The following is a 138304-nucleotide window of genomic DNA, read 5'->3' on the forward strand; positions in this document are numbered from 1 at the left end:
TCTCTTCTGCTGGTGTTCGTTGATTTCGAAAAAGCATTCTACCGAGGCTTTCGACTCTAAGGCGCCGAGGAGTCCCAGAGAAACTAATACATCTCATTGAAGCACAGTGAAAGGCATTTTCGTGCAAGGTCTTGCACGACGGTGTCTTGTCCGATCCAATCCCGGTAACTGCTGGAGTGAGACAGGGATGTATTTTGACTGGATCGGAATGAGATTTTGACTGGATTGATCGACTGTGCACCGAACCGAGGATTGCCGTGGAATCCTTCAAGAATGGAGCAATTCAACGACCTTGACCTGGCAGACGATATTGTTTTGCTCGTCCAAACACAACCAGATATGCAGAGCAAATTGACGACCTCACAGAAAGCCCCAAGGCAGCAGGTCTCAAAGTCAATGTCGCATAGACCAAGTCGATGGAGATCAACACAGGAAATCCCTCCAGTTTCGTGGTAGCTGGGCAAAAAGTTGAGAAAGTGAAGTGCTTCCAGTATCTTGGTAGCCAGATAACGGCTATGGTGGTACCAAGAAAGACATCGAAACCCGGATCAGCCCGACCCGATTTGCTTTTGCGAGTCTCCGGAACATCTGGCGCTCACGTCAGATATCTCTACGAACGAAAATTCGAATCTTTAACTCAAACGTCAAATCCGTATTGCTGTACAGGTGCGAAACCTGGTGCACATATGCGTCACGAGCGTCACGAAAATAGTTTCATAAAAAATAATCACATCTAAAGGATTATGATGTCATCACCAAGCCAAAACAAAAAGAAAGAAACTTTTAAACTAGGATTCATACTAAATTTAGCATATTATTGAATGTTTTTTTGTACCAAAGTTATAGATTTAAGCATAATTTTTGTTTTCAATTGAAGTCTTTAGAACAAGTTTTAAACATTTGCACCATCATGTTGATGAGGGAGAGGTTTTTTTTAAATCTTCTGATCAATTGCTCGTAGGCTTGTTAGAATGTTATCAGAGTTTTCCAAAAGTTTAGCTATCCCCGAATGCTTGTAGTAATGCTTCTCTGTTCTTGAATAGATTTTTTTAAATTTATTTTAACATAGAATCAAACCTTCAGGTATCAGGTATCAGAATGGGGGTAGGCTTAATAGCGGCACGTTATCCAAACACACGGGAAAATTGTGCCTAGCCTTTTTTTATCCAAGATTTCATCATTTACCTGAGAAACCTGAAAAACCTATAAATGGAAGAAATAAATTCAATCTATTTAAGATGGCATAAAGCCTTTCCACTAGGGATTATTAGCATTAAAGCTCTTTTCTACATTCGGTAAGGAATGATAGAATGTTTTTTAAGTTTAATTTCTTAAACTCAGATTCGCTTAAAGCGTAAGATCCCAGAGTACGAAAACGTAGTCTGGCAAATGAGGGACAGTTACATATAAGATGGAAGGGATCTTCCACATCTGATTCACAACTACCACATACTGGAGATTCAGCACGCTGAATGTTGTGCATGTGATAGTTGAGTTTACAATGACCGGAGAGTGCTCTGATCAAGATGCTGCAATGAAATTTATTTAAAGTTAATAAGTAACTCGATATGATTGGAGATGGTTTTTCTAAAAATAATTTAGTTTGACGACAAGTGTCCAACTCTTCCCAGTATCGTTCATGCTGGTTAGAGGACCAAGTTTGAATTTGGTTTCTGAACCAACATGGTGATATTGGGACAGCCGGCTCTGGTCCGTAAAATTCCTTTTCCGACCCAGCTCTAGCGAGTTCGTCGGCGCATTCGTTTCCAAAAATTCCCTTATGTCCGGGTACCCATAGAAGGTTTAATCCATTGCCTTCAGCAAGTTCTTCGATTGCTTTCCGGCATGCGATTACCAGTTTTGATCTAGAACTGGAAGCACTGAGTGATTTGATAGCTGCTTGGCTATCCGAACAGAAATAAATTGTTCTGAACATAATCTTCTTTTGAAGTGCAATTTGCACTCCATACATAATAGCATATAGCTCAGCCTGAAAGACTGTACAATATTTTCCTAGAGGTTGAGCATATTCTATGTTCAACTCGTGACAGTAAATTCCTGCACCTGCACGGCCGTTTGATAATGAACCGTCAGTATAGAATACAATATGAGAGGACATTTGGTCCTCTACGAAACCTGATAACCATTCTTGAGGAGAAGGAAATTTGACTTTAAACCCCATGTAGGGAAAACTACTCGAGAGTGTTAAATCGTTTGGCGCTAGATTAAACTTGTTTAATCTAACTAATTCAGGCCACACATTTGTATGACTCGATGATCTTTCGATATTTCCTGACAGCCAGAGACCAACTGGCAGACGATATTGTTTTGCTCGTCCAAACACAACCAGATATGCAGAGCAAATTGACGACCTCACAGAAAGCCCCAAGGCAGCAGGTCTCAAAGTCAATGTCGCATAGACCAAGTCGATGGAGATCAACACAGGAAATCCCTCCAGTTTCGTGGTAGCTGGGCAAAAAGTTGAGAAAGTGAAGTGCTTCCAGTATCTTGGTAGCCAGATAACGGCTATGGTGGTACCAAGAAAGACATCGAAACCCGGATCAGCCCGACCCGATTTGCTTTTGCGAGTCTCCGGAACATCTGGCGCTCACGTCAGATATCTCTACGAACGAAAATTCGAATCTTTAACTCAAACGTCAAATCCGTATTGCTGTACAGGTGCGAAACCTGGTGCACATATGCGTCACGAGCGTCACGAAAATAGTTTCATAAAAAATAATCACATCTAAAGGATTATGATGTCATCACCAAGCCAAAACAAAAAGAAAGAAACTTTTTAACTAGGATTCATACTAAATTTAGCATATTATTGAATGTTTTTTTGTACCAAAGTTATAGATTTAAGCATAATTTTTGTTTTCAATTGAAGTCTTTAGAACAAGTTTTAAACATTTGCACCATCATGTTGATGAGGGAGAGGTTTTTTTTAAATCTTCTGATCAATTGCTCGTAGGCTTGTTAGAATGTTATCAGAGTTTTCCAAAAGTTTAGCTATCCCCGAATGCTTGTAGTAATGCTTCTCTGTTCTTGAATAGATTTTTTTAAATTTATTTTAACATAGAATCAAACCTTCCCTTTAACTTGAACAATTACACATGTATTCTTCGGTCTTCGAACGATTTAAGCCATGGTCAACAGAAAAAAAAATTATCATCAAAACACAAATAAATTAAAATTTGACATGATTTCTTCTATTAGGTCAAGGAAGCTTTGAAGAAATCAACATGTTCAGCTTCATTGTAGTAGAAACATAAGACACTGTTGCGTTGAATGATAAGACTCTTTTTTACCCGCAAAGACTCTTGTTATCTTTTCAATTATTTTTATCCTTTTCCATCTTACAACCATCGCCGACGAGGGGAAGATACACATCGCCCGCTTGCTCGTTGGTCTTCCTCGCTCCAAGCAAAGGTATCGAAAGGATGGATCTGGGCGCGGAATGCTCCGAACTTTTGTGCTTATAACGACCACTTGCGGTCCCCCAGGCTCTGTTACTTACTTACATCAAGCAACGGGGTGGTAAATAGAGCCAGAAAGCTTCCTGACACACAATATGGCAATCACTTTTATATGCAGCGTGGTGGGAGGCAAAGACAGTATGGTTAACAAGGCTTCTCGGCTGGTGCATACATCTGTATTTGTTCGACAAATGTTCATATTAATAGAGTTCAGGGCAAGAGAATTTAAACAGACATGTATTTGCTCGTAAAGGCTACCGCAAAGTTGAGGCAATTATGTTCTAACTAGTGTATGGCATTACCTCGCAAGGCAAAAATTTGTATTGGAGTATTAAAATGCGATGTACATTTTTGTGTAGGTACTTGAAGCTCGGAAAAGCGAATACTTGGCACTCACGCAATATCACATGACCTGATTTTCTTCGAGTCTAGATTTTCCTTAGTCGAGGATACATAAATTTTGTCAACTTTCTCATTATGATTGTCTTAAGCATAGTTTTGGAATTAATTAACCCCAAATGGTCGATCAGAAATAACCGTGGTGGAAACACATTGAGGCCATGCTAATTACTGCTTAAGCTACTATGTTATGATAATTTATTGAATTCACTCTTATAGCCTTCTACGATGATTTGTTCGCAATCGGCAGGACACTGGAAAACTCTAGCTGTATTTTGGATAAAGAAAAAAAATCTTCCTTTGGCATTGATTGTTTTTTCCTTCTCAAAATGACTCTTGTAACCGCGCAAACGCCGATTTCAAATGAATCTCATTATTCTAACAGAAATGTTTTTTTGTACTGCCGTGACATTAGAATGGGCAGGACTTGAATATCGTTACATTATTGAAACACCGAGTAGAATGTGGAGTCGACTACCAAATGTAATCTAAATGTATAAAAAGCAGTTTCTCTTTGTTTGTCTGTCAACTCAACCGTCTTAAGACCTAGAGAGCTGAAATTTGGCATGGGAGTTTGTTATGGGCAGGAATGATGAAAAATGTTTTCAAATTTTAGGATGACTCCTTTTGAAGGGGACCGTCCATACAATATTAATATTGATTTAGAGATATTTGCGTTATCGTACATCGGATTGAGATGAAAATTTATAGATAAGAGTTATTAAGGACGAGCAATTAATTTCAGATGTCAAATTTTGGATCAAAGTTCGACCAAAGGGGTCGTCCAACTTTTCACTATTTTTACTATATTTACTTAATTGTACATTGGATTTAGATGAACCTTTTAACACTGAATTTTTAAGGAAGGCATTTGATCTTTGTAACATTATTATTCTAAACGGACGGTTGTAATTAAGTAATTTGGATGAATTTCCAGAATTCAATTTTGGATCTGAGCAGGAAAAGGGGTCGTCCATATTGGTTGTTCATTGTTTTCTCGGTATAGTATTGACTATGCATCGGATCGAGATGAAAATTTTGCATATGGGGGTTTTGGTGGATGGGCCATTTATTTCAGGTAAGTATCAAATTCCGGGTCACAGGTCAGCAAAAGGGGTCGTCCATATCAGTTCACTGTGTTTGCAATATTGACGTTCAAATGCATTGGATTGAGATGAAAATTTACCCAGAGGATTTTAAGGGACGCAGCAATCGATGTCAGGGATTTTAGAAATTCAAATTATTACTCAAAATCGACACAGTCTAATGTGGTAAACCAGCTAATCATACCGCCAGCGTCAAATGACGGAAATCACTATTTCCGCTAAAACTTGTAAGGTGACTCAAATATAGGGGAGATGAGGGCATAACGAGCACCCGAGGCATAATGAGAAGTCAATTTTTCTACATAAGTACGTATTTTCTTAAACAAATTTTCATGAGGACTTGTTTCGTACTACCTATAGTATTAATTTTTCACCAAAAAAGAAATATCCTTTTCATATTTACAGAAATATTAAATAATAACCAGCAAGGTTCTCAAGTGACGAAAATATTATAATTTTTGAGCACCACCAAATAAGCTTTTATGACCTTTAAATCATCTTGATCTAAAATGTACGCACTGCAACATGATCTACACATTGTTTTTCAATTTTCAGCATCATAAAATTTTTGATTTTTCACTTTAATCAATTGTAAAACGCGTTTTTACTTTAATTTGTTCACTAGAGGCGAACAGAGCACTTTCAATGAAGGCATATTGAGCATTTTCTGCCGGGGAATCTAGCAGCGAATTCGACTCGATGAAGTCAATTGAGTAATAGAGCTACAGCTTAACTTGTATCGTCTGACGATTTGGCCTATTGGTAAGATGTCGGAGAGGTAATCAGTAGACTCGAGTTCGATTCCTGTTCGAGGGGATTTTTTTTTGCACATACCATTCATGATTGATTTTTTTATTGTTACATTATACGGCTAATAGCATCAAAGCATCATCCGTCAAACAAAACACCAGAAACATAATGTTTGAACATGTGTTAATTCTTTGAATTCTACAAACAGACCTAGATTATTTTGTTTTTGCTTTGTTTGATGAATCTACGCCTCACCGTTTAGTGCAATCATGATCATAAATGATTAAAGAAGAAAAAAAAAATCACCTCCATCAGGAATCGAACTCGAGCCTACTGATTATCTCTCCGACATCTAACCAATAGGCCAAATCGTCAGACGATACAAGTTGAGCTGTAGCTCTATTACTCAATTGACTTCATCGAGTCGAATTCGCTGCTAGATTCCCCGTCAGAAAATGCTCATTATGCCTTCATTAATGGTGCTCATACTGCCTCGGGGGGTTTCTCATTATGCCTCTACAGTGACTGGTTTTCAGCTTTCGGCAAATTTTTTTAAAATGCATCTTTAAACGTTTTTATCTACTTTTTCAAGTTTCATCCAATTAGACAATAGACTATTTGAGTGTCGGAACACGAATCAATGATGTAATTCACATATTACAGCTGTTCTCTATGGTTAAATAAGCATTTTCCTTAAGGTGCCCATTATGCCCTCATCTCCCCTAATTCTAAGACAATATTCTGTTACAATCATTTTTCTTAAGTTATTCAAAGTCAAAGGTTTTTTTTTTGAAAAAAAAACATGCTTTGGAAAAAAGGATCTTTTTGGCTGAATCAAGGCAATCGAAAGGTTCCTTTTAATCAACCATGGTAAATGAAAAGTTCATATACCGGTATTTCGATAGCAACTTACTACCTTCTTCAGTGAACGTTTTCGATTGAATGAATTCGATATGAACTTTTCATTTACCGTGGTTGATTAAAAGGAACCTTTCGATTGCTTTGATTCAGTTGAATCATTCAACCGAGTAGGCTCACAACACAACAGAGATCTTTTTGGCCTCTTAGAGACTTTTTTGTCTCATCAAGATCTTCCGAACCGTATATTTCATATCCGTGTACATCAGAAAGTTTCCTTCTAGTTAACGTTTCATACTGGGCTATGTCCAAAATACTATGACATTTTAAAAATGCCATTTTGGACCTGACATTTCAAACATGATGTTTCGGACATCACACTAATACATGGCATTTTGGTCATGATATTTTGGACATTACGTTTTTGAGTTGACATTTTGAACATTACATATCAGACAGGGCATTTTCGACATACATTTTTACATGATATCTCAGACATGACATTTTTGACATGACATTTCGAACATGACATTTCGGACATGACATTTTATACATGACATTTTGGACAAGTTCGCCTGATTTTGATACAAATTTGAAGATTTCAACTATTGATGAAAGTAAGTTACCTATCTTGTTACTAAAGGATTGTTACACAAATGCTTATCGTCATTTGAAAGATTTTAGGATGGTTTTTGAAAAGTTTCTATTTAACACAAAAAACTATTTATGTAGAAAAAACTTAAAAATAAATAATCAAATAGTATTGAAAAAAAAAGATAATTTAATTTGTTTTATTCACACATTACTTGAGTAAAAATTTAAAAGAAATAAATAGGTAAAAAACCCCATGAACCCCTCACCCTTCTCTGAGTCAGTTCTTTCAATGATCTTGGTATCGATAACATTATCGTAACACCACTATAACTATTGCATAAATTGACTTACATGGACCATCAAAAATAAAATGACGAATTTCAACAAATACAAATCTATTTTAAAAAATCGACAAAAAAAATTATTGTAGTTCTACGCCAACATTCTTTTAATGGTCACTACCTAATTTTCAAATATTTATAATCACAAATCAAAATAACCATAAAAATATACCTGATCCTTTGAGACCAATAAGTACTTTTGTTAATCACCTAAAAGTTTAAAAAATCATCTTGTTTCTCAGAAATTAAAATTAGCTTGAAGCCTAAATATCGTCAATTTTAACAGCTGTGAGATCCAATGGGTCTGTTGTTGTGAGCAGGCTTCATTTGGCTCATCTTGCCCAAAAGGAGACAGTGAACTTTTCCGCTCCTAATAATTGTGAGGAGATTTTAAATGAGCATTTCATCATCTGCTGCTGAGAGAGCCAAGAGAAATTTTTCTCTAACGAATAATCACTCTTCTACTGTCAGAGCACTGTTGGTTTGTGACTCTGAAAACACCTCATTAGCGCTACGTGTGATCAGTGAAATGAATTGCTCAGTAAAGGCAAGGGCATAGTTTTACTATTCTCATCGCTCCTAAGAGAAAAAAGATGCAAATCGCATATGAAATTTGATCGTTTCACCAAATCACGTGGACAGCTTTAATGTGTGATTGAACCGTCCTCTTTCTATATGAAATTATGGAACATTGGCCTCAGCAAGTGCTGAAATAAACTACAACCGAAGCGTCCATCTCTGTTCGGTCGTTGATTTCTCAGCCAGTTACTGAGAAGCTGATGAACATTTCTCTCTGCGAGAATGAAATTGGGTGACTGCGTTTTTGAAATGCTCTGCAACAAAACGTGGGCTGCTTGATCGGTTTCAGTGTGAGAAAGCATGTTTCACTTAGGAGTTTAACAAGCAGATGAGAAAAAGTGAGCAAAAATCAAGAGAATCGAAGAAGCCTGGTTGTGAGTACCAACAAACATATGTTTCGTGGTTCAATCCACCTCTTAATGATCACCAAAATATAATTTGAAATAACAGGTTTGCTTTCCTGCTCCCTTCAAATTACTAACCTTAGTAAAAAATTGAAGTTTCAATCCTGAAACAATCTAATAATGAGTAAATCTCCTCGTTGTCGTCGCTTGGAGAAAAAGTTTCTACTTTCATTGTGACTTTTTTGCTAGAAAATATAGGAAGTGAAATGGGACGCTTGCTAGAATGCAGCGGCAATGAACCATCACAACCTCTGGAGGCTGTTCAAGTTTCTGTGGCGAGATGTGTCCTATACTTGCTTCTTAGCAGCACAACGGATAAGCCCCTCTCTAGTGAAGAGTTTTGTTTCGCAACATTTATATAATCTGCCCTTCTTGTTTGGCACTCGTACTTACTAGCTACGACAGCAAGTTCCCTTTGGCCCTATTTTGCAGTCTCCCCACTCCAATTGTAAATCGTCGACCGTGACAGGAAGTCACAAAAAATGCTGAGTTTGTTAGACCGAAAAATGTGCTATCACCGGCTATAAAAGAATATATCCACCGTAGCTAAAGAAGGATTTCTACCATCTATTTATCAGATGAAGGTCTTTGCGAGGTTGTAGGCACGAGTCCGGTATACCTTAAAGTCAATCGGAAAAAGAAGGAACACCAAGGAAAGCGTAATTGTGACCAACCACAGCCGTGTCACTTTCCTGTTATGGCTGAATGGTCAAATTAAACAGTATATAATATGTAAGCCGTTTCTTGTTTGGACCGCTTATATTGGATTCTACCTGATCACGATCAACAAACCGTGATCTAGCCGCATGCAAGGATGCCATTTTATTTTTTTCGCTACGTTTATAATGAGCCGATTCGAAATATGCCTAAAATTTTTTTTATAATTTTATTTATTACCTTCTTAAATGAAACCTTTGAAGTGAAATTTACAAAATCACTTCTAATTGTATCCATTATTTTATATACTTTTACTGCCTGAAAACATTTTTTAATAAATCTCTGATTCCATCCCGTGCAGCAAACAATCTCAGTCTCACCAATCAGCAACACTGGCCCGCTCGGATGACAGTTTCCTTCATCGTCATAATCATCCGCAACAAAACACGATCCGATTCATCCATCTTGATTCTGTATGCAAGAGACCTGCTCCGCACCAACAATAAGGATGGTCCATAAGATTAGCAGTAGGCAGGTAGGCAGCATCCATCGGCTGATCTCCGCACTTTGTCGATGCCGTGCCGGTTTTGGAAGGAGCGGCCATATCCACTCGGACTAATGGGACAGGGGCAGTTGCGACCCCTTTGATTGCTTTGAAGTGACCGCAACAACCAACGCCGAATATCGGAGAAGGCATGAACGAACGAGAGTGGAGTTGTAATTCCACCGCCTCGACTAGATGGTGCTCCGATAAATCGTTTTTCTGGGAGCTTTCCGGCCAAGCGCGCGCGGCTCCCTCGCCACTCGTCAAAAGTTTCAAATAACACACCACACCAACCCAACGAGCAACATCAAAGCAATCCAAGCTAACAACCTAGCCCCGTTTTGGCTGAATTTTTCTCTGGATTTTTATAGAAGCCAATCCTAGTAGGCGTCGCCCGTAGATGTTGTTTTAGAGTAGAAAAACGTTACAGATATTCATTCAGCTTGATGGAATAGAAGAAAGATTTTTAATGAAATGTTACTCATTTTGGACAAGACACGCTTGTTGGGCGCAAAAGAGCTGACCGCACCATAAAAGTGAATAAAATAATCGTTAAAAATAAATTGATGACACTTTGGGTCATGTTGTTAATTTTCCCGAAAAAAAGAAGACGACTAAACGAAGTGGTTGTTTGGACTGTTTGGAGCAGTAGGCCAAAAATGTGGGATGGGATGAATGGGTCGGTACGTTGAAAGTTTTTAATGGATTTTAGTGCCATTATATTTCTGAGAGCTTAGCCACATTTGCTACCGTGTGCTTAGCTGGTTTTTTCACATGGTTCGACACTTGTAGACAAGTGGTGATATCAGTTTCTTTCTTCTTTCCGTGGTTCCTTCCTATTTGGGAACGATAAGAAATAATCATAAACATAAATTTGCACAAAACTATGCTACTAATGAGATTCTTTTTTAAAACCTTTCACTTAGCGGTTGGAGGCGTTGAAAATGTCGAATTTAAAGTGCAATGTTTTCTCAAGCCAATTTAGTTTCAATTGCATTGGTAGAGTGAACGTTTAACATAAACGAATCATGGATTATTCCAAAGAAACAATCGAATTGTTAACGCATAATTTTTTTTAAATATAGAGAAAAATTTAATTCAATATTCAAAAATCAACTTGGTCATAGGATTTTTTAAAACAACTTGGTCATAGGTAAATTTAGTAAGGTGGAACAAGGGTAAGTGCTTCTAACATTGCCAGTGTTTCTGAACAAACATTAAACCGTCTAAAATTTTCAGGAATTCCAAAACGAGAAACGGGTTTTGCTTTTTAGGCCCAATAATAAGGCTGGAAAAAATATGAGTTTCTTGTTTTGTCATTCGCAATTTTCAAAATAAACCCGAAGGGGAGAATAAATAAAGTTTGACTCTCACACAAAATAACAATGAAATCTGTTCAAATGAGCGTTTTTTGTTTCGAATTTACAAAACAAAATACAAATGCAAATTTTAATTTTTTTAAATTTCTGGGTTCATAAAATCTTCTGTTCTTAGGAAATCTTGAAAATATCTGAATAAAATTAATACTTCATATGGACGATTCCCGTTTGTGACCATTAACAAAAATTTTATTCTGCATTCTTTATATATCTATCAATATGATGTGGTTTTGTGACAATTAATTGATTTTGATTCCCGAAGCAACGTTATATGCAATACAGATTTTTGTTATTCAAGAACTAAAGCTTTCTTCAAATAGAATTGGAACAAAAGCAATTGCCTGTATTTCAGTTATTTATTATTTAATTCAAGATTATTTTCATACAAATGTAGCGTTTTCTTCGAACTTTTAGAAAAAATATCAAATATTTCCTGTGACACGGCTCATTAGGCGGTGCACACCTTCTTCGTCTTCATGATTGCCCAGTATTTCTCAATAGGACGGAACTGGGGGCAGTTAGGTGTATTAAGGTTTTCCGGAACAAACTGGACCCCTTTCTCTGCATTCCATCCTTGAACGACTTTGCTGTAATGGCAGCTTGGCAAATCTGGCCAAAACATTACGGGATGGTCGTGGGATCGAATGAACGATCAAAATCGATTTTGGAGACACTCTTTTCGGTATAGTTTCGACGTCATTGTCTTATTTGTAACGAAAACTTACATTTTTGGCACAGGAGCAAATGCCCTGCCAAATTAAAAATTTTGGAGCAAATTTGTCGGCAAAAACAAATTTAAATTTGGCTGGAACATTCCCCCCGAGCCGTTTCCAAGTAAAATTTTTGACCTGGGATTTACCCGAAGTCAGCCTCGACATAGGTTTCATCGTCCATCAGAAGACACCCGTCGAACTTAGTCAGCACCTGGTCGTATAGCTTCCGAGCACGGATTTTGGCCACACTATTCTGTTTTATGGTCCGATTTGGCTGTTTGCTAGCTCGATACGACTTGATTCATTCCCGGAGTCGAATTCTCCTGTCACGGTACTATGTCACGGTACTATGTCACGGTACTATGTCACGGTAATCGTCTCTAAAATCTAAATGGGCTTTTAAAATAAACGGTGCACATTTTTTCCTTCTTTCGGCTCCCATGTTGATTGTTTACGATAGCCATTTGCGGAATGTCAATAATACATACGTGAAGCTGACAGAAGTGCCTAGAACATCTAAATCCGTCCACCAGAAGCGCCACAATATTAGCACAAATTTGTTCCGATGCTAAATGAAGCAAGCTGTATGATGGAAACTTTTATTTTCACATAAAAAACTCACTTGATAAACCAGAAAAATGGATTTCAGATGAATGTTTTTTAATCTGTCGAGAAAAATCCAATTGGTTGACTTCCATCAAACTTTGCACTATGTTTCATCCCTAACTGTGTATTTGAATGTCGATTCGAAGTTTTTTTAGTGAAATTATTGCAATACATTGAATAGTTTATATAGACCATACATTTCGAAAAATCGGAGAAAGTTTAAACTTGGTGATTGATTGTTATGCAATCGTAAGAGTACATCAAGTTACAAATAGACGAAGAGTTAAATTTTGTAGGTCACACTGACTACACTATAAAGCAGATTGCTATGAAATATGGAATACTTCATCGGATAGGCAGATATATGACTTTCTGATAAAAAATATGCTGCTTCGCGTTTCAGTTTGCGGTAGATCTCCTCCACCGCCGCAGATGATCTGCCGACCATATCAATGTCATCGGCAAAGTAGATAAGTTGACTGGATCTGTTGAAAATCGTGCAACGCATTTGGCCCACCGCTCGTCGATTAACACCTTCTAGCGCCACGTTGAACATCATGCAGGATAGACCATCACCTTGTCGAAGCCCCCCCTTTTTTTTTTTTAGTTGGTAACCACAGGTGGTAAATCCCGGTTTACTGATTGTATTCCAAGGCACGGCGAGCCACCGCGTCCCCCCAGTTTGCTACTCTGGGTCCATGGGTACAATGGGAAGCCCCCTACGCGATTCGAATGAACTCGACAATTCACCCGAAATCCGCACACAGCACTGCGTTCCATCCATCGTCGCCTTGATCAGTCTGATCAGCTTCCCGGAAAAGCCGTTCTCGTCCATGATTTTCCATAGCTCGTAACGGTCGATCGTGTCGTATACGGATTTGAAGTCGATGAATAGATGGTGGGTAGGGACTTGGTGTTCCCGGTATTTTGGAGGATTTGCCGTAATGTGAATATCTGGTCCGTCGTTGACCGTCCCTCCATGAAGCCGGCCTGATGACTTCCCACGAATCTGTTTGCTTGTGGCGTTAGGCGGCGGAGTAGGATTCGGGACAACACTTTGTAGGCGGCATTGAGGGCAGTGATCGCTTGGTAGTTCTCACAGCCCAATTTGTCGTCCTTCTTGTAGATGGGGCATATTACCCCCTCTCTTTGCACTTCTCCGGTAGCTGTTCTATGTCCCAGATCCGGACTATCAACCGGTGTAGGCAATCGGCCAACTTGTCCGGGCCCATTTTGATGAGCTCAGCTGCGATGCCATCCTTTCCAGCAGACTTGTTTCTATTCAGCTGGCGAATGGCTTCCTTAACTTCACTCATTTTTTGGGAGTGGCTCCTCTACGTTGTTGGCTACGCCGTTTAGTGATACTTCCTAGTAATGTAGTGTTTATATGTGAATAATTTTGTGACGATCTGCCAAGTTGTTTTTGAGATAGTGTCTAATGAATGAGTTTATTGACTAAATGATTCTACGGCAGCAAATGCTCACTGTGTCCCGATCGATGGTGCTCTGTTAACCTCAAGTCAACAAATTAAAGTAAAAACGTATTTTAAACATCAAAGTTCGGCATAACCATAAACCATTGGAGAAAACTGTACCAAATTAGTACCTATTAAGTGATCTAAATTTTTGTGTTAAATTTTGTGAATTAAAGTTTCACTATCCAATTCGTGACATTTGAGTTATGCTTTTTAGAGCACACTAGCGACAAACGAAAAAAACGAAGTATCTCATATTTGGTCCGCAATGTGTTGAAGTGAAAAATCTATAGTTTTATCACAGATAAACAGACGGGACACTCCGTTTCCGGTTTTCGCAAACCTGTTCAAGATTTCTCGAAGCTAGGCAATGTCGCGACCAGGGTGCAATAGACTGAATATTAAAACTTTCTCATCAGCAGCAGATTGTTTTTAATATTCCCAGGGAGCCTTAAACACATCAAACTTGAAAGTAAACAAAGTACGTCGTATCTATTTAATAAATTGTTAAAAGTTTTTAGTTTAAAATTCCCAAAAACCCCGAAGAAACTCCACTTCCAGTGTCCATGTACCTACCATTCGAACAGATCCTAATTTTATACGAAAGAATCGGTTGCTGCAGCAGGTAGTTGCTGCTGCAGTATTCCTTTTGATACCTCACCAAACGATTGTTCATTTTTTTTTTTAGGAATCAGGAAAAATCGTCAATCGCTGCCGAGTGTATGAACCAGATCCGTGATTTATTTTAAGTCCAGTTGGCAAGAATTGAAGAAGGAATTTTTGAACTCAAGAAAATAAGGATTATAATAAGGAAAAAACATTTCGGTTTTTCATGTCCTTATAATCTAGATGCAATCGTGAGGTTTTTTGCAAACAAAATGCAAAGAAAGTTTACTACTGCAAATGAATTTTTTTATTGCTGAAAAAAACTTCAATCAAATACCTATTCTGTAAGGCTGTTTGTTTTCTTTAAAACACATGACTAAAAAAGACTTGAATAGCTTCTGTTGATCCTGAATCCTGTCGATTAAGCAACTTTCCAAAACAAAAAAAACACATTCATGTGAATTATTTTTTAATTAATTTAAGAAAAGATCCCTTGGAAGTCTAGCGTCAAATAGCTTTTTTATAGCATAGCATAGCATAGGGTGACTACACATATCTTGCATTGGCTGATACACGAGGTACAACTAATGATCAATCCCGACACGAGATGCCAAAACAAGTATCTGGATTCAATACTCGTTTCAAGTGCTGATATTGAGTATTAGTGTGGCACCACAATGCACACCATGGCAAGTCAATGTAACTTTAGAAGGGATGGTCTGAAACAGCTAAATAAACTTTTCAGGTGCAGAGAACTCATACGACTCTACATACAGTGGATGCTGTTTTCAGACAGGAGAGGGAAGGGGTTTTTATGATTACGGGAAATCCTACTTGGCAAATAGGATTAATGAAAAATAATGTTATAAGTTACAAATATGTAAATACAAAAATAACCAAATAAATACAAAAACAATGAAACGGGCTCACCAATTTTGTGATGTACCCAGCTGAGATCGTGGGGGCCTTTCTGAGATGTGGAACCAACTGACCACCTTTCGAAAAACTAAGGCCAATCCACGCACATCAAAAAACACTTTATTTCTACAAATTCTCACTATTTTCAAATAAACTGAAGAAAATTAGGAACTTGGAAAACACGTCATTTCCCTGTCGCTGACTACTTCGATCGGGATGTTATTAACTCTAGCGTCAAATAGCTTTTTTATGTAGATAAATTCTGATACCAAAATATTGAGATTTTCTTGAATAACTAGATTCGCTTGCAATTAATTTCAATTGTCAAAAATTTAGATAAATCGTTTTCTCACCTAGGTTTGTACGTTCTTGAAAAAATTGTTTACACATATTTATCAGTTGACAACTTTGTAATGTGACATTTCTTCTCAAAATTGCATCCGAGATTTTTATCCGCATCTTTACTAGACTGCGAAATATTTCGGGGGAAAATATATTAAAGACTTTAAGAAGTGATCTAAAACCAAATCAAGAAACAGACAAATTTTGGACCGATTCAAGGCCTTGGTGAAAACTTTATCAGACTTTATGTCCATTTTCTAGCCATTTTTTGACCCGCTGTCATCAGAAATAAGAAGGGATTTGTGAAATATTGTCAAACATTTAGGTTTAGAAATTAAATAAGATTATTCCTTCAGTTCTTCAGTTTATTTATTTTGAGTAATTACATGGCTACAATGTGTCTGACCATGATTAGATCCAGAACACTCTTGATGCTCTTAAGTCGTCCTTGTCTCGAATTTCACAGTTGCACGATTCTAGAATAGCCAGGTTTGAAGTAGCAGATATTCAATACTTGATGCTGCAAAAGTATGGAAATTAAAAAAAAAAAACATTGTTTTTGGCACAAATTCATTTTTACTTACAACTTTGGAAGAGAAATTTATTGGTGGAACCATCGGAAAACTTCTTCGTGGTAAATTTTACCCCTTGTTTGACCTAGAAAAGATTTTTTTCAATAAAAATATCACAATTGAATCCTTCAAGAGTTACCTTAAATTTTTGTTTATTTTTGTTGTTAATGACATGATTGCTGTGATTAGTTAGTTCTCTTATTCAAGAGGTGTACGTATACGATGGTGAGAGAAAAAGTACGAAATCGTGGAGCGAAATTTGAGATTGACGAAATTTTTGTGTGAAAACTCTAGCGCAAGAAAAAAATTACAATAGTTTGTAGGAAAAAGTCTACATTGGTGAACGTAATTTATCAATCGACTGTCACTCTTTGTAATGTTCTAACCGGAGTATCATTTATTCAAATGAGATGTATAATAATAGATGACGATTTGACACAAATGTGTTGATTAGAGAATTGCATTTTTCCTCAATCATTTATTAATGGCTTCCAGCACTTACGCGAAAACAAATTTCCGAGCACCGCTAATATTTTAGATATAAAAAAGTAGGTGAAAAGCGCTTTCTAATTGGACTTATGATGCATGATTTGAACAATTATCAATATCTGTTTGTTTACATTATTTTATGAAAAGTTTGATTTCATGGGTATCATGATGGTTCCACATTTTCTTAACCGGTTCACGGCTGCATTTTGTCATAATAGGCAATGTCGACACCACATGGCAATGCAAGCAGTTTTGCGAAAAAGATATAGGTTTTTCTTCAAAGTGTCATGTCTGTTTCTCTGTGGTTTTATAATGGTAAAACTTGAGCAACAATGTGTACATCATGTAGCAGTGCGTACATTATAGATAAAGATGATTTAACGATCCTTAGCTTATTTTCCGGTGCTCACAAATTACACTATTTTTGACACATGAGAACCTAGTTGATTTTTTAAAAATATTTCTGTATAATGATGTATGGAGATTTCTTTTTTGCTGAAAAACTAATAATACAAATTTCCTTACAAAAGAGGGGTGTCCAGACTGCCCCGGGTGCTCAATATTTCTTATTTTTTATTTTTTTTGAAACATTACTAAACGTGTAGGTTTGAAGAATCAAGAAAATAAAAATTATTGATGAGCCAGTTTAATAACCTTGAATTTTAGGTTTTTTCTCATTTTTTTTTAATTTTTTCTATTTGAATAACGTGTTTCTCAAAAAGCTATTAGAAAATGCAACACAAATTTTGTTTCTTTGAAGGTTGACATTTAAAGTTTTAATCACACTTGCTCATGGAAGTATCGTCGAGTTTTTCAAACTTCGAGGTTTTATATTTTTTAATAATCATGTCAATGACTTAAAGCTTTTTGAACAAAATAAGTTCCCTGTGTATTTTATGATTAATTTTAAAATTATGAGTTGTAGGATAGAATTAATTTTAATCAACATTGAGTATGTATAAGGGATTTTTAAAAGATGTTTTTCAGTAATGGAATTCTTCCTATCAATCAATAGAATAATTTCCGTTTATCACATAGTGTTGCTTAAATGAAAAATTGTTTTACACAGTTCTCCTTATAAACTGCTACATCCTCATCACACACGAAGTGCAAAAAAAGAAGAATGAGAATATTGTCGTGCATTTAAAAATACACTGTAGTGACATGGTTTTCATCAACCCCTGGCAAAGTTGCTCTTCCGATCTGCTGCAGCCAAATATTGACGACAAGCACCAGGGTGAGTAGGTACGACGAGTCTTGGAGCGCCATCATCGCTGCACAACTGCTTCTACTTCTACATAGCCTAGGTAGGGCGACTTTTGCCGCCACAGAGTTTTGTTTCCTAAAAAGTTGATGGAACTAGTATAGAAGAACGCACGTTTTAGAATAAAATGAGTATGTTATAGCCCCTTCTACAAATATACAAACACTCGACCTCACCGAGCGCATTTCATTGACAGCAGCAGCAGCAGAATCTAACCTAGTGGCAAAGTTGCTAAATAAAACGTTCAAAGTTATTCCAATGTGACAATGAAACGAGACGGGGACATTTTAGAGAGCACGAAATGTAGGACCAATGTTGTACCTATAGGAACTAAGTGTGTGGCTCTAGCCGTCGTCGTGTTCGGTTGGATCGCTTCGAAATGTAGCTACGATTGAGATGAAATGAATAGGAATTAGAAATTGAAATTTGTTTTCTTGTTTGTAGGTACGAACGTCGCTGCCATGGTCCATTGACCGCCGCACTCTGCTGCTGGCTGTTGTCGACTGACTGCTGGACTGGATGAGACGAAACCTAGACATTGTATATCGAAATGGAGGTGTGTATGACTAACTGAGTCCCTCGGCCTTTTTTTCATTCTTTCGATGTTGTGCCAGTCGAGGCGCGCATTGGGCATTGGCGAAGGCCAGCTAGAGTGAGTAATTATTATAAAGTGCAATTAACATTTGATGTCAATTTTATGCTAATGGACGGATGGGAATATACATGAAAGCTTCGTGTAAATAACCGACTTCATCGCTTGTAATATCGCTAGCAGTAGAAAGCTTTAAGATAACAGATGATAGAGAACTTGCTCCTCGTTATAGGTAACCGCCAAACGGTATCTGTATTCTGAGACTGCAACTGAGTTTTACTGTGTCGACTCAAAGGTTTCAAAGAAAAATAAACTATTTTTCAAAGTCAAAATGACTTTACTTTTGTTATTAAATATGAATTGAAGATTATGTCTATTAACATGAATTAACGGCTATTGACGAAAGAAGTTTTCAGATGTCACTATCAACACCACTGTGATAACAAGTTCTGGGTGGGTGTCTAACTTTATTTCAAAACAATTCTTAGCAGGGGTCTGGGTTGCCAGATTTGTCTGTAAAACCAAGACTTTTGACCCTTCGTCCAGATATTGGTCAGACACAGATTTTGGCCAGATTTTTGCTGAGAGTGCCCAGATTTTACAGACTTTCAAAATTGACAGATAAAATCAATATTAATGTATCAGATTTGATATGTAAATGGCAGATTAGACTAAAATCTGGCTTGTATTCTATGGTATGACCAATCAATCATTAAACTTTTTTTTTTAAATAAGATCGGCGTGGTACGTGGTAGGAAACTGTGTTTGTTATTTAGTTATCAACTCGCAAATAACCCGAACACCATAACACAAACACTGGAACAAATTTCGGTTCTAATTTGTATCCCTGCCAAGGCCGTGCGAACGAGGGGGGCTTTAAGGCTTTAACCCCCCTCCGTGGAGAATTTTTCCAAGTAAAATTTTCACAGTAGTAAAGAGAAATTACTTACTCTTAAAAGGTGTTTAAAAATAAGTGTTAGTAAGCAAGTTCGAAAATTGACGTTACATTGAGGTTTTTTTACGCGGTATGAATTCCGTCGTTAACGTATAAGACTTGGGAAATTTTCGCTCAAAAAACGTTTTGATTCGCGAGAGCCCTGTAGAAGAATCATATCCATGGCAAAATCAAACCGACCTTAGTGTACTTTTCTTCGGATTGGGTTGAAAATTTGCACATAAATGTTTCAAAAGACGAGCAATTGATTTCAGGTGTCAAATTTTGTGTAAGGGGTCAGCCAAAGGGGTCGTCTATAGACGACTATATTAACTGTTCGCTGTTTTGCGATATTCACGTTATTATAAATCAGATTCAGATGAAAATTGGTACACGGTAATTTAGAGTGACGTGCAATCGATTTGAGGTATCAAATTCAGTGTGAGGGGCCTTCAAAACGGGTAGTCCATACCAGCTTTTAAATATCTTAGTTATATTGATGTTTTTATACATCGGATTGAGATGAATATTTGCACATAGGAATTATTAGGAACAAACAATTGATTTCACTTATCCAAATAAAAATCAGGGGTCGTTCATAATCACTATTCACTGTTAATGCGATATTGTCGTTATTATACATTGGATTCAGATGAAAATTTGTACACGAGAGTTTTGGGAGAAGGGCAATCGATTTCAGATTTCAAAGATTGTTTAAGAGGCCATGAGTCGGAATACTATGTAAATAAATAATAAAAATAATAAGAGGCCACTGAAAGAGGTTTAACTTTTTAGAAATAATTGCATTGTTATTCAACGTTAGAATCGAAATTTGTACACGGGGTTTTGGCATGGTCAATTGATTCCTGATTCAAAATTTGGTAGCAGACGACAGAAAAAGTGATCGACCAATATTTTTGCAATTATTACTTAACAATAAATTCGGAAATACATCTGGAAAATGCTTGGCAATTGACAAATACAGACTGTTCATGACATATTCAAAGTTGAAGCGAAACGGAGTTCGTATGGGATCAGCTATGTTTTTAATAATAAAAACATAACTCCTATTCTTTCCAATATTTCAATTGAAAATGACAAAATCCTCAGAGCTTGAAATTTTGAACTTTAAAATCTGCCATTGAAAATTTATAAACTTTCCATTTATTTTTATAATATCAAATAATGGTTTTTTGAATCAATAATACTTTTTTATTAATCTATTAGATGTTCGAAAAATAATTCGAAGTACCAACTTGAAAACTAAATTGTAATGCGTAATGTTAACTAAATTAGATTTGCTTTGTGCTTTCAATATGTACAACATAACTTAGAATTCCTTTTTTGTATTTTTTTTATAAGTTATCATTATCATTCACGAAATCATCCATTTCCCAATGTGGTACTTTGTCAGTTTAATTGATGTATTATAAATATAAATATTATTATTATGATGTTCCAAACGAACTTTTTAAGCCTTTGACTTTGATAACTGGAAAAAATTAATAAAAAGGTTTTATCTCTGACTTTTATCACTCTCTTGATTTTTTTTTTAATATCATTCTTTTTATCAAATTGAAGTAAATTATCAAATATTGAAAAGAATTCTCCGAAGATGCTTCAGTTGAAAATGAAGAAAAGAAACACAACAAAACAATTTATCATGTTTTCCAAACAATTTATCATGATTAAATTTTGAGCTGACCTGAAATCATTTTAAGAATTTAGATTTATTTAAATATGATTTTTGGAAATATTTATTTCAAGTTTGAAAAATTGACTGTTGCGAAATTATTTAAAACAATTTATCAATGACTTACCGAAAATAGCACTGATTTGAAACTCTCATAGTGAATTGTTTTGAAAAATTTGATTTATTTTATTTGTCAAACATATTCATTATTGAGCAAGGAAATGGTGTAAGAACACGGTTTCCTTATTTATCGTATATTTTTGGTATTGTTATTATTTTTAACCAAATTTGAATTTCGAAACCACCCCTCCCCCATGGACGGGTCCTTCGCACGGGCCTGATCCATGATCTGTAAACCAAATAGTAACACATCAGTCACCAATAATAATTAAACACATGTTGAAAACGTATTTTTCATTTTTTTTCTTTGATTTCACATCATTTTCAAAAACAAAAAAATGTTACTGGAAAATGATATTTTAAGTTATTCAATTTGGTATTTAAAATTCTTAAAATACTTTCAGTATTCAAACTTTCTCCACGATCCACGATCGCGAGTTTATTGAACTTCTGAAAAAAAGTTATAGAATTTTTCTTTTTGTTGATATTTCCAAAACTCATTCAAATATTGGAATAATGACGAAATTTTTTAAGAAGTTTTAAACTCAACTGAATTTTAAAAAGCATAAGTCAAATCCGTTTTGTAGTCTTCAACGAGGTTGTGAAATGATTTAATATCTTCAATACCAAATTATCAAAGGCTGAATTTTGTGATGTCAGAAGTACATAGTTTTAATGTTATCTTTTTTTGTAAACGCTGTAAGATCTCTAAAACTAAGGTCTGTAGGCAAAATCTTAATCCTCGTTTCATTTCAGATTCTCATGTAGGTCCATCAAAACTAGAGGTGATAGGCAAAATCTGACAAAAGAACTGAATTCAAGACGTGAAAATCTTCCCAAATCAATAATTCAAACAACTGCATTAAAAATATTGTTCCCTTGTGTTATCAGTGAATCTGATTCATTGAAAAAGATGACTTGATCAACAATTAAATTTATGATAAGTGATTCTTCAATTTGATAATTCTAGTAGTTTTTTTTGCTAATTCATTTTATGACCACATCGGTGAATGTTATGTGCAGTAAGATTTCAAGATTATTAATTATAGACGGATTTAAGGTGTATGTTTGGTAGCCACCTTGAGGGCACGTTTAGCCCTCTATTATGACTGAGACTTCTTATTATTATATTTTCATACTAAAGGGCATAATTTTCACTGATAAGGTCGTAGGATTGATTAACCCTCATTCGTCCCTGAAAGTTTTACCCATTACAGTCTCTGGAGTGTCAATTTGACACTCCTGACTAAAACCAATAGATCTTACTTGTTTCTTAACCGATTTAAAAAAAAATATTGTTTTGGAAATCTCGTAGTGTAACTTAAATATGTTTTTCAGACAATATTCAGCTATAACACTTCAGTTTTCCGTTTTGCAAAGTCTAGAAAATAAAATCCGATAAAACATGCTTCGATAAAAAAAAAACTGTAGTTCGGCTGAACCGTCAATGAAGCGTCAAAATTGCCGTCACACCAAATTGTCGTCAAGTCACACCAGATTTTTTTTTTGTTTCGATTATAGTCGTTTTAACATCTTTATGGCATTCGCGACTTTATATCAACGTTGCAGTTGGCGGACAGTTATTGAAAAACTTATTCGGTACAACTGTGTTCGATGTTTACTCTAGGGTTCGAACTCACGGACATCGGCTCAGGAACAATCAACTTGCCAACTGAGCTATATCACAAGCCCTACACCAGTTAAATTTATAAAAAAGAATTGAAAAGTTGACATAACTTGGCACATTTTTGCATTTTTAGATTGTCAAAATATGCAGCACAGAATTTTTGACGAATTTTCAAAGGTTTATTTATTTAAATTTTTTATCAATTTTCAATTCTTTCAAATTTTCTTGCACTAAATGGAACCGTTTTCTTTGTAACACCATCACGTATAAACGGGCGGTCGGAATGAAGGGAAATTTGGTATCCAAGGATTTTTCAGATAAGAGATGATGTAGAGAGATGTGATTTTTTCTTTTTTTTCGCCACGAACAGTCTTCGGGCGCGGACGCGTTTGCATTTTGCTCCGCAATTAATTTTGTATATTTTTTTTCTTACGAACCGACAACGTCGCGAGTTCTTGACCGTTCAAAGTAGTGTATCGCGTCGAACAATTATTTTACAAACATGCCGTGCGGTGTTATTTCGTGCAGCATTAACGACGACCGCTTTCTCTGGAAGTGCGAATTCTGCAATAAAAAATACCATGCTGCCTGTGTCGGAGTTCAAAGACAACGGGAGCATTTCATCTCCGCATTTATGGTACCAATGTGTGCCGACTGCCAACCAACTTTACGGAAGGAAGTGGACGTAAGAAAGTTGCTTTATCAACAGGAGCAACTAGTGGATGCAATCCATTCACAAACGGACACTAACCATCGCATCGCTGCTGATCTAAAAAAATTCTGCTTAGTCTCAGAATTATTCGACAGCATCGAGCACACAACAATAACAACAACAGCAACAGAAACAAAAACCATAGAAACAGCAACAACCATCCACAACTACCACTAGACAAAAACTTACTGGCTATGGCGAAAACGCAATTTTCTGGTCCACCATCATCCATCGAACATCCTATTGCGGGCCTTTCAACGACCACATCAAAAGCACGGTTCATCAGCTTCAAAAAAGGAGAGACAATCAACGCAGATCACTCTAACGTCATGAGGCATAAAGACCACGAATCCAAGGAATTGAACAATTCATTACCACAAATCAATGACGGCAGCCAATTCGAACTAGATCCTTTACGTCCTCCCATTGTCCGCCTCACTGAACAATCTGTGGAAGGAGACGGTCGTTTTTTGAAGGCAAGACTACGTGACCCAAAAATCATGAAAGTGGTCCGTATGTATCTTGCATTCCTAAAGGACCAGCCGGCAACTGTCTGTATAGAAGGAATGACGTCGACGAGCATCAAAATGATGCTAGCATCGGAGGGCCTACCTACTGCTCCTGACCACCTGCAGCGCATCTTTACAGAAGTACATCAGGAGTTCGGGGTGGGCGCGGCAGACGCTGTTGCTGATCTACAATCCTATCAGCGATTTTTGACCAGCGAGCGGACTCATCGTCTACAACAACTTCGCGAAAGCACCAATAAGTTCCACACTCTCCCTTCAAATTTTCGCAAGTAAGGACGCCTTCTACGGAAGTAGAATTAGATACGAACACTTTTGAAGCAGATGCACATTCAAAAAATTCTTCCGAAAGACAGAGTGCGACTGAAATTTTGATTTATTGTCAAAATTTCAATCGCATGAAAAGCTCAGCCAAAATGAAGGATATTTATAAAAATGTATTAAGCTCGTCCTTCTCAGTCATTCTAGCAACTGAGACTAGCTGGGATGAAAGCGTTCGCAGTGAAGAAATTTTTGGAAGTGCATTTAACGTATTCAGAGACGACAGAAATTTTCAAATGTCTCAGAAGAAGTCAGGTGGCGGAGTTCTTATAGCCATTTCTAATAGCTTTAATTCTGAAATAATTCCAACCCAAAAATTCAATGAATTTGAGCAGGTTTGGGTGAAGGCACACATAGCAGGTGAAACACACGTGTTTGCCTCAGTGTATTTTCCACCAGACCATGCTCATAAAAATACTTATGAAAAATTCCTCATCACTGCAGAAGAGGTAATATCTCGTCTATGTGCTGAGGTTAAAATTCATATCTATGGGGATTTCAATCAACGCCACGCTGACTTCATCGAGGACTCTGAAAATGAAAGCATATTACTCCCAGTCGTTGGGGATAATGAAACTTTGCAATTCATTTTTGACAAAATTTCTAATTTGGGATTGAATCAAATTAATCACATAAAAAACCAGCAAAATTGCTATTTGGACCTTTTACTAACAAACATTTATGAAGATTTTTGCGTTATTGAAGCGCAAAACCCTTTATGGAAAAACGAGGCGTTTCACACGGCGATTGAATATTCCATATTTATACATGAACATCAAAGACCCAACGATTGCGAATATGAAGAAGTCTTTGAATACCAATCTGCAAATTATGAAAACATTAAGAATAGATTAAACAGTGTCAATTGGCAAGAAATTTTTAGGAATGAAGGAAATATCGAAACTGCTGCTGACGTCTTTTACAAAATTTTATTTGGAATTATCTCACAAGAAACACCATTGAAGAAAAGAAGACGTCACCGAAACTCTAAGTACCCGGTCTGGTTCAACAGACAAATCATGAACTTAAAGAATCGGAAACAAAAAGCACACAAAATTTACAAAAAACACAATACTAATGAAAATTTAGCATCGTATTTGAACTTATGCGATCAACTGAACTTGGTCATTAGCAATGCACTTGAAGAATATAATGAGAAAACTGAGCTTGAAATAAAGACTTGTCCAAAGAAATTTTTCAACTACGTGAAAACGAAGTTGAAATCTGGGAATTTTCCGTCAAGAATGCACCTTGACGAACATGTCGGTGATAACTCGGAGCAAATTTGCAATCTTTTTGCAAATTTCTTTCAAGAAATTTATACGACATTTAATGAAGAAGATCGTGATCGCGATTATTTTTCATTTTTCCCAGAATTCTCAAGGGACATTAGCATTAATCAAGTTCATGTGCAGGATATTCTGCAAGGACTAAAAAATCTAGACGCTTCGAAAGGTCCAGGACCAGACGGGATACCTCCTGTATTCATGAAAAGTTTGGCAATGGAACTGACAGCTCCATTGTTTTGGCTTTTCAATATGTCATTGGAATCAGGAAATTTTCCTAAAATTTGGAAAAGCTCATTTTTAGTGCCTATTTTCAAATCTGGTCGAAAGTCTGACATTCGAAATTATCGCGGGATAGCCATTATCTCTTGCATTCCCAAGCTTTTTGAAGCAATTATAAACGAAAAATTATTTTCCCACATTAAGAACCGAATAACTGACAGGCAACATGGCTTTTTCAAAGGCCGTTCAACCTCAACTAATTTAATTGAATTTATAGACTTTTCATTGAATGCAATGGATAATGGCAACCATGTGGAAGCTCTTTATACAGACTTTAGTAAGGCATTTGATCGCATAGACATACCAATGCTTCTTTTCAAATTACAAAAAATTGGAATAAAATCTAAACTCCTGAAATGGCTTGAATCATACCTGACGAATCGCCAACAAATAATAAATTTCAATGGAAAGAAATCGCTCCCTATTCAAGTCACTTCAGGAGTTCCGCAAGGATCTCATTTAGGACCTCTACTTTTCATACTTTATGTAAACGACATTTCCTTTATTCTCAAAAATCTTAAAATGCTCATTTATGCCGACGACATGAAGCTCTATTTGGAAATAAGAAGTGAAGAAGACATCAGCATATTCCAGAATGAAATTCACATTTTCTACCAGTGGTGCAAAAAAAGCCTTCTGAAGCTCAATGTAAAAAAATGCAATTTAATATCATTTAGCAGAAAAAGAACAACACCAAACATCACAATTACATTAGGAGATCAGAATGTAGAAAAATGTGAACGAGTTAGGGATTTAGGAATTATCTTAGACTCTAAACTTACTTCCACAGACCATTACAATACTATCATCCATAGGGCAAATAACATGCTGGGCTTTATTAAGCGCTTTTGCTTTAATTTTCAAGACCCATACACAATAAAAACACTATATATTGCCTATGTAAGGTCTTTACTGGAATATTGCAGCGTTGTTTGGTCACCTTATTCAATTTCACACGAAGAAAGAATAGAATCAGTACAAAAGCAATTTCTACTATATGCTCTTCGTAAATTAGGTTGGACATCATTTCCACTTCCATCATATAAAGCGCGCTGCATGCTCATTGACATACAAACACTAAAAGAACGCCGTGAATATGCAATGGTTTCATTTGTAAACGATATTGTTTCGCAGCGTATTGACTCAAAAGAAATTCTATCAAAATTAAACTTTTATGCACCTTCTCGGCAACTCCGAAATCGAAATTTATTTTTCATTAATAACTATCGCACAAACTACGCGAAAAACGGGCCAATAAATCGCATGATGGCCTCTTACAATCAACACTGCGAAACCATTGACTTTACAATGTCTCGGCAAAAACTCAAACAATATTTTAATCGAAGAAATCTAAACTCTTAAGGAGAAATTGTAAAGCAGACACTGCTTAAACCTAGTCTTAAGGAAATTCACATGTATCAAACTATGTAGTCTACGTTACGGTTGACGAAATAAATAAACTAAACTAAACTAAACTAAACTATATACCTAATAGTTTCAAGAATCTCGAAGCGGTTTCAAATAATAAGAAATCCCTAACCACCAAATCAAAAACTTGCGTTCAACTCTACGGTTTTGTTTTGAACAATTCAAGAACTTGCCGACGGTACACGGTAACGGGAAAACATCATCACCTTTGATCGTTAGCGCCTTGTTCTTTTCTAGTAAACAACTGTGATTCAACAATGATGATCCAACACTGCTGTTGTAGCATAAGAGCAACTTAAACTTTGCAATCAGGCACGAAATCAACTCACAAAAACATTAATGAATTATAACCACCAACATTTGAAGCGGAATTTCCCTGTCGTTCTCTTTTTGTTAATTTTGATTTAGAAATTCTGCTTACAAAGCCGCTGACACTGCAGTCTCCGATAGGAACAATTTGCCAAAAGTTGGTCATAATAAATCAAAAAATTCCTTTCTGTCAACCATTTTAAAAATAATTGCAAACGAACTTCGCACAAGTATACAGAGCAAATTGTTGCTGGAGGATGGGACGATTTCAAACACTGTTACTGCTCTTGATGTATGGGCGGGGGGTGGTTGGTGTAAAACAATATTGTACACATAATTCACGCTTTTATAATTGGCACACATAAACGGAGACTATTTTTGAATCGACGAATTGAAGAAGTATAATCTGATGATTTTGTTACTTTGGCCAAGACAAAAATCACCTCAGGAAGTATTCCAAAGGGAAATTCTGAACGGTTTCAATTCAGTAGCAATAAGAAAAAATATCTCTCCTTGAAGCCAGCTTACAAAAAAAGGAAACACAAGTGATATCACACACAGTTAAAGCTACATAGATCCAGTAGCAAACGAACAAGTATCCAGTATAATTTTTATATTACACATATTTACATTAATCTTCTCTACTACACGGGTATGATTAGTACTCTTCTTGGTTGCTGTATATGATTTCTGCTCTTTTTGTCGACCAGAAAGCTAAAGTACTTCTTGTTTCTCTTGTGTCGATCATTATTTTTCCGCGATTATATTGTGTCATGGCAGCAAAACCACACATCGCACAAAATGCTTTTGTATGAATTGAGGAGGAGAAAAAAAAAGAATCGTCGGAACGAGAGTGCGACAGAGTACGAATGAAGCTGCCACCAGTCTGTGACCAGAATCGTCGACTTGAAGGGAAGTTGAAAAACAACATACAAAACATTGAGAAAACTCACACCCCCCAGAACTTGGTAGTGTGACCCAGAGCTAAGTGGAACCACCCCACTTTGGACGCGCACCAAGATGAAACGAACAGGAAAAAAAAGAGTCTCTAGATAGAAAGAGACGCCAGACAGAATGAGCTTTTTTGGACTAGCTATCTAGCAAGCATTGGTAACACCTAATCTTCCATGTTAGTCACGTATACAGCGATGTACCAAACTGACAAAAATTAACCACACAATTCCACCCTCTCGCTCTCGTTGTTGCTTGCTGCTGCTAGCTCTGCGCCATCCCACCCCGAAAGCAGCCTTATTTGCGCTCCCTGATGTTTACATTTGTATGGGGTTCAAGTTACCGAGACCGAGGTTGTGGAAATGTTGTCCAACAAGGATGCCAAATTGGCAGGTTTTCTTCATCGAGAACTTAGCATGATATAAAGATTATGATGGTAGTACCTTCAGTATACTATAAGGACTCCTATTTCCATCGGAGTCCTAATAGTATACTGAAGGTATGGATTCAATTTCCATCTCGGTGTTGGGTGTTGAATGTTATTTTTAGGGTGTCCATGTTTATTCAGTCTGTAAAGCCTAGCCTAAGTCTTTTCTACTTACTTTGTTAATCACGTGTCGTTAAATTCTGTCAGGGATTTTCTAGATAATTTCCAAAAAAAAAAATTGAGCAAAGTTAACTATTCGACGGTAATTCGTGTTATATAATCGATTGATGGTTATGCAATGCTGAGTCAATATCGGAATAAAAGCGAAAACAACTGATTTCATGTACGCCAGGTATGTGGAAAATCAGGTCAAGCTCCATCCATATATTTCTAGCAATTCAATGGTGCGGTTAAAACTTGGAGTGAAATTCTTCTAGTAGAAATTGAAAAGATTGAATTCATGTCAACGAGGATAAGGACTGTGCAGTCGATCATTAATCAGACTACGGTGAACAACTCCCGCACCAAAATGTTGTACTGGTAGTCCTACATTGAAACGAACATAACAACGTACTTTTCAGCGAACGCTTTGCAGGTTTCCGGTATTGTCTAGAAACTTACCCCAAACTGTCTCCAAATTTGGACACGTGAACACTAACTGTGCCTCTTTATCAATGCAATCATAAGTTATTCACAAAAAGTGTTGCCTTTTTCGAGTACAGTCTTGCGCAGTATTCAAATGTTGATTGTATTTTGCCCTCAACTTTGCTATTTGTTGCCGTAGGTCAGTAAAAACAGGGGATTGGGTCGAGTTCCGACAGTATATTTGTACCAATACAAAACTGGTGTATAGAAATACTTCAAGACTAAAAATACAAAATACAAAATCATCAGAATGAGGTTATGTAATGGATAAGCTAGACTTACATTTAGTCGACCTCCCCAAGCCAAACGAAACCTAGCAACTTTATAATTTTCGCCGTTGGCCTAACCTGTTTTATGGTTTAGAATTAATTTATAATGCTTTACAGAGTTATTCAAATATTTAGTACTCACCGCAACGCTAAATGTTCACAACAACAATAATGGCTTTACACCTCGATCAAAGGCAAATCTAAATTTGTCCTGGCTACGAATCTGTGCGAACAATCAAAATGAATAAAGGAAATAGTTCTAATCTACATCTAGACAACTTACTTGTCCCTCCAGCTGGTACAATAAAGGTTCACAAATCTTCTAACTTTAAAACAACCGAAAACCTCTTAATGCCGCACTAAATCAACAAAATTTTCTACTGTTGCGTCGCGTGGTACTTTTTCTCAAACTATCATAACGGTACTTTCTCAACAAAGATAAATTTTCACTCTGCCCCCGCTCCAACGGTCAATGTTGCCAGATCGAAATGTCAATCTGATGACAGCTACAGGCAGCACTCGGTTTTCTCCACTCTTGCCGCAACATCCTCCCCCCGGTGGAATCCGGTAGACTCGGTTCCGCAACCATCTCCAACCTCCAGGACTGCTAGGCGAGACAACGGTCGACGAAATACTCCATCTCGAGTTTGTACTAACGCTTGGCGACATCTACCATCCGGGTTTGTTATCAGCTGCAAGACTCTACCTCGGGTCCAACCATTTCGCCTACTGCCCTCTACCAGTACTACTAGGGCTCCAGCTTCGATCGGTTTCGTCTCCCCGAACCACTTAGTGCGTTTCGTCAGAGTTGGCAGGTACTCAAGAGTCCACCTCTTCCAGAACGTATTCAACTGCTTCTGAAGCTGACTCCATGAGTAGCTAAGTAGTTTGCTGCTGCATTCCGTTTCAACGATCGGCTGACATACTCCATCGGAACTACCCAGCAGGAAGTGGTTTGGGGTAATCGCTTCACTCTCCGCGGAGTCTAACGGCAAATACGTCAACGGTCTACTATTGACGATGGATTCGGCCTCAACCAGTAGTGTTTGCAGTTTCTCGTCGTCCAGTTTATCGTGGTATGCTTCCAACAACGCCTGCTTGACGGACCGGACCATCCTTTCCCAAGCTCCACCCATATGGGGAGCAGCCGGGGGAATGAAATGCCACGTTGTGGTAGTATTCGTGAATGTGGCTTCAACACCGGAGTTGATTTGTTGACGAAGTATTTTCTCGGCACCCTGGAAGTTCGTCCCATTGTCACTGTGCACTTCGGCTGGGGCACCTCTTCGGCCGATGAATCGGCGTATAGCAGCAATGCAGGATTCGGTAGTCAAGCTGTGAACAGCTTCTAGATGGACGGCTCTCACCGTAAGGCACGTGAAGAGAGCTACCCACCTTTTCACGTTACTCCTTCCAACTCGCACCATTAACGGACCAAAGTAGTCCAGCCCTACGTTCGAAAAGGGACGGACTTGCGACGACAATCGGGCCACCGGTAGCGGTGCCATCCTGGGAATAGCTGGTCGAGCCTTGTAAACAGCGCACTGTTGACATTTCTTCGCTACTGTTATCACCAAAGATCGTAGTGCTGGTACGTGAATACGTTGCCGTGCTTCATTAACCACGGTCTCGTTGTTGGCGTGATGAAATCTACGATGCAATTCATCGATGTACAAAAAGGTAATCCAGTGTTCCTTGGGAAGTATCACCGGGAACTTTGCGTCCTTCTTAACACCTTTTACTGCAGCGATTCTTCCGTCGAGACGAAGAACCCCGTACTCGTCGATACTCGGGGTCAGCTGATAGATTCGACAGGATTTTTCAATACGTATTTGATCCTTCTTCGGCAATTTTAGATTTCTTTTAAGGGTTACAACTTCATCGGGATATGCTTCGCGTTGGGCCAACTTAAACAAAGAACGTTCAGCCTTCTGCAGTTCTGCTCTCGTAAGACAGCCTAAGTTGCGACGTTCAGGAGGCAATTGTCTGTTGGCAATGTAACGGTGGACGTATGCTGTTGTTCGTAGAATTCGGCACCATTTTGAGAAGCGACGACAGTCAATAACAGGTTGGAAAAAGGGCACATCATGATGTGAATAACACGCCCGTAGTTCCTCTTCAGTCGTCGATACCACTTTACTGACTGGCCATCGATCCTCGGACAGTCTCAGGAATTCCGGTCCACTATACCAGATGCTCGTCACTTTAAAGAAAGGGCCTGATCTCCACTTTGTTGCTTCGTCGGCAGGGTTCTGCTTCGACGGGACCCATCTCCATTCGTTCCGGTTGGTCAACTCCAGGATTTCTGCGACACTGAATGCCACGAAGCGGTGATATTCCGGGGGTCTCCCAGGATCCAGCTCAGAGCCGTGCTTGAATCGGTCCAGAAACAGCATCTCGTAACCCGCAGTGAATGGTTTTGAACGACAAACTGTGTCAAACGAGCGCCTAGAACACATCCTTGGATCTCCAAGCGGGGTATAGTCCACGGTTTGAGCGGGGCAACCTTGGTCTTAGCGGCCACCAATGTGACCTCACTGCCACCTCGGGAGTTGATGTAACGGAAGTAGACTGCACATGAATATGCAACCTCGCTGGCGTCCACAAATGTGTGGACTTCGATGTTCTGAGGAGATTCCGAGAAGTAACTTCGCGGTATTCCTATGTTGTTAATGTGCTTCAGCATTTCAACCCATCGATGCCACATTTCGCAAGTATCGTCGTCAACTGGCTCGTCCCAACCGAGCTTCTTACGCCAGGCCTTTTGGATTATAATTTTCCCAAAAATGAGATACGGAGCCAACAATCCTAGTGGATCAAACATGGTCATGACGTATCGCAGAATCTGTCGTTTCGTAGGAATAGATTTGTTCTGAATCAGGAACTCCATGTCATCACGCATAACCATAGGAAACCTGAATTCGTCCTTGGCTGTGTCCCAGATTATTCCGAGAACTCGTTCGGATGCTTCTTCTTTCCCGGGATTCAAATCTTTAATTGTTTGCGATGACATCTTGATCGCACGTTTATCTCCGTCGCTGATAGTCGGTTGAAATACTTTGGTTCCTTCTTCTTCGACGGCAGAAAACCTTTTAGCAGCTTCATTAAAAGAGGTTTCGTCCTGGCACTCACGCATATGGTAACTAATCGTTGGAGTCTGGTCATCTCGCGTACCACCATATACGCACCACCCTAAGCGAGTGCGTACGGCGGTAGGATCTCCAGCACCTCCTTCTCTCGCCTTGAGAGGGACAACAAGTTTTAGGTTATCGAGTCCAATAAGAAGCTGTGGACAAACGTTTTCGAAACCTTTAATAGGCAATCCTCTAAGATGAGGGAACTTTTGCTTCATCGTGCTGATCGGAAGAGTTTGTTTCGGAAGATCTAACGATTGGATGGTACCGACATTGACGAGTGGGTATCGCTTGGTTTGACCTGCTCCCGAAATAGAGAAGCCAACACGCTTCGATTCGTTTTCCACTCTCGTAACATTGCTTGTCCACTTCAAGCATAACGGCTGCTTTCGCCCATTCAAGCCTAGTTTATCAGCCAACTCCGTTTCTATCATCGTCAATGATGAGCCTTCATCAATGAATGCAAAGGTATCAACCGATGAGTTACCGTTGTACAAAATGATCGGGATTATGCGGTACAGCAAAGATGAAGCAGTAGAATGATGGCTGACAGTTTCTGAGGGCGAGCTTGATGGTGTGTTGGGATGGCTTCGGCGGTACAGACTGGTGCAGGAGAGGATGGTGCCGTTTACTGCAACCGTTGACACCACAGCGATTCCTATTATTACACGGTCGTCGACCATGTGCATACAGGCACGTTCTGCATAGGGCCAGCTCTTGAATCCGCTTCCACCGTTCATCGACAGATAGCTGTTGAAATGTACGACAGTCTCGTGCACGATGCCCCAACTTTTGGCATACCGCACACGCAATCGTTCGTTGTGAATTTCCGAGCGTACCCCGGGGGTTTACAGCTGAGCTCCCCCCGGTATCGGAGTGCACAAAACTCCGTTCTACTTTGTGCTTTTCTCGTCTAGTCGGATGTCGTTTTGATTCCGCATTGTAGGTGGTGACACTGTAGGCATCAGTCACGATCTCTTCCATAAACGCTCCAAACGTCTGGAGGTTTACCACTTCATATGCCCTTCGATAGCTGGCCCATCTCATCTGGTACTCGGTCGGAAGTTTTCCGATCAGATCCTTAAGCAGGCAAGGGTTGGCCAGATGATCCGTTAGTTCGGCTGCAATGATGTGATCGCAGAGAGCTTGTACTACGGTCCCGAAGTCGATGAGTGTCTCGAGTCGGTCCGCTTTCGGAGGCGGTGTAGCCTTAACACGTTCGATTAGTGAGTGCACCAAAAGATCCGGACGACCAAAGCGCATACGCAATTCTTGAATGACACGAGGAACCGATGCTGGTAAGATCAATCGGCTTCGGACTGATTCCCATGCCGCTCCTTTAAGGCATCGTTGCAGGCGGATCATATTTTCGCCTTCGCTGAAACCACACGCCTCCGTCGTGTAATTATATTGGCTTATGAATACCGGCCAGTCCACAGGATCTCCGGAAAACGGCGGCAAATCTCGTGGCAGAACTTGACGGGCTGCCGCTTGTGACTTGGATGGACCTGGCGCAAGAGTATTCGTTCGTCGCTCCACATTTGCGACAGGAAAATCAACTTGGGTAACCGGAACAGCAGGTTCAGGTAGTTGTTGATTAACTCGCTCCTCGCTATTCTCGGATCGCTCCGAAATAGTCGGTAAAACTGGCTGCGGAAACAAAGGTGCTTTTGCTGGCTGAGCCATTGCACCTGATGAACAAACTGTTGTTGTTGTTGGAACCAACTGCTGCTTGGGTGGAGATATCGGCTCATCTCGTTTCTCAGCTGGAGGGAATGAAGCTGTTTCCAACTGTTGCTGTGCAATTGCAGGGGGTGTCAATGACAATCGACACAGATTGAATTTATTTTGCAGCTCTTGAAGCTGCATTACGGACGGTCGTTCACTTCCCTGCCAGGCACGAAGTTGCTGCTGCAGGGTCCGAAACAAATCGGTGGAATTATTTTCCCCGCAAACGCCTCCCATCATTGCCTTATTTGTAGGCACGATTTTCGGTTCTCCTTCCCTGGTGACTACCTCTCCGTGCGGAACATTCTGGATGTCGCGTGGAATCAGTCCACCGACTGCACCTTCCGTGTCAGAATGTGTTTGGCTAGCCACCCAGTTTGCAGTTCGCTGCGACTTTTCTTTCGGTAATTCTATTTCCTGTGATCGGCTGCTGTGTGAATCGTCTTCCTCCACCAAATCCTTCATCACTTGGTATCGTTTAGCAAGATACCGTTTTTCCAGCTCCTGTTCCTCCTCCACTCGCTTCAACTCCAGCTCGAGTTTTGCCCTGCGGACGGAAGGTGAGGACCGGTTGGAAGCGGTTTTTGTCGGAAGGCATTTTGCACACACCCAAGCTTGATGCTTAATATCGGCTCCTACTCCGGCACAAGAAAAGTGCCACCAATTGGAGCACCGATCGCAAGCGACAACATTGTCGGCTGAATCCGGCTTATCACATGCCACACAGCTGAATGCATTTTCCAGATCGACGGTGTTGTAATAATCGCTGGAACTCATCTCAGTGGCCATCGTGTAAATTCTTGAAGAATTGTTGCCGTAGGTCAGTAAAAACAGGGGATTGGGTCGAGTTCCGACAGTATATTTGTACCAATACAAAACTGGTGTATAGAAATACTTCAAGACTAAAAATACAAAATACAAAATCATCAGAATGAGGTTATGTAATGGATAAGCTAGACTTACATTTAGTCGACCTCCCCAAGCCAAACGAAACCTAGCAACTTTATAATTTTCGCCGTTGGCCTAACCTGTTTTATGGTTTAGAATTAATTTATAATGCTTTACAGAGTTATTCAAATATTTAGTACTCACCGCAACGCTAAATGTTCACAACAACAATAATGGCTTTACACCTCGATCAAAGGCAAATCTAAATTTGTCCTGGCTACGAATCTGTGCGAACAATCAAAATGAATAAAGGAAATAGTTCTAATCTACATCTAGACAACTTACTTGTCCCTCCAGCTGGTACAATAAAGGTTCACAAATCTTCTAACTTTAAAACAACCGAAAACCTCTTAATGCCGCACTAAATCAACAAACTTTTCTACTGTTGCGTCGCGTGGTACTTTTTCTCAAACTATCATAACGGTACTTTCTCAACAAAGATAAATTTTCACTCTGCCCCCGCTCCAACGGTCAATGTTGCCAGATCGAAATGTCAATCTGATGACAGCTACAGGCAGCACTCGGTTTTCTCCACTCTTGCCGCAACACTATTACATTAAATGATACTGAAATCGAGATGCGTTTAGATAATTATTTATTTTACCACCAAGTTTTCAATAAATATTTCACTTGGCTTATCCATCCGACACATGAAAAAGGCTGAAAGCTGAATTCAATTACAGTTTTCATATACCAAATATATTTTTATCTTGATGAGGATATTGCATTTATCTTGAGAAAATGTTTGAATTTCGATTTACTCTAGTTATGACAAAACGGATTGAAAACAGATAACTCGGATACAGATTTAAACTTGATTTTCTTAGGAAAAAAAGAATACCCAAGTCTCAGTTGATCTAGACTATTTAGAAGATTAATCAAACGAATGAAACTTTCCTACACTCCAATATCTGGCTACACTGGTATCGTATCCATCTCCATTGGTGTAGTACTTAACATTGGACAAAATAACAAGAAAAAAAGATCATTCCTACTTTTCTTCGCCCACCACCCACCACCGCGTTTCCACCCAAGCATTCGGTTCAACGGTAGTCAACGAGAGCCGCATCCATCCACAACTACCAGCAGGCAGCGTAGGGAAAATCGGCATGCACACCACACACCGAGGTTGTCGGTGTGGCCGTCGTTGCCTTCATCGGTAACGTGGTCTTTTAACTCGCGCAATTCGCACCAGGGCAAGCAAATAATACAAAAATAAAACTCCTGAAAACAATCAACGCGTAGCGAAAATTACGAGTCGGTACAAACACACGAAGCATGGCCAACCATATAGGCAACGCAACCACCGCAGACCGGCGGAAAAATGATGACAAACATGAGAGTGGGAGAGCGAGAGAAGTCACTGACTGACTCAAGAAAGATAGCGTAGCGCTCTCCGAAAGCTCCGCTCTCCGATGCGATGTTTTTTTCTCGAAGAATTTTCCTACCGTTTCAACCGTGCGATGTAAAATTATCAAGCAGCAGCTGCCGCCGCGAGCATGTTTACGCGAGGAAAATCGGAAAAGAAGCTACGGTCGTGTTGGTGTATGTTGAGAGTTTAGTTGCTGCTGCCGGGAGAGAATTTGTTCCGTACGTGTAGGGGTTGTTGGTTGGGTTTGGTTGGTCGAGTTGGGTGTTGTGTGGGCGAGTGAGAAAGAGGAAGCGGAAAGTGCATCACATTTTTTCTCTCTCGATTCTTTCCGTGCGCGTTTGGTAGGTAATTGGGGTTTCTTGACTTTTATTTCTGTTGCTATATTAACTGCCTTCGGGATGGTGTGCGAGTGTGTGTGCTCGCCGCGTATGCGGGTATGGTAGTGCAATGAGCTTATTTATGAAAGCGACGGATTGGATGGATAGATCGTGGCGCTGAATGGGAGTGAGTGAGAAAGAGAAAGAAGCGAAAAGAAGTGGAATGTTTGTCAATCGAGAAAAATAGGAGGAGGTGTTAACCATTACCTCCTCTTTTTAGCGGCTCAGCCGGTTTTTCGGGAGAGACCTGGCCTCCGGTCCGTCGGTCGGTTGGAACGAGTCTCCGTCTTTTGTGTAGCGACAGTTGTAATGCTGATTGTAGTGTGTTTTGTTGTGTTGTTATGTATGTCGTGCGCGAGAACGAGTGCAGAGCAGTAGCAGCTAAGCAGCAACTAAACGAGTCGTAAGCAGCAAGAAGAGTAGAGGCAGCCGTCGTTTCTCGTCCGGTTTCGTCGGGGTTTTGTGTAGTGGCAATTATCAACCAGGTGACATTACAAGCTATTGGCAGTAAAGTTACGGCTACCGTATCACGGAACGGTGTTTCGTCGTTTTGTCAGAATCCGTGTCAAAGCGATTGCTGTTCGACGTGCGTGATTTCAAAATGTGGTGATACCGGGAAACGTGAATTCTCTGTTGGCTGATAATTTACGCTCGACGTCGCGCTGTTGGTTATCTATCAGAAAACAATAAGCATAAGTGAGTGGGTTTCCAGCGAAGCAATAGTGCCATATTTTAAATCCACCATCATCATCGTGATTATTATCATCAACGCCAGTAAAGACCAAACGCTAACGGATTATCGAAACAGGTACAAGCTGAAGGAAAAAATAATAGAAAAAACGCTCCCAGCTTAAGCAGTGCAAATCAACGCCATGAATGACAAGTTACACAGCATTGGGAAAACCAGTTATCTCCTCTAGCAGATCACGCTCTCAGAGGTATAACGCGGATAGTGCTAAGTTAAAGTGAAAGAAACAACAACAACCACTAAATAGTTGAATAGAAAAAAAAACACAATTTCGTGTTTGAGGAAAAGTGCATTCAGTGTAAGCCATTTTTGTATGAAAGTCAATCAAACCGTTACGAATTACACGCTGAGTGAATGATCGAAACAGTGACCAGTAGTGAACGGCGGTCCAGCATTCCAGGCGGAGAGAAAACCATGTCACATTTTCCTTTCCGAGGATCGCCCACGACCCAGGTAAGTTTGGCCGGCCCACCAAGCCGCCTCACGATAGGAAAACAATAGCGCTGGAAGGTCGCCAACAATCGACCATTGATAACAGCTTAACAGTATTGCTCAACAACGGTCATCCATCAAATCGGGTTTATCAGACCAAAACTCTTGAGGGTATGTTTTTGGGACAAGGTGCGGCCGATGCGGTCACTCGTTCGTTGCCGGCCGGAATCTAGCCAGATCTATCGCTCTCGTTGAGTGAAATCGTAATCAATAACAATACATGCGAGAGAAAAAGTTTGTTTGGTTTACCGAAGGCTGTTGTATCGCACATATGCATGTACCTAGTTATTGTCGGTTCACAGGACGGCTAGTGACAACGCCAGGCTTCGACGCCGATTATTCCAGTATGTTGATGTGATGGTTGGGTTTCGCATTTCCTGGAAACACTTTTTTTTTAATACAATCCTTGTCTTATCTTTGGACTATGGAGTTGACAGCCTATTATTATCAACTACGAAATAACCGAATACCTTTGATCGGTAATGGTAGAAAAAGATTATTGAGGTAGACTAAGCGTCGGTGACTTACATATACTAAGTTGACTAAATTTACGTGGAGTGCGAATCGCACTACGGTAGAATTCCACTTTTTCGAGCTTCCGCGTCATCAGAACGCTTAGAGTTGACCACGAGCTATGTGCTCACGATGATATGAAAATACTCGGAAGAGAAGGAGAACATGTAATGTTATGTGAATATTAGTTCGTTAACATTTAATTTTTGAATGATTTTAACCCAAGTAACATTTAAAGTTTTATAGCAGGCTACTAGTTAAAGTTTTGGTTTTATAATAAAATTATCGGAGTTACTTTGGTAACTATTTTCCAGTAAAAACATCTTAAAATTATGAAGTTTTATAGACGGATAGAAAGTAAAAAGAAATGAAAGATGGTGAAAATGAGCGGGTAGAATTTATTAGAAGCATTAACATTACATAACAAATTTTTGTTCGGCGCGGGCAAACTACTATGAAGTGATAGTTACAGATATTTATAAAAACGAACACAAACACATACAGTATCTCAATGATACTTGATGTTTCCTCGAAGATATTCCTTTTTTCTCAACTCTAATCGTACAACTATCGAGGATATGATGGGTAGCATCTTACAAATGCTAAAACCACCAACCCACAGAAAGTGTACTCTGTATACCGTGATCGGGATTCGATCGCATGCCCGTTGGCTTAGAAGACTTGAAGGCTATCCTCTACGCCACGGGCTGCGGCTTGCATCTACTTCGTTCGTTCACACAGCAGTTTCCGCTTATGGGATCGCGCTTGGTCTACTATGCCCGTGCCCGTGCCGAACAATAATTTGATAATGCTTGAAATCACTTTTCACCGATAAGGCCGATCAAAAACGCTGACTCAAGAAGATAGTAAGTTGCTATCGAAATATCGGTATGTAAACTTTTCATTTACCGTGGTTGAATTAAAAGGGAGGACTCTAATACACTGAATCAACGTGTTAACGATCTATATAATAAACGTTTTACGAAAGCTTAGCATAAATTTGCCCTAAAACTAAATGGAAAGCTTCCATCGGTATTTTCCCTCAAAATATCAGAACACGTAGATTTCCTAGACACTGATATATTTATGTTTGGTTCCCAATGTTGATTTGTTTTTATTTTTTAATTATATTTCGAAAATTTAATGTAACAATTGAAAATTTGAAAGCGGTATATCAATATTGAAGAAAAGTTGTTTTCGACATTACTGCAACATATCTCAGCCCTTCATTAAAGAGGAATTTTCAAGCAAAAAGCCTCAAATTATGCGTACACGGATTCACCTAATTTTCATTTGAAAGTATCTGCCATCATAAATTTTACAAGGTTATTAGATCGATAGATTTCCAATGTCATTTTTGATCATCTTATTGGCATGGAAATCTTATAATGTTTTATTTTTTCTTATTCCAACTATACCAAGGTTGCCAGATTGTCCGGTTTAATCTGGGTTTGCCTGGATACTGAATACAAAATTTGGGAAAAGTCCGGCCCAGCCCGGTTGTTTGAATTTAATTGAAAAATTCACTTTATTTTCCAAATCAAACAAAAAAAACAAAACAAATTGTGTGGTAATTTTTTTTTAATTTATGCACCCAACGAAATTTTTTGAGACATTTAAAAATATATATATATATATATATATATAAAAGGTTTTTGGGAGCCTAAATTACAATTCTAAATCTGCTGACAAGTTTTGATGAAACATTTTATTTTCAAGTTTTTTTTTCTTGTTTATTGTTTAGTTTATGCTGGGTTTAGACCATATTTGTCCAGATTTTTAGTCGACAATTTTGAAATTAAATGTCCGGGTTTGCCAGGTTTTTAGATAAAATAGACCGGATTTGCGTGCTGAAAAAAATTGTGGTAACCTTCAACTAAATATTACTGTCTTCTGGAATGAGATAAGAATCAAAAATATGTTTAGCTACGTGTTTTTTTTTTTTAATAAATATTTTTTTTAGATTTTTCCAAGAAATTGAACGGATTGAAGATCGAGAACCTAACATGCAAATATGCCATTCGCGTTTGTATATTTTTAGTCATGTTAGCAGACAGGCATTTATGATAGATTTTAGATATTATTTCACACAAGACACACAAGAGGATTATTTCGCGATTAATTCATTCAACGCCTACTTCATCTTTTCAATTCAAAATGTATATCTTCATAAATTTATCATAGGTATTTCGGCATCCGTGTCAACATTCTCATATATCTTACTATATGAAAAAACACATATTTTCCATTGACTGTTCGTGAGATGTGTACAACAAGTTTCTTGCCGATACTGAAATTCGAACCTGATACATCAGGTAACCCTGCCTCAATTGAAATATGCCGATCGTTGCCCAGAGGATAACGTTCAAGTCTTCTAAGCCAGAGCCGAGATGAAATCTCGGTGGTTTTAGCATTTGTAAGATGCTAACCATCATGTCCTTGAAGGATGTACGCCTTAGAGTTAGGTAAAATAGATCTTTTCAAGAAAACATGTAGTTTTGCTGAGATCCTATACGTGTGTGTTCGAGTGTCTTAAATGAATTTGATAAGTAACACATTTCAAAAGCATGTCAAGAGTCAAGTCTCTGTTTTGAAAAACACAATAATGTGTCAAATATGGGAAATCAATAGTCGAGGGAATTCATTGTACCGTGTATATGAATTTTCCAGCACGTACATACTTCTGGCTGTCAAGCAGCTCTATTTCGCCTGACAATGCCTTGAAAAAAAGGAAAACCGATACCACAAACCAAGATGTTGGCATGTTTTCCTATTTGTCTGCAATCTTTCCTAGCAAAGAATTGACTTTCTCCACCACCGAAAACATTCGAACAATGACTCGGAATCCCAAAAGAACTGCTCATTTTTTTCCTGCACTCGTTTTAGTCCGTCCATTATCACAGAAGAGTCCACCCTCCCAAGAAATCAAGGATAAACCACTTGATTCAAGTCACGTATCAGTGCGAAAACTTCATCACCGTTACCCAACGCGCCTGGTTCCAAGTGTGTTGGGGTAGAGGAAATCAATTCTTCATTTCATCGTGCAAGGCGAAAAAATAGACTCCAATATATCCAGAAAAAATGAGGTGGAAAAGTTACCATTTCATTGCAACTCGGGTGCAAAAAAGATTCAACCTGCTCCTTGCCAGATTTTTATTTTACCCCCGAGGCGTCGTCGTCGTCGCGAGCACTCACGGCTCCAGCAGCAGAGCGCCGGAACAACCCAATTTCTTTTTTGTCCACTTCTTTTCGCTTTTAGAAAATGGAGGGTCTTCTCTCTTTAAAGCCAGTTCCGGAAGGATGAAGGAAAAAAAAAAATAAAACCCCGGGAGCATGTCGTGCCAAAAATCGATACTTTTTATGCTTACCGACTCCTGCTGGAAAACTGGTACCCAGTGACAGGGCGAGGCTTGGCCCAACCTCAGGGGGGCACTTTTCCGGGGCTTTCATCCACTCCAAATTGTGTTCTTTTGTGGCAGCTTGTTTGTGAACGTGCGTGTTAGTCGGTGTGTAGTATGCGTATGTGTATGTGCCGAATCTTTTCGTTTTCGATTCAATGATGGTTTTTACAACGGCTCAGTACCTTAACCGAACAACAAAAACAACCCGGCGAAAAAGGAGGAAAAGTCGATATCCTCGAGACTTAAATTCGAGATGCGTACCTCCGACACATGCCGACATACATACACGAAGTTCGGCCTAAGCCCCTAACCAGTGCGAAAAATTCAAATGTTTTCAATTTTCCTGACGCTGCCTTTTCCGGCGAAAAATTGTATCCTTACAACCCATCATCCGGCGGGTATTTTTGATCAGGATATAACAAGAGGGTGCTGAATTTTCTTCCCGAACCAAACAAACGATTACCAGGTTCTGTAAGCGTGTTTGTGTGTACAAGTTTTATGTACCGTTCACACATGCAAATTATTGCACGTTGGCTTTTATCGTATAAAATACTGGCACCCTTTTCAAGCTTGTCTGAAATGTGCTGGAGAATTTATATCTCTGCAGGCAAATCTCCATAAAACATTGGTCCTACTCGGTAGATTGAATTATACTCTGTTAACAAGAGGTTATAATTTCCTTTCTATTTTTCATAGCATGTTTCAGGAATCAATTTTCGTAATAGTCATACTATGCAGTCATAAGCATTCCTGAAAATTCATAAAACTACATGATGAGTAAATTGAATTTACCGACCTAAGAAAATATGAATCCAAACTCAGCTCTCTCATGGTGAAAGTTCAGCTTTTATAAATGCAATTTATATGTGTTTTTTTAAAGTCTGATGGTGACTGCCTTTAAATTGAGTTTTCAAACGAAAAACAACTAAACACATTGCGGACCAAATAAATAAATATTTCTGATTATTATTAGTTTAATAGTGAAACTATATTCTACACAATTCAACATAACACTTTAAGTAACTCACAGAAACTAAATCTGCAGAATTTGGTTCAGTGGTTTCTGGGACAAAGCATGCCTTATTTCGGCATTTTCCGGCTTATCTTCTGTTAGAAATGTATGCAAAATGAGGTTAATTCTTATTTTATCCTTAGCTATGAAACCTTCCCACATGCTTTTGAAGCCGACTTGGATGAATCAACTTCCATATGGATTATTTTCCTGTAAGTTGTATTATGAAGTTCTGGTTCTAGATTTTAAAAAAATCCAAGCCGCCCAAATTTTCATTTCTTATTCAAAATTACCCAAAACCCCTTAATTAACATCTTAAAAACAAAAATTTGACTTAATTTCATCTAACAACAAGATAGTTCTGTGAAAATGATGGTCGACTGATAAGAAAACGGAAGTTCATGTCATAAGTAGCTTTTTGCTGATCCAAATCCAACCAAGAATCTTTGTTTAACCCTCACCCGTCCCAGAAATTTTTACTCGTTACATTCCCTGAAGTGTCAATTTGACACTTCTAACTGTAACCAATATATCTCTCTTGTTTCTCAACCGATTTTATTACTATTTTTCGTCTTTAGACTGTGTTTTGCCAAATTACGTCAACTTTCCAATCCTCTTTTCGAAATTTATCTGGTGTGACTTAAACAATTTTGACGATTCATTGATTGAAAAGGATGGTTTTCACAGCACTTTTTTACATTTTTTATGGTATGATCTAAAAATTAAAAAAAAAATATATATCCTTATGTACAACATAAAGTTTCTAACTTCAATTTTCTTGAACATTAAGTCAAATTTTTTTGAGCATACCGTAGCTGATCTTGAATAACAGAAGAGTGTTGTTGCTGAATGTTGTCTGAGAAACATATTTGAGATACATTTCGAGGTTTCCAAAACTATAAATATTGTAAAAATAGGTTGGAAAACAAGAGAGATATAGTGGTTTTAAGCGAGGAGTGTCAAATTGACACTCAAGGTTTAAGCGAGGAGTTTTTAAGGAGTTTTTTTCCTGGGCTTTTAAGGTGCGTCCACAAAAAAGTAATGATGCAAAATTAAAGATTTCAAGATTTCTTTGAGGGTCCCGAATATTTTTGTTTACTTCAATGCAACCGTAAAAAATTACAAGCCTCCAAACTTTCAATAGTGTCATATTTACTGACACTCAAGACTGGATTAGGGTTAGGGATTAGGGTCATTTTCATGAAATAAACAAGCAGTTCGATAAAGTTATACAGTTCAAATGTGAATTTCGTGCAGGAGGAAAATTTCGTATGAACCCTTTAAATCACGAAGGAATCCTACTTAGAAGTCGCTAAAATGTCACTTAAAAGGTTATTTATACAAACAGTTCGCATTATTATTTACTCAACATTCCTTTGCGATTAGGGCCTATATGACCCGAACTGTACCTTCTTGATGCGCTATGTCAGGAAACATTTAAGTTAGATACATGAAATTTTCTGACTTTTCCTAAAATGAGAAGTCCTGCAATTTCTTATCTTTAGATTTTTTAAAAGGGTTACCATAGTCACCCAGCTTGACAAATATCCAGTTAGTATCATATAGACCCGGATTATTGTTTTGATTATAAAATCAAAACTACTGAACTGATTCATAAACTGTACCATTTTGAAATTGTCCAGATGTCTGCTATCAGATGGCTTTTGAAAATTATGGATATGCTTTTTGTGATCCTCAGAAACCAACCTTTAAGTAAAAACGTTCTTAAAAATGTGTGTTTTGCTACAAAAAACCTCGTTTTGCAACAAACAAAACTCGATTTGCTGAAGTCGTATTGAAAACTTTTGATTTATATGTTTTTAGGAGATTAAGAACTGATATTTAAACAATAAAAGTGCTTGGTTTTACAGGCCACAGCTGAATATTTGAAAATTTCCTGGAAAGATTTTTAACTATGATTTTATAACTATATCTTCATGAGATTCATGAAATTTCGATTAAAAAAATGCTTTTCTGTTTAATTACATTCATTTGTAATCGAAGGTGATGAATTCATTTTAAAGAGATTGATATGGTGACCAATTAATAGAACTTCAACATATTAATGACCAAATGTGAGGTATATAGATTGTTTACGCTTTTCGTTACGCACTCTAAAATTTTAAATTTATTAATCAAATAATGTTATAAGGAATGAAAAACTACTTTGATTAGCTCAAATAAAATGTAATATTAATTGTAGAATCAATATTTGATGATAGCCTAATATTATTAATTTTTAAACAACTAAAAACTGAGTGGTGCTATTTTTGTTTAGCTCAGTTTATAACTAAGTATTTAAAATTGAAAATTTTATATCATGAATTCTCGCAGAAATCAAGTAATTATAAATTTGTAAAATGAAGCTGAAGATTGCTCTCTCGTTTAAAAAAAGAATAAGAATTTTGATGTTAACTCCATATTTAACATCAAAATTCTATTTCTTTTTTGGAAACAAAAAAAAAATGCGCTGTATATCAAATTTGCCGCAAAAAGTATTTGAAACGTTATATTTCTTTAACTAGGTTTTCTATGCAAAATTTCGAACATGAACCGATTTGGAGGGAAAAACAAAATTATATCAATATGAGATATCTTGATATTCAATTTTTTCTACCCAAATGAGTTAAAATACAGTACTCGTAAGTTGTTAAACTATCTCAAATTGTATAAAAAATCCTTAAGATCATAGCTAAATTATAGCAGTTTTCGATATTCTCATAATAAGATTATAAATCAATTAGATCGCATAGTTTTATATTGAGCAGAACAAAATCTTACATAAATATAACCAGGCTTCGGACGACTCCTGAGGTGTCACTCATAAGTGCAAGAGCGAAGCTTCACAAAGAGGAGTGGAACCCACGCTCTTGTGAGCGCTAAACCGCACTCACTCTGCTCATGCTTCCCGGAAAATAAATGTTCGACACTCACTTACATGAGTGATGTGTGCTCCGTCAGTGTAGCTCTAAGAGCGTGCTCTTAGGGAAATTAAGTGTGTTTTTAGGAAACCGTCCTTCCCATCATCTGCATAGCAAAAAAGACGCTCGTTAATGGAATTCTTAAGGCAGCGCTTTGAAAGCAAAGCGTGCAAGCGCTTGGTGCCGAGATTCAAATTCCAATGGTTTAAAGCGGGCCACAGACTACACAACATTTGTACAAATGCGATGAAATTCGATGAAATTTTGTCGCTGTAAACACGATGTTGCATAGTGTATGGCACTGCTTGAATGAGCGCCCAAACGGTTGGAGTAAAATCGGCCGGGATCGAAATATTTTGTACAAAACATCCTCCCAGCCGGGGTGGAGATGGTTTTTTTGTTGCTGTTGCTGTTTTCGCCAACAATCGTTTGTGTTCGCGTGAAAAATGTTTGTATAGTGTGTGGGCGAGCATAGATCAAACAATCGTCGTGGAATCATCGAATTTGTACAGGCCATTTGTGTAGTCTATGGCCTGCTTAATGAAATTTATGTAATGTAAAGTAATCGTTTACAGTTACTCAAAAACATATATCTACATTATTATGACAATAGATGAATGGGGAAAATTTCATTATAAAATTAAAAAATAACTTGTACGTACATTTTGATGACTGTTTGATGTCACTTGACTTAGAAATTGCATAAAACATCTGGCACTGCCATTTTTTTAGATCTCTAAGGGATTCATATGGAATATTTAAAAATTTCACAACTCGCTGAAAATCACATGTTAATCATTTGAATTTTCATAATGCATATTAAACTATGTTTCAGAAAACCGAAAAAGTCCCACAAAGTCAATTTTTGGCAAAAAAAATCTTGAACTGCGGTCCTTCCACAATCATTGATCACTTTACGTTTCCTTTTCCCACTAATTTTTTCGTTTATCCGGGTGTAAGTAGACCAAATATCTAGCTTTGCGTGAATTTTAGTCACAAAATACTTCCTCATTGAGTTCAAGTACCGTCAAACAGGGCATCATGTAACAGCGGGGTTAGATGCAACATTTGATTACTACAGCCCTGTTTTATTTTTGATATTATATAATGCAATCAAGTTGTCTTTTAATGCCTAAAAAATGATGATGAAATAATTACTCACATCTTAAGTTAGTATTTTAAAGTTTTTCATTTACATTCAAAATTTGAAAAAATCAAAAAAAATTAAAAATAATTTAAAAAATCGAGCAATAGATGTACAAATTTTAACATTTTTCGATGCCGTAAAATACTTTCCCCAGTATGACGGATTGGCTTAATGATATCACTTACAAACTTTTTTCCTGGTTTAATTTTTCTGCAGTATTTTTTTAGTATTTTTTACCCCTAAATGTATGCAGCATCCTTATGTTCACAAAAAAAAAAAATCAAAAATCAGTTTCAACAGATCCTAAATTTACTGAAATTGGTATTTTTATGCGTAATGGTTTTTATGGCATCAAAAATTTATCAAAAACAATACATTTATATACTTTTTCATTAGATTTTTCATTTAAAACTAAGTTTGTTGCATGTTATCACTTTTTCTTAGTATAGTGAAAATCAAATGTATTTTGAAAATTAAGAATAACTGAAAAAACCAATAATTTTTCTGACTGCGTCAATTTGATATCCCATCAACCTTAAAACTTTAGATGTATAAAGGTAATGATTATCTGTGGACGTGGGTTATTTAGAAGCCATTTTAGTTGAAAGTGTTGCATGTTGCCCCAGTTGACGATATGTTATTATTTTAAATTTTGTTAAAAATAACGTTTTTCAAAAACGCATATTTTGGACAAAATTGTAGCCTGTAACAATTGTTAGTCACATAGAACTCCATGAAAACGACTTGTTTCTGACAAACATTTAGGGGCATTCTTTACTAGTATAGGCTAGTAGGTATTGATTTCATTTCACGAATTCAAAACAATCTAAATAAAAAAAAACTCTTGTTGATAACACCCTCGACACTAGCTAGCGGACTGCAAAATTAACTTTCAATGTTCAATCAGCGCCACTATACTGCAGATGACTTATGCTACCTTTACCACCGTGGGGGAGCAATTTAGTTTCACCCGGTAAAGAACTTTCGGATCGGTTCTAAGCGTGACTTGTTTGGTTTGTTGTTTGATAGAGACTTATATTGAACCAAAGTATATTAGAATATATTGTTCTCATCTATTCCGGCTTGATGTTATTATTTTTTTGATTCATCTTCCAAAAAAAAACAGCTGGATACGAACCAAAGCGAACAGCACCATCAATTAATTACTTGGTCGCACATTGTGTACACCTTAGGAGTACTCTTTAGGTGACGCTCTTATAGAGCGCTCATTTCAATTTTGAGTGTTTTGTGAGTGACGAAAAACGCTCCCTGTGTGTATGGTCACTCCGCTCCTATCGACCACTCTCGCTCCGCTCACAACTAAATTCAAAGAGCGGAGCTGATTTTTACACCGCTCTTGTTGGGCTCTGAAAAGAGTCCGAAGCCTGAATATAACTCATCAAGTTATGAATGCTTCGAGATTGGTTTCTAGAGGAATTTCAATAACATTTTTTTCTAAAAGCACGCCTAGTGCTGTTAAATTTTTAGTTTCCCAAACAAAGATTCAATGTAGTCAATCTGAATGAAATTTTATAACAATCTGAAACAATCATTCTTGATCGTATAAAATTAAATCATTTCCATTCAAGTATGTCAATCAAATTTAGATATAACTCAAATTGAAGAAACTTATAATCGAAAACTTTGAATACAAAAACTTTATTGGATTGGATTTTAATATTACGTGGCGAAATTTTTGAGTTATTACTTCGATATCCTCTCTTGGTCGGGGATTCAAATAAGGAAATAGAATATATATCACAATAGTTTTCTAAGAACAATTCTAGAGGGCAAGGTTCGATGAATAAAGCTTAAGGTTCGTTTTACGATAGTTTCAATGCTTAATAACAGTTAACTTGAAAAAAAAAGGTCTATGTAGGTAATAACTATTTTAACCAGCATTTTGAGCATGTTACTTCACATCGACACTCATGTCAAGCCTTGATACTTACATTCTATTGGTTCGAACGTTGAATTTTAAGTATTTAATCAGTCAAAAGTATTAACGGTAAATTTCATTGTTATAAATAAAAAAAAAGTAAAAAAAAAAATAAAATATAACTTTTCATGAAGTTATTTTATCGGCTACATCGGTGAAATTTTATATTCTTTGAGAAAGAAAATTTAAGAATTGAAAGATTATAGAATGATAGAAGATAAGAATAAATTAATTTCCAAGTATTTCCAACAATGTAATGATATTCTTCAATGTTAAACCAATTCTCGGAAGCAGTTAGCCCAATTTCAACGTCGTCATTTTTTTTATTCTTAAACAGAACCTCCTTCAATGCTTGATTAAGTGGAAACGCTACTGTATAACTGCTAAAACGAAACGGACGGTATCCATTCCCGAGAATCGGTTACCCCCTTATAATATTGATTTATCTAACTAAAATGGCCGTGATAATTAACGAGTGGCTGGTCGGCCGGCCGGCCAGCCTTCCTATTTAACAAAAAATGACCCATCTTCCCGCAGCTGGGCAGATGTTTTCGGCCCTTTGCCCTCCCACCTTCCAACGGATGTGTAACGGATCGGATCGGGATTGATCCCTCGTGTAGTTAGCAAGCAGTCGCAGCCAGCAGCCAGCCAGTACGCAGTCAGGAAGCTTTTTTTCCTCCTCGCTCCCCGTTTCAAGATGTGGTAATTAAATTGTAATGAAAACATTAAAATTCAATTTCGGACAATTGAATTGAGACGCTTTTCATTAACTTATCTGTTTCGGTTTTCTCCTTCCTTCGTGAGCGCTTTGTGGATCCTTTTTTGTAGCTATTGATGTCGTTGTTGTTATTGCTGTTACTTCTTCTTCCTTTCGATGATTTATGTTTTATTTTCTTTCGCGCTTGGCTTTTCTGTTTGTTTTTCCACCTTTTCGCTCCGGTGTGTGTCCCTTTAGCCTGCAGTCTCTGTGGCCCAGTCAGTGTGGTGTTTATGTTTCTCATTCATTTCAGATTCATTCATTAAAGATTCAGTTGTTTGATTCTCCGAGGAGGATGACAAAAAGAGCAACAGCAGCCAGCAAAAAAAGGTTTAGCCGTTTTTGGAAAGATTGATGATCTTTCCTAGCAGCTCTTCGATCGCTTGTTGCCCTTTTCCCTCCCAAACTTCTTTTATTTCCATTCTTTAGGGGTTTAACCTTTGGGTAAATACCTATAATTTTCTGTCTTATTTTCTCACTTTTGTGAACGATTTAACACGGCGGTAAATAGTTCTTTTTTCTTGTGAGTATTTCGCCTGGTGGTTTCGTTTGGACTGTTGGGTGCCCAGAAAAGAAGATTGTGCATTGTGTGCGGCCAAAAGTGATAATTTATTGACTTTTGGGATCACATTTTAGTTGCTACGGTGCACGTAATACTCGAAAACGTGAATTGCGGTTCCGGTCTACTTCCGGGTGGGCTGACAGGCAGAATCCACCGATTGTGCACAGCAGCGTTCCTGATGCGCAAATGAGGTTAAACAGCTTGACAAAAAGATCCCCGTAAATATGTTTACTTTTCGTGTTGGAACATAAACTCACTCACGACTCGCTCAAGCATTCGCGGCACACAACAGCGCTTCCATTTACGACTCAATTATACGATGAGTAGATTTAGTTGGCAACCATATTCTAATGACATGGGTGCCATTTGACGAGTTTCAACATGGCTTCCATCCATCAAAAACACCCATCGTACGTGATAAAATTAGCGGGGTTGGAGGCGGTTTTGTGTGATAGTTGACATCGGCTCTGCCAAAGCTCGAAAGAGTCAACCGGCAGCCCAAATTTAGTGTGTGAACACTCCAACATGGAGGTCGTAGCACGAGAAAAGTCGCACATCCCATTAAAACTAGTTTTCGCTAACAAATTGAATAAATGTAACTTCTCTACGCACCCTGTGTACACGCTGTTGTTGTTGGGTGGTTACCAAAGCCTGCTATGCTGCTGACTATCTCTGAAATTGAGCCATTAGGTACTTTCAAGTACGCGCGTACAGATTCCCAAAGCAGACACCAGCGAAGCTTGATTTTGGCTGAGAGAAGTAGGCACAGCAGAACAGGATCGTTAAAATCGCTACCAAAACCAAAACCACCTCAGCGCTTGCTACGATGCCAATGATGATTATATTGACTGGATGGTATTTCGTTGTTGTACCCTACCCTAGTATGGCTTGTTCGAGCAAGTGGTTAAGCCAACAGTTTTGGCTTTGCTTCAGCTTCGGTTGTGTTGTTGTTGTTGTCCATGTTGATGTTGGAGCAACAATTTACATAAATTTTGTTCAGCGAAAGAAGAAGCGAGTGTATCTATCTACAATATTACCCTCTCGGCAGATCCAATTCATTTCAATGCGACGCTTAAGAGCCTACACACCAACACTTGGTATACGTGTTGAGAAACCGGCCTCCCGAACAATAACAATCAAAATAATTAAATTCATATTCGAGTGCATGCATATATGGATAATAAAGATGTACACTTTGTTCGAAAACACAAAAGTTCACAACGTCCGATGCCTTGGAAGCTGCCAGAACCCATTTACGGATCGTCTCGATTGTTGAACTTTTTTTTTGTGCAACTGGACGAGACCTTCTCGAAAAACATGGACAGTGTCAGTCTCAGGACGCTCTTTTCATCATGAGTTATCCGCCAGTTTCGGTTGTTCGATTTGGATGGTTTTCTACCAATCACTTGAACGAATCTTGAAATAATGTTCACATACACATAAGTCTTTTTTTCTATACTTCGATTGAAAAAAGTGTTAATCTAGGTTTCTCAACTTTGGCCGGCAGTGAAGTCTTCTGTGTGGTTCAATTTTCCAGCTCATTTACAAAACTAAAATGATTCATTTGCCGAGAGTATGCTCGGTTTGTTTGGAGGAGGACCGCCCTCTTATACACGCATTTATAATAACGATTATCCTCACGTCAAATGTTTCAGCCCACCCGCTCTTCGTTTTGCTGCCTTAAGATCTCGAGTCGTAAATTTAGTTATCATAATATATGTCTAGTTAAGCTAAACGAGTGCTCATTTCAAATGGAGCGCGCAGCGGTTTTCACATACATTTACCCGCTTGAAATGCATGCGTGAGTGAGTGCGTATCCATAGGGGCAGGGCGAAGCAGAATTGGCGTCTGTTAACGCTGTAATGGACGAGGATTAAGCTTTATTAACTCTTAAACATTTCTTTTCAAAACCTAAAGGCCTGCATTTAAAAAAACATATAAAAAACCACTTGAAACTAAACAAATTCGAATTAAAAAATATAGTAAATTCTTACATAAAATTAGAATTGAATTATATCGAATCTTTTCTTAAATTTTGATCATAGGATAGGAGGATATTTCATGTAGAAACGTTGAATTTAAGAAAATTCAACATTTTTCTATGATATATGATTAATTCCAATGTTCTGCTTAATATGGAAACCTATTACAAGATCAATGGATTTTGAGGAGCTTATAGGGCTAAACCCATCAACCAGAACGAACAATTTCCTTCAACATAGGATAATTCAAAAGAAATTTAAATTTTTATTATGAATTTAGTTTTCTCATTCAGCGAACGGTATAGCATTTCGAGGTAATGTAAAAGATTTGAGCTATCCAAAAGACGCTCGATCCTAGAACTTAGCACTCGTTAACACTTCGTTATTTGGAATCGCAAACTCAAAGTGTTTTAAATCATCGAACATGGAGAAACAATCACACGATGCAAAAACATTGCACCCATCTTCGGTCGAATCGCTGCAAGCATACACCATTACACCATTCATACAAATGGCATCTGCAACTGTAAACGGGGTCCAATTTCACTGCCACCGTCGAGTTGAAGCTAAATTTTCCAGAAATCCCATTTGGTACCTCTCCCTCTCAGAACTAGTGTAGTGGAATCTCAAGCTGTGTGAAAGCAACAGTGGACGGCTTCAAGAAAACTAATATTGTTGATTGTTGTGCAAATTGTAAAACAGGGCACTATTTCAGTGCCCTACCGCAGCAAGCCGTGTTGACTGGCAATCAGTTTTCCTTCCAACACAGCTCACTCATGCTCCAATTCCACAAGTAGATGGTGTTTTATTCAGAATTTCACTGCTGCGAAAACGACCTACTGCGATGATGTATGCTGCTTTTAGCAAAACATTTTTTCCACTGAACCCGGCCACTCGATAGAGAACAGTTCAAAGAAATTCGCCGTAAAAACTAAACGACAAGTGTTTATGTTGTAAAATAGGAAAAGTTTCAGCCAGAAGCATGTCCTGCGCACGCCTTCAGAGCTGCTACTTTGAAAAGTTGTGTATATTTTTACGACCATTTCCGACTTTTTGAAATGGTTTCTATGATTAATACACCCCGGAGAGTGTCGAGCAAAAGTTTTCCGTTGTTTAATTAGGCTTTCAGTTTTGTTAAATCTCCTGCAGACACTTGTATTCTTTGAAAGTCATTGCGTTGAAATAAAGACAGCTGAGAGCGGAACATTCCACACCTCTGACGACAACTAGAACTAAAACTTTCACCCTTTGGTTTCGCTAGAAAGCAAGCTGTTGTTATTACAATATTTGGGATCGAGCAAAGCCGGAAAACGTAAACGAACAGAAAGCATTAAAATATGTTTTCTGTTTTTCAACACGTACACTTTGGTAAATGTACCTTTTTATTTGCGTACGTAAAATCAAAGCAACATTTACATAACATTCCAAGTAGTGAAACCCACTGATTCCAGTAGGCCATACAGGACCGATTACGCCTTGACGCCACCAGCGACAGGTAACTATATTAGCCGTAGTTATTGGCAACGTCGTCGTGACTGTCGTCGAACATGGGTTTGAATGGTAAAACCCTTTCGCCTACTTAGATCATGACTCGAGAACAGGCAAGAAACAATCGTAATACAATTAAGAGAGTGGGACGAACGCAACTCTAATTGAATTAAATAGAACTCAAAGCATGCTTTTGTTTTTTTTTTCGTACGTTAGGTCCAACTAATGGTCCATGTTCTATATGCATCTGAGTTCAAAAGTGCATTGCAAGAGGTAAAACATATCACAGAAGAAGAGGCCAACAACACTAGACTGAATACAGTCTGAGTCTAATAAGGCACTGACTGAATGACTGACAGTAGCAAAATGCTGAATAACACGGTTGTAAACTGCTTAACATTTCTGCTTTGCAGCATGATAAAATGTGTTGGTAATAGAAACTTGTTTTGCACATGTGAGCGAAGGCAGTCTTTAGTTTTTGCTGTAGGCCCATGGTAGAAGAGTTGCATTTTTGTTTTTTGTTTTGTACATTGGTTTGGCTTCCAGTTAGAGCAAACCCGAAATTAGGTTATTTTTACATGAAAGTGCAACCCAAACTGTGACGACAAATCAAACGTTTGACCGAAAGAAAACAAGAAAACACGTATAATTTTCTTCCCTCAGCTAATGAAATATGATACCACGCTTCGGACATGATATAAACTTGTTATTATTTTGTCGACGAAGCCAAGTTTATTTAAATAAAATTGTTTATTCTGTGATAAAACCTTGCATGTACCTACTGCACATCGTTCTGCCAAATCGCAGAGGTATCACCGCACAGTGTGCTTTCCGTATTTTGGGAAATCAACGAGGAAAACTGCAATGTTACTATACGCGAAAAATAAAAAATAACTAAAGAAATTTTTAATTCAGTTTCATAAATTTCACAGAATTTTAAAAGAGAATACTAGATTATAGAAATTTTCATCTTAGGAACCATGAAAACCCGTTTCAAGAAATTTTTAAACGAGAAATCATTAATTTAATATGATTTTAATAGAATGCCTATGTTTAGCAAACAATCATTCATGATGAGGAGAAAACTACTCGATTCCACATATCAGTATTGCCACTACACACCATCCAACTCTGGGTGCTATCAGATCTCGATCTATGCTATCGCCTGTATTTATCACAGAGTTTCTTCGAAAAAAAAAAAACGATTCAGTAAATGCTTGTAATATGCAATGTATGATAATTTTTTGCAAGCCTTACCTGTTTAAAAAAGGGTATCCAGCGAAACGAGCAGCTATGGTAGAAGATGGGGATTCAAAGGGGTGGAACGAGATTTCACCATTTGTCAGGTTTCTGTCCATTCGCATTATTGCATTTGCACTTCTCTTCAGTCAGCTTCTGTACATGTGACTCGAGTGCGTTGCATTGCTTTTAACTATTCTGGAATGCCGATCCAAAACAGAGCATGTAAACGATTTGTATCGATCATCATTTTTAGCATGGATAGAAAATTTCCCTTTTTTAGTTATGCAGGTTAAAACTTGCTGTACCGCAGTATGCCATGAGAGGTGTTTTGCAAAAATGAGGCAACAGTTCAATTGACACTAATACAAATTTGGTAATACTTTATTCGAAACCAAAACCGATTTTTTTTTTTTTTTTTTTTTTTTTTTTTTTGAGATAGGGAAAAGCCCGCGGGAGTAGAATTTCCTTCAAATCCTTTCTCCCGTAGGCATAAAACCTTCTCATCATATTTATTTATTTTTTCTTTTTTCAAAAGATTTTTTTTTACAATTCATGGGTTCACAATAATTCAAAAGTATACACTTATTTTTCTGATTGCGATGGTGGCTGCAGCGGTGGTGGAGGGCGGTGAGGCGGCTTGTTGGTGGTGGTGGTGGTGGAGGCGGAAACGAGAAAGAAGAATATATGGGGGCAGGTATTAGTTAGGGCTAACGGTGGCGGTGGGCATATGATGAGATTTTTAGGACGATTTTGCACCCTCAGTGAGATTTGAATCTCTGTTGAGAGGGTGCAGTAGACTTCCAGTTTCTCCAGATTAGGCGTCATCAAGTTTTTATAAATGTAGATTTAGATTACTTCTTATAAAAGTTTTGAGCTTCAGCTTGAACTTCGTAAGGTTGTTCTCAAGTCGTACGTGCGATGGTAGAGCGTTGAACATTTGGCTACCGTAGTATGAGAAGGTAGTTTTTCCTCTTTCTGTGTTCATTCGACGTGTTGACAAGTAGTTGGGTCTTCGAGTGCCATACCTATGGATTGCGAGAGGGATTTGCAGATTCCGGTGAGTCAGGGGGTTGTGGAGGAAATTTTTCATTTGTATAAGAACTTGTAGTTCTCGCAGGGCTCTGACAGGAAAAACTGACGGCGGAGATTCTCGATACAAATCGATTGTTGGGTATAATCTTGGTTTTCCAAGTACTATCTTTAAGCACCTATTCTGTACAGCTTGCAGTGGCTTCAATGCGTTTTTGCTGGCACTTCCCCAAATTGCTACCATGTACTGGAGTTTTGATTGAACAAAAGCATGGTACATTGATAAACGTTGCTTCATAGGAATGTATTTTTTAATCCTCCAGAGAAGGCCACATGTTGAGCTTATTTCTTTTTTAATGTTTTCGATATGGCTTGTCCATTTAAGATCGGCATCAATGGTTAGTCCAAGATATTTGTAACTCTGTGCTTTTTCTATAGTTGTGGATTGTACTATCAGCTCATTCCTTGGTTGAATTTGAGGCGACCTCCGAGAGTTGAAAATTGTGTATTTTGTTTTGGAAAGATTTAAAGACAACAAATTTTCCGAAAAATAATCCTGGAGCAGTTGTAGATCTAGCTTCATCTGAGCAACGATTTCGCTTGGATCATTCGTGGTGTACAACAAGGACGTGTCGTCTGCGAAGAGTCGTGGTTTTCCCTTCAGGCCTAGCTTTGGTAGGTCATTTATGTACAGAAGAAAAAGCAAAGGTCCCAGATTACTCCCTTGTGGTACGCCGACTGTCAGAGGCAGATGCACACTCTTTTTTCCGTTGACTGCAACATACTGTTCCCGTCCGCTTAGGTAATCTTGAAATAGTTTGTTAGCTGTTCCTCTGATTCCATAAATATATAATTTATCCAGTAACACAGAGTGATCAATTGTGTCGAAGGCCTTTTTCAAATCCAAATAAAGGATACCAACAGTCTTTTTTGCATCTAGATCCAGTAGGATTTCATCCACTAGCTCACATGCTGCCGTCAATGTACTCGAGCCACTTCTGAACCCATATTGATGAGTGTATAAAATTCTGTGAACTTTAAGAAAATCTAGCAGTCTAGAAGCTAGCATTTTTTCCAGAATTTTACTAAGAACTGATAAAACAGATATCGGTCTGTAGTTGTTCACATCAGATTTACAGCCATTTTTGTATACTGGAATAACTTTGGCCATTTTCAGGAAATTGGGGTAGGAGCCAGTTAAGATCATTTCGTTAAAAACATCATTCAAAACGTTTGCAAAGAGCTCATGGTGCATTTTGACGAAATATGCTGGAATTTCATCACAGCCACAACTTTTTTTCGAATCTAGCTCTTTTATTTGTAAAATAACCTCGTTTGTGTTAGACGGTTTCAGGAACATTGAGGAATTATTTTGCGTCAAGGTTCCAAATTTGCCAATATTTCTTTGACTCGGAATACTTGAAGCTAGCCGGGGTCCAATGGTACTGAAATGTCTATTGAAAACATTTGCGGTCTCCGGTTCTTTAACTTTACACCCATTTTCCACAATAACTGTCGCCTCATTCAGAATCTCCTTTCCGGATATTGATTTAATATTTTTCCAAATATCTGCTTGATTAGGCGTGTTAAAGAGGTTCCTGTAGTAGTCCTGTTTTGCTTTCCCTTTTTCACGATTGACTTTTAAGGATATATGGTGTAAAAGTGCTTTCAAATTGATGTCTCCGGGCCTTCGCTTGCTTCGGGCAAGTACATTATGTTTGATTTTCATCAGTTTCCACAGATCGAATGACATCCACGGACAATTTTCTTTGATCTTGGCTTCAACTTGGATCGTTTTTGTAAATTTTTCTTTCAGATTTCTGTAAATTTCGATAAGTTTTTGCAGTTTTCCACTGGCGCTATTTTCCGAGATTTGTGATACTTCATTTCGGAATGCTGCGTGGAGTTTGTGATGTTCAATTATTTTCTTGGTTAATGTGCATTTTGTTAATTTTTTATTCAGATTGAAGGCTGAGATTATCATGGAATGGTCGCTTATAGTTGAAGGAATTGTAGCATTTTTTACTAAACGTTGTAAACCATCTGAACAAACAACATGATCAATGAGATTGCTACTTATGGGTCTTGTCATGAGAGTATTTGTAACAGTATAATTGTAGCAATCAAGAATTCTAGAATAATCCTGTGCTGTTTTATTTTGAGAGTTATTTATAGGTATGTTCATATCACCCACAATAACGTTCAATTTATTTTGACCTGTTGTGCTTAGAATTGAATCAATTTTTGTTAGAAAGGCATTGCTATTATAATTCGGAGGTCTGTACATCGCATGAACATCGAAATGCGAATTGCGTAGATCTATGCGCACATGTATATGATGGAATCCATTATCGTGTTCGTTTTTTAATTCGGTGGCTACCAGAGACGATCTTAGATAGATGAAAAGTCCTCCTCCTTGTGAGTCAGGTCTGCATGAGAAAATACTTTTGTAGCCATTCAAATTATACAATTTAGAGTTGCTTTCTTTCACCCAAGTTTCACCTAGCACGATGATGTCAATCACCCCAGGATAAAGTTGCAGTGTTTCCTTAATGGAATCAAATTTTTCCATGTTATTCATGCCCCTTACATTGTGTTGCATTAAAGTAAGTATATTATTACTATTTGGTTGGAAAATTGCTTTATTTACGCATGTTATTGTATTATAAAAATAATTATTTGAAGCTACACTCATAATTTATAGTATAATTTTTACGATCTGCTGAATATCTATATCATAGCATTTTGTCGGCGTTTTGGATTCGGTTCTACAGGAGATGAGCCACAAGATGAATTTAATGATCGTTTGTTTGCCTTTTCGGAAAGTTCTTGGAGTTGCTGCGTATTCGAGATGATAATTGGTTTAGCGTTATCCGATTGTTTCATTAAAATTTTCCCGTTTCTACCAGGCCACACGTATTTCATTTCCAATTTTGTTTGTAGTTCTTTCGCTTCATTCAGCAGATTCCGGCCATAAGATGTCATCTCATCGCGGATCGTGATTCGTTTTGTACTCCCTTTAAAATGATCATTCAACGAAGATACAAGCAATGGGCCATACAATCTCTTCCGTTCCATAAAAAGATCCTTAATTGCTTCCGATTCGAACGAAACAACTATAGGTCCTGCGTTATCTGAGTTCGCCTTTCCGCTGATACGTTTAGCACCGGATATCGAGTTATGCTCAATTTGTACACTCATGAGTTGGCATAGTCTAATAACCGCTTGCTTAGCATCTTGGTTTTCCTCAGTTGGCATTCCCAAAATCACAGCATTCTTCGCCAGTGAGCTCCTATTCAATTTGTCCAACTCGGTTTCCAGATCAGCAAACTTTTTGGCGAGACCATCGTGCTTAGCTTTCCATTCATCGACATCCTGTTTCACATTCTCATTTTCATTTTTCATTGCAGACAGTTCATTCTTAAACTGATCAAACTGATCGGAGATAAACTGTTGAGACCTTTCGATTTGCTTGGTAGTGCTGGCAATTCCTTCAATCTGCTGTTGCAACTGATGAACAGCCAAAACAGACTGGTGCTTCGTCTCCTCTATACGTTGTCCTAGCTTTCGAATTTCCAAAATAACATCCGAGAGATCATTTGCTTCTTCGTTTCTATCAGTTTGGGTGAAAATAGAGCTGCACTCAACGGTACAGAAGAAAGGTTTGGCTTTAGTCTTAGCAATAGCGTTCCCAAAAATCTTTTTGCATCTAGGATGAACCACCCTATTGCACTGAGCGCATTCGATCAATCGTGAGGGATTGTCTTCTACTTTCTGACACACGTAGCACACAGCGTCTTCCTCATCAAACATTTTAGCGAGTTCACTGCAGAAAAACACATGAGCTAGTGAGTTGATCGATTTGACAACTGGACGCGTGAGTTGAGATGATCGATCAACCTCTTTTTATAGCAGAAGAACTAGTGGCAAGTTCCAGAGTGAGTGACCGCGATGTAAACAAACGCGAAAAATGTGGAAAGAGATTACCTTAGTAAATCCGTGTTTCCAGTGTATTGTACCATGTCCTGATAATCCTTTGACCCCAGCTAGCCTTCCGGTCCAAAATACGTGGTTTCGCAGATTTAATCCAGGTGAGATATATCACTTTTGGCAAAAAAGAAATCTGGCTTTGGATTGTAGTTCAACCTATCAAGATGGCGCCTGTGTTTTTGATTTCTCAGCAATTTGCTGCCGGGCCACTTCCGTTCCATTGGGCGCCCCCTATCGTAAAAGTCTATTTTCTCTCCGTCCTCCGGATGTTATGTTGCAACAAACGGATAGACACATTTTTCAGTTATTCGACAAATTTATGTTTGAATTTTGGCCACGGTATCAAGAATGGTTGTACGAAGGATGCCATACATGGATTGCTGAACGACGAAATTTGAAACAAACATGCACTCGGAACGTAGCGAACAACTACAAACATGGGACAATTGCCGACAACGAAAAAATTGATTGCTCATAAATTACGATAAATTGCCAAATAATTTCCGGCCTACCATTATGTACTTCGATTGTTCAGTTGGGCGGTTATTCGCATGAATGGAAAGTGCCAAAGACAACTCGCCAGACAATACTGGCAAGTGTGCAAGTTGTTATTTCGATATTATGAAAAAAAGCGTTTTAAAACAAACAACAGACGAAGAAGAAGAAACATGACCAAACAACGATAAAAAGACGACGCGTAATTAATTACGCGAGTTGAAACCCAATGCCTACTATGTCCACCGATCGGGGTTGCTTTTGTGTGCCGGTGCGTGGTAACCTCTTTCGTGCATACAGTGACATAAGCGAACGTGTCAAAAAACGCAATGCATGCCCATACGGTAACGGAGCCCAGATGTTTGACAAGGCAGACCAAACATCCTTTCCGAAAGAACGAAAAAAAGTGCCAAGAAATCGGTGTCATGTTGTTTTTGTTTTTATGACTAGCATTTCAAACAACAATTATGTACCAAATTATGAATGAAATTGTGTTTTTTTCTCTACGCATGTTTGTTTGCCATGGGTCTGTTATTTAAATTACTTAAAAGTTAACAACTGTCACCTAATTTGATGTTCATAGGGTGTTGGTAAGCGTTTATATGTACTTTAAAATACTTTTTGTTTTTCTATTCGTCTTATATAATTTAGTAATGCTGAGTGCCAAATTTTGAGAAAATATGCACGAAACTTAACAACAAACTCTGCATTCCTCTGCCACCGGTTTTACACTTGCCGTCACGTGATCTGTCGAAGTAAATCATCGGTGATGCAGAGAACTCATGCAGCTGCTCTTTATGCAGTGCCCTAATTGCAAAAAAGCACCGCTCTGCTCCCAATTCGAGCGGCAGTCAAATTGCATTTAAATTGGTAGTAATTGATTTCTCGTAACGTGACAACTTTTTGCATCTGTTTCTGATGGAACGCAAAGCGGAAAGTGAAAACGCGTGAGCTTACGAAAAGCAAACACCACGCATCCCCAGTGAGCACGTCATAGTGGCTTCTTTAAGGTTATTCTTGGCTGCCCTTGTTCGTTACAAATGTTCCTGCACCTTTTTCTCCCCACTCGAGAACCTGCGCCAAAGGAATGCCCTCGAGGGACTCTTTTGCTCGATGGATTGACAGACGTAAAACACTACACGATGTTTAAAGAACTTTTAATAACTATAATTATGTGTACTTCGGGATTTCTCCTGCCAATCTTCGTTAACACTTTTTTTCCTACCATCAAGCGACCCTGGGCTGTTCAAGGTACAATCCAGTTATAATGTATGTAATTACAATCATAAATAATGCGGTTTGTGTATGTGAAAAGCGAAACACGACTGCTATTGAAGTGATACGTCAACATGAGCAAAGAAGAAACGAACGCAGTACAGACTATCATTTACATGTGCGTTTGTGCAGAAATGCAATAATTGTTACAGGAGTATTTTTTATAGTAGTGTTTCTGCCAGGTTTTAAGTTGAAGGGTTTATTTTTCGCACACCTCAGCTTACTTTGATTTCCCTCAGTCGGGAAAACGGAATTTGTTTTCCTGCCTACCTGAAGACAACATTGCTGATGTTAATTGAACTGTACCGCAGACTTTCAACGCATGCTTGGATGAAAAGACTTCTTTGGAGAAGGTTTGCGTTTTCTTTGCTCGTGCTGGATTAATGAAGATTTGTTCAAAGATAGAGTAAGAGCCGCTGGCAGGCTTATGACATGATAAGATAAACTAATATACGTATTAAAAGCTTTCAGATTAGGCCGATGACGGTATAATAATTGCTATGAGTATGCAAACATTGCAACCTGAATTCCATTTTAAACCTGGCTTAATTGTAGCCCAGACGGAAAATGCTTTGATTCAGATTGCCATTGCGATGGTGATGTATCACGTAAAAAATTGAGTGTGTTACCAGTGTGATTTTTTACTTGACTTTTTAGGTAACATTCCATTTGTATATGGTCATTGGTAATTCTTGAGAAAAATAAAGAGGACGAAGTTAAATTTTTATTATCCTGTCGACATACCACTTTTTCGTTTTGTTTTCGATTATTGTCGTTTTATTTGTGTTATACGGACTTGACACTTTTAAATTGTATAACTAATCGAATTCTCCTGACAACTCTTCATGCTTCATAGAAGCAACAGGGAGTACGGCCAGATTTTTTCCCATGGTCTAAGATTTTTTTTTCTAGTTTCACCCTCCTCGTTGGTTTGAAGACATCGAAATCGAAATGTATCGTATTCGGAAGATCAATCACATGGTCTAAAAAATCGTCAAAGTTTTGTTGGAATTTGTTTAAATCTAAATACAGGTGAAACTTGTAGGGATTTTCACGAACCCACAAACATCTACAAATAGCCTAAGCGACAATGTACAAATTTATTAGCGTTAATTGTAATTCAATTACACCCTGCTGACGGGGAGTGTAGCCAACTGAATTCATTACAAGCAATTGCTTACTAGTTGAAGGGAAAAAAAACTTAACCTCAATAGCTATACAAAACGACTGATGGCGTGTAATTGCTTCTACTTGATGTGTATAACTTTTTTCCGCGCTCTGACTAAGTGCTTTTTGAAACGGAATACCTCCTCAACGCCGCATCGCGTACTGTATCGATTGAAACATTTGTACCTTTCCGTGGCATCTCGCGTGGTCGTACCAAAGTGTCCGAAAACCTGTTTCTCCAATTCCAAGGGAACCAAACGAAAAAAAAAAACAGCGCTAACCCGGTACGAACGATAAGCGGGAGTTGGAAAAATTCAGAGGCAGCCTTGCCTAATGTGTATACCATAACAATAATTTTCATAAACATAATTCCCCCGTGCTGCGATGTCACTTAAGATACAATTTCTATGGAAATGTGCTGCAAGATCACAGCGGGGAATCGATATTCTCTCTGCTGGTCTCTCGCCGCGCCCCACACTGGAACGCTTTTCGGGGAGGACAACATTCCGGTAGATTGGGGCTGGCTGCGGTTCGAGCTTCCTTACAATCAGTGTGTGTACATTTCTCACTGATAACGATCTCGCGCTGGACGAATGTTTCTCGCCACGATGTGGGAACTGTAGATATAATATTTTCCTATGTTTTACCCACATGTTCAGCTGGACATAGGTGATCCAATTGATAAAAATTGTGTTCGCTTTTTTTATGGAGAGAAAAGTTTAAGAAATACATACAGGTTGTAAAGTATGAGTTGGTTATGACACCTACATTGCAACTCAGAATCTATGAAATGTAGTGGAACTTGCAAATTTATCGTGATAGATTGAAGTTCTGATTTATTCTTTGTCAAATGTTTTATCGAGAAACAGTTATCAAAACCAAATATTTTAGCTGCAGATCATAATAAACAAATTATTTTTGAATACCAACAGAAAAAAAAACAAACTAGGGGAGATATAAATCAATCGTTCTATCAGTATCCAATATTCACTTTGCCACAGACTCCCCTTTGCTCATAAATGTCCAGCATATCAAGCTGCCTGTTTGTCTCGAGCTGATCATGAAGCTATCGATAGCATCCAATGATTTCTGTTTATATTTCTTCCAAACAATAAAATTTTTCCGAACAAGCACATAAAAGTGCTGATGCTGGAAGGAAAGATTAATCAGCCACAAAATTGGTGACGGCATTTCGGGGCCTTCCGAAAAGCTCTGGGTGACACAGAAATGATCGTCCACTCGGCAGCTCCAGAGCGCAAAGGATCGGGCGGCTCTCTTTCACCACATTTGTTAGATCATCAATTATCGGTAAAGCAGCAGCCGCCCGAAGGATGAATCGAGGGGTATTGCGGTGTCTCGCAGCGGAGATGTGAGATACAAGAAAGGAGAAATTAAAAACCGATTCGCATACCTATTCGATTCGAATCGAGGATGATGACTTTTGAGTCGCACACTTTGTGGTATCGCGCCCACTCAGAGGAGATGCCCAGAGCTGAGACACCGGCATTTGTGAGTTCAACTCGCCGATTCCGATTACAACGTTAGATTGGAGATTATCATAAATTATCCGGTTGTCTTTCACTGTGTTGTATTTCTTCATTTACCGTTCCGTTCCGAAGAAGACCGAAACGACTTCTGCTTATCGTTCCCAGTAGCCGGACGCTCAAAATACTTCTACTTTCTGATGTTAAAAGCTTTGTCCATCCACCGAAGAATATCGCATGTTAGTACTAATGTTTTACCTAGTAAACCAATAAACAATGAACCATTTTTTCTGCCTCTTCTCTTCTGTTCGTCATACCATTTGTGCACCAGTCACGCCAGTCACGCTATGTCATTACTTAATGAAATTTATTATTTTACATTGTTCAGCTTTAACATTTTAATAGAATTAAAAATGAGTGTTAATTAACCCACGGTTCCATTTCTGCTTGCGAATATTTCTTGCATTTTATTTTGTTACTGAGTCGGAGTGCTGCCAAGCGAAACTGGTTTACAACTTATTCAAAACAGGCAGATGGAACATTGTCTATCAGATATGAAACATACGTTTGAACAAACGGAATAAAATACAGTCCACTACTGATTACTGGACCAGCCCCTCCAGTCTTGCTTACGAAACGTCTCAGACGATCAAGTTTCATCACATCCTACTAATTATCCATAAAAGTCTATCGCCCCACATTTTATCCGCAATGCTAAAGACTTGGAAATTGTGTGTATTCGGTGACAGAACGTAAAATCATCAATCTAATTTATTAACACCACTGCTGGCTGCTAGCTGCCCAGACAACAAGCGACGCGGGTCGTTCTTTGCCCTATGCGGTCGTCGAAGTCACCGGGAAGAGGTGTCCAACCCAAATTACTCACCATGCTACAAACCTCACACAGGCGGACTGAACTCGGACGGGAACCGATAACTCAAAGTCGGCGGCCTAAAACAAAGGTGTAAAATGGAAGAAACCATCTGTTCTCGCTGCTCCGTGGCGGTTCTCACATATCGAGAAGACAATATATGCGATTCGGGGACGGGACAAAAAAAAATTATACCAAAGAAGTAGTCGACATTTTTGGTCGTTTGGCGTTATTTTTAGACCGCGCTGCTGTTGCGGCCGCTGCTGCTGCTTCGAAAAATTCGCGCTGTGTCTTTTTTGGACTCTCTAATCTTGATCTCACACGCTCGAGACAAGGTGTTAAGGTGCAACCAGAAGAAGAAGCAGATGAAGGAAAACATGGATTAAAACTAACAACACTTCCCCGCCTGCTTTGCTGAGGCACGACAAGAATTATGATCCCTATAGACGATCAATTTGAAAAATTTGGATCGCCTTTCAACGCCTGCTGAAACTAGATACTTCAGAAAATGTGCGCGCCGCTGCTCGGTGGTCTCTTCAATCGAATAAGTTGCGCTGGTTTGCTCTCCATACGCTAACGAAGCTATGTAAGCTATTTGCGCTGATCCTGGTTCCGAAAAATAGTCACGAAACCAGATACGCGACAGCCAAATAAATGAAGAGGTGAGAACTTGGTCGAGATTAACGTGTTGGGAAGGCTTCTAATGGACGTTAATGTGCTATACGGCACGGAATTCCAAAATATCGTTCAAATCATTGAAATAAATATATCAAGTTCACTTTCAAGATGGCAACACCTTCATTGTTTAACAACTTTTATTTCCATTCCCAAATTTGCATACACGCAAACGCCAGGGTTTCGAAAATTTACTCGGTTTGAATATTAATTTCGAAATAATTTGCTCGTGTTCATGAGGTTTCAATTTCGGCTAGTAAAACCAACTCACAGAGCATCGAAAACTCTGCTTTAACATCGATAATGTCCCACGATTGGTTGTGCTGTGAATATCACATCCGAAATCATCATTCTTGTTTCGTTTCGTTTTGCGTGTCATTATTGTTGTCCAATCTAGAGAGGAAGAGAAGATGCAAAACAACGAGCCGTTTTCTTGGGAAAGAACAATCTTATTTTTCAGAAAGAAGAACAACATTTCGCTTATCTCACCTAATAGTATCACTCTAGAAAACCACTAAGACTCATAATAAGTCTAGAATTCCTTTCAATAAAAAAAACGTCATTAAACTCGCTATACTTTCGATTGACTAATATTTGGTGAATGTTTTCTCGAATATTTGGATACAAATGAATAGTTAAGCGATATTTCGCTCGAATGGATTAACCGTTTTCTTTCATAATCCGGTAGATAAATAATCACATTTCGGCGAGATAACTCAAAACTTCAAAATTCGGCATTCGATGTGGTCTGGTCGATCAAACTAAAACCTCCCCGAAGCCACTAGATATGATCCAAGCAGTAGAGACGGTACCATTTTTAGCAACAAACAGATTCATGGCCGGCCTCGATTGGAGCAATAAAGCGAGTTCTCTGAATTCTTGGCCAATTGTGATAACGATTCGGGAACTGCTAATTTACGGCCTACTGCAGCAATAAAATATATTTTTTAAACATTACAACTTTTACACCCCACTGAACTCTGGGCAGTTTACCATTTGTTTTTTTTGCTGGGCGTCCGAGCACGCAATTCGGCAACGCGCACGAAGCCGCAAATGTATAGAAAGTTCACACAAGCGCAACGATCGTGGTGGTGTCTATTCGTACACGTTGTATTGCAAGTTATTTTTATTGCTTTTGTTTATCTTTTTTATGCCACTTTTTTTTTAAATGCAAAAAGGTCAAATGTTGCACCGAAAATTGCGCGCCCGCTGACCGACCGCAGACTTCCACTCCCGTGCAGACAGTTCCGACAAGGAACGGATAGAATAATTTATAGTGAGTGTATAAGTTTTTATTTCTCCTTCTCCAGTTTTCCGGAGCCGAAATCTTCCTGTTTTTTTATGAAGGTATATTTTTTTTTCGGGGAGATTTCAAACTTTCGGCAAACAGAGCGCAGCCTTGCTTGTTTCCCATAAAATTCAACTTTTTATAGGAATTGTGGTGCCTGGATGACCTACCACTTTGTGTGCTTTGGCTGTACGCCATTCTTCTTACGCGTTTTCTCTTCTAGGGCCAAGGGTAAGACCTTAATGCCAACAACATTCGTTTGCCACTGCCTTTTCACACATGATCGAACTTTTTTGCCAAACGATCGGAAACGGCAGACATTATCTGTTTAATCAATTTTCGGACCGATACAATCTACGCGACTATTTAGACCACACCGGAAGTATTAATATTTATAGCCCAGTTAGCTTCACCGCAAAGCAGAAAAGAATGATTTTACTGTACAGAACCAGGCAGAATACTGCTAACGAAAATTGTTGTGACACTTTTTCCCAAGCATAATGAATTATGATCACATTAAAAATCCAAAGAGAAAACATTCTAGCCCGCTTGGCCGACTAATGAATAGCAGAAAAGGATACACGCTCATCGAAGTGCTTTGTACGCTAGGATGACGATTGAAATCCTTATCCAAACACACCCGGCGACCGACCAGCAGGATGAACTTTGTGAATGCGATCCGATCTGATGACGCTGGAAGGGGACGACGAGGGTGGAAAACCAATAAAAGCCAAATACATCACCAACCGCAATGCTTTGCTCGTTTTTGTCTGTTATTCCCTAACTCTGGTACCTATTCTTCAGGAGATACTCGGACGGAAACTCAGTCATGCTTCGAAGTGAGGTTGAACGGTTCATATGATTGATTTAGTTTTTGCGAATCGAAGTAGCGAGATATTTACGTCATTTCATTTATCAAAGGTAGCTTTGAAAGTAAAACAATACAAAATAAAAATGGTTATTACTTGAAATTTGAAGTGATCCCAGGTAAAATAAAAAAATATAATGATTCAACACAGATGAACAATGTTAGCTAAACTTTTGTTAAAATATTACGATGTTCCTGCATCGAAACAATTGTTTCAGTGAAAAATTTCACCACATTTCCTACTTATATAAATCATTTGATATTGCCCCAACATCATTCAATAGCCTCTAAAGGCCTGTGTAATGATTCAGCTCATCCATAGTGCAAACATAAACACAGCTTGCCCGAGCATCCTGATCCGAGTTCATTTATCTCTCACCTTTTCGCCACATTGCTGGTGGCTTACTCGCATCATCCATCGTCCTCCGCCTGGCGAGCAACCCAAACAGATTCAAATCCAATTTCACGTCTCAAAAGGCCTAACCTTCCAACACCTAAAATAATACTTGAGTTTATCTTTGGTGACGTTTTGGTTTTATTTTCGACTGTGGAATCCCAACGGATGTTCGCTCATTCGGATTCCCTCGTTCTCAGCCCGGATGAATAGAAGAATAATCAGGGAGGATGAATGGAAGGGAAGGACAAATACAGGTCTCGTTGGGATTCTTCCTAATGCTCGATCATTTATTATGATTTAATGTATTATTTACACTAAATGGCGAGGAGAGAACCTAAACTTATCATTGAGAGTGTCGTTTATGCTTTCTTACGCCCAGATTGGTTGCCCACCGAGTGTTTTCATTTTCAATGTAAATATTAATATTAATAAAATATTACAGTTTACGATACAGAAATTTATGTCACTCTTTTTCGTTTCTTCGCACCTTGTCTGAAGATGGGATGAATCGAAATCGCGAGGGGAGGAGAGATCATCAAAAGCATAACGGAAGAGGGTAACACATTGTGTGTGATACCATTTTATACGACTATGGAATAAAAATGAAACGTTTTTATTGGTCTCGTCGTATGGTCTAACATCGAATTTTGGTCCTGCCGAAACGCCCTTCGCTCAGGTCGCTAGGAACCATCTCCGGGGATATTGCGTGCTGATGAAAGCAGCAGCATCATAGATGTGTAGATCTAGGAGATTGTTCCAACAACTCCCTTCCGACTCGGGTCGCCTGCAAGCAATCGTTGTGCTCGGAACGACCAGTGTCATGTGGCGAATCCCTTCCGACGACGATGTTGGGATCCAGTTGTTATCATCGCGTTCTACTAGTGTGTTGAATTCCCTCTATCACACCCACCGGCACACGACGCTCTCGTTTGGTTTTTATTGTTTATTTATGGAAAATCTGTTTCTTCGTTCCGGTTTAATGTGTTTATTAACACTATCATCATCTAATGTGATTAGGTGACATGGAGCGGCGTTAAGTTTTCATCACACAATATTTATCAACTGTTTGAAGTTTTTTTTTCTTATTCTTGAGCTTGAAAATTACTTTTCTTTTCTTTTGCCACAAACAGGAATTTTTTCATGCTTTTCGAAAAAAAATTCCAACCCTCATCAAAGTCTTGATCTCATATCCCACTGTACCACATGTAGGATATTCTTGATTTTTTTTCAAGCGATACTGCTTGTCGGTTTACTTTTTCGCTACGATGGATTCGATTATTTGTCAAAAAGAAATTGCCGTTTTGAACAGATTGACTTTTCATTCAAGCATTGTTGATGGATTGGGTAAATTTCGGGCATCCTTCATCCAGGTACAAACGTTTGGTAGAACACGTCACAAAATCGAGAACTTATCTTCAAAGTCAGTATTTGATTAAATGTTTTCGAAGTCTTAACTTAGGATGTTTCCAAAATTGTAGACCGATTCATAGTTGAACTTTTTTTTTGCATTTTCCGACTAAATTAATCAGATACTTGAAATATTGAAGACAAAAAGTTTTCTTACATTTGTAGTTTTTTTTTTAAATGTTTCGATAGCTTTTGCTCTTTAAAATATATGCAGATATTTTATTTTTTATAAATTTTTGTTCGGAAATTCATTTTTGTCAATTTTTTTCCCAACGGAGATTGTCGTAAATGGCAGGCTAATGGATAGACCCATGGAGCCATACAAGAAGTGTACGATCATGATATTTTTTTTCCTGCGTGATAATCATCTTGGATGCAGTAGCTGTTTTCCAGTAATCCTTTAATGTACTGGCGTCGCACGCATTAGCTTGAAAATTGAGAGGTAAAAAGATCAAACGAAGGAAAGCAGAAAAAACTCGAGATCAGCTAAGTTCAAGCGCTAAGCTTCTTTACGGTCCATAACTGGAAAATCGCCGTCAGAAATTCAAAAACTCGTAATCCCTTTGTAAGAAACTGATATGTTGTAATAATGAATCATCGCTAACGAGACGGACGCGCTGCCTGAGCCTTCTGGTGTTGAAAGATTTTTTTTATTGCTCTACCAACCCGCTTAAAACTCGAGCCATTTCGGGCTCATCATAAGTAGCTTTACGCGGGTCGGTAGAAAAACATACTGCATGAACCGGTTTTCACGTTGCGACGACAAACGCCGATCATCGATGTTTATAGATTTTATTTAAATCAATCGTGTATTGGAAGAAACATACACTGTCACCTTTTCGAGCAACACAGTCCGATCTCGATGGTATAAATAAAAATATTAAAACTCATATTTTATTGATGTTGTTTGCAACAAATCTTAGTATTACTCGTGCATACGCCATACGCGGCCGCTTGCTTGGATCTTGGAGGTTTATCAGCTAAATAGCTTACTTTGATGGTTCGAGCCAGCCAGCATCTACAACAGGCAACCTGCTAACTATATTGGCTAGCCACTATTCCAGATTTACTCAACCTTACCCACGGTGGCAATGTGTTGGTATTAATTTTATCGATCTTCCCTCTTCTCCTAACCCACTTTGCCTGGCGATAACTGTTCAGCTAGTCAATAAACTCGCCGTAGTTTTATTTGCTGTTAATTTATTAGCGTGTAATACATTAATCACGATTCCTAGAACTGCATGACGCGGCGAATGGTCTCTAGTAGATTTGTATGTTCTTTAAAACTCACTCACCAAAGTTGATTATATTAGTTTAACACTCGTCAGTGTTAGAGTATTAGAGAAATAATAAATTATTCAGAGGCAGAATGTCCTATGGGTGCGTAAATAAAATAATTAGCTGTAACCCTTAAACAAATTACCGGAGAGCTCCCCAATAAATTCAAGTGCTAATGCATGGTGGCACCTCCAATTACACTCACCTAGAGTCGTAAAAAGTGAAAAGTCGTAAAATTTGTTCCCGTAAGTCTCGTATAACACGGTAGCCGGTTTGTCACGGATTTCTGAGACTAACGGCGGTAGCTAAACCACGAACAATATGGCAGATCCGGCAGCGTGAATGTGTATGTAACGAGATGTTAAAAGTCTAATTAATTAAGGCTCTAAGGGACGCTCAGGGGAAAAAAAATAAAACAAAAAGAAATACACGTACAAGTAGATACGAGCTGGGATGACGGTGAGGTGACAGGTAGTACACAAACTCTTCTGCTGCTTTTTTTATACATATTCAAGTGCTCCCGTGCGTCAACCCGAGTTCACGTCGTCGTTGCCACGGATTGAGTTTCTAAGGCTCGAGAGATTTCACCGCACACAGCACCGTAAGGAGCGTGAATCGATGTAACCTGAGGAAACGACATGGTTTCTACTCGACCAACAGTGCGGGTTTCGTTGCCAATTGCTGAACAGAACAGTTTCCGGTCGAGCTCTCTTGTTTTGCTGAAAGTAGTGAAATCTAATATTTTTACAACAAAATGACGATAAATTGCAACCGGCCGACAAGCTTTGCACACAAACTGAAACCTAAAAGTGGAAAATGAAAACGTGAGCATTTTTGTTGTTTTTAACTCGGGTGTACGCTTTTGGCCGCATTCAGGAGTATCGGGTTATCGGCCGACTCTAGCTAGCTAGCTAGGCTGCCCGGTGAGTCGCCATTTTGTACCAAGATAAGGTTAATTTAACTCGTTAGATGTGTGTCTTCCTTCATGGATGAGAGGTTTTTATTTCGTACTGACTGCCAATAAAACGATATTTTTGATTCACATTTGAGATTTTTTTTTATCATGCTACAAGTAATAACTCCACAGCTCATCGTAAAAGCCACAATCAAAGTTCCGCAACTACTGAAAATCCTTCAATACATAAATCACTCTGCTGATAAGCGTCGGCCTATACAAATGTCCGCGTAATCTATTCCAAACACGCGTCATTAGTGAGAATATAGTTTATGAACTTCACCGCTACTGCGCCGCCTTGAACGACAACAACGACTTGTTGACATTTGTCCGAGGTGCACAAATATTATCATATTTTATTGTACATAAATACGGTTAATTTAAAACCATAAACAAACATCGTTATTATTGTTGGCGTTGGTTGTTATTTTATGGTTTAGTAATTACGTTCACTCTTTCTATCTCGGCTATCTGTCTGGCTCAAAACTGGTCCCGCTTGTGCGCGCATGGGTTTTTCGAGTCTAGCCACCATCTACTACGTACTACCCAGCTGAAGGAAGGAACCGTTTTTACAACAACGACAGATTTACGACTGTATGCTCACGGCTTGCCGCTGACACTGGTGAAGCTTAATCCAACTTCCCTTCACACTCATTAATTAAATATTTTGTTGTTAAACTACGGCGACTACCTAGAATGAAGGGCTCTCCCTTCCTGTGGCCCTAGGATTTTTCCCGAAATCCAACATGGCTGCCGACAATTTTACCTGTGTAGTACAAAATATAAGGGTGTAATTTGACGCACGCAGAATCAAACCTGAATAGTTTTTTTTTAACGAACCCTAAAAGCGCTATGTGTCGCAATCCTAATGGTTCAACGGAAAAGACCCTTTTTGATCGAATTATGTACATCATGGTAATTAATTTTATTCAAACTTGCCTTATTTCCCCTCTTCCAGGTACGAAAGCCAAACCTGTACCTTTACGTATTACAATGTATTCTGTGCGATAGTTTGAATAGACAAGGTAGGGTAATTAGGAAACCTGGAAAAACAGGGGGCAAACCATACGCCATTTTGACCAAACCTTCTATGAGTGTGAAGATTGAGAATAAAACACAACTTTTTGGAAGGGCTTTATTATACTGTCCTGAAAATAACAAAAATATTACTTTTCGAACACTGTGAAAATTAATGTACAACAAATTTATTTACAACTAGCTGATCCCATACGAACTCCGTTTCGCTTTCAATTTGGAATATGTTATGAAAAGTTTAAATGAAAGTCAATTGCCAAGCATTTTCCAGATGCACTTCCGAATACATTGTTAAGTAATAATCGCAAAAATATTAGACGATCACTTTTCTGACTTCTGATACATAATTTGAAATCATGAATCAATTGACCGTGCCAAAAAACCGCATGTATAAATTGCAACTCGATCGTTGCATAACAACGCAATTATTGCCAGAAAATTAAATACCTTTTGGTGACCTCTTATACAATTTTTGATATCTGAAATCGATTACCCTTCCCTCAAAACTCCCGTTTGCAAATTTTCTAAGCAATCCATTGCATAATAACGTCAATATTGCTAAAAACGGTGAAAAATTAATTAATGTAGACGACCCCTTTCGTCGACCCCTGGCAAAACATTTGACATCTTAAATCGATTGCCCGTCCTTGAAAACTACCCTGTGCAAATTTTCATCCCAATCCGATGTATAATAACGACGATATTGCAAACATATGGAAAGATTAATATGGACGACCCCCTTTGCCGACTCCTTACACTGAATTTAATACCTGAAATCGATTGCCGTCCCTCAAATCTCTCGTGTACCAATTTTCATCTGAACCCGTTGTATAATAACGACAATACCGCATTAACAGTGAATAATTAATATGGACGACCCCTTTGGCAGACCCCTGACTATAATTTGGATAATTGAAATCTATTGTTTGTCCCTAATAACTCCTATGAGCAAATTTTCATCCCAATCCGATGTATGAAAACGTCAATATTACTAAGAAATTGAAAAGTTAATATGGACGACCCCACTAAACACTAAATTTGATTCTTGAAATCGATTGTGCATCACTCAAAACTATCGTGTACCAATTTTCATCTAAATACGATGTATACCAACGTCAATATCGCAAAAACAGCAAACATTGAATATGGACGATCCCTTTGGCCGACCCCTTACACAAAATTTGATACCTTAAATCGATTGCTCGTCTTTCAAAACACTTGTGCAAATTTTCAACACAATCCGTCGAAAAGTAACATCAATACCGTGATAACAATAATTGTCTTGTATGGACGATTCCCTTCAGAAGGGGTCATTCGAGAATCTGAAAACATTTTTCATCATTCCTGATCCTAATGAGAATTCATGCCAAATTTCAGACCTCTAGCTCTTAAGATGGCTGAGTCTATAGAGGACAAACAAACAAACAAACAAACATACAGAAATTGCTTTTTATATATAGATTTTGGTAGCAACTTATCTGGCCATATTAAAGCAACTTATCAAAAATATGAACGGTACCTCATTGATATCAATGTAGAAATTGAGTTGTATTGACAAAAAAGAGAAAAAACTTTAAAGTTGAACCTTCTCGGTCGAATGCTTCAGCACGATTCGCAATCGTACGGCTCATTCATCGATCAAATCACAGCTTGATAAGGTTTTCAGTAACCCGGTACTGTCGTTTCTGGCTACGATAAACATGCATTTGGAAACATTTACACGAGCTCCGGTACTCCGGTTCGTTATCAGCGATAATCAAATATTTGCCTTACCATCATCGGGTCATGCTCGGCCGAAATCAGTGCTGAACGCGCATCACTTCAAACACTCGACAATCCTGCCGCTCGTACCGATCTATCATTCCGACATGTTTCAACCATTCCGACAGCTATCTAATTTAAAGACAATTTACTGATAAAGCAAAATACTTTGCTCTTGTTTCACTGCGATTTGAGGAGCTCTGAGCTAACGATCGGACCAACCAACAACGGCTCCCAGTGTTGTTGTAGCTACGTGGTTTCGAGTGTCCCCCTGCATTGGCCAAGGCGATTCCTGGGATTTGTTGTGTGTACAAGTTCTACCAACATCGAACACCGTGTGTATAGTGTTACAAATTCCTTCATTTCGCGCTTGTCCACAACCGATGTTACTCAGGCCTCGCGCTGCTTTTTTTATTTATATATTTTCCACTCTTGATAACGAAATGATTGAGCTTGTTTGGTCGCTGCTCAACACTCAACGATAAAAATGAATAGATTATATTTACACTACGACACCGAAAAAACATACTCCCGGGACAAGTTCCTTGAATTATGTTCTGGCTACGATTGCATTTTAGGATGCCACCCAGCAAAAAAAAAACGAAAAATGATATAATAATGTCTGAGCTGCTGGGCCCCGTGAAATAAAACCATCAAAAAGCGCGGTAGTAGTTGAATATTAAACACATCCTCTTTCCATTAATGATCGCGCCCAAAAGTTATAGGTAGGTACCTACGTTCGCTGTTCAGTAACGAGCACCCGAAGAATGAGCCAACGAGATGATAGACCAACTGTCACCCCAACGAGCAGCGAGCGCACAATCCGGAACCCAACTCAGAATAGCGGGCCACTGCTAGTAACATAAAATGTAAAGCGTAATCCGATTATCATATTATTTCATGGTATAAACAAAATTTTCAAATCCATACAACGTGTCGAGTCAGCGACATGGCCTCTCTGTGTATTCATGTCGACAGAACAGAATTCATTCATTCCATCCGAACAAGAAGTTTAAGGGAAGAAAAATGTGAATCTGCCGGAAAATGTGGAACAATACATAAATCCCGCCAGATCCCGATTGTGCTCGTTCGTTTTGTTTGTGTTGGTCACTGAAAGCTCACTGGATGTTTATTCCATTCACATTTTACTTTGAGGTTATCGAAGAAAGAAAGGCTTTTCTCAGTTTGGAAATGATTTTCTGACTTGCAAGTTTTGATCAAAATTTAAATTTTGTTAAGCTCCACTTTCGACAAATTTTCATTTAAAAAAATTGATGAAAATAAAACAGCTGAGTTCTTCTTTAGCAGTAATATTTCAGGTTATCATTGAAAACCAAAGGTTTTTAAAATACACCTCATAATATTCTTTCCGCTTTTCCGATGACATCTCAAGGACCATTAAAGAACGATAGCCATCAAAAACAAAATACTAGCTCAGGAATCACATCCAACAAGTTGACATTGACTCCTGAAGCGTCATTTTTCATTTTCCAGTAGCAGTATACCTACATTGTATGGATGTATGTTTACGAGATTCTGCTTAAATAGCTTAAATTGATGTTGATGGGTCGAAAACCGGACGACAGCATGGCTGACACGAGCTGTCGATTATGACATCGTGGCACAGAGACATGGAATGTGTGCTATATCGAGAACTCTAAGAGATCGCGGGACCGGCAGATATGAGACAATCTTTAAACTGCCCTGAAATGGCAGTGACAGTTTACTGGTGCATCGTTGTTGGCTGTCGTGACAAGCCATGAATTATAGATACAATTGTAGTAAGCGTACCAGGATACTTAATCCAATTTTAAGTCAATAAATTATCAATTGCTTCCATTTCGATTCGGTAGCACTAGCAGCTGAGAGTGCTGTGCGGAGCATTAAAAATTAACGCGCTAGTATCGTTCTGGTTATAAACTTTTTCGCTTGCTAATTGATAGACATCGTGGCGTTTTTGGTTGTTGTGGCTGCCGAACCCGTTCGAAGCAGCGGGCGGCGGCGGCATCTAGAATTTCACGATATCGTTTCTGCTGTGCTTCTTATAACCGTTGCTTGGTTGTGCGATGGTAGTATTTCATCTGTTGATTATCCGAAGCCAATACAAACAAACAGCGACAAGACATCGAGATAGTCGTGGGCCTGCGATCTCGTTGACTGAGACACAGCCAGAGAACATAACCAAACAGAATCGACAAATGGCTGTTTTTAATAAAAACCATGTTTTTTCGTTGAGGTTTTGTGTGTTTTAAATGCTCTGTTGGCTGATCGATGCACGATTGAAAGGAAAGAAGATCAAAAGCTTTCTGCCGCTTTGCCACTCTCACGATGAAAGTTGACACTGAAGGCAAACGAGAGAGACACAAAGTTTGAAATCATGATACCTTGACCTCGTCGTAAACCTGGATGATCAAATCCATCCTCTGGTTGAGCAGCGAGAATTCTAGAGCCTTCAACATTCCGGACCAAGCTGAAAAATGTAACTTGAAAATGTGTTCAAGCGAAAAAATGTGCTTAAAGGTGTACACATGTTTATACAATCCATAGCTTTGATAAATATTGATTTGTTGTCCTTCTGAATCAAGCGCCAAAGCTGAGGGCAAACTAAGTACCATATGCGTGCGACCTCAGCCGAAGATAGGATTCAAGGGCTTTTTGAAACCATCAAAACCAACAAAGCAGGCGAGAATACATACAAACCGAATGGCGTACAGTTCAAAGGCGGCAAAGAAGCCCTATTCTGACGCTTCGGAATGGCTTGTTGGGAGACACTTAGTAAGCTATGGAAATGAGCCGTGTCTGCAACGACGAAGGACTATATATCAGCTCCGAACAGCCTTGCCAGATCTACGGATTTCTCCGTAGTTCTACGGATTTTAAGCATTTCTACGGAGCTACGGATCGATGTTCGAAATCTACGGATTTTCAGCATTTCCTACGGATTTTCTACGGATTATCGAATAAATTCAAGGGATTCTGCGGATAAATGAAAATTCTACCTGACGACCAAAAAAAAAAAAGGTCATCATGTTTTATTTTAGCGAAATCAGTACATTTTTCGATTTTCCTCAAATCTACGGACTTGAGCGGTTTTCAATCTGGCAACGCTGGCTCCGAAGAAAAACGGAATGCCACACCTTGTAAGTTTTGTGTCAAACTCGACATACATACATCACCAATAGGCAGCATAATTTGTTTACTCAGCGTTTTATTTCACTCCAGGACCAAGTACCCTCGCATAGACAACTTTTCTCCCAGCGTAACTCCTCACTCGAATAAAGAAAAAAAAATGTATTCAAGAACCTTGCAGTTTATTCGGCTGGCTTATACATATATTGATCAAACAAAACGCGCAGATTGTGTGTAAACTTTCAGCTGCCAGCCGATTTCACGAGAAGGGGGGGGCGCAACAGGGTGGGTGTGGTTGGTTTCAACCACTTCACAGGCGCCTTCCCTAATCCTTATGTGCGATTTTTACGAGCCATTAGAGTCAACTTTAGCCACGCATCACCATCTGTGTCAATAAACTTGTTTATGTATACAACATTTGCACTGATTGTCAGTGATTGCTCAAGTATTTTTTTCGTCAACTTATACAGACAAGAAGTTGTATATTTTTTTAGTTTCTGCACTATTAAAATGTGAACATTTGAATGAAGGAACAATATGATAGAATTTGTCACTGTGATCGAAAACCATCAATAGTGTTTTTTATAAGACAAAACAAATGAGAAAAAAAGAAAAAAAAGAATGAAATTAACCCATTTTGTCTGTGATTGATTCGTATCAATCAGAAGGCTGGTAGCTTTTATATCCTAGCTCTTCGTTTTTTTTCTTCGATAAATCTTTGAACTCACAAAACGACAGCCTACTGCAATCTATCATTCAACGACAAACCGTAAAGCCGCTCCCAATAAAATTCAGAAAAATATTGTTTTATTATTATGACATTCGAGTGTGCTTTATTTTGTTTACTTTCGGGTATTTTATGGCACCCAAACGCAATGGATTCGTACACGGTTCAACGAGTTTAGGTTGTTCGACAAAGTGTCTGTACCTTGGTGTTACCCCAATTTTCGCGCGGTAGTAATAAAATGAAGATTTCGAAGCGTTGCTATATGGATTCAGTAGTCAACCACGAGCAGTTGTTCCAATCGTCTTTAATTGTGTAGGCATTTTGCTGATGTTGAATTATCGTTCCATAAATGTTCTACGAGTAGCTACACAATGTTTAACAAAACAATCGTTTCTTCTTTTTTCAGTAAATCTCATAAAGAGAAAGAAACGAAAATCTTTTCTGGTTATCATTTAATGTTGTGAATATGAAAGATTAGCTAGGTTTGTTGAATGCCTTTGAATTTGAAAGCATAAAAAATCGCTGTTATTATGTCGACCGAAGTAGTGCGATCAAGATTAAACATAATAAAAAAGAGCAAACATGGCTGCTAAATTCATTAAGCATGACCACGCCCATAACTCAAAAGCATATTGCTAAGAGGTTATTGTGTTAATGCAAACAGTAACCAGTCAAAATTATAGGGTAAATACCAGGCCCGAGCGTTAGCTTTAACAAACTCATATTCCGTGACTCACGTCACCCCTCCCCTTATTTAGGAAACTCGAGCTGTAAAATAAAAGAAACCCGCGTATGAGAGAAACAGGAATGCTGGCGCATAAACCCGAATTGTATCGCGAGAACAAGGTGGGTATGGAAGTAGAAAAAAAGGTCTACACAATAACAAGTCAGCAAACTGAAATCATTCATCATCATCATAATCGTCATCGCGATCATGAAATCTTTTTGCTTCGGTGTATTTTTCATTTCAAACACGTGTACTTGTATGTTTCATCAATAAGCAGACCAAAATTCAAAGTTTTTTTTTTTAATTTACCATTTGAGGTAACTTTTCAAATAAATTTCCTGCAAGTGTGTCAAGCCACCCTTACTAATATTAAACCAATTTAATTGAAATTTTTTCTGCTGTTCATGTCTGAGCATGCTATGACAAGGGTACTTAGAAAAGGTTGACCATATACATATATCAATTTAGCGGCGCACGCAGTCATGCATACCTGATGACGATGTCGGCCTTTGACGGACTAATTGTGCAACTTAGTGGAAATAATTTAGACTCAAGATGGTTTGTTTTTGTTTGATTCCGCCGTATTCAAAACAACAACAACAACCTTGGCACTCCATGTTCGAACAAATTGAAATAAAAAAAGCGCCTAAAAGGGAAAACATGTGGAGAAACAAATCGATACATGGCTGTCATCGGCTGTCAGTGACCCAATCGTACGGAAAAAGTAATAGGAATACCGATCAGGAACATTCCGATACGTTTCAAGTCTCATGTTACCGATCCCAGCCAAAAGGAAGATTTTTTAATATGAGTTCATGAAGTCTGCTCGTTCGTAGCTTTCTCTATCGAATATGAAAAAAAATATTAGTTTTTTTTTTTCAACATTAATCTGAAAGTCCATTTTTTAATGTTTATTTACTATTACCATTCTGTGTCATGTATCACCGGATAAAATACGTTGGTTTCTCCACATGTACAATGTTTATAATCAAAAACAAAGGCAACAAACCGAAAAATGTCATGAAACGAAGGTCCTGCTAACTTGCAACATTACACAAACTCGACAACTGTTCGTTTTTCCTCACATTGAAACCTCTGGCACAACGCGGTACCGATTTCAGCTGAAAAAGGGTAGAAAATTGAATGTACAACTCGTTTTTCATACTCGATTGTGTACCAGTTAATAAGTTGTCAGTCAAAATTTGCGTGTTGCAACCGGATGAAGCGAACAACCCGCCGTGTGCCCATGTAGAAACAATCTATTTATCGAACATACAATTTTTCCGATACCGATACCGATACCAGACCAGCTCTCGTCGACGACCAGGCGGCAAAAAGGTAAAAACATAGTTTCCATTTTCATTGAATTCGCAATACTGACACTGCCTGCACTGGCTCTCCTGCTTCACGCCATTCTTCTCCCAGCCTAGCCCTGATACCGCAAACAAATTGTAGTTGGCTATGCCACACATCATATCGGATAGACATATCACAGACAGTGAGACATGTGCGCGAATTCCTCCCGGCATGCTTTGATTATCATGATAGGGTTGAATTGAAATGGAAAACGCTCACCCCGTCAGAGCAGGCCTTTTGTGATTATTGGCGGGAAGTTTAACAGTGCAAAAAATGATTTGCTGTAAATAGTGTTGTTGTTTTTTTTTTTTTTTAATTTTCACGTTGCGTCATTTTCACGTGGTTTCAACCGACAATTTCAGTCCGACAACAACACCGGTTTTTCCAGCGCACATCGAAACATCATGTTAACAATTTTCCTGTATGTTCAAGGTATGTTTCGTTAGCACTTTGTGAAATGTAGCTGTGATTTTCACTTTAGCGTGATCGTATTGATTATCGCTTTCTCACTCGACCTACCGGATGGAAACAATTAAGCATATTATATTTCGCGCATTTTGCCACACGATTGGCGGAGCAAAATTTTCTATGTTGTGTTAAATTTTTCAACTTTGTTTCCCTTAATTTAATAGCCAGATTGTTCATACAACAACAGAAATCTTTCTGCTAGATTGTTTTGTCAAACATATACACATCTCTTTTCCCGGGTTTCTGAGGATTAGAATCGGTTGAGTAAGCACAGAATGGGATTTGGCACCCTCGTTGTTCTTCCCTGGGGAAACTACTGCGTTCCATTTGTATCACCCTGAAACAACATGTCAATTGACTCTCAGCCGAAGCCCTTTCAGGTTGCTAATTTCGAATAATTGAAAGGAAAACAATTTTCTCGTTCCATTTGCTCTTGTGCAAATGTGCTTTCAACTTGGCAGATGAGATTGGTTTGACAGCTTCGAGTGAGGACTTTGCCAGCAGGACCTTTGCAGCTGCTCGTTTCGCTCTCCGTTCTCAGTATTCCGAAGGTTTGCGTTGACCATTTCACGGTTAATAACCGATATGAAAGGTGTCACGTCCTAGGTTGGCATTAGGCGATTATCCAAAAACCAACAATGCATGCCATGTTAAAAGGGCTGCATAAAGTCGAATGGACAGGATATGTCAGCCAATTTGAAATCGAAAAGTTAGCTGAAGCAGATAGAAGGAGCCTAAAATGGCTCAAATATTGAATGGTCGATGCTTGAACTTCGATTGCTCACTCTGGTATCAGTATTGAAAATAATATGGTGATATTATATATGTTTTATTTGATTTTTGGTCGATGTGTTTCAAAGCAATCACTAAATTTTTCGTTATAATTTTTCATATTTCAAAAGTAAACATTTTATGTTTTTCGTAGGCACGGTATGTCTCTCAAAATTATGCTTATGAAAAACTTATGTTACACTATCCAAAAGCCATAGAAATTGAAAATCTTGTTTTGTCATGCTTGCATTTTTCAGATTTGAAAGAATGTACAATGGAGATCATCACTGAGATACGAGCCAATCGAGCATTACTCGTAATCTTGGTGCTCGACGGGACGGAAAATATGTCTGATAACTGAGCTGCCAGTTGTCTTGACAGCGAATCAAAATACCTCGGCAGCTTGACACGATAGTGACATTTAAATGTATTTCTCGTAATTAATAAAACGCTGTTTGCAGTTCATCGAGGGAAAAAGATGAACAAGCAGACTGACTGGCTAGTTGGTTGGCTGACTGATGATAACAGAAAGAGCGAAAAAACGCCGTCTACAAGACTATTACGTTTTAATATACTATGACCGTGCCTAGTGAACTCGTATCAGATGCACTGCTCTTAAGGGGCGCTGCAGCCCATCATTACACGGAACCGCTTTTCGCGAGTGTATAATTTCCACTTGATTCGTTGTCTCGTAGCTGCCAAGCCGAACATGGCATTATGTCACGAACAACTTGTCTCAACTTCTGATTTGGGGCACACTAGGAGAGATGATGTATTTAAGCAGATGATTAAAAATTCTTTTAGCAATTTGAACCATTTCAAAATTTGCTTATCGCTCATGAATTTAATGTACAATTATTTTCTTTTTTTTTTCAGAGTACCACACCATCAGCGCCATCTGCCCCGTCTTCTCCACCCGCAGCACCAGTGGCCATGGCCGTTACTACGACAGTTCCTCCAGGAGCCCGCAGTACATCACCATGTTCTGCTACCTCAGGCCCTCCAACTTCCGGTAGCGGGCGATGTTGTGATACTGGGCGACCAATCTTCACAGATCCCATCTCGGGTCAAACGGTGTGTTCGTGTCAGTACGATCTGATTAACTACCAAAGGTTAGCTAGTGCGGGAATAGCAGGACCCGGCGGAGTACCACTGTCAATGTATAGTGCGCCCTACAGTCCAGAAACTATGGCTGCGTACTTTCCAGCGATAGGAGCCGACCAGGCGCCGTTCTACACAAATCCAGCCGTAAGTATCATATCGAAACACCGTAACGTTGTTGCTGTTTGCTTAATTGAGCCATTCCGTACGTGGCAGGGTATCCTCTCTTTGTATGTAAATAAGCTTCACCATAGCTCTACCTTTTCAAATCGTATCCCCACACAATGAATATCCTCCATTTCGGAAGAAATAGTGCCGTTCGGAGACAACATTTTTCCGAATTATTTCGCATGGCTGCCAAAATGGTCGTCCTGCTCAAAAGACTGACCGAGTACCATGGAATAACATGTCCGCAAACCCATTCACTTGGACTTGAAACCGTGTCGCTACGGTTTCTAGTTCTTGTGTCACATATGCGTTATCAAAAATGTAACATACCACATGGGATGTTAACATTGTGAAAACACAGTAAATGAATCAAAACGGACGCTCGCTACTATCTCGCTATCCCTGCCCACCCCCGCAATTGCCATTATTCGTCATCAGCACATTTGCCAAAATTCGCCGGCAGCGAGGACAAAGAAAAAACATTGTGTCTACATGGGTTCAACATACTCCAATCATACTGACCACATCTCAGTCGTTGCCTCCCTCAATCTATGGTGGGTATATCTCGCTCAGTCCATGGGATTAACCGCACACAAACATTCATACATATCCTACATAGCTGCCAGGGGCTTAGGAGAAAAAAAGAACGACACTCGAAAACTTTCATACCAAAAGTGGCACATGTCCAGTTCAGCTACGCTGAACAGCGTTCCCTTTTCACACTGTTCCTGCTATTCTATGATGTCCCGAAAACATGTGAAACCTTTATTCATGCGCGAGTAAAAACGGTAGCAGTTACACATAAAAAAACCCGATTTAATACACTTAACAGTGGATTGTAGCCTTTCTTACAGTCTTTAAATTATATTTGGATACACATGACACAAAATAATAAATAAATGATTGATTTATAAATTCTGAGTAATGATTAAAGTATTTCGAACGTATTAAATCCTTAATGAATTTAAGAAATAAAGATCCAATTTTTTTAAAAGATAAAAGTATTTTGAAATAATAAGAATATTCACATAAAGAATATAACATTATTGTAAGCTAATTGAAAATTTTTGAATGATTGAATTCTGGAATATCTTGTATGATCCCGTTTCTATGACATTATAATGTTTGAATTTAATCATAGGAAACCAGCATTTGCAACGGCAAGTGGAACTGAAGTTTGGAAAAACTTATACTCGTAAATATTTAATATATTTGTCTTTAAAAAATTATCAGGAAACTCCTAGATGAGTTGATCCTAGTATCACATTACTTTTTTTCAATAAGATTCTATTTCCCCTTTACAGCATGAGAACAGATCGGTAACAATATTAGGAAAGGGCGGATGCTGTTTCGAGAAAATTGCGTTTAAAGATTGACAACTCCATAAGCTAGGTCTAAGAATGTACTTTTAGCCCAGCTAATAACTCTATTTGTTTGCATTTGGCGCATACGCCCTTTGGAAAAATCGAACCAAGATTTTAAAAATAAATGGAAAAAACACGTTGTATATTCAAAGGCGGTTTTCTCTTCACACCACGAGCTTTTAGCGACGTTTGTGTGAATATTTATTTCGCCTTAAGTTATGCATGTAAAGAAATACTTCTCTTCTTCTTTATGGTCAGCCAAATTTTCAGCTAAACTGCCAAAAAGAGATACTTAAGGACCGTTCTAAAACAGGTAATTGAATTTGAATATTAACTTAATCGACCAAGTTTATTCAACTATGAAAAGATTGACCACTTTTTCTTTTTCAAAAATAAATAATTTTCATTTATTTATTTTTGAAAAAGAAAAAATGACCAAAGCGACATAATCGACAAAAATTAAAGTTATACTCTTCATTTTTAGACCTCTTCTAATTTATAGATATAAGATCATAATGTCATAGAAACGGGATCATACAAGATATTCCAGAATTCAATCATTCAAAAATATTCAATTAGTTTACAATTATGTTATTCTTTATGTGAAAATTATAATTATTTCAAAATAAGTCTTATAAACAATTTTGAATCTTAATTTCTTGAATTCATTTAGGATTTACTACGTTCGATATATTTTAATCATTACGCACAATTTACAAATCTATCATTTATTTATTATTTGGTGTCATGTGTATCCAAATATAGTTTATAGACTGTAAGAAAGGCTATAATCCACTGTTCAGTGTATTAGATCGGGTTTTTTTTTTATTTTGTCAGTTTTGTCAATTTTGTCAATTTTTTTTCATTTTGTCATTTTTGTCAATTTTATACATTTTGCAATCTTGTTTGGTCAATTCAGACAATTTTGTCAATTTTGTGCATTTTGCGAATTTGTGATTTTTTTTTATTTTGTCATTTTTGTTATTTTTTTCAATTTTGTCAATTTCATCAATTTTGTTAATCTTGCCCATTTTGTAAGTTTTGTCAATTTTGTCAGTATTGTGAACTTTGTGAATTTTGTCGATTTTGTCAATTTTGTCGATTTTGTTTATTTTGTCAATTTTGTTTTTGGTTATCGTGGTCAAAACGATTAATTCTGATCTATACGCATGTTCAAAACAAAAATTCCCAAATGCTTTCAACTCTACTCTGAAGGTTTTGGTGGCGCTACTGTTTGTTTATTATCTTTTATTGGCTTCAGCAGAGTTTGAATAGACTCTCAAGCCGTCATCGTCTACGCTAGACACCAACCCCAACAACAACAACGCAACAATTGCACAGGTTTCTCAATGCGAACGAAAAGCTTTGATCACGCAACGTAGAATCTCAAGAGAAAAAGAGAAAAGGGAACAAAAAACTAACCAAAGAGCTTAAAGCTCGAGAAAATTTGTCTTATTGGATGCAATTTGCTTCCACGGGCGAAATTATCTCCTGTCGTTTGTGCTTAGAAAAAGCTTCCTGAGCACGAACGGCACGTGAGAAGATGAGATGGTGTGCGTACCCTTCTCTGAGAAATTTATGCTTGAGGATCTATCGTTGGGCGGAGGAAGGATGAGACTTACAATCACTATCGAAATATTACGAAGTGATAGTTAACCCCCTATGCTTTCGGCATCAGGTAAATTAATGCATTTCCAATTGCGAGTAGGAGCTGCGGACTGAAGCATCAAAATGTTTTTATGTCCGAGTTTGGCCGCTTGCAGTTCTGGGCATCCAATCATGACCGATTTGCTCGTTAATTTTTCGTCAGAAATGTCATGTAGTCAATTTTATCATTTTGATGAATTTTGTCGATTTTTTCGGTTACAACAATTTTGTCATTTCGGTATCGAATTTTGAATACGGCGAATGCGCCAACTGTAAACAAATCCAGATAGTCACATAAATGCGTTAAACTATTCATTTTACATCCGAAAATATGATCTCCTTTCAATTTTTCTTATTTTAGTGAAGTTAAATTTAATTTTTTAAATAAGGCGAATAGCTTTTTTTATGAGTGTGTAATCCCACAGTTCATTCGCCCATTTCCCCTCGAAATTTTGTCGCGAACAAAAGGGCCAATAGTTATCTCGAGATGGAAAAAGGGCATTGAAGTTTTCGAAAAAAAAAATTCCAGGACGAGGAGATGCACAAATCAGTATTTATAAGATCGTTGAATGTGCTAATGTGTTAACGTGATCATTTGGACCCGCTTTCAAGCCGAAATTTGCTTGAATATTGCTTCTTTAATGAGTGATCCAAAAGGCGAATAGTCATTCTGCAATTCAAAAGGGCACTCCAATTTGGCGAATGAACAAAATGAGAGCACCAGTCTGTGGTAAAAGGGCCCACAGTTATATTTATTAATTTTTTGTGGTAATTAGTACGGAAAAGCTAAATTTATCGATCGGGTGTTGAAATTAAACCAATTTGAAAGCATTTTAGCGACTTCTTTAGGAAAATGATTGTACGCAGCTAAATAGGAAATTGATTTTATTTTCTGAAACTTGGAATGCGTTTTTCTCAAAACAAAGGTCTTGGCGCATTCGCCGTATTCAAAATTTGATACCGATTTCTGTTAATTTGTCAAGTTTAACAATTTTGTCAATCATGTCAACTTCGTCGATTTTTATAATTTTATCCGTTCTGTCAATTTGGTCATTTTTGTCAATCTTTTTAATTTTTTTAGTTTCGTCAATTCTATCGTACTTGTCAATTTTGTCAATTCTGTCAGTTTTGTCAAATATGTCAATTCTGTAAATTTTGCGAATGTTGTCAATTTTGTTATTTTTGTCATTTTTGTTTAATTTTTTCAATCTTGTGAATTTTGTCAATCTTTTCCGTTCTGTCAATTTAGTCTAACTTTTGACATATTGTGAATATTGTCAATTTTGTAAGTTTTATCTATTTTCTATTATTGTGTTTTGTGAATTATGCAAATTTTGTCGATTTTGTTAATTCTATCAACTTTTCCAAAATTGGCAATTTTGTCAGTTTTGTTTTTTTTTAAATTTTGTCTGTTTTGTGTTTTTTTTCGATTTTGTCATTTTTTTTTTCTTGTCAATTATGGCAAAATTCGTCAATTTCTTCGAATGAGTCAGTTTTGTCAATTTTGTCATTTTTTTTCAACTTCATCAATTTTGTCATTCTTGTCAATTTGTCAATTTTGGTATGTGAACGGCCCCCAATTTCGTCAATTTTGACTATTTTATCAGTTTTGTCAATCTTGTCAATTTCGTCAATTTTGTCAAGTTTTTCAATCTTGTCAATTTTGTCATTTTTGTCAATCTTGTAAATTTTTTTGGTTCTGTCAATTCTGTCAGATTTTTCAGTTTTGTCAAAAATGTCAATTTTGTAAATTTTGTGAATTTTTTTTCGAGTTTTTCATTTTTGTTTAATTTTGTCAACCTTGTCAATTTATTCAATCTGATCCGTTTTGTTAATTTGGTCAAACTTTTTAAATTTTAACGATCTTGTCAATTTTGTTAGTTTTATCTGTTTTTTATATTTTGTCAGTTTTGTCTATTTGGTCATGTTTGTCAATTTTTTTAATTTTGTCCGTTTTGTCATGTTTGTCAATTACGTCAATTTTGCCAATTTGGTCAGTATTGTCCATTTTGTTGACTTTGTAAACTTTGTCGATTCAATTCTGTCAGTTTTGTTAATTTTGAAAATTTTATGAGTTTTGTGAATTTTGTCGATTTAGTCAATTTTTTTTTTAATTTGGCAATCTTGTCAATTTTGTCAGCTTTTTTCTATTTTTTTGAATTTTGTCTATTTTGTATTTTTTTTCGATTTTGTCAATTTTTTTCTAGTCAATTTTATCGATTTGAACTATTCCGTCATTGTCTATTTTGTCATTCTTGTCAAATTTCTCAGTTTTGTCAAGTCTGTGAGTTTTGTCGGTTTTGTCATTTTTGTGAATTTTGTCAATTTAGTCAATTATTTATTGTTTTTTGAATTTTGTAAATTTTGTTCATTTTGTAAACATTGTCAATCTTGTCAATTTTGGCAATTTTGTCGATTTCGTCAATTTTGTAAATTTGGTCAGTTGAGTCAATCAAGTATATTTTGTCAATTTTGTCAGTTTTCTAATGTGTCAATCTTTCAATATGCTCAATTCTGCCAGTTTTGTAAAGTTTGTCATTTTTGTCAACTTGGTGAATTTTGTCAACTTTTTAGTTTGGTCAATTTTTACAATTTTTTCAGTTTTGTTTACCTTTGCAATTTTTTAAATTTTTTCCATCTTGTCAATATCGTCGATTCTGTCAGTTTGGTCAATTTAGTCAATTTTATCATTTTTGTCAATTTCGTCATTTTAGTCAACATTGTCTATTATGTCATTCTTGTCAAATTTCTCAGTTTTGTCAAATTTGTCAATTTGGTCAGTTTTGTTAATTTTGTCAATTTTGTCAGTTTTATCAAATTAGTCAATTTTGTCAATCTTGTCAATTAAGTGCATTTTGTCATTGTCAATTTGGCCAATTTTCTCAATTTTGTCAATTTTCTTCGATTTTGTCAAGTTTCTATTTTGTCAATTTTGTAAATATAAAGAATTTTGTCGATTTTGTCTTTGTCAATTTTGTGAATTTTGACAATTTGGTCATTTTGGTCAATTTTGTCAATTTTGCCGATTTTTGTCAGTTTTATCAATCTTGTCAATTTGTCAATTTAGTGAATTTTGTCATCTTTAATTTAGTTTTTTTTTCAATTTTGTCAATTTTGTCAGTTTTATCAATCTTGTCAATTCAGTGAATTTTGTCGATTTTGTCCATTCTGCCAATTTTCTCGATTTTGTCAATTTTATAAATATTATCAATTTTTATGATTTTTTTCAGCTAAGAGAATTTTGTCAAATCAATGAATAAGCCAAGTTTGTCAATTTCGTCAATTTGGTCAATTTGGTCAATTATGTCAATTTTGTCGATTTTTGTCAGTTTTATCAATCTTGTCAGTTTAGTGAATTTTGTCGATTTTGTCATCGTTAATTTAGTCATTTTTTTCAATTTTGTCATTTTTTTCAGTTTTATCAATCTTGTCAATTTTGTCAATTTAGTGAATTTTGTCGATTTTGTCATCTCTTTTGTCAATTTTGTTAATTTTGTCAATTTTGACAATTTTTTCAATTTTGTTAATATTGTCAGTTTTTTCAATCTTGTCAATTTAGTCAATTCAGTGAATTTTGTTCATTTTATCATCGTCAATTTGGTCAATTCTGCCAACTTTCTCGATTTTATCAATTTTATAAAGTTTATCAATGTTATGATGTTTTCAACTAAGTTTATTTTGTCAAATCAATTAATTATGTCAAGTTTGTCAATTTCGTCAATTTTGTCAAATTGGTCTATTCAATCAATTTTTTTCAATTTTGTCAATTTTGTCGATTTTGTCATTTTTGTATTTCGTCAACCTGGCGAAAATGGTTAATTCGGAGTTCTTTCCTGTTTCTTCAACTTAGTCAATAATGATTATTAGCTTTTTAGCATTATATGCATGTTCCAAAAAAAAATTCCAAATGCTTCAAACTCTACTATGGAGGGCTTGGTGGCGCTACTGTTTGGTTGTCATCTTCCATTGGCTTCAGCAAGTGAAAGTTCAGATTGACCTCCAAGCTGTCATCGTTTTTCTCTAGACACCAACCCCAACAACAACAACGCAACGTTAGATCTGAAGAGAGGAAGAGAAAAGGGAACAAAAAAACAAGCCCGAGAGCTTAAAGCTCGAGAGGATTCAGTAGCATTTGTCTTATTGGATTTAATTTGCTTCCACGGGCGAAATACTCTCTCGTCGTTGCTGCTTAAGAAAAAGCTTCGTAAGCACGAACGGCACGTGAGAAGATGAGATGATGTGCATACATCGTCCGCGTACCCTCGTTGTTTTCCCCTTCCCAAAGCAATCTGTGACTGAAGTCTCGAAGTTACTATCGCTTTCGTACCATGCAGTGTGGGCACGAGGTACTCATCAACTACTTCAATATTTTCGGGGTCGTACCCCTTGGTGAAAACCAGTTTAAGTTCAACAATTCGGAGCCTCGGTTCCGAAATTTTTGAAATGGTTTGGTTTCAAACTGAACCATTAAAATGAAGAAAACTAACCATCGGCCGGAAAGATTTGATCTATCGTCCTTCCCCCACATGGTTTCTGTCACGATGACATCAAACCTGAGTGGGAGTGAAGCCTGTCTGTTCTCCCTTCCACACATCGACATATTTATACTTTTAGACAGCAAGCGCGTATCTATGACGTCACGTATAATTTGACGTCATATTATCGATAATCTCGATTTTAGTGATTGCTGGTTGTGGCTAGCAAGCCAAATTGCCACGTTTTTTGGAGAGATGATTTTTGATATTTACTATGAAAAATTTTTTTTCAAACTATTTTGTATTTTTTTCTTTCTTTTATAGGTTGAAGAAGAAAAAAAATCAAATTTTTCAAGATAAAAATCATTTTTATTGTACTGCTCAGTTTCACAAAAACGTCGAGAACAAAGTTTACAAAAATTCACACAAATACACACAAATACACAGACATCATCAGAACTCGTCGAGCTGATTCGATAGGTACCTATAAAGGTATATCTAAGACCCATAATTAATGATCTCCCAAATCGACCGATAACTATACCTTTCTGTAAGAAAGGCAAAAACAGTATGTACGTAAGGACACGCGATGCGGACTAACTGAACACGCGAATGGACAGAGGCGCCAGTAGCATGTTCTGTTCATAGAGATGTCATGCATAGAAACTGATAATTTATCCCAAAGTGAAAATGCTGACCCGAGGCCGGTCTACAGTGGCAAAGCGCAGCATGAAATTTGAATTAAAAAATGATAGTCAATGCTCTCCAGCGAGTTTGTCAAACAGCCTCAACACCCGAATTTTTTATGTAGGCTACCATCAACTCTCAGTTCGACATCGAAACTTCATCATGAGGCTCAGAAATGCTAACGAGGACGAAGAAGAGAAAAAAAAACAATCAGGGAACTGAAGCGCAAAAAAAAAATAAATCCGAAATGAACATGAACAAGTATCAGCTTAAGCTACCTTTTCATCGGACTACTAGATACTGTTAGGGTGGTTCTGGAATCATCAGCATCAGCAAGACAAGTTTCATTTTATGATTGAACATTTCAGATGAACCTCCCACTGGAATCGTGTTGTGTTGCCTTCCGATTGGAAAGCTGTGCAAAGAAGGAATATAAAAATATTATAATAAAAATTTATGAATCGCTGTTCTCCAGCGTGTTCTCTCTTCTATTCCCGAAGTTTTCACATTCAAATCGAACGAAAACCGTGCCATATACATAATATCCCATCATCATGCGGTGATTGAATCAATAAAGTAAATTATCATCTATTAGCATAAATAATGTCTTAATTTAATAAAATATGATGTTTATTTGTTTATTAGTTATGCTTGGAAACGTTTTCGAAGCTTCTTCGCCTTCCTGCAGTCAAGCTCGTGCCGCTCGCAGCACACGGGAGAGACTCCAGGCTGTGATTCCAAATTTATGAATACCTGCCCGTATGTTCATGTTTAAACTCAATCCGTTCGATTGTTTATTGTTGTTGTCGAATTGACAATTTTCAGCTTAACGGAAATCGTTTTGCTTGTCATTCTCGTTCTGAGCCGATCGAGGCCATTCACACGACTTTTTCGTTTCACCAGCCACCAGGGTGCAGTAAAGTTGACACTCCAATTCCACATAACGCACCAAGTGGTTGCATTCCATTCACAATTTGCTTGGAATCATCCTTCTTCTCCGACCCAATCCCTCCATGATTGCCATGTGGATGAAACGGGCGAGAAAATTTGTCCGAGAAATCACAGCAGGCTTGGGCTGTTCGAACATGCTCAGCAGGCCAGATGATTCGATTCGATTGTTATGGTTCGAAGTTTTCTTCGTTTGGGCGCAGACTGGGGCTGCTTTTCGGTATTGAAATTCAAATTCAGTCTCCCATTCATCCAAGTCAAGCTTTCAAGAAGAAGGAAATCTGGCCAGTATCAACATTTCATATCTCGTTAATAAAATGCATGATTACTATAAATATTTGACGTTTTGTTTACTTTTCTCGCCTTTGCATCGGTTTGTCTGTTGGCTTTTTTTTATTCATTTGCCGGCCTGGATGGACCTCAAGTGGGAATCCTTACCAAGTAAAGTATCCGATCAATGGACAACCATTCAGAGTGTTTCATTCACAGACTTTGGAGCTGGGTCGTACATTCTCAGCTCGCTCGGTTAATGTGATGAATGAAAAGCAGATTTGGTGGAAAAATTGCTGACCGAATTTGATGAAGACATTTAACGTATCAATACTTTTTATGTCACTAATTTGATCGTTATTAAATTAAGCATGATTTGTGAGTGCTTATGGGTTCCATATTAGCCCTTCTAGAGGCGAGCTTTAATTCGCTGGGTAATAACAGTGGAATTTGCAATCAATCAGCATAACTTTTTAAGGTGGTCTTAATCAAATTTTTAACGAGTGGTATATTTTCGAAAGTACATTTTTTCTGATTTAATGTGAAGAATATATTAAAATTTGAAATAAAACTGAACTCTACCATGCACTCTACTGGAAGCTCTACGATCGATTGTATAATCTGCTCGAGATCAATGATTGCGTGCAAACAAATTACCGTTACCATATATCAAATTATGTCCAATGTTTTCTTCCGACCTTAAATTCCAAGCGTCCAGCGTCTTTTCCACTCAACACGCAACCTGGCCGGAGTCTGATCCCGAGCACCTGTTTCCTCCTGTAGTCCTCCAAACGAGTATGCTCGTCCAAGTAATTTGTCAACAGGATTGGCGTGCCTCAAATGCGATTAGCACCACCTTTCGTCCATGTATGTAAATGCAATCTTAAAAGCTTTTCCAACCTGGAGAGCACCTGCAGCTATGAGTGAGACCCGGGAAAACAAGCGATGAACGAATACGACGAATACAAAAAAAGCTGTGACGACGTGGATTAAACGCTACTCTCTTTCTCTATCCTAGGCTCAGATACGCATCTCGAAAGAGTTTTTCTTTACTTTCCCCTGTATGTACAAACTGTAAGCGCGTCACATTCCACCTTTGCCCATCTTCAGCGCTCAGAAACCGTCGAAGGGTTTTCACATTTTATGCCCACTTTATTTCTCCGGAACCATTTCGTTGTTGGCCAAATTACAATTGGCAGCAGGCAAGGTAGTTTTTGTTTTTTTTTTTAAACAATGAATATCATGATCTGCTATAACAAATACTGCACCATAATTGATATAACAATGAACAAAAATGAACTGAAGAGAGTGCTTCTATCATAACATTATACTTATATAGATTTAAGGCAAACATGTAAAACGGTCTACGCAAATGATTGACGTCAAAAAATAAATGAATGTCTTGCCCCAAGTACTTCTCGATGTATTATGCATCCAACTGTGGCATGTGGATTCAGCTCTTCCGCTTTCCGTCCTCAGGTTTTTAGGAATCAGGTGAACCAGAAATAGAACGAAAACGGGATGAAGGATACGTCTGCCATAAAAATAAAAATTACGTTTATGTACATATAATTTATCTTAACTACTTTCTTGGCGGCTTCTACGGGGCGAGGGTTTGTTTTTTTTCTTTTCTTATAACTGAAAAGTGTGGTGGCGTCCGTGAAATGCGCACATGCATAATTTATTAATTTAAAGTGAAAATTTTCGAAAACTCAAACAATGATCCATTCAGCGTCAGCGAGTTTACGTTCTGGATAAAAGCCTATAACAGCTTACTTTTACAACCTGTTTATGGCCCCGGAGTCAAAGTTTTATGGCTTTATTTGTAGAGACCCTCCACCCAGCTTGTGGACCACTGTTGTTGGTCCGTGCGACGATTATCGTTTCCACGAATTGAACCGGACGCAGCATGATTCGAGTCGATGAGGACGACGATGGCAACGGCAGAAAAGTTCTGGCAAATCGCTGCTGTAGGCCTGACATTTGTTTTAGCAACACTTTTGCAACGCTTGATCAGCGTTCTGTGTAGCATCAACAAATCAATCTAAATCATTTGCTAATTTGCAAAACAAACGCGTGTGAGGTCCACTTTCGCAATCAGGGTGCAGAAACATAATAATGCTACCCTATCGATAGGATTGACGCCAGTGCACGGCGATTGGCGATGTAGGGTTTACAAAACCGGTTCGAAATGTTGCGATGAAGCTGGCTGTAATGAGAAATTCTTAACAGGTTTAGGACATGGACACATTTGTTTGAGCACATTTATTATACAAGTATGAGATAGAGCTACATATTTCCGCAACATACCGTAAATCCTATCCCCCTAGAGCTGACCAATTTCCGATCGGTCAAACGATCCGATGATAATGAGTGCACGCGATTGTGTTCAGAGAGCTCAGTGTAGGTATGTTTGTTTACCCGAAACGGTCCAACAGCAGCAACGACGATGGCGACGCGACGGTGTGGTGGCGTCGTCGTGCAAATCCGTTAACATCATAAAGTCTGTCGAACACGGCTTAAATCGGTGTAAATATAAACTATTCGAGCTTGCCAAGCAAAACCCAGCCCGGCGGCGGCCAAATTAAACCGGAGGTTGTGTGGTGGTTTTCGATGCATTCTCATACAAACATCAGCAGTTCGTACAAATATTTTCCCGCATCGAATCAACAATGGGTCCAAAGTATCACAATGAGTTGTGTTGCTTTTCTTTTTTTGGAAGCAGACATATTTTGGCAGAAAAGTCACGTACGGGGTTTGCCTTTAAGCTTCACTTCAGCTTAGAAGTGATTTCTGCGCTTCATTTTCAATTTATGAATGAACTTCAACGTTTATTGCCACACTTTACGCAAAAGAGCTTGCGATTGCCGATGTATGCTGATTTTTTTCCCCTGTTCAACCTCGTACGAATTTGTTATTGAGAATGAAGCACATTTCAATGTGATAAGCATGTGTGGTCGACATCGAATCGAATGCAATTTGTCAATAAACAACGCGATTAAGCCAGACAAGCGATAATGTTGAAACAAATAGCTGATTGTATTCTTTTTGCTGCGGCTCTCTAGCAGCGGAAGCGAATGTTTGTGTTGCCATTAGTGCTGATGCTGAACGAATTTGCATTAATTGTTTTGATAAAACTCTGTCAAGATGTGTACTCACTTGAGCGTTTCTTGGGCACAACAAGAACGCGGTAGCACTGATTGACGTGAGTTTGCTCTCAAGTTTTGCACACAGTTATCGATCAGCTTTGGAATTGTCAATATTCAAACGTTCAATATAATATTTGAGTTCAAAAACTGAAGGCATCAAAGATGAACGTATTGAAGATAATAAATTCTACTTAGAACTTCAGTCAAGTCTTTGAACTTTATTTTTTAGAAATGTTCTAGAATTAACACGATTTTTTATATATACAGTGGTGAAGCACATTTATTTCGATTTTTGGATTAGATTAAAAAAAGGACTTAATGCACTTAACTTAAATTTGTGCTTATACGTTATTAAATCTAACAAGTATTGAAAACAAAGATCAACAGATGAATAATAATAATAATTGTAGCTGTAATGTTTGAAGCTGAGGCAATAAGTAAATATAATTTTAACTAATATTATCAAAGACGTTCCCTAGAGTAGTAATGAAGCGCCACTTTTATTGCTTTCATATAATACAATGCCTGCCTGAACCTGGATAAGCGAGAAACCTCTAAGAGTGAGAGAACTCGTCAAGTCTCGTAATGTTTATACCACAAAACCTCTATAAGTGATAGTCAAAAACTTATATTATACATGCAGATAAAAACCAAAATATGAGCTATAATAACGACAGCAGCTTTGCCTACTAGCGATACGCCGCATTAGACTGAGTCGATTTGGGGTCATTTTTGAATTTCTCAAACCCTGGGTTCGTTTTAGTTCAAAACTCATCCTGATTTTTTGTAGAATTTGTCATGATTTTTTGTAGAATTTTCAAGTAACGTTTACATGAGTAAATTGAACTTTAGGATTGTATGGGAAAAATTGAATATTTTGTACTGAAAAATCAACATAATTTTGATTTCTTCTGTGGATCCGAGCCTGCTTATGGGTTTTGTGCCAATTTATAAATTCTCCAAATGAAAATTTTTCACTGAACAATTTTGTCGAAGACCGTAACTGTGCATCTTATAAGGCACAAAAAATTATTAGCTGTTTAACAGGGGTATGTATTTTTCCATTGATAAACAATAAATGTCAATTGAATTCCTGCTTGTGCCTCACAAAGCATTGCATGAAAAGTAGTCATGCAATACCTCGCTAAACACTCAGCAGTGATGTCAATTGAGTTTATAGTTTATCTTGATTTCTGATACCAAACTGACATCATGATATCAAGTGAAACTGATGTCTTTGTACCTATACATTGGTGCTGTAAATTTACTCATAATTTGAGAGCAATCATGGTTCTATTTATACAGTTTCTCTTTAACACCCCTACAAGTAGCGAAAACAACAACCGGCATGTCATTTAGGTACATACGGTTAATATTTTCCATTGTTTCATAAATGATTTGGTCTTGAAAAAAAAACAAGAATCTAGAAACATTCGTTTGGTAAGAGTCGTTCAAATAAACAAGTATGAAAAAGTCAAGTCAATTAACTCTACCTCGCTATACACTAGCTGAGAATTAAGTGAAAGTGATACATCTTGTATATTTTCAGGCCATTTTATATCATAAGCAGAAAAGACCATTGCATTCGTTCGAGTCTTAAGTTATGATTAAAGGCAGGGGTGAGCAACCTTTTGCAGCAACGGGCCAAATTGAGTTTGAAGTGTTTTCGGCGAGCCACACTTAAAATAATATTTATTAATAGTAAGCAGAACTTTACGATTTTTTATATCGACAAATTTTTGAAGATAAAATGGGAAAATAAAACGAATTCATGTATTAAATAAAACAGAAATTGGACACCGGTTTTTAAATAGTAGGTGAATAATATCAGCTAAAATTGAACGAGTACCTAACTATTTCTTGATTATTTTTTAACAATTTAAATTTTTTAATCGATTTGAAATTTTTCACTGCAGTTTCTTACAAAAAAACATCGATTGTTTCCCTTTTTTTTTTAAACAGAAACGAAAATTCTAACCTGCTTCGACCCACAGAAAGACCTTCAACTTTCTGTGGTTCGAAAAAGATTTAACCTTTTTCTAGGAGAAACTCTGATTGGTTCGAACTGATGCTTCTATTCGTTATCACTTCAATTTAAACTGGCTGTATGAAGCGAAATCACAGCGAAAACTTTTAGTGAGAAAAAATAACATTTAGTAAACCATTGTCTTCCCAGCGTTTAACGTTGAATCATTATTAAATTTGTTGACTTAAAATCCTTCTTCTGTTCCCATTTTCGAAAGGTTTTTTTTACAATTCAAATTTTGTCCTCGATGATTAGGTTTTTTTCATAAACGATGAAAAAACTGTTTCGCATAAGATCATTACATTGCTGCATTTTGAGCGATGTTTTTAAAGTCACAGACAAATTTATAAGTTCACAGATTTTCAAACAAATTTCGTCAAAGTTACAGTCTACATTCTTGATTGTAGTATTGTTTTCACAGATTTTATGGATTATAATGAATTTAATTTAGATGCTTATGGGAAGGATGATTCATGAAAATCTTATGGCTATGGTTATTTCGATTGCTTATTTTCAAGAAAAAAAGATTCAATTTATCGATGTTCAGCATGATTTTTCTATGAAATTTCCGAAAAGAGCTTCACAGATGAACGTTACAAAATTTTTGGGTAGAATCACAGAACTACGAATATTTTTTTTTGTCGTGAATTCTGAATTTTTGTCGGAGACTATGATGCTTAGTCCTTCTAAAAATTTCATCAATTTTTATCCATCCGCTCAAAAGTTAACCACAAATAAAAGTGTTGCACTTTTTCTAATACAGTCGTCATGTTGAAACCCCTGAAGATCTGTTTTAAAATCTTGTTGATACAAGTGCGCAAATATGTAAGTATTTTTTGCAACTGTTTATTCAATAAAGGTGCAAAGGTCTCCTATCCATTCCTTAACTTAGATCGATTATTTCAAACCTGTACTGTGAACAATTAAAATTGATCCTAGTTGATTGAATGATACGCGCGCCAAAAAAAAATCACAATAATCCATCACCCCTTGATACACAATTAAATAACGAAACAACGATTTACACTTTGGTGGCGATAAGAACTCCTCATATTTCAATCCAACATGCGTTGGTTAGTTTTTTTTTTCGAGCTGCGAAGTATTTTTTGTTCTTTTGATAAGAATACTTTGTCTAATTGGTCCGAAATTGCTAGAACATAAATCATTTTCGAACTTGATTTATAAGGAATTTCGAATGTTAGGCGCAGATGATAGTCACCAATTGAGCAATCGCCCTAGCAATCTTGTGGCCATTTCTTTGTTTTCGTAGAGAATTGTTATTTGATGATTTTTCTTCTACTTGGACCATTATTAACAACCATAATCTACGCGGATTTACACAAACACAATCCCTGTTCGGCTGCCATGTAGAACAAGCACATTTTGCACGTTGCTGGCTCCGGATTCGGCCGTCGCTTATTATCACGCACAAACGCGTCCTCAGCGACAGCATCGAAGCATCTTCTGGAACTGGAACTGTGCTTGTAAATAATTTGTTTGAATAAAATTAATTAAGTGTCAGTTTCATTGTAAACGGTTGTCCGATTCTTCCCATTAAAATATATGGCTTTCCGTTCGATAAGAGTATCAACAGGCCGGAATGAGTGAGGTTGTTGTTCTTTTTTTGTTTCTAGAAAACCGCCCATCATCCTCAGTGACTCCCCGAATGACCTTTAAAATGCTATTCATTCAGCCTATCGGCGAAGTGTTTCGGAACGAACTTAGTAGGACGTCATTGAGTTTTTTTTTTGTTTTGTTCAATTGATTGCAAGTAGCAAAAAAAACTCCTATTACTTTGTCATTAACGCTTTTAATTCTGCAGACTTTCTCAACTCTTTTTTATGTTGTTTATAGGTATGATCAATTTAGTCATAGTTCATTAATTCTTTATAATTTTGATATAATTTTATTCACCTCCTGAATGTTTGGTGCCACAGCTAAACACGTTTGTCATTTATATTTTTCTTACAGGCTGCCGGCATCGATTTGAAAGAGAACCTCGCCGCAGGCGGTGCACCGTGGCCTTACCCCTCCGTTTATCATCCGTACGATGCAGCGTTCGGCTACCCCTTTAACTCGTAAGTTTTTAATTAAATTTATCAATATTTCACGCCGTCTTGTTCCATTTTTCCCCCGCAAACGTCATGTCCCCGACTTTCCCGACTTCCCCTTGATCCTTCGATATTTTTTCGTGAACCGGCCAAATCTGTTATGTATCGCCTCGAGCAACACCATCCCATTTGAAGGTTCGTTGTTTGCATCCTTCTGAAAATCGACGCGAAAAAATCGAGAACACATGTTTCCTCTTCACAGATTCATGTACTGTGATTAATTAATTTCCTCTCATCGTTGTCTCATTAGGCGCTCTATGAAGCGGTACGGCTCGTTATGAAATTACGACAAATTTATGAAGATGTTTTTCTCGTCATAGAAATAGAACAAGACTAACCCTGTGGCAGAATGACGAGCCGAATGAATGTCAGCTTGTGATCTGAAGATGACAGAAAATGTTTTGACAATGTTGGAAAAAAAAACTCCGTATGATCTTTGTTCTTTCCGCCCAGAGGAAACGTAGATGATGAAACATTTATGACTGCTGGAAATGCTGAATTACCTTGGATAGCCACTCTCCTACAGCTTCGTGACTTTCTACATAGATGCCGCATTAAATCGTTTTCTTGTTTTCACACAACTGTCAAATAGCACCCCTTTGATCAGGTCGCACAACTGACTGAGAGCGTTTTCATTCCTCTTCAGCCCGGCCAAGCCAAGCAGTGTCACACTATTTTCATTCAATAGATAACCGCATGCTCCCACCAGGCAATGATTGATTTCTCAATTTCCCACAACGCACACGGAGGAAAACTTTCGATGCAAATGACTCAAGCCGCTCGGCTCGTCGGGAGTCGAAAGTTGGTGACACTTGTTCAAACAAAATACTCAAGATATCCAGAATATCGTGGTGAAGTGGAAGTGAGCGTCGTCGTCTAGTTTGAAAATCTACCGTCCAAGTAGGCGACGAGTGATTTACCGATTTGCCGTGATATCACCACGGCATCGCACTCTTTGATGCTACTTTGGTCTTTTTTCCTGCTACAAATGTTGTAAGATTAAGGTGTCCGTTCTGGGCTTATACGTAGTAGTTGTATGCTAATTCGCTGTCGGCTTTGTGCAACCCGTGTATTTTTGCTGTTCTGCGACACGATTTGTTTACGTGCGAGGCAGCAGCGAACTGAGCGTATTCTAATGACAGGAAATGTTCGTTTTTTTGTTCGACTTTCAATACACAGTTTGTTATACTGTTCAACGTTTTGTTTGATCGCTTGTTCGAAAATACCTCATGTACATACGACAATGCGACTTGCTGTGTAGTTTCACTTGGGTCCACAATTTTCGTGACCCCACCCGGTGTGTGACCCTTTGACATACGTTTTACAATGTGGCTTAATTATATGGCTAATGTTTAATTTAATTAAGACTTTTCATTCGTACTGCACTTTTGAGCGCTAGGTTGATGAACTAACCGTTCATTTGCCGTACCCACAAATGTGTTGAAGACGATTGTTTCGCTTTTTCGGAAAGCGATGAATAATTGATGGAGTTAATATTCAATTCAGTGTCATTTCCAGGTAACGACATGTCTGATACTGTCAACTGCATTCCCCACCTTTCTTTATTGGATACGATTGTAATGGCTGTGCAATTTTGGTGTATGAATCATTGTTTGATATTTCTTTTAACTGTTTCATTCGCAGGGTTTTCAAACATTTTTAAATGAACCGGAAACTTCCATACTATTCAAACTATACATTTTAAATTGTATTATACCATGCTTCCAAAACGGAACTATTCAACGGCTTTCAGGCAAACAGCTGCACCTGGCATCTAAACAAACCCGGTTCTAAAATTTAACACAGTCAAACACCCAAATGTTGGATAGACGAATTGTGATAGTCCCTTTTTGTCGGAAAATGATTTTCCGATAACATCTTGGATTCCACAGCCAATCCTCTTAAGCGCAAGACAGCTCACAGGCACAGCGCGGTTGATCGGTGTGAGGCTTTCAATTTTTCATGAACCTGTCAACTGACACTTCCGATAAGGGCGTGAAATGAAGACAGGAACCCAACACAACGGGAGAATCGACAAGCGAACCTGTGAACCTCGCCTAACAGCACCTTCCTTTGAATCTTGGCCATGTCCGTCCACATTCAACAACACTATCTTTCCCGCTGCACCACTTCTACTTACTTAAATGAGACAGACCATCTCTCGGTGTCTCGGGTGCTTCTTTGGGACTTTAACTTCATTGACGTGTTTGTTGATAAATCAAGCAAAGCTTGCACCAAAGGGGACAGGACAGGGCTAATGATCGCGCGCGCACTACTTTACCACTCCCCGCTTTCCGAAAGGAGCTTCCCTGAACCCAGGAGAGGTCATGGAATCAACACGGCAGCATGGGTGGAACAGCCGACACTTTTGAAGTCATTCTCACACTCACCGGTTGTGTTTTTGTTGTTGTTTTGACGTGGAAAAAAGGCAAATAAATCAATCTTGTTTGTAGTGCGATGTATTCGTCCGCCTCCTGGGATCAACAGACGGAAATTTATCGCCCGGTTGTGATCGCAACAAACAACAAAACATATTTCGGGAAGATGGACCCGATGCGCTCGGGTGGGATATCGATTTAGTTCGATCTGAAAGCGTTTGCCGATCTGGGTATATTTCACGACGCTTCACACCTGCCATTATCATTTAGATCTAAGCTGAACTAATAAACTAATAATGTTAAAGCTCATCAGAGTAAAAGCAATTCAATAAATAAAAGGTTGGCCACTTCCGATATTGATGTAATTGTACCTATTAAAAGTTAAGGTTTGTACCAGTTAGTTTTCGGGCTCATAACATATCCGATATCTCCATGAGGAGATATCGTACAAAATTTGTAAAAATATGTTTTTGCAGGACTTTTATTAAACTTCTAGGAAAAAAACAAACAAATTTTTTTTGCTGTTCTGAAGAAATCCTAGCTAAATCGGAGCAGAACTTCAAGGGGCCTTTTTGTGACTGTACGAACGGTAAAAAAACTATGTCCTGAAGACACTTCTCCTTATAAACTTGCTTGTTCATTCGACTTTTGTTTTCTTCCACCAGCTACAGCTGGCTTTCAAAATCATTAATTTGCGGGCAAATTTATCCGCGAAAACAAATTTGTACCAATCCTGGCGAAGTTTTCAATACTAGGTGCACAAATGTCCAGATCAAAACACTGTAATCAGTTTCTCGGTACCACAAATAGAGACGCTACAGTAAATAAAAGTAAACGGCCTGACACTAACTGGACCTTAGTTTGGTTATTAGTGAATAGTTCCTCGGATTTAAAATTGGAGTTCAGCAACAAAATTCCAAACCAGAATTAAGAATTTACTGTATTTTACTTCATTTGACTTTATTACGACCCAAGAAGTTTGAAAAACTGTTGACGGTCTTTATCGGTGGTACTTTTCTAAGTGGGTTTGCTTTTCCTTAAATACTTTTTAAGTTTAAAAAATCTCTTAACTGCTTCGAAGTAAAAAAAAGAGGATGGAATAAGGGATGGGTCTGGGGATAGAAAGAGTAAAGGATAAATTTAGGGGTGATAATTTCAATCTATCATATTATTAAGAAGATAACAGACAGAGAATTGGAAATACAGTGCGCAGTTCGAGAGTGAAACTCGAAATAAATCAACAAATCAGATCATTCCAATTTTGTCCAACTTTTCGACAGACTTTATTATTAACTTATAAGGCTTATAGAAGTGAGTTCGTTTAACTAAAAAAATATCGATGTTTAATGAAAAAAATTTGTGATGTTTTCCTTTCATATTTGATTTCCCATATAAAATATGTGGCAATATTCAAACAAAAAGGACTATAACTTTTATCGCTTGGTTCAAAATTAACTACTGTTTTCTAGAAAATTGCACCAAAGATTAAAAATCTCCACTTTATAGTTTTAAAATGTTTGCAGAGTTGCCAAAAATAATTATATTTTTTAGAATTCAAGTTTTTACCTTTCTTCTCAAACTCCTTAACTTAAGGGCGTTTGTGGGTCGCCTTAGAGTTGTTTTATTTTAAGTAAACCTTTTTACTGTTTGTTATTTTGATGAATGAATGGTTCAAATTATTGGCTGCGCGAATAGAAATCCTTCTCAGCATTCTCAGTACCTAACTGAAGAACTTCAAGTTTTCGATCAATATCTTTTTTTTGTGCTTCTTGTCTCGTGTCAGTTTATAAATGTGTGCAAAATAAAGCCTCAAGTCACCCAAATTTTGTATGAAACACTTTTTAAATATTCCATTATAAACATATTAAGCTTAGAAATGAATTTGTTAAGCCAAAAGAAAAATCGAAATTGAAAGGTAAAAGTTAAAGATACTTTCGTTGAATTTTTACTTCCAATCGCCTGTTCAAAATATAAGGACTGTTCACGAAAGAAATTGGAGACTTGTTATTTGATGTTATAAAATAAGTATTGATGCTGAAATTGGTATATTTACGTTAATTGTGTGTAAAACTCAACACTATTTCACGATTTTTCAGCCTGATGTTATGATTTTTTTTTTCAAAAGGTTATCGTTTTTCATTCAAAAACAGGTTTCCACGTTTTTTCATGAACACTCCTTAGGTATGGGCATTTATTGATATTTTTCCAAAAATAAACATGATTTTTTATGCGATTTATTTTCCCAAATTCCTAAATTCAAGCGTTTGAGGGTTGCCTAAAAGTTGTCTCATTTAAATTAAAAATGAGAGGTAGAAAAACTTTGGCTCAAGGAAATTTCCATACTTTTTTCAGTACCTGAAGAACGCCAAGTTTTCAATCTCTATTTAAACTGTTAAACTCGATTTTTTAAGGCCACCCTTCAAAGCTTTCTAACTCTTTTGGCTGCTTCACAGTTGTTCAAATCTCCAAAAAGCTGGAGAATGTCCATTTTTCAAGTCAGCGACAACCAAAATTTTTATGTAGTATTCGAATCTTCAATATTCAAGAAACATTTTGATGTAATTAGATATTTTCTAGGAAACCTTCCATGGAATAAACAAGAACGACAACTGAAACACAAAAAAAAAAGGATTTTTTATTCAATACTTCAAAAAATTCGGTAGTGAATTTTGCAAAAGGGCGAATGCGCCAAATGTAAACAAATGGAGTTGTAAGCTGGGTTCGAAAAGTACGTTTGGAAATCTACATTTTGATCAGCTGCTAGTTTTTGCTATATTTTGAATACGATAGCATTGAGTGGAACGCTGTTTGGTTCAAAAATGAAGAATATAAAGTATTTATATTGCAGTGCGAACGATTAATTATCAAAACAAAAATCACAGTGATAATCTTCATTAATAATATTCATAGATATATAATTCAACAGAAATCAAATTTACATTTTATAGCTCAGAACCCGTTTTTGCATTATAGAAAAAGTAGCTAACTTTGAAAAAAAAATAATTTTTTTTTTTTCAATTTTCCGCATACAATCTTTAACAGAAAAGTTTTTATTAATTTTTTCCAACTTTTTTTTTACTTTGAACCACTGTGCGCCTGTAATTTGGCGGCTCGGCTATTTCAAGGGGAAGTGACCGAGACTTCTAGGTGCGGGTAACCTGATTGTCAGATCAATAATTTCATGAAGAATATATGAATGAAGATTCTCAAGATTTATTTCCAAAACATGGTTCGAATTCAAAGGAAATTACCAATAGCCCACTCTACCGTAAAACACCTCGCTTGAGGCTAGTGGAATGCGTCTGACCGTGTTGTTGGTTGTTGTCGTGTGTGATGTAGAATAATTTATGGGCAGTAGTTGAGTGTCACAAAGTCTGTTCATTTGTTGCCGATCTGCGTGGGCGTGTGGTTGCAAGAAAACGAAGCGGCGCTCTCGACTGGCTTGTTTCGCCCATTGACAAATGTGTAAGCCTTTCAGAATTAATACATTTTTGTTAATAAACATTACGAATTGATAGTTCTCCGTACTCCTGAACAAGATAATGAAAACGTACATTTTATGGTGTGGAGGTAAATATTCGATAGCTACATCTTCTCTCGATCGCAATTATTTGAGGGAAGTGTGAAGGAACAACAATGTTTTCTCGGCCACCCGGGCCTAAATTGATTTTTATTTGTTGCAAATTGTCATCACCGACAAGCAGTTTCGCACAGAAAAGGTTAGCGCTACTTGTTTGTCGTCATTATACGTTTAACAATTTTAACAGGCAAGGTCGAATTGAAGTCGGTTGTAAGCTACGTTCGAATAAAGCGTTGTCAATTGGCTGTAGACGTGATTCCGCCATCAAGAGTTGACGATTTGCGAAACGTGAAGTGTGATGGACGGTTGAGATTTGCACGTCGAAAATTTCACCTCACAGGCCAAATGTCAGCTTCCAAGTCGCGATTCCGTAGGCCTATACCGAGTGTGTTTTCAATTCAATAGCCCATAAATAAATATCGAAACACATAAATGATAAATAATCCTACGGAATGATATCATCTTCATGATTTATCTGAATTTGATTTTCTCAATCCGCGAGGCCCATCAACGGCAGACGGCGGCTTCGGATCGATTCTTTTTTGTTTTTGGTTCCTGCACAGTTGGTTTGACTGCGAGTTTTGTACCGTGTTCGTCAACATTCGAAAGGACATCATTCAACTCCGAGTCACAGAGAGAGATAGACTGAGATCGCGTGAAGTCCTCGGATGCTGTGACACTTTTATCCCTTCAGCGGCAGCAGTGGCTACGCTTTTTCATCAGCAGCGTCATCTGTATCGTCCAACCTTTCTGGAGGTTAACACATTTAGCAAAGTTTATTCATTTACTCAATCGAACGATTCGTTTCGGGCCAGTTCAGCTAGCTAGAAGAGTCGTCGTTTGCAAATCTATCATCAAGATTTTAACTGCCATTACTGGTCTGGTATGGCGTGGCTTAGAAACGGAATCTGTCGTTTGCTCTCTGTCTCTACCTTTCTGTATCACAGCCAAACGAACAATACACGCGACGATTTCTAAACAGTGATAAATGATGGTTGATTGAAATTGAACAGTAAATTTCAGACATGACAAATTTTCTGTATTTTGATTGACTTTTGATAGAAACCAGCATAGCCGGTTTAGAGAGGAGCCCATTCCCCCATTCTTCCGCGCCGAGACAAATTTGGAGCAATCTCACAAACGAACGGAACGGCGGAAGAGTGAAATTAATTTCGACAGACTGAGCGTCGAATTTGACGGAACCGCCGTTCGCTGATGAATGGAGAGACTGCCTCCGATGATGTCTCGTTTACACTGTATTTCTGTATGTGGTGCAAAAGAACGTTGTAATGAAATATCAACTAGAGAGCAAGATTTAATTATTCATCAAACACAGCAATGACATTACTTCGGTTCGCGGCAGCATGGATGGAAGTACCTACTTTTGTTGATAGGTACCAACACTTGTCGTCGGCAGCCCGCGAACAACCCCGTAGGAGGGCGGGATTCGGATCGAAAATAAAAACGGCTCCTCCTCGGTAATTGCTGTGTAATGTAACTCTGACTAGTACGCTATAATGAACAGGATATTTTTTGCTGTACGAAACGTTTGGCCGCCATACCGATACGAATGATGATGATCGTCGTGGAGCGAAAAACGAATCAGGCCCTCAGCTCTGGGAGGGCAATTTTTTCCACTGATACCAAATCACTCGGATGGAATAAAAGGATTATTGTCGGTTGGAAATTTGTTCAAAAATTCATGATAATGGAATACAGTTTCACGAGCGTTGATCCTGACAGCGATAATGATTGAGCGAGAATTCACTGACTGCTGGCAGGCGATACGTTTAAAAAACTTAAATTGTATCATTACTTACATTTTATTGAATCATAACTTTAAAAACAAAGCGATGCCAATAGTTCCACAGTCATACATTTTTATCCAAATCACCGATCGACTATCATTATTTATTTGATGAAAAAAAAGTTGTAATGAGCTACGTGATATTTTAACCGGAAAATGGAGATTGAAAAGCTTATAATTATTTGAACAGCAAAGGAACTATTTATGTCTTTATTTTTCAATCTGAATTTTCTCTGAATTGTCTGATCTGTTAGTTTCTCTCATAAAACAGAGTGATAAATATTTTGCGCTTGTGGCTTGTGATATAGCTCAGTTGGCAAGTCAGTTGCTTTCTGAGCCGATGTCCGTGAGTTCGAGCCCAAGAGTAAACATTAGACTGGCCCATAACAAAAAAAATAGTTCTATTCCACGCGGCACCCCCTAGGTTGGTGCCTTTAGGTGAAAAAATGACTTTCTGAAAGTTTCAGGTCATTTGGCAGAAGCACGAGCTGGCGCAAAGGAAATGAAATTTGTATGAAGATTTTCGGAAAAATGTATGGAAAATCGCCATAACTACACTCTTTGTGTTCTAAAATATGTTCCCAGTATGCTAGAAAGCTCAGAATTTTAGGAATTGAGTTCAAATAATGACAAACAAGTTTGTAGAAGATTGTGACGCGATACGAGTTAATTGTGATGAGTTATTTGCAATTGAATGTGTGATTGTCGAATTTCTATGATAAAACGTGAACAGTGTATTGGGTAATAATCGCATTTATTTGATCGCATCGTCACACAGTGAGAATACAAAATACGAAATTTGTGTCCCGGCAAAGTTGTAGCTTATTTTATAACAAAAAAAATGCAACTATGCCGAGGACACAAATTTTCTATCTGTTATCTCAGTGTGTACAATGCGATCAAGTTAGTACTTATAATCCACCTATATACCGTTCACGATATATCTTCGTAGTGGGAAAAAATTACACATTTATTTGCAAATAACTCATCACAGTCAACTCGTATCGCGTCTCAATCTTCTACAAACTTGTTTGTCATTATTTGAACTACAATTCCTGAAATTCTGAGCTTTCTAGCATACTGGGAACATATTTTAGAAAACAAAGAGTGAAGGTATGTCGATTTTCCATACATTTTGCTGAAAATCTCCATACAAATTTCAAGTCCTTTGCGCCAGCTCGTGCTTCTTCCAAATGACCTGAAACTTTCAGAAAGTCATTTTTTTACATAAAGGCACCAATCTAGGGGGTGCCGCGTTGAAAATTTGGGCCAGTCTAGTAAACATCGATCAAAGTTGTACCGGATAAGTTTTTCAATGACTTGTCCGCCAACTTCATCGTTGATATAAGTCGCGAATGACATGAAGATGTTAAAACGACTATAATCGAAACAAAAAAAAAATATTTTGCGCTTCAAATATCCCCGGTTATTTGCAAATTTCAAGAATATATCTGAAGCCCTTGTCTGATATTGAAATGTCACATGTTATCAAGCTTTCTCAAAATGATTTCAAAATCATTCTACATAGTGTCTCTGATGGAACCATTTTATTTATCGAGTATTAGCGAGAAAGTCCAATTTGTTTCCTAGTCTTAAATATTTGTTCATTAAGTCCTCACACTTACTTAGCTCAAAATATAAATAACTTAATTTTCAAGAACAGCCTGAGATATTTTTTCATAAACCCAACAAAAGCTCTTTACTTCAGGTGATCCTGAACAAATTTATGTAAAAGATTGTTTTTTTTTTATAATAACCATCCTGAATATTCAAAGTCTCTACAATCAATAACTAAGATGGTAGATTACTATTTCTGGTCTGTACAATTAATAATGATATGTTTTATTAGACTTTTCAAATGAAATAATAATCACTTCGTTTGTGACATTCCAACTCTTTTCTCTCAACTTACATCACTTTAATGTATTCTACAAAATTGTAGCCAGGGAAATTTCCTATTAGATCATGTTATTGACATACAAAATTGGATTAACGCTAAAGGTAAGATAGGCGATTTCACAGTGATTAGTATGATTTTGTCTTTGAAGAAGCCTTAATGGCTAAAAGGTTAAAAAATATTCAAAAAAAAAATGTTCTAGACCCCCCGATAGATTATTTCAAATTTGAGCTCAAAAGAAAGGGAAAAGTCCAAGCTTTTAAACGGTGTAAAAATTAGCTAATTTTTGAAAAACTAAGTTTTCTCCCAGAGACACCGTTTCTATGACACGAGTTATTACCAATAAAAAAATTACAGAAAATAATCTGGCTTTCTACAGTTTTTGAGAATTTCCGGTGTCCAAAATTTCATTCGCGGTATTTGGGAATTTCCTTATTTTTGAATCAACTCAAAATTCTATGAAAGGTCACTTTTATTGAAGCTAACGACTGTTTTCTAATTTTTTTTATTGACAAAAGGGTTTTTACAGCCAACTTGTTTTTTTTTGTTGAAGCAAACGTGTGTCTTTAAAGACTTCGTTTATTCATTCATACATTTTAATTCCCCGCACTAATTGATTGAATATTATTTGCGTTTGGAGCCAAAGAAGTTTGAGTGCAAAAATCATAAATTGGGAGGTATTAATGCCAAACAATTCTACTTAGGTAACTTAATACTCTTCTGGTGCAAATTTCAGTTTTTTTTTTAAATTTCATCATACTTTTTTAGTCGGATGAAGACTACAATTTTCAGAAAATGTATAGAATATAGAGAAAAACGAGTATGAAACGAGTATGCACTCATACCTCGCTGGCTCTGATGGCATCAATGCAGATTGCACCACTTAATCAATTTGACAACATTTGCTGAAACTCCAGTCGTTGTGGCTGGCAATCGTATGAGAGATTATAAAGTCATCTGCCTGCCTAAAGCATTCCAAGAGCTGCATTGAACAGGAGCGGTCCCACGTTGCTGCCCTAAGGTACCAACTTCGATATTTTGGTTACTTCGGAACACATGATTCTAACCAAAGAATGCATTGGGGTAGTCAAACTGAAAGGATGAATGCTAGTTTAAACATCTCACAAACTCCTTTTCTTATTATTTTTTCTTTATCAGAATGATATCACTTGCATAGTTAATTGTTATAAACATCGGTGGTTTCCAGTGGCATTTATTAAATAAATGTTTCGTATTAAAACTCAAGGCTCTCGTTTTCCTACAGCAGCTCTTTGAGCAATAAAACTCCCCGAAAATAAACTTCACCTAGTTTCAAGCACTCTTTTGGATAAACAAAATTGAAATTCGGCTACCAACTGGAGTCGAAGAACACACTGTCCCGGGCAGCAATTAAACTCAGAACAATACCTAATAACTAGCAAGTAATTTAGTAACCATGATTATCAAATTATCATACCTTTATCTTTGAGTTTTATGTTCCCGCGAGATTCGACTGTGTTTTGATGTGTCTGCTGCTTGCCCGTTGTCCTACATTCGATGAGGGAATGGGTTTGCTTTCGGTTCTGATTCTTCAGGTATGGAGAAAGGTTTTGGGCCTCGCGAGCGGCTCATTTACATAACCAATAAAACCGCTAAAAGGAGTTAAGTGAAACCCGGCGTCCGTCGGCGTCTTATAGCACCATCATCGAGAAAGCGTGGCTTCCGTTCTTTTCCCTCCCTAATGAATGATCGAGTCGAGTGAAGATTGTCTTACCGGACGATTTGGTGGGACAATTTGACGTGTATTCGTTCAACGACCAGGCCAGAAGTGCATTCATTAGATCTGATTTCTAGGAAAGTCACGCTCCCCGGAGTTCGTAGTTATTTGTTGTTTTTGATGTGAAGAATTACCTAGCCATATCAGTATTCGATGAGAATGCATTTGCTGAAGCCGGCGCGGTTTTAACTTGGTGTGCTTGAAGTGCGTCATCAAATTCAACGAGTTTCTCAACACACGAAGTGGCTCTGGTCATCATCTGAATGCAACACTAAACTTGATCGACAATTAAAATGGGTATGTACCCCAGCTATTTGAAAAAAAGATCGTGCATTTCCGACGATTTCTTTGTGCGATCGAAATCCCGCGAATCATCATTACAAATGCTTGTCGATTTGTGTTACCATAATGTAATGATAGCCTCAATGGCCATTAGCCAAATCTGGTAGTCCGACTGCTGCCCGTTTTGGACCTAGCGGAAGCCCATACCTGGTGGTCACAAGCGATTCAATTTGATTCGACCGACCGATCGATCGATCGACCGTCGTGATCGATTGAAAACAGCGTGTCTGGATGTGTGCGACTTGTCATTTGGTTAAGAAACATGTTCGAAAATAAGCACATTAATCGATCGTGAATATTAATGAAGCTATTCGTCGCATCAATCAGTTGGTTTGGCCAAACCAGCACCGGAGCATAAATCAAATATGAGGTTGGAATTAAGTTGCTTTATTTTGGACAACAAACTTCGGCTGACTTTGGCCCAAGTGAGTTCTGGCAATTCACCTTTTCGGTGTCAAGAAAGTAAACTGTAAATCAATTGAAATACGACATCAAAAAAAACCTGCAACCAGGGGGAAGAATGTTTATAAAATACACGATAGTTTAGCAATAAAATTTGAATAGTCGTAATCGATTTTGGAATTGATTTTTCATAAAGGGGAGACATTTTAGAAATGAAATATAAAATACAACTAGCATTTGCTATCTAAGCTGATGATAAAGAGATGGAATGGAGTTTATATACAGACAGAGAAAAAAAACAATAGAAATCATAAATAATATCGTTAATAAAAAAAAAAGCGAAATCGTGTTTAAGGGTTTCAATTTGGTTTTTGGTTATTACCAAAATACAAGGCAAGAAATTGTAGTCAGTTTGCAAGAATTTTCTCTGCTAAAAATTTTTCTCAACAGTACCACACTGGTAATGCATTCAAATTGCTTCACGTTTTTGCTTCATTTGCAGTCTAGGGGTCGTCGTTTTGCGTTCATGGAAAAAGGCTCAGACATTGCTCGCCCTCCTTCTGCGCTCCGATTTGTTAAAAGACATGGCAGTACCTCCTTCATCCAGAAGCTAGCCTATTATGTGTAGTAATTATCATTCATTATAAACTTATGAAAAAATGCTCTGACTCCCGGTTCTGCTGCGTTCTGGTGTCATTATTCACATGTTGCACCCCGAGAACAGGTCCTTTTCAAAATGCTTTCGTCTGAACTGAATGAATGAATGGATGAATGTGTTGCGATATTGCCGGGCAAACGGCAGAAAAGTATGAAAGCAACCATTATAAATTCAGAGCGCGAAGCTCGGCAGCAGCGCTCGGCAAATAACAGAACAGAACACTAAACACTTGATTATTGGGTTGAAAGTGCGAAAAGACGATGATTGGGGTGGAGAAACAAGCACTTTAAATTATAACTTTTACGCGCTCTCATGTTCTTTTTATGAGGTCTCTATTCCACACCCATTCGTTTGGTTTGCGAGGTACCCCTACACAGAAACTAAGAGCAGCAAGCGGCGACCCTGTATCTTTTTTATGTTCTTCCCGTGCTAGCGAATCAGGGCGATTGTTTTACATTGAACGGCCTACTGCGTTTCGGAATCCCAGCGCCCGGATCGACAGAACTTCAAAATGGAGTACAACTTACAAAATTCTCCGGAGATCGTACCGACTCGAAGAAGAACCGAAAAGCCAAGCAAAGCAGTTTTAATGATTTTTTCATACATCATTCATCTGGCTTCGTCCCGAACTTCTTCTTGGCTTCGGTGGCCACGCCGAGGAGCCAATTCATGCCTGGCTTGATAATTGCTTTAATGTTTATTCAATTGGGAATCAAATCGAGTCTGTGGTTTTCCATGTTCTTTTGTTCACATTCCTTTCCATGTGCTCGCTTTTTTCTTCTCGTTCCTGTTCGGGCTATAATGTTTCGGCGAGGGGCCTTTACAATCAATACGGTTACAGGCGGAAAAAGAGGAAACATAAAACATGGCGTCTCTGTAATGCGGTGGCGGCTGTAGCGGTGGTAAACCGAATCTCGATTGTTGCTTCGTTCACTGGCGAATGTATCCATGTCGTTGTTTTGTAGTTTTTTTTTTGGGGATTCCAGTCTTTTATAAAAGGGAACGCAGTCAATTTGAAAGGGCGCTTCTTTAACACAGCACCCTACAGACGTGTGATTTCTGCTTCTGGCACCCCCTCGCTCCACACTTGCAAACGAAAACTGAAAACTTGAAACAACGAAAATTGATAAAACTTTTGCGATAACTTGGCGGAAACAGAAACAAGCTTGTTACGCCTAAAGGTAACACGATGTTTCTTTTGGCTTGTTGGTGCTCTGGTTTCGTATCCGCAGAATATCACGACAACGCAACACGAAATGGCGCCTAAGGCGTGACACACTGACAGCGCACTCCATTGGCATCATCATAGTTCACTGGGATGACAGCAGACGGCTAGGTCACAGTTTATCGAATACAGAAGTAGCAGTAGTGTTAGTAGGCCTTGTCTGGCTGTACGAGTACCCACTGCGGTAACCGAAAATGTCGACCATTTGGGGCGCAATAAAAAAAATCTCTCCTAGCCTACTGTGACCGGAATAGCCTTTTCGTGCAGCATATACTGCTGCATTCCGGTGTCAACTACGGCCATTTTTTGTGCTTTGCAATTGACTGCTTGTTCAACACGGACAATTTTCAATCGCTCATCCTTTGAATCTGTGCATATACATTGCTCGGCAGCAAGTTCAAAAGTCCAAGCGAGCCAACAAAACCACCATATTACGGTTTTCTGTGATGGTGAAACACCGCAGAGTGACCAAAAACTGCTGGCAGCGGCTGTTGAAAATTATAGAAAGTTTACCGTTCCTCTCCAATGCTGACCACGACGTCCTACGTACATAGCTCGCGTAGAAAATATGAATTTTCATACCACACAGCAATTTCGATTTTTTCCGTCACCCACAAATTTTTGCCCACCTCCCGAAAACCTCACCCATACGCAAACGATATTATGCGCAATTAGTGGTTCTAGCCCCAAAATTAATCATTTTCCTTTCTTTTCTCTTCTCTTCCTTCCTCATTCTGTGTTACTTCCATCAGCTTTGGAATGGACCTGAATGGAGCGCGAAGGAAAAACGCCACCCGCGAGACCACGAGCACGCTTAAAGCGTGGCTAAATGAGCACAAAAAGAACCCATATCCGACCAAAGGCGAAAAGATTATGCTAGCGATAATCACGAAAATGACGCTCACGCAAGTATCCACGTGGTTTGCAAACGCCCGCCGTCGGCTGAAGAAGGAAAACAAGATGACCTGGGAGCCACGCAACCGAGTGGAGGACGACGATGTCAACCTGGATGATGACGATGACGATAACAAGAGCTTGAAGGACGACAAGGAGATATTAGGTGGGTTTATTTCTTTTTCTCTCTCTTGTACTAATGAGTTAATAAGTATTCGTGTGCCCAAACATCTATTCCATTAGGGGCGTTAATCAGAATAAATAATTGTACACTCAATCATTGAACATGGTTTTTCTCTTTATTCCATTAATAGATTCCAAAGACTCCGGCACGGGATCGAGTGAAGATGGCGATAGACCGTCACGGCTAGATATGCTTGATCGACCAGGTCACAGTGATTGGAACGGATCACGAAACGGCAGTGGACCGAATTCCCCCGATATCTATGACCGTCACATGCCAGGTCATCCCCTCCTGCAACCCTCGCACTTTCCTCCTCACCTAAGGCCGACATTGGGTGCGCCTCCAGATATTAATCATACCCCAAGTGGCAGTACTAACCCCAACAAGCCACGGATATGGTCCCTAGCAGATATGGCCAGTAAAGAAAACAAAGACTCTGAGCCATCCTCACCGACGGCAGGCTACCCATCGCCGGGAAAAATCATTGCACCTCTCGCTGGCCGTGGATTGAATCCCCTGCACCATCATCCTTACATGAGGCCTGAATTCTACCGAAATCTTTACGGGCAACATCTGGCACCTGGATCGCCAGAAGTTTCCCTACTTGAATCATACCAGAGGACATTTGGTGCCACATTGGCCCACAATGGCATCCCCGTCGGCATCAACCCGCTAATATCGAAAGCATCCGGAAGTGGGTCGCCTTTCGCACCACTCAGTCTCACCACCACCAGCCATCCAAATACCGCGCCCCATCCTGGCGTGTCACCTGCCTCTAGCACCTCATCTGGTCCCGAAAACCTAACCCCTTCATCGCCACCAGTAGCTGTTCCCGAAAAGCTAGTGACATCTAAACCATGACAATTGGAAATCAAGTAAGGCATCTCATCATCGGATGGTAACTCTAAGAAACATACAATCAGACAATAATGACGAATGTGATTATAAGTTTTCTTCTTTCAAAAGTGACACTAAACTTTAATTTTTCATAAAGCAGACCAACAATTAGTGACATATTGAAATTTACCAAAATACCGACTGAGTTGAAATCACACATAGCGATACATCCATCAGCGATGTTCCACCAATTCGCCAATACACAAGAAACATCCCCAACCTGCTCTTTTCTTACGCGAAACGCAATCTGCGCAAAATCCCCACAGCCGTCGGCAAAAGTGCAAAAACCCGCCGTGTGAGAAAGAGACAACTAAATTGAACAGTTCCACCACCACGAAACAATAAAAAAAAATCAAGCGGAAATATCAACCCCATGGGAAGGAAGAACGTTTTCTTGCGCGTTTGATAAGTTTGGGTATTTGTATATAAAACGGCGGAATATACTAAAGTGCAACGAATTAGTCATAAACAGAAAGAGAGAGACAGAGAAGGCAAAAAAGAGCACAAACGAAAGGAGGATCGTGGTAAAGATAAAACATCTTCTTAGGAAAAACGGGTTTTATTGTTTTTTTTTCAGTCCTCAGGCGCTCGCAAAAAAAAAGTAAGAAACAAAGCAATGATCAAATGGGCTCAACGTTTTTGGAAAATTCTATCGCCCGAATTAAAGTTTATTACGCCCATAAAAACACCCTGGGCGTAGTGAATTTCAATGCTTTCCTTCGTATTCTCAAGAAACGGTTTTCTTTTGTACATTGTATAAAAATACAAGTGTTTGTAAAAATAAATGCTAAAACTAAATGGAAACATTTAAGCAAAGTGTTGTACATAGATAATGATATAGATAACAGAAAATAGTGTATGTGATATTAAAATGTATTAAATATTAACTGATAAGAGGGTAATAAGTAGTGCGACGAGTGGATGTTTTTATATTGCTTTTATCGTTCTTTTATTGAACGTAAATTTTTGAGAGGCCGTTCCTTCTTTTCTTAGTCAATCTTGTTTCTAATTTACCTCTAAAGATTCTTCATCTTCCACTAGTTAGTCGTTGCGTTTAGTTTTTACTCTCTATTTCCATTGGTGTAAAATAAAGACATATCATGGAAAACTCACTAGAAGCCATTTCACTAGTTCAAAGAGAAAAGAAAAGGAAAGAAAAAAAAATACCACGAACGTTTCTCGCCTCACGAATCTAGAACAAAAAACCAAAAATGGTAAACAAAACAAAGTCGGTAATTTGTATAATTCAACAATCATTCAAACTGTAGGCCACTTGTTCAAAGTTAGCAATAGACAAGAAGACATTGGTCCGAACGTCAGAAACGACGATGGGGTAGAAAAAAAGTGTGTTGTACTACGGCAAGCCAACCTCTGTAAAAGTGTATAAAATTTACATTAGTTAATTATTTAATCATCCTATTTATTTTTATTGAGAAATTTACCTATTAAGTTGAATGTTCAAGTGCAGGAAATTACTACACAAATGTGTAAATCATTTAAGTGAATTTGACTTACTAAAACTATGTGAAAATCGTATATATATATATGGAGAAACAACTTTATATATTATTGAGGTAATAAAATTGAAGTAATTGTACTGTAAATTATCATACTGAAGAAGAAAAACCACAAACAACAAACCATCGTAATGTTACTAGTTGCAATAAAGAAAACGACGTATGGAAAATGCGAAAACATATTAAACAGTGCTTTTCTCCTCTCTTCGAAAGAAATATTACCTTATATCCGAATATTTTCTCTGGAGATGGTAAGTGAGTATAAGCTTGATTGCTCTCTTTGATTGAGTAATCAATTATTCAGCATTACAGCAGATTCCGCTAAAAACTCCGCCAATTTTTCTTTGCTTGTTCTATCTATTTTTTTTTTTTCAAAAACGCTTTATAACACCAATTTTTCCGTGTTGGAACTGTCTTAATTTCTCGAAAAATAATCCGTTGCACTTCAACAAACTCATAGTTCTAAAATAATTACAATGTAAATGTTCAGATTGTTATAGTTAATTATTTTCCTGAATTTCAGTGTCAGAGTCCACGAAAATTTGCTTTTGGAAAATAGCTTAGTACATGCACGCTGCATTTGAAAATGCATTTAGTGTATGTTTTGTTTTTTTTTTGCTTTTTGCAATTTGCAATATTTTTCTTTTAGTAAGTTGTACATTCGATTTTTTTTATCTAAATCATATTTTGTTGTTTTGTTGTTACCAATTGCACAAAAAATTCTACAGTACTGGTATTCTCACGAAATAGAAGGTCACATAATCGATGGCAAAATTTCTAAAATTCAATCTATATATATAAAAATGAATTTCTGTCTGTCTGTCTGTCTGTCTGTCTGTCTGTCTGTCTGTTCCCTATAGACTCGGAAACTACTGAACCGATTTGCGTGAAACTTGGCAGGTGGGGGTATTGGAGGCAGGGGAAGGTTCCTATTATGGTTTGAGACCCCTGCCTCTTTCATAAAAGGGGGGAGGGGCCTCCCAAACAAAAGACAATTTTTTGCATAACTCGAGAACCCATCAAGCAAATGGTATCAAATTTGGCATGGGGTGGTATTTGGGAACGAGGAATATTTCTATGAATATGAGGTACTCCTCCCTCTTTTTAGTGGGGAGATAGGAAGGAGGGAGGGGCCCTATCTTACAATTTTTTACATAACTCGAGAACTAATCAAGATACTGGAATCAAATTTGGCATGGGCGGGTATTGGAACACAGGAAATGTTTCTATGGTTATTTTTTACCCCTCCCCTTTTTCAGTGAGGATATAGGCAGGGAGGGGAGGGTCTTCTATACAGTTTTTATTGCATAACTTGAGAACTATTCGAGCAAATGGAACCAAATTTGGCTTGGAGGAGTATTTGGGTACGAGAAAGGGTTCTATGAATATTTGATACCCTTCGCTTCTTTTTGTGGAGAGATAGAAGGGGGGGAGGGGGCTCCTTTACATTTTCCAGCATAATTATTTATTTATTTATTTTTCTTTTTTTTTGTTTCGATTATAGTCGTTTTACCATCTTAATGGCATTCGCGACTTTATCAACGGTGCAGTTGGCGGATCGTTATTGAAAAACTTATCCGGTACAACTGTGTTCGATGTTTGCTCTTGGGCTCAAACTCGCGGACATCTGCTCAGGAGGCAACAGACTTGTCAACTGAGCTATATCACAAGCCCCCAGCATAATTAGAAAATTTATAAAGTAAATGGATCTAAATTTGGCATGGGAAGGATTTTGAATACGAGAAATGTCTCTATGATATTTTGAGAACCCTCTGTTCTTCCTGTGGGGAAATTTTAAGGTGGGAGGGTGCACCCATACAGTTTTTTCATTTTTCGAGAACTTAGCCCGCAAATGGAATTCCACTTGCTAGGGTATTTGAGTAGTAACGAGGAATGTTCCTATCAATATTTGGTACTACTGCCTCCTTCCAGTGGGGTGATAGGAAGAAGAGAAGGGGGCTCAGTTACAATTTTTCAGATAACTCGAGAACTTATCGAGCAAACGGAAACAAATTTTATATGGGAGGGCATTCGGATACGATAAATGGTTATATGCTTATTCGAGACTCCTTTCTCCTTCAATTGAGGATAACTTTAGGGAAGAGGAGAGCTCACATAAAATTGTTTTGTATAAACCAAGAACTTATTAAACAAATGGAACCAAATATGGCATGGGAAATCAATTGGGTACGAGAAATGGTTTCATGATTATTTGAAATACCATCTTTTTTTCCAATGGGTGCATAAGAAATGGGAACGGGGTTCAAAACAATTTTCTTGGTATAGAAGTAATTAAGCAAAAAAAATTTCATATTTGACCTGGAAAGGTGTTTGAGTTCAAGATATGTTTCTAAAAAATTTTACAGACCTCTCTGCCTTGAGTGTGGAGAGGTGAGGGACGGAAGGGGTTCCATATAAATGTTGATGTATTGTTTAAAACTTATCAACCAATATAACTAAATTTGATATGAGTGTTTTTAATTACGAAAAAATGCGACCCCTCCTTCCTTCCAGCTTTTGCGGCTGGGAAGGGAATAGGGGCACTTTAAACAAGTTTCTTTTTGACTTCCGATACCTACAAAAAACATATTGAAATTATTTCTTAAAATTAATTTTATTTTTGGAAGGTGTTGCAACGCACACCGGGTCAGCTAGTAGGTATAATAAAAAAAGTTAATACTGATGGTGGATAACTACGTGAAGTGCTGGAAAAAACGAGCTTTACAACGAATATCATAGACAATTTTTTGCTAATAGTTATAGTTTATCCATTCCAAGCACCCCTCTACTGGAGAACTGATTTTTTTTATTATTCAAAATAATTTAAGAATGCATTGTGACGTTACGAAAATTGATTTATTTATTTTTTAGTAAAAGGTTCAAGACATTTTATTTCAACACTAGCTGACTCGGCAAAATTTGTTCAGCCTTTGAATTTTCACAAAAATAATGTTTCAATTCATATAAAAACATGACAAAAAAACAAAAATAATGTTCATGTAAGTAGACGGTAAATCATTATTTATGTTTGTAGAACTGGATTGGTAACTTAAAATGGGGTAAATCGGAACAGTTTACGGACTGTTATCGTAATATTTCTTTCAAATGATGTCAAGTGGATCTTAAAAAAGTCAATCAAAGAAAAAAAAAAAGTAGTTCGGATTTGTTACTATCAATTTTAAACGGTTATTTCTGTTTAACCCCAAGTTGGATGAATAGGGACAGTGGCTTATTATTTAATCGAGAAATATGTTCATTTCTGCTTCCATCATATTGAACGTGGATCAGTGCGTTGTTTTTCGCTTCGCAAATATTTTTCGTTTAATCCTTTTCCCTGTAATTACCTTTACTTATATTCGAAGAAATGTTAATAAGACCTCCAGCGACAAAAATTACCGTAATAATTTATAAGTTTTTAATTATTGATTATCAATGAAAGCTGAAAGCGAATATCTTTTGGGTTGAATTTAAAAATGATTTTTTTTCGTTTTATATTATAGTCTTCGTTTACAAAGGACCCTAGACACTGTTTTGTCCATTTTCGATTAACACCAAGAAAAGTGCTCCTAAATTTGTGTTAAAATGTGTTGCCATTTAAAGCACTCTTTTTCAATTGCCTTTACTTTTTCCTCCAAAATCATTTTTGAATTAGGTTTCCAGATTGCCTGGTTTTATCCGGTTTTTTTTTCGGATATTTGATACAAAATTGCCCGGACAATTGGTTGCCCGAACAATTGGTTGCCCGGATTTCATTGGAAAAGCCCGGATTTTGCCTGGATTTTATTTCTTTATTTGAAAAAAAAAATGTATTGTGTAGTATAAATTTTTATTTTTTGAGCAAGCTTTATAAAAATAATCATGAAAAGTTTTCTGGAATCCTAAAATAAGCTTTAAAATGTTGATGAAAAAATAAATTTTTCATGATTTTTGTTGAGTAATTTCTGGGTTTTGACCAAATTTGACCGGATTATTGGTCGTAAATTATGAAATCAAATGCCCGAATTTTGCCAGCTTTTTATATAGATTGCTGAAACATCCATAGAAAGCGTTACAAAATATCGCGGCGATAAATCTCAACTTTACACAGATTTTGTATGATAGTGGTTGCTCGGGTATCGTCATCTGGGGCATCATGCAACACTTTTAAATTTCAATGGCTTCTTAAAGCTTAGTGTCCACCGATAATAAGACCGAATGTACATAAAAATTTTTAGGTTGATGGAACATCAAATTGTCTGAATTATTGGTTCCACTAGTTATTTTTAAATTTCCAAAACAAGCAATTTTCACCCTCTAAAAAGGAGTAAGTTGCAACAAACTTAGTTTTTGATGAAAAATTAAATGAAAACGTTTGAAAATTTATATTTTTTATATTTGTGATGTCATAATTTTTGGTTTTGTTCGAATTGCGTTTTACATTATTTCTGTCAAATTGTTTAAAAAAAAGCATATGGGTGTTGCATACATTTAGGGGTAAAAAGTACTACAGAAAATTCTACTAGTTGAAATCATAAAATTTAATGTTTGAATGGATAAAATTTTGAAACTTACAAACGCGTGATGCAATACAGTCATATTCCAGCATATGGAAACGAGATTTTAAAGGTGTATCTTAAATCTGTATTTTGATGCATTTTAGCTCAGACTGGTAATTGAATATGAAAATATTTATTTAAAAAAAATTTGATGATGGTTCGAAAAATAAGTTTACATCAACAGTGTTGGTCTAGGATCGCAAGTGCAATATAAAGTTTGTAGGATGTATCATTAAGCCATATTGGATCCTTCATATTGGATAATATTTTAATGGTATCGAAAAATGTAAATATTTGTTATCAACAATTTTTTAAGTATTCAATAAAAATCAAAAACTATAATGAACTATCTCACGATGTGAGATGTCATCATCATTTTGCTTTCATTAAATGATAACTATATTACATTATATTAAAATAAAAATTAAATCTGTGTTGTTGTGGTGTACAAATGTTGCAACTAACCCTGCTGTTGCATGATGCCTCGTTTGACGGTAACGCGGAAGACCGGAAAACCGGAGTGCGGATAGTGCTACATTTTCTTTAAACTCGTTCCTACTAGAAAAAATAGTTTTTCGATTTCCAACTATGACTATACATCAGGGTGGCATGTATATTTTCAAAAATTGATATACACTTTGTAGATTTGCCAAAAAAAACTGACATGTGCCAAATTTCAGCTCAATCGAGCTAGATTTAGGTGTGCCTCAAAGCACTCAAAATTTCAGTTTTTTTACCCTAAAAATTACCTAAGAGGAACCAAAAGAAATCGGAAAAAAAACGAAATTGTTATTTTAAGGCCAAATTAATAAAAAAAATGCATGCATGCGTCGAGATCTGGTGTTTTCTCGAAAAAGATTTGTATGCAACAAGTTGCAAAAAGTGGATTTTCTCAGCACGAGTCGTTAATTTATCCATCAATTTCATGTGTTTCTAAGTCATTTTGCATCAACACTTAATTTTGATTTTTTAAAATTTCCTTTGGGCTCCCCTTAGGTGATTTCTGACCAACATTCTTTTGAGATAACACCAGATTTGGATAAAAAAAATAATCAAAATCTGGTGTTAACTCATTTTCCATCAATATTAAATTTTCAGGCTTCCGTTTTCCTTTGGTCGCCTCTTAGGTGATTTTTGAGGGTAGAAAAACCGAAACTTTGAGCTCGTTGATGCACCCCTAATTAAAGTCCGATTGAGCTGAAAATTTGCACAGGTCAGTTTTTTCAGCCAATCTACAAAATGTATATGGTCGCTTTTAAAGTTTGATCATGAATTTTTTCCCATACATCAATTGCCACCCTACTATACATATAGGTGATTTTACTAAGCTTATAAAATAGCAACAAAGTTCAAGAGGATGATACATGAAGCAAAATTGGAAACAACTGACAGGAAATGGGCCATAGCGAAATAAATCATTGGCCACCAAGCGCCGCCAAAAAAAAAAAACAACAAAACTTCCATCAATGTCTCCAGTGAACAACTAACAAGAACGCATTCAATAATTTCAGTTATTATTGTCATCGATCGCCGATGAATAAATTTGGCAGTGGTGGTTGCAACTCAATTTTTCAAACCCTGCGCTTCGCTGAGAAAACTTTGAATCGAATCGATCGATCGGCCTTTTGAAAACATCCAGCGAACATCGGTTCAACATAACATATGTCATGTTTTTTTGGGACCATGAATCTAAAATCTGATCACTATGCACCACCGGAGGAGAGTCGGAGAGTTAAAAAAAATACTCAAAATTTATGTTTTCTCATCATTTTGCTACATATATATTTTTGGCATCTTTTCCGTTTCCAGCCTCGAGTTGCTAAGTTGACTTTTCAATCAGTTTCGATTCCAGCTATCCCATCTCTACTTGCTGATTTGTGAACATTGTAAACTCACATGTGCCGATTCTTGATTCGGCATCGGAAGCTTTTTCGTCCACGACGTCAAACCTCCAAGAACGAACGTCAGGCAGCGAAATCAATATTTTAATGCAATTCAATATTCCGCTTCGATCATTTATTCATAATTTTATCATAACAACGTTATTAATATCTTGTCGTCTGTTGGAGACTGCACGAGAAGAAGCAAAAAAAAAATCTCATGTGTGCAGTCAGTCGTCTGATTGTCGGTTGACTTGTCTCTAATAAAATCACAATTTACATTATTTTACAACGCATTATTAGTTTGAGTTTGTGGTTCTCGGATAAACGATCATAAAGCGATGCCGACTCATTGGATAATTTTTATTGCGATCCAAAAAAGACGAACGACTTCAGAAAAAAACACGGGATCGCTGGATGCCGATGATGATATCCATTCCTTTTTATAATAACGATGATGATGATAAACATTCTGAGGTTTGTTTTGTCCGTTTCTGTCCTCCGAAGCGTAATGAACTTTTCGATACGAGGCAAAGTATCAGAGACTTTCCATTCATAGCCGTCCGTCAGGTGCCTTTTCGAACAGAAAAAAAACATAGCGAATTTAGGAGAACGAATACCAAGTGAACATGTCAATTAAGATCTAATGACTTTTCGTTTACCCGATTAATCCCACGTGCAGGGAAATTGTTACCGTAAAATGGTGTTAATCGGTACTGTTTCCGAACTATTTTCTTGATATTTCCGTCCAACTTAGCTCGTTAACCATCGATTTTGTTAAAGGAGTTGAGAAAATTGATGAGATGTTTCATTAATAATAATTCAAATTATAATTGGCGTTTCAAATTATAATTGGGCGTTTCTGTTCACCCATCAACTGAGGTGATTCGAATGATGATTATTTTATTGGAAAACTTGTACAATTTATAAACCGTTGAGCAAACTGTCAATTAGAGTACCGTAATCCGGGGTAATATTGATCACTTTTTTTCAATATAGTTCTATTATTTTTTCTATTAAGCGGAATGTGACATGTTTTATATTTTAAAACCCAGTACGTGACTCCAATGAACGTAAAACATGGATGCAGAAATTTATTAGACCTCGTTAAATTGGATTTAAAAATCGTTTTCGTATCTGTTCAGAATTTGATGCTTTGGGGTGACATTGATCAGTCTCTATTCTAACACACACACATCCTACTATTTCTCCGTCTCGATTCTTCGGGACTGGCGGGCTGGCTGCACCAAGTGTGACGTGTAGTTCTCTCGGCCGTACGCCTACAGGTGACAAGTCTGTAGACACGTTTCCACTCTGCACCACGAGGATGTGGAGCTACTCCGCAGAGCATAGGGGGTACAGTGTCTAGTCTTCAGGAAAAGCACACATGCCATGCCGCTAAACCCATTAAAAATCTTCAAGATGAATTAGCTGAAAAATCCTCCTCAAAACCCGATCACACATGTCCAGGCTGGAGGTTTTTAGGCAAAAAATGGAACTGGAAGCAGGATTGGACCACTTTTGGTGCAAAGGAGCGGTTGCGTAGGTTACAAGAAAAATCATCCCGAAAAACCAAAAGTAACCGAAAAACAAAAAACAACAACAAAAGAACAATCAAAACAAACAACAAACTAGGGCATCGGACAAGGAACTGCTAGCATCAGCCAAAATACAATTTGCCGGACGGTTTGATCCCGGAGAAATGTTTTTTCTCCGAACCTTAGCCGCGGTTCACCAGCAGAAACCGAACCGGATGGAGTTGGAAAAAGCCACAACTTTCTTGTGATAAATTAAAGGTGAAATTTTTAGAATTGTATACGAAAACGATTTATAGAAATTTTGAAATGTTTTCAGATTTCCTGATACCGATGCAAAGTGGTCCGAAATGGCTAAAAGTGGAACTTTTTTCTAGCGCCTCTGTCTTTCATCTTATGTCTTAAGTGTCTTGAGAATATTTGCTTCTTCAAACATGCTTCATAACTTGAAAGTATCAAAAGTAAATCAAAGTCCACTATAAAAAAAAATTAAAAAATCTATTTTTTTTATTTCAATAGATGGAGCTTAACTTTATACTTTAAAGTTGTAGAATACGTGAAAATATTAAACTTTGTTGAATACATCAAGACTCTATGAACATGTGGAGACAAAAGGCGCCAACACCAATTTGTTGCGCTTAGTTCAAGCTTCAATGTGGTTTATTAGTTTTAAAAATCTACTTGCACGTTTTTGCAATAAAAGCTTGTGAAATTGAGTAAAAATAAACCTTCAAGTTGCAATAAGTTGGCTAAGAAACGTCGTAGAATGTTGAAATCTTCTGCAAAACGTGTGATTTGAATGCCCTAACAAATGTTCAGAACATCTTATTCATGTAAATCCTCATCTAACTATAGCTAAGTTTAAAAAACTAACTTTTAAATAACTTTCATAAGAAAACCTTTATAACTCTGCTCTCAAAAGATATAGAGTCTTGATGTATTCAATAAAGTTTCATATTTTCACGTATTCTACAACTTTGTAGTATAAAGTTAAGTTCCATCTATTGAAATAAAAAATTTAGATTTTTCAATTTTTTTAATAGTGGACTTTGATTTACTTTTGATACTTCCAAGTTATGAAGCATGTTTGAAGAAGCAAATGTTCTCAAGACACTTAAGGCATAGGATGAAAGATAGAGGCGCTAGAAAAAAAATGTTCCACTTTTAGCCATTTCGGACCTCTGTGCGATGGCCAATGGCAAACTTGATTGACATGGAATAAAGCTGCATTTTTATCAATTTTATATCTGTTTTTTTTATTGAATTTCCCTTGTATGCAACATTGCTTGAGATCAGAAAAAGCACCCATCCCTATCAAGCGCAGTTTGAAATAATGTGTAAATTTGACCCGACGATATGCCGTAAAGCCTATGTACCCTATAAAGGGTAAATATGAGGGCTGTACACGAAAAAGGAGTTGACCCAGTCTTATCCGATAGCGGATAAAAACTACAATGTCCTACGAATCCTGAGAAATGAAAAACTTGCGTTCCTCATAGAATATGCATTGCAAAAACTACTACGGCCAGGTCAACCATGTGTTGAAACACGCAAAAAAAACAGGAACAAGGGAGGAATGTAGCGTAGAGTTCCCTGCTTAACACTTCATATGATTGTATTGGGCTTGATTATCAACGACTATGTTTAATTTATAAAAATGGAATCATAAAAAGAAAAAAAAACGCTACGCTTATTCAAACAGGTAATCCATTTTGCAGGCGACAGGGATTTGAATGGTTCTGTCCTTGAAGATAATTTATCATAATCATAATCGTCACTCATATCATAACACATATTTCTAAAACGAAACCCCAAAACAGATAAAAATAATTGTCCATTCACGAAAAAATAAAATAAATGAGAAAATCGTGACGTCGAAAAAAAAAACACGTCCGTTCGCGAGCAGCGCTTGCTGCGACCTCTTAGAATTCTCTTCAACTGAGACTTAAATACTGAAAAATATGGCCAACGAAATTGTCAACTTACCTTTTATCTATCGAGAAAGAAGGATTAAGTATCCTTAAATAAAGGCTCAAGTCTCCTTTCACTTAGAAAAGATAACATTTTTTAGCTCAACGAAAATGCTTCGAAATCATGTATGGGATCAAGTATTTTTCTAATTTTCGGAGCATAAAAACTTGATGTTTATGCTTCCAGAATCTGTAAAGGACTATGAGTGGCCCTGTTTTACAAAAAGGATATGATTGAAGAATTGCCTAATATAGCTTGTGTACACAAATATTTCTCATCCAGGAACAATATTATTTACAGAAAGCACTTTAAACTTGATGTCATAAACGATTCTGATTGAATTTTTCAAACTCTTATTTCAGATTCAGTTTTAAACATCAGATTTCAGATTTCAGATTTGAGATTCAGATTCTTGTTTTTGATATTTCATTCTACTCTTTTATACAACTAATTTTTTTGATTAAATCAAACGTACAATCAATTGAACCAAGCTTCCTTAGTAAAAACTGAATCAACCGTTTGGGTTTTAAATATTTTTCCATCAGAAACATAAGAACCCCTTTTCAGTTTTTCTCAAAAACACTGAAGGTCTTATCTTCCTTCCGATCAGCAAAAACTGAACGAACGAAAAGTGTATAGATAAGCATCAGTTTTTCCTCGTTGCCTCTGTGCTAAACTCGTTCAAGGGTCGTGGCTCGATCAAAACAATATATTTATTTTGCTTTCATGTGCGCGATAATTGGCAAATCAAAGGCGCCAACTTCACGATCTCACTGGATCGTTACGAGGTAGGTTGGAAGGCCGCTTACTTAGCCCAGATCGCTGTACGATATATTTTGCGGTTTGTTTCTAGACGGTTAAAATCTGTCGATGGCTTGGCAAGTTCATTCAAGTCGAGTTGAAATATCGACGAGATCAAGCGGGAAAATCGATCTGGCTACTGATGTCGGTGCAAAGGCAAGGGTGCCATAAAATTTCAATCCCATTAGACTGAATGAGCACCGTCATCCGTCAGGTTGTACCTATTTCCATCTGACGGAAAGCCAGGCTAAGTGACGATCGGACGGTCTAATCAAAACTAACAATGGAATTGTTTATCTTTTAAAGGAGCAATAAAGTCGAAATAGTTTAAATTACATGCTTTAGCTTTATGATCCTAACCAAATTATGAAAAGAAGGTCAAACTTCTCCAGGTTTGCCTTTGTTTTCGTTTCCCAGCTTTAACCATCTTTAGAAAGCCAATTCACACTTTCCTTAAGCGCGTTCAAGTTCAAGACATTTCTGAACTGGACCAAAACATGGATCAGGGTAAGAAAGAAAAAATGGTCAGTGGCATGGACAAAGCAAACGAAGGGATAACATGTTTTACCGAAAGTAACAGCAATAAAACAGGGTTGGATATTGATAAACGGAAAAAAGGTGCAATCTAGAACAACAGAAGCTACCAGAGAGCGACTCGACGGCACCTACTCCTATCTATCTGGATATTTCGTCTCTTCGGAAAACTGCTGTCAGATAATGATCCTCCTAGCCCAAATGGATGGCGCCAGGCAAAGATAGTTTCGGTTTATTGATTTATGTGTGACTTCCTGCTGCAAGTCTGGTGCTGAAATCTATTCAACTGGCGATCTTGATCGCCTATGTTGCGGTCAATCAGCACGGGAGTTATACCTATTGAATTACATGGCAGGACTTTGAATATTGGTAAATTATAAACCGAAATTAGTCTAAGTCCTAATCGCTCCTTGAAGAGATTAATTTTTACTTAACACTAACCTCTTGCGGGGATATGATGGTACCTTACAAATGCTAAAACCACCAACCCACGGAAATAGTACTAGGCTGAATTTCATTGAGTGTTTTGCGAAGTCGATATAAAAAATGGATTTCTATTCGGTAGTTTTGTTGAAGGGCTTCTTTTCGAGGCGATAATTTGAATCCAAATTATTTCGAAGGACATGCATCCGGAAGTGCCATTTGAGAACTATGTAATTTATCTAACGACATAGATATAAATCACATTTATCTGAGAGTACCATTTAAAATTTTAATGGGATATTTACAAATATTAACCTTATTTGACGTATGTAGGCGCAAGCATAAGTCCAATTATTAACTCTTAAAAATAGATTTATGAAAGCCAAAACGTCAAAGTGAATCGACGTGAGGGTAAAAAGCGCCTGAAGATATACACTACATACATTAACGATGGCAACAAAAATAGCAGAGTTATGTATTTTACAAGCGCAATGGAAAACCACAGTGCTTTTGCCAAGGTTTGTTCAGAAAAGTCAAACTTTTCGAAGTTTTAACACTAACTTCATAAAAAGTGGTTTCAGAAAGGCTCCAACAGAGCCTTTTGTCGCATTGCCAAAATTGTCAAAATTGTCAAAATTGTCAAAATTGTCAAAATTGTCAAAATTGTCAAAATTGTCAAAATTGTCAAAATTTTCAAAATTTTCAAAATTTTCAAAATTGTCAAAATTTTCAAAATTGTCAAAATTGTCAAAATTGTCAAAATTGTCAAAATTGTCAAAATTGTCAAAATTGTCAAAATTGTCAAAACTGTCAAAATTGTCAAAATTGTCAAAATTGTCAAAATTGTCAAAATTGTCAAAATTGTCAAAATTGTCAAAATTGTCAAAATTGTCAAAATTGTCAAAATTGTCAAAATTGTCAAAATTGTCAAAATTGTCAAAATTGTCAAAATTGTCAAAATTGTCAAAATTGTCAAAATTGTCAAAATTGTCAAAATTGTCAAAATTGTCAAAATTGTCAAAATTGTCAAAATTGTCAAAATTGTCAAAATTGTCAAAATTGTCAAAATTGTCAAAATTGTCAAAATTGTCAAAATTGTCAAAATTGTCAAAATTGTCAAAATTGTCAAAATTGCCAAAATTGTCAAAATTGTCAAAATTGTCAAAATTGTCAAAATTGTCAAAATTGTCAAAATTGTCAAAATTGTCAAAATTGTCAAAATTGTCAAAATTGTCAAAATTGTCAAAATTGTCAAAATTGTCAAAATTGTCAAAATTGTCAAAATTGTCAAAATTGTCAAAATTGTCAAAATTGTCAAAATTGTCAAAATTGTCAAAATTGTCAAAATTGTCAAAATTGTCAAAATTGTCAAAATTGTCAAAATTGTCAAAATTGTCAAAATTGTCAAAATTGTCAAAATTGTCAAAATTGTCAAAATTGTCAAAATTGTCAAAATTGTCAAAATTGTCAAAATTGTCAAAATTGTCAAAATTGTCAAAATTGTCAAAATTGTCAAAATTGTCAAAATTGTCAAAATTGTCAAAATTGTCAAAATTGTCAAAATTGTCAAAATTGTCAAAATTGTCAAAATTGTCAAAATTGTCAAAATTGTCAAAATTGTCAAAATTGTCAAAATTGTCAAAATTGTCAAAATTGTCAAAATTGTCAAAATTGTCAAAATTGTCAAAACTGTCAAAATTGTCAAAATTGTCAAAATTGTCAAAATTGTCAAAATTGACAAAATTGTCAAAATTGTCAAAACTGTCAAAATTGTCAAAATTGTCAAAATTGTCAAAATTGTCAAAATTGTCAAAATTGTCAAAATTGTCAAAATTGTCAGAATTGTCAAAATTGACAAAATTGACAAAATTGACAAAATTGACAAAATTGACAAAATTGACAAAATTGACAAAATTGACAAAATTGACAAAATTGACAAAATTGACAAAATTGACAAAATTGACAAAATTGACAAAATTGACAAAATTGACAAAATTGACAAAATTGACAAAATTGACAAAATTGACAAAATTGACAAAATTGACAAAATTGACAAAATTGACAAAATTGACAAAATTGACAAAATTGACAAAATTGACAAAATTGACAAAATTGACAAAATTGACAAAATTGACAAAATTGACAAAATTGACAAAATTGACAAAATTGACAAAATTGACAAAATTGACAAAATTGACAAAATTGACAAAATTGACAAAATTGACAAAATTGATAAAATTGACAAAATTGACAAAATTGACAAAATTGACAAAATTGACAAAATTGACAAAATTGACAAAATTGACAAAATTGACAAAATTGACAAAATTGACAAAATTGACAAAATTGACAAAATTGACAAAATTGACAAAATTGACAAAATTGACAAAATTGACAAAATTGACAAAATTGACAAAATTGACAAAATTGACAAAATTGACAAAATTGACAAAATTGACAAAATTGACAAAATTGACAAAATTGACAAAATTGACAAAATTGACAAAATTGACAAAATTGACAAAATTGACAAAATTGACAAAATTGACAAAATTGACAAAATTGACAAAATTGACAAAATTGACAAAATTGACAAAATTGACAAAATTGACAAAATTGACAAAATTGACAAAATTGACAAAATTGACAAAATTGACAAAATTGACAAAATTGACAAAATTGACAAAATTGACAAAATTGACAAAATTGACAAAATTGACAAAATTGACAAAATTGACAAAATTGACAAAATTGACAAAATTGACAAAATTGACAAAATTGACAAAATTGACAAAATTGACAAAATTGACAAAATTGACAAAATTGACAAAATTGATAAAATTGACAAAATTGACAAAATTGACAAAATTGACAAAATTGACAAAATTGACAAAATTGACAAAATTGACAAAATTGACAAAATTGACAAAATTGACAAAATTGACAAAATTGACAAAATTGACAAAATTGACAAAATTGACAAAATTGACAAAATTGACAAAATTGACAAAATTGACAAAATTGACAAAATTGACAAAATTGACAAAATTGACAAAATTGACAAAATTGACAAAATTGACAAAATTGACAAAATTGACAAAATTGACAAAATTGACAAAATTGACAAAATTGACAAAATTGACAAAATTGACAAAATTGACAAAATTGTCAAAATTGTCAAAATTGACAAAATTGACAAAATTGACAAAATTGTCAAAATTGTCAAAATTGACAAAATTGACAAAATTGACAAAATTGTCAAAATTGTCAAAATTGACAAAATTGACAAAATTGACAAAATTGACAAAATTGACAAAATTGACAAAATTGACAAAATTGACAAAATTGACAAAATTGACAAAATTGACAAAATTGACAAAATTGACAAAATTGACAAAATTGACAAAATTGACAAAATTGACAAAATTGACAAAATTGACAAAATTGACAAAATTGACAAAATTGACAAAATTGACAAAATTGACAAAATTGACAAAATTGACAAAATTGACAAAATTGACAAAATTGACAAAATTGACAAAATTGACAAAATTGACAAAATTGACAAAATTGACAAAATTGACAAAATTGACAAAATTGACAAAATTGACAAAATTGACAAAATTGACAAAATTGACAAAATTGACAAAATTGACAAAATTGACAAAATTGACAAAATTGACAAAATTGACAAAATTGACAAAATTGACAAAATTGACAAAATTGACAAAATTGACAAAATTGACAAAATTGACAAAATTGACAAAATTGACAAAATTGACAAAATTGACAAAATTGACAAAATTGACAAAATTGACAAAATTGACAAAATTGACAAAATTGACAAAATTGTCAAAATTGTCAAAATTGACAAAATTGACAAAATTGACAAAATTGACAAAATTGACAAAATTGACAAAATTGACAAAATTGACAAAATTGACAAAATTGACAAAATTGACAAAATTGACAAAATTGACAAAATTGACAAAATTGACAAAATTGGCAAAATTGGCAAAATTGTCAAAATTGTCAAAATTGTCAAAATTGTCAAAATTGTCAAAATTGTCAAAATTGTCAAAATTGTCAAAATTGTCAAAATTGTCAAAATTGTCAAAATTGTCAAAATTGTCAAAATTGTCAAAATTGTCAAAATTGTCAAAATTGTCAAAATTGTCAAATTGTCAAAATTGTCAAAATTGTCAAAATTGTCAAAATTGTCAAAATTGTCAAAATTGTCAAAATTGACAAAATTGTCAAAATTGTCAAAATTGTCAAAATTGTCAAAATTGTCAAAATTGTCAAATTGTCAAAATTGTCAAAATTGTCAAAATTGTCAAAATTGTCAAAATTGTCAAAATTGTCAAAATTGTCAAAATTGTCAAAATTGTCAAAATTGTCAAAATTGTCAAAATTGTCAAAATTGTCAAAATTGTCAAAATTGTCAAAATTGTCAAAATTGTCAAAATTGTCAAAATTGTCAAAATTGTCAAAATTGTCAAAATTGTCAAAATTGTCAAAATTGTCAAAATTGTCAAAATTGTCAAAATTGTCAAATTGTCAAAATTGTCAAAATTGTCAAAATTGTCAAAATTGTCAAAATTGTCAAAATTGTCAAAATTGTCAAAATTGTCAAAATTGTCAAAATTGTCAAAATTGTCAAAATTGTCAAAATTGTCAAATTGTCAAAATTGTCAAAATTGTCAAAATTGTCAAAATTGTCAAAATTGTCAAAATTGTCAAAATTGTCAAAATTATCAAAATTGTCAAAATTGTCAAATTTGTCAAAATTGTCAAAATTGTCAAAATTGTCAAAATTGTCAAAATTGTCAAAATTGTCAAAATTGTCAAAATTGTCAAGATTGTCAAAATTGTCAAAATTGTCAAAATTGTCAAAATTGTCAAAATTGTCAAAATTGTCAAAATTGTCAAAATTGTCAAAATTGTCAAAATTGTCAAAATTGTCAAAATTGTCAAAATTGTCAAAATTGTCAAAATTGTCAAAATTGTCAAAATTGTCAAAATTGTCAAAATTGTCAAAATTGTCAAAATTGTCAAAATTGTCAAAATTGTCAAAATTGTCAAATTGTCAAAATTGTCAAAATTGTCAAAATTGTCAAAATTGTCAAAATTGTCAAAATTGTCAAAATTGTCAAAATTGTCAAAATTGTCAAAATTGTCAAAATTGTCAAAATTGTCAAAATTGTCAAAATTGTCAAAATTGTCAAAATTGTCAAAATTGTCAAAATTGTCAAAATTGTCAAAATTGTCAAAATTGTCAAAATTGTCAAAATTGTCAAAATTGTCAAAATTGTCAAAATTGTCAAAATTGTCAAAATTGTCAAAATTGTCAAAATTGTCAAAATTGTCAAAATTGTCAAAATTGTCAAAATTGTCAAAATTGTCAAAATTGTCAAAATTGTCAAAATTGTCAAAATTGTAAAAATTGTCAAAATTGTAAAAATTGTCAAATTGTCAAAATTGTCAAAATTGTCAAAATTGTCAAAATTGTCAGAATTGTCAAAATTGTCAAAATTGTCAAAATTGTCAAAATTGTCAAAATTGTCAAAATTGTCAAAATTTTCAAAATTTTCAAAATTGTCAAAATTGTCAAAATTGTCAAAATTGTCAAAATTGTCAAAATTGTCAAAATTGTCAAAATTGTCAAAATTGTCAAAATTGTCAAAATTGTCAAAATTGTCAAAATTGTCAAAATTGTCAAAATTGTCAAAATTGTCAAAATTGTCAAAATTGTCAAAATTGTCAAAATTGTCAAAATTGTCAAATTGTCAAAATTGTCCAAATTGTCCAAATTGTCCAAATTGTCAAAATTGTCAAAATTGTCAAAATTGTCAAAATTGTCAAAATTGTCAAAATTGTCAAAATTGTCAAAATTGTCAAAATTGTCAAAATTGTCAAAATTGTCAAAATTGTCAAAATTGTCAAAATTGTCAAAATTGTCAAAATTGTCAAAATTGTCAAAATTGTCAAAATTGTCAAAATTGTCAAAATTGTCAAAATTGTCAAAATTGTCAAAATTGTCAAAATTGTCAAAATTGTCAAAATTGTCAAAATTGTCAAAATTGTCAAAATTGTCAAAATTGTCAAAATTGTCAAAATTGTCAAAATTGTCAAAATTGTCAAAATTGTCAAAATTGTCAAAATTGTCAAAATTGTCAAAATTGTCAAAATTGTCAAAATTGTCAAATTGTCAAAATTGTCAAAATTGACAAAATTGACAAAATTGACAAAATTGACAAAATTGACAAAATTGACAAAATTGACAAAATTGACAAAATTGACAAAATTGACAAAATTGACAAAATTGACAAAATTGACAAAATTGACAAAATTGACAAAATTGACAAAATTGACAAAATTGACAAAATTGACAAAATTGACAAAATTGACAAAATTGACAAATTGACAAAATTGACAAAATTGACAAAATTGACAAAATTGACAAAATTGACAAAATTGACAAAATTGACAAAATTGACAAAATTGACAAAATTGACAAAATTGACAAAATTGACAAAATTGACAAAATTGACAAAATTGACAAAATTGACAAAATTGACAAAATTGACAAAATTGACAAAATTGACAAAATTGACAAAATTGACAAAATTGACAAAATTGACAAAATTGACAAAATTGACAAAATTGACAAAATTGACAAAATTGACAAAATTGACAAAATTGACAAAATTGACAAAATTGACAAAATTGACAAAATTGACAAAATTGACAAAATTGACAAAATTGACAAAATTGACAAAATTGACAAAATTGACAAAATTGACAAAATTGACAAAATTGACAAAATTGACAAAATTGACAAAATTGACAAAATTGACAAAATTGACAAAATTGACAAAATTGACAAAATTGACAAAATTGACAAAATTGACAAAATTGACAAAATTGACAAAATTGACAAAATTGACAAAATTGACAAAATTGACAAAATTGACAAAATTGACAAAATTGACAAAATTGACAAAATTGACAAAATTGACAAAATTGACAAAATTGACAAAATTGACAAAATTGACAAAATTGACAAAATTGACAAAATTGACAAAATTGACAAAATTGACAAAATTGACAAAATTGACAAAATTGACAAAATTGACAAAATTGACAAAATTGACAAAATTGACAAAATTGACAAAATTGACAAAATTGACAAAATTGACAAAATTGACAAAATTGACAAAATTGACAAAATTGACAAAATTGACAAAATTGACAAAATTGACAAAATTGACAAAATTGACAAAATTGACAAAATTGACAAAATTGACAAAATTGACAAAATTGACAAAATTGACAAAATTGACAAAATTGACAAAATTGACAAAATTGACAAAATTGACAAAATTGACAAAATTGACAAAATTGACAAAATTGACAAAATTGACAAAATTGACAAAATTGACAAAATTGACAAAATTGACAAAATTGACAAAATTGACAAAATTGACAAAATTGACAAAATTGACAAAATTGACAAAATTGACAAAATTGACAAAATTGACAAAATTGACAAAATTGACAAAATTGACAAAATTGACAAAATTGACAAAATTGTCAAAATTGTCAAAATTGTCAAAATTGTCAAAATTGTCAAAATTGTCAAAATTGTCAAAATGTCAAAATTGTCAAAATTGTCAAAATTGTCAAAATTGTCAAAATTGTCAAAATTGTCAAAATTGTCAAAATTGACAAAATTGTCAAAATTGTCAAAATTGTCAAAATTGTCAAAATTGTCAAAATTGTCAAAATTGTCAAAATTGTCAAAATTGTCAAAATTGTCAAAATTGTCAAAATTGTCAAAATTGTCAAATTGTCAAAATTGTCAAAATTGTCAAAATTGTCAAAATTGTCAAAATTGTCAAAATTGTCAAAATTGTCAAAATTGTCAAAATTGTCAAAATTGTCAAAATTGTCAAAATTGTCAAAATTGTCAAAATTGTCAAAATTGTCAAAATTGTCAAAATTGTCAAAATTGTCAAAATTGTA

General features: G+C 36.8%; 1 protein-coding gene across 1 annotated transcript; it reads left to right on the forward strand.

The window, feature by feature from the left end:
• Nucleotides 1–38046: 38046 nt before the first annotated feature.
• Nucleotides 38047–118768, forward strand: LOC129755197 (homeobox protein araucan). The gene is made up of 5 exons (XM_055751571.1): nt 38047–38958; nt 83991–84362; nt 100921–101027; nt 115858–116165; nt 116314–118768. Exons 1-5 carry the CDS (start codon nt 38860–38862, stop codon nt 117042–117044), a joined length of 1617 nt encoding a protein of 538 aa, XP_055607546.1. The 5' UTR covers nt 38047–38859; the 3' UTR covers nt 117045–118768.
• Nucleotides 118769–138304: the final 19536 nt, after the last annotated feature.

This window comes from Uranotaenia lowii, chromosome 3 (assembly GCF_029784155.1).
Source record: "Uranotaenia lowii strain MFRU-FL chromosome 3, ASM2978415v1, whole genome shotgun sequence".
In the NCBI taxonomy this organism is placed as follows: domain Eukaryota; kingdom Metazoa; phylum Arthropoda; class Insecta; order Diptera; family Culicidae; genus Uranotaenia; species Uranotaenia lowii.

Excerpts from the sequence above, each read along its gene's own strand:
- LOC129755197 (XM_055751571.1), top strand. The coding sequence starts at position 38,860 with ATGATCGAAACAGTGACCAGTAGTGAACGGCGGTCCAGCATTCCAGGC. Across the intron at positions 101,028-115,857 it reads TTCGGCTACCCCTTTAACTC|CTTTGGAATGGACCTGAATG; the intron begins GTAAGTTTTTAA and ends TACTTCCATCAG. Across the intron at positions 116,166-116,313 it reads GGACGACAAGGAGATATTAG|ATTCCAAAGACTCCGGCACG; the intron begins GTGGGTTTATTT and ends TTCCATTAATAG.